Genomic DNA, 144,179 nt, shown 5'->3' with positions numbered 1-144,179 from the left:
ATAAAAGTTTTTAAAATCAAAATTTTACGTTTTAAAAAAAGTAAATTGAAGTAGTTTACAAAAATTGCTCACACTCATCAAGAGAAAATAAATGGATGAGTTCTTTGTTTTTCTTTCATCACTAAGTCTTGGTACAGAGAGGTCTTTCCGTGCACGCGTGTCACAGCCGCAGCTGAAACAATAAATGCATCACCTATCTAAATAACTACCAGAACGCTATCTGTCGGGCGAACTAGAAAATAGAATTCTATTTCCTGTCGAGTTCTCTTTTAATCATTTCTTCTCCTGTGACAAAATTCAAAAAAAGAGGGAAAAAGTAGTCGGTTTCATTTTTTCTGCCTTTCCCTTTAAGATTTTTGAAAAGGCATGTTTTCAAGTTTATCTTTAAATAGAGCCACGTATTCTGACGAGGAAAGCTAAGACAAATATTTGTGAGGAGGAAAAGAAATAAAAAGCAGCGCGTGTTTAATTCTATGATTTTTGTCCTTTCAAAACAAGAGAGAAAACTCATTCTTTTTTCTTCTTCTTCTTCTTCTTCTTCTCTCGAAAAGGGAACAATCAAATGAGACTGAAAATGAAAGACATGTTCGTGTGGAATGCTTCGCAAATGTTTTTTTTTCTTTCATTCATAATTATTCTTATTTCTTTTCTTCATTGTGAGGGAAACCAAATCGAATGTAAATGGTTGCGAGTTCCTGTTGCGTTTTAATATTTCATATCCGAATATAAGTCTTAAATAGCGCTGTTTATGTTATATTGCTTTACTAACCTACTTTCATTTTTAAAATTTTCAATAACAATAAAATTCAGGTGCTGAGAAATCAAAAGTATTTAACAATGATTTGTTGTTAAAAACAACAGCTACTTAGATTATGATACTCTGCTTACCATCAAGATGACGGTGTGCGCGTGACACTCTGCAGGCTAAATCGCTTGATCGAGAGCTAACATTCATTCATACTTCAAAGAATAAGAATAAGCACTTCGAAGTGATATTTTTTCTGAAATTTTAATTAGAATTCTAATTAAATAAAATGATGCTGGAGTTTCATTTTTTTCGCGATAACATCCAAAAATATTCCAGAACATAAATGGTTTTTACCCATTTTAAAATCCTGAAGAAAAAAATATCTCTTTAGTAATGTCCATTGAGTTGGTGTAAAATTCTTTAGATTTAATTAACTTTTAAACATGTTTTTTATTTATTTATTATAGTTCACATCATTTTCGTTTTTGAGAATGAAATCCGAATCGTTTTCTTTGTTTCATCATGTAGTTGATCACATGATTTTATCAAAGTGTTAAAAGCGAAAGTAATATACTGCTGAATATCTATGTAATTTACGAGATAAATAAAATAAAATGAAGCTACAATAGATTTAAACATTTACGCTTCAATAACGCGACAATGTTATATTATTGATTTCCATTAGAAATCTCTGTTTATTCATGCATGTAATAAACAGAGCAAATGCAAAGCAATTAAAATATCAAAACTGCATTTATGTATAACATTTGGATGGAATCATGGACATGAAATGAAGTCTAAGCAATCTAACTGAAATAAAATATAACCAATATCTTAGGCGAATCATCTGGTCACGAAAAGCGACTCGTTTATAACAATTTTTTGCTTTTGTAATATAATCTACAGTCCTTTCCCGAAAGTATTTCATTCATTTTGGAAGTTTTTGCGAAATATTTTTTCTCGTAACATGTATTTAAATAATATCATTTCAGAATTGGTAAAAATGCGATGTGTCTATATAAACGACAATGGGTTTGGGTTTTACTAATTTACTATTACATTATTGTCATCATTTTGAAAGTTTTCAATTTTTAGTATTATTAAGTCATTCAGTGTATAAAGACCCCAATCATGGAATGCTCCAAATCGCATTTTCGACATTCATTGCTTTTATTTGTTTGATTTGAAGAAATCTGCTGCAATAGCCCATCAGCCACTTTTAGAAACTTATAGTGACGCTGCCCCGTCAAATCCTAATAGTCGATTTCGGTTTCAAAGATTTAAGAGTGGTGTTTTTGATGTCAATGACAAAGAACGGCCTGGAGGACCAAAAAAAAATTCGAAGACAATCCATTGCAAGATTTATTGGATTATTATTATTAAAATGATGGAAAATATTTTAATTGATATATATTGTACCAATTTTTCTCAATAAATGCCTTTTTAAAGTGAGAAAATGACCAAACTACATGAAAGCACTTAATAGCTGCAGTTTACATTAATACCGGGTTTACATTCGGCCAATTATAAGACGACAAGTAGGCAGCGCATGCGTAGAAAGAGACTGATTTATGTCTGCCACCATTTCATATGAGAGATTCAGGCATTCCATGCTTGGTTATAAATTGACGCTTTGGCATCCCTGGAGTATTCTTTTTCACTGCGTATCATATTAAAATAATGGATATTTACACGAAAAAACACGATGAAATAAAAAAAAAATTAAGCATGTCTAGATTAGGAAAACTATAGAAAAAAAGGCAAATAAAATTTTAAAAAAAAAGAAAAAAACACCTCTTATCAGAAAGAACAAAGAGCCAAAAATGTCGGAATTAATCTATGATAAGAGATCCATTTTTCACGCCAAATAAAAAGGCGTAACTCTACAAATGCATGCGCAGTAAGAAAAATTACAATACAGCGGCATGTTGTTGTCCCGTCAGGACAATTAGTTGCCATCGACCGAACAGCATTTTTCAGCCTTTCTACGCATGCGCTGCCTATTTGACGTCTTATAACGGGCCGAGTGTAAACGCAGCATAATTGTTTAAAATTGAATTTGGTTAAATAAATTCGAAGAGAAAATGTAATCTCCAAAATAAAAATATTGATCCCAGTTCGCTTTCAAGTAATTTTGATTATAAAATTAATATCAGACGTTCATGGTTACATATCTCTGTCAAAAAATAAATGTAAAATCATTTATTTTATAAAATTATCTAAAAATGTTTAAAAGAAATAGTATCCCTCTTGTGTCCTTATCCGTATCCCCGTAAATACATTTGAATATCATCAAGCAGTGTTTGGGAAGCAATTTTTATGCCCACGAATCCACTCCGAGGACAGGTCGGTACTTTGAATCGCACTGAGTTTGCTGATAACGAGCGTCGATGACATAACATCTAATTAACCTATAATCTAAAATGTCATTTTCTTTCTTTTAAGAAAAGTTCGAAATTTATAATGAGTATTAGATTTGTTTCATTTTAAATATAAATGGAATATTTAAAATGAAATACTGAAGGCGATATTTCCAAATGTTGTAGACATAAATACTACCTTCTAAAACTATGTTAATAGCATCGATTTATTTAATAAAATCAAAACTTGTAAGAAAAAAAAAAAAGATATTCTAGTAATTTGCATATCAAATATAATAATTTTCTTTCTTTTATATTCTTTTCTTTTCTTTTTTGGTTTTTTGCTTGTTTATTGGCAATTATGTTAATGATTGAAATGCTAATTTTATAAAAATAATTTAATTACTTATCATGGATTCGTTTATTCCTTGTTACACTCATTTGTGGTGTGCAATAAATAATTAATTTGTTTAGTTTTAGATTAGTTACATTAACGTCCCGTTTTAAAGCAACTCTAGGGCTATTTGGGGACTGTCCTCGTAAGCCTGAACCACGGTCAGATGTCAAGGACGACATCTGAGCTGGCATTCCCCTCTCCAAATTTCCACTCCACATCGCACTAGCGGGAGAACGTTTGGCACCGACAGATTTAGTGTACACTAGGCTCGCTTACAACCCCGGCGGTTCTTCGGCGGGTCTTGACCTTGAAACCCTCCGGTTCCGAAGCCGAGACCTTACCGCCAGGCCACCGCGGCCCTACTAAGTTGGTGAATAAAATTTGTTTGAAGGTGGGTTAAATCAAATTTGCCTCTGCTTCCGCTTTAGATCGAGTTGACACTTAATCTGCGTTCGCTCTCTCCGGTTCTTCAACCCTGTGTCGGATTTTGAATTAGACTGACAAGCCATCTGTCAAAGGGCTGCTAGGCTGAGAAGGGAGACATGGGCCAATTGATTAAAAAAATTTTTTGTTGCTAGACGGCAAATAAATAAGTTTGTAAAAAAATATTAAATGTAAGAATGACATAATAGTAGAATAATATTTACACGTTGTCTAGCATAAATGGCCATTCTCTTGTATGCTTCATTAAGTTAGTTTAATTATTAGCGTATTCATAAAACCGCATATCTGGTTCAATAATATTGTGTACAAATATGAGTGTGGGGCACTCTGGAATCTTAATAGATTATTTTTTTCAAAAATTGACTATTTATTAAATTACTAAGACATTGACCTAAAATAAATCATTAAGATCTTAAAATTGTATCGAAATGTGAAATTAAACTGACCAACTTATTACAGAAATAGAGGTTTAAAATGTGCGCTGCGAAGGGTACCAAAATAATAAATCTACCACTTTTTCAGCTGGTAGAAGATCAAGTCGTGTGCCTCTGCTTCTCTTTGGAATGACAGGTGTGTAATCATGAAAATGTCAAGCTGTTAATATGAAGCATCTTTTTTTTTGTATCATAACATTAAAAGAAGGTACAATTTCCTTTTTAAATATTTTTTGAAAGTTTAACAATGTATAAAAATGTGATTTTGTTAACCTTTTTTTTTAAATTCAGAAACAAACTGAAATCCAAAAATAAAAAGGAGAATTTCTTTTTAAAATAACGTTAACATTTCGCATTCACAGTTTGTTTCAGATGCATTTAATAATGGAAGACATTTTCCTGACTCCTCAAAGATTAATTCCTGAGAATATTTTCTGCTTAATTTATTTAATTCTATTAATTAAAACACTTATTAAAATATACTGGCAACTTTTACTCCACTAGATATTATATTGTAAACTTCAAAGAAATTTGAAGTCTACCATATTATTAAAAATTATTGTTAATAAAGATTTTTGTTTTAAATTCAATTATTTCTTCTTTCTGATTTACAAAATGTCCAAAATGAAGGCATCTCAATTGTCAGAAAATGTGGCCTCAACATTTTGACGAATCTCAAGGCTGAAAACTTTTTTGGTATAAAATTTATATATATTTATTTTTGAACATGATAAGTCATTAAAACTTTGAGCTGAATGAATAACATTTGTTATGTATTCATTCATTTGCTATGTTTCTATCAAATTTTGAATGAAATCCATTCGCATGAAATCCATATGACTGCAGTGCACGCGAGAACTGAAAATAGTAAAAAGTTAGAAGAGTAAATAAAAATTATAAAGTGCTTTTAAAAGTATTAATTAATTATTTATAATTTTTTTTAGATTTTAATTATTGACATTTCATATTTTTAAAATTTTTCTATCTAATTATCAATTATATGTTACTCATTATAACACTGTTATATATTAATAATAAATCTTTTCTGACCTTTTTAATAACAAATTGTTTTCTCGTACTATACTGATTTATAGAATTTTTAGAGTGATTGAGACAGCTTGAAATTATCCAGTATTTCAGTATATCTCGAAAATATATATTCTTTATATCTAAAAAAGTATTATATTTATTGATCTATGTAGTCATTATGGATTACGATACATGGTCACGATTTATTGTATCAAAACATCGTACACCAAAATTCAAACCTAGCAAAATATGCAAAATTTTGGTGAAACAGTTGGAAACACTAGTGACATATGTCATTTTGCAGCAATATATCACAACTGATATTACATACAGCAATTTGAGGGAAAATACTCTAACCTATTCAAGTGCTTTTGCATCAATAAAATATGTTGGCAAACTTGACACTTCGTTTAGTTTAGTTATATAAACGTCCCATTTTAAAGCAACAATAGGACCCTCTTGGAACGAATCTCGTCATTTTGAACCGCAATCAGATGACGAGGACGACACCTGACCTCTTTCTCCAAACTTCTACATCACACTAGCGGGAACATGTTTGGCACCGACGGATTTAACATTCCCCAGGCCTGCTAATAGGATGATTCTTCGGCGGAATTCTGTGGTTCGAACCTGAAACACTCTGGTTCCGAAGCCGACAATTTTATCACCAGGCCACCGCTGCTGTTCTTGCAAACTTGACACATGATATTGTGATACAATGGTGACAATATTGTCACTTCATATATTTGCAATATTTTTTTTTACTAAATCCGTAAAACTTTGAATTTCTTCTGACAACAGTATAAATAGTTTTGAATTAGAAAGTTTTTGTTTAATTAAGATTCGTCTATAAAATGTTAATCAAAATATGATTCCTTTAAAATATCTCTTAACTTTTAAGTTCTTAACAAGAAAAAAATGAAATTTGTTTTCTTCCTTCGTCAGAATTTTATTAACTACCATAATAAATTAAATAATGATGCCTGAAAAGCATTTAATCTGTTGGAAAAGAAAATTAATTGCTAGTGACCATCGTTATCTTCTAGTTTCCATCCTAAATATCTCTTTCGCTAATTAATTTGTCAAAAATCAGGAAATAATTCTAACGAGTCATTATACTGAAAGAAACGGTTTCCGGATTAACTGCTTTCAATCATACTTTTATGATGTAACACAACCATTCGCTTTCATCTGCTTAATTAATTATGCGGTTCAGATTCTTCAGGTGAAAAATTTTATTGCGTTTTATACCATTTTTCTTCATTTTTGAAGTGGTATTTTTTCTTTTTCTATTTCCTAGATTCAAAAGCTGAGTACCATTAATAAAATTTTACTTTCGCTTTTAATTTATATTGATTTTACTTTATTTATTTTTAATGCATTTAAAAATTATCCTTTTCATAATTCAAATTAAAAAGTTGATTCTTGAGATTATACGGGCCTGATGTAAATTAAACCTATTTGTGGGTTTCATACCTTTATTGGAGAGATAATGAAGAGTAGAAAGTAGGATTCAGTCTAAAGCGGTATCTAGTTCAAATTTACGAAATCTGCTTTCTCGAATCTAATTTTTTTTCTTTTCAAAATGCTGTTCTAATCAAACAAGAAGTTTTGAACCCGATAATTTCAGAACAAACGAAATAACACAATTCTCACCCCACCCCAACTATATCCCTTAAATAAATGTATTCTTGAATTTTCAGTTGAATCGAATTTGACTGTGGAAATGTTGATGCCTTTTCAGGTTTACATAGGAATTTTCACAAGTTAAAGCAAATTATCAATATCTACAAAAAAAAAAAAAAAAAAAATCGTAGCAAATTTTAGCCAACAGAAAGTTTGTGCATTTATTGTTTGCACATTATATTTTTAGCTTTTGGTATACGAAGTGCATAAAGATAATAATTTTAATGAAATTCCTGGCTTTAGATCTCTTTCAGTCCTTGAAATAAATAAAATATTTCTGCGATAATGCCTGTTTGCCTATGAAAATAATATCTAAAGAATGCAGCAAGATACATGAATAAAATATGGATGGTGTTTTGTATCGAAATTGTATATTTTTGGCAAATTTTAAACGCATTCCGTCTAAGGAAAATCTATTTGTCCTTTGGTGTATATCTGAAATAACTGAAAAAAAGCACCAAGCTTCGGCGATAAAATTTGGCTAACAATTTTACTATCAGTATTTCTACAATTTAATTATTAGAACAGCAAATAGGCATGACATTTTGGTTTCACTTCATAAGTTTCATTCATTGTTGATTTTCTGCCCGTCTGTTAATTCCTGCTGGTGAGTGCGAAAATGAATAATACAGCAAAAGAGACAAATGAAATTTGGAATGTGCGAGCGCCAAATTGGTATCCAATCTAGAAAAGGAAGAAGGTTAAAAAGCATATTTGATTCTGTTTATTGAATGATGAAGTTAAACATAAAACATTCTATAGCGTGAAAACATGTATGAAAGTTTACTGTTCTGCTGGTTTTTGCAAAAATTTTCCTTTAATACAATGATTAGAAAACTTTATTTAAATTTTTTGTATACTTTTCAAGATATGTGCTATTACTGAAAATAGTTTGTTTCTGTTATAAATTATTCCCTTTGTTTCTCAACATTTAATATATTGACCGTTTGTCAGTCCGTCTATTCATACTATAAGAACGAAATAACTCAAAAATACTTGAAGCTGGTTGATTTAAATTCAATCTATAATCTTTACATCATTCAGTATCGTAGTTTCAAGTCTATTGTTGAATGAATCGGTGAAATTGTGAATATTGTTTTCTGTGTGTTTTGCATGTGAAAACGATCGCTCGAAAACTCAACGAAGGAGATAAATAAAATCGCATGCTCAATCTTGACGGTAAAATTTCATATCTACATTAAATTGTAAAGATATTGAGAATAGACATAAATTCATATTATTACGGATTATCCTCACCGCCAGGTTCTTTTGACAGTGGGTGTATGGTGTGAGAACAGAATCAGCACACGATAGTAGAAAACAACGACGTTTATTTACACACGAAGAGACGAACACAAAGAAAACGATTACACAGACGACAAATGTTTACAGCCGAGACGAAAACAAGACAGCACACAGCAGCACTCTACAGACGACAGTAGCCCACAAGTAGTAATCATCCACAGCACACGAAGTGGCCAGACAGAATCCAGCGGGAGAGGGGATTCTCGGAGCTTCGCTCTACGGTCTCTCAAACGGCTGAACTTCTCGCTTTAGCTGCCGACTCACTACTTCTCACAACTGGCTAATATACACAATATACGACGACATAGTAGACAACAGTACTCGGCAATTCAGCAATAGCTCCACACATCGCTTGCAATCCGCCGTTGCTTCTCTATGCTCTCGAAGATTCGTTACTTTTTGGTGACTCCGACTACAATTCACAACGATTCACTTTCGACGACACACTCGACTTGAGAGTGCAGGCCTTTTATAGTTCCCGGGAGGCGGGGCTAGAAGCTTCTTCCCCAATAAGGCATATCTTGGTTCCTAATGGAAGGATCGACAAAATTCTCGAAATTTCAACCATTATCCATTATGCCTCCAAAGTCACCAAATTCGTCTCCAAATCACCAAATGGTCGCCAAGTTTGTCGCCAAGCTCTGGGATCCCTGGCTCGGCATCCGACAGCATCCAATACAGATGACTGTAAAAAGGTCTTTCTTATGATGACACCACTCGTGCTAAGAAGCAAAATAACAGGTTTGTAACAATATTTTATTTTCTTCACATTCTATAAAGTTAAGCACAGAATCTATCATGTTTTGCTTCACCTTATGATATACTCGAAGTATATCACGATATGATATACTTCGCTTCCCATTCCACTTGTAACCCTTTGTTTTAAGCAAAAAAAATATTTTTGATCTCCATTTTTATTATAAAAATATTTTTCTTGATAATAAATTAAAAATAAAAATAATTGAATAATGCATTAATTGATGTTCATTAAAAAGATTATTTAGGAAATTTTATTGAAATGTCTGAAAAGAGGACGTTTTCCTGAAAAATAAAAAAGTTGTTGATTACCAACATTTAAAAAAAAGACTGAATTTGAGGAAGTTTTCTAAAAGAAATTGCTTTAATCAACCTCACTCAAATGATGGTCTCGATCCATGGCTCAATAACCTTTCATTTAAACTTTAAAAAGGATATAATTCAAAAGCTGAAAACGATATCGATAATTGTAACGTGATAAGTATTTAATTTGCCATTCAGTTAAATATATAATTAAGAATTGCTTCACATAATGGAAAATGCTCCTTTTAAGAAGTTATTTTTGTTCGGAATTAATCTTTTAAAGTAATTCCATTCTTTATTTGTTTATCACTAACTTCAAAATATAGCTAAAAGTTAATTTTGAAGAGACAACTATCCAATGGTACAAAGCAATGGCACCAGTTTTCATTAGAGATAATCAATGAATCAATTCCATGCAAATGAGGAGCTGATGTAGTTTTTAAATATAAATTTAATATTTTTAGTGATAGATTTGGAATATGACATTTCAACTATTGAAGTAAGGCTGTTTGTTCGAATTTCAAGGAAACAGCGGAGTTTCAATGAAATCAAAATTCTTTAAGACATAAGTTTTTTATCTGCTAAAAACGGAGATATTCATAATATAATATTTTTTTTTCTATTCATTTATTTTCATTGTCTTTTTCTTTTGTTGTAATATATATATATATATATATATTAACTGTCAATAAAAGAGAGTTGACCTGGAGAACTGATGAATTTTCACATTTCCTATTAGTTTGTTTATCACTCTGTTTGGTCATACGGTTGCTTATGAATATATAAATCAAAACATTACGAACTGGATGAATAAAATTTTATAAACGATAAATAAATTGTTATAAATTTGATTTATAATAATTGATTTTATAAATTTGATGAATTTCTACACTTTTGCTAAACAGTGAAAATTCCAAATTTTATTCGTATAACTCATTGTTTTTATTATCCTTTCACTTATGCACTAACAAAAAGATGCAGATATATTTCTAAAATATTTCGTATTAGACTCAGGCAAACATAAGTCGCTGATATTTTTCAAGTTCTCGAGTTCTAGTTCTTCGATGGTTACAATAATTTCTATCCTACCTGTAAAGATTTTTTTTAATTTACCAATAATTGCAGAAAATTGGTTTTTAATTTTATCTAAGAAATCTTCGTTTCGAAAATATTTCGAGTAATGCTTAGATTCAGTTAAACGTCAACTGCTAACAGAAAACACAAGTCTTCGAAATATTAATTGGATGTGCTTTTACTGAGTTTGATTTTCAAAGAAATCTGATTCATAAAATGAAATTTGCATAAAAGCACTTATTATGGCATCTGTACAAAACTTTCGAATTTGAAAATTCCATGTCAGCATCGTAGCTAGACACATTTTCTTTTAACTGTTACACGGAATGGCAATATTCGCAATCTTCATCTTTATGGATCGCCGTTCACCTTCACCGTCACAAGAATTCGCATCTTGCGGTTATCGAATCATTTTCGCGGTTTGCTGGCGAACGAAAATGCGGCAACAGGCGAGACGGTTTGTTTGCCATTTTGCTTTATATGTTATAATGGCGTCGAAATGTTTCCAATAAAGGAATTCCTTGAAATCTTATTCGATTCTATTTCCATTTCAGTCTCTTAGATGACAAATGCGAGATAAACCACCGATTTTCAAGAAAACAGTTTCCTAAAAAAGAGAAATAAAATGTATCTAGATATTTTGAAACTGAATTTTTCAAATGGCAACTAAACACGAGAGAAACGGGGTCGTCCTGTTGTTTTCCCTTTTATCATTCTCCCTTTTTTTCCTTAAATTCATTTTGGGTATTTTCCCCCTTGATTGATTTTCCCTCCTTTTCTTAAAAATCTTTGTTTCAAAATGAAATCTACCTCTTAAAATTATAAAATATTAAAATCTTTTGAAATTATAATGAGGAAATATCTGATATTCTGCCATCTATTTATGTAAAGTATTCATACTAAAGGTTCCTCAATCGAACCAAAAATTTAAATCATTTTTTCTTCAAATGATTGCAGAAAAGGGGACTTTGCATTTTCTGAAAAATCTCTAGAATGAATTAAGTTTTGTATTTCTGAGAATGATATCAGACTATTCAAAGGTTCATCGAATATATCTGAAAGATAATCTTCACTGACAAAATTCTTGAATGAACAGCTATTTATCTCATGGGAAACAAAGTATTTTATTTGGCACATTAAACAATTCATAAAGACTGTAATTCAATGAACAAAGAGTAACTCATAAAGGAAAACAAAAGTCATTCAATATTTTAAATATATAATGATAAATATTTGGTTTTAAAGGTGAGATTCTTCAACATCTCGAGTTCATTTTTTTTTCATGATTACAATGCTCACCCTTAATATATCTTGTGTATGAAAAAGTAAAAACGGAAAACCACTATCACTGGACATTCCGTCCATTTTTGGAATAGGTAATGTCGAGTTTGTAATGGAACTAGATTTAAGAAAATGAAAATGGGTGTTAAAGTAAGCAAGGAATGCCTCATTTTTACGCTGTATTATTTTTTAAATGAATGGTGGAAACACAACAAAATGTCATTCACTTTTTAACTCATTAAAATTTGTATTCAAATTTCAAAACGATATATTTGAGGTGCACACTCCTGTTTTCCATAGTATATATGTACCAAATAGGGTAGCTCTAAACCAACGGTCTAATAGGCAAAGACACTCCCATAACATTCATCTTTATTATTAGCAGAGATAAATTTTGTTGATAAATAAAAGAATCGCATTCTTCTTCTTATTTTTATTACCTTCATTAAATAACTTATTAATAATTTAGGAAGGCTTAGAAATATATTATATACTTACTTATAAATATTTAATTTAAAGAAAGTTGACAGCTTAGTATTTTTTTTAAAGAATGCTATCGATATGATTCAATCTTAGTTAAATCATCCGATTCTGCAAAAGAAAACTTGTACGCCTAAGCGTCAAAGCTGTGTGTGCCTTTCTCAACACAGCTTGTTTTCTGCATCGCTATTATCTTCCTAGAGGCGGAATTTCCTGGTTCGTTCGAGAAAGCTTCCAAGACGACCGTGAAGTGTGTGCTTCATCTAGATCCATTTCAACTTCTTTATCTGCTCATCGTGAAACTTAGCTTCCTTATTGACTTATGCGATTACGTGATTATGAACAAAAAGATCAGAACAGCATTCAGTCTCCTTACAAAACAGAGTGACTTGTCCTTTTTTTCACTTCGCCTTGGCTCTGAATAGATGATGAAACGTCGTAAGAAAATTATTTTCGGACATCATTCCTCAAAACAGAATCAATGAAGCCTACGAGACAGACTGCATTGATTTGGATGAATATTGCAACTTCTAATACTTATTGTTTGAGCACCATTAAATTAGAATCAAAGTTCTAGGATTTTTGTGCAGCTGAAAAATGTTTGCTGAAACAAATATGAAAACTGTAAAAGAAAAAAATGTCTTGTATTCTGAAATTATTACTATTAACAAATAATTTTCGTTTCAACATTGTCCAAAATGGAAATATTCCCCTGTCGAATTTTAATCTCGTAATATGGATTTATAAAAATCTATATTCTAAGCCCCGTTTATAAATCTTCAAGGAGATGATTTAGCACGATGTAACTGAAATTTTGATAAATCACTTTTCTTAGTTTTAGACACAAATTCTTTTAAAAGTAATAATTCAATTTATTAAAGATAGCACTGGGCATTTTGTCACATATAATGGAAAAAAATAATTACATTTTGAGATCATATATTTATCATAAAAGGGAGAAAAATCATGGTTTTCTTACATCTTTTGAGTACTAATGACATACGGTAGCTGAAACATAATGTGATCGCTTAGAATTTTAATAATATTTACCGACTGATAGCAATTACTGAATTGGATTAAAATCAAATATATTTTTATCATACCAAAAAAACATACCCAAGCGAAGACCATTGTATTTATTATTTTATATGATTTATATGTACCCTAAATTCTTCACAAGTGTTTTGACAAACAAATCAAGTTCGAAGTTTTTCAATGGAGTTCTTTAAATGATTTTCTTCTTTCAGCCATTTTTCTTTCAGGAAGGTGATATTTTTCATATATTATTTTCCAACATCGCTTAAATGAATCCCATCATCTTCTATTGTCTTTTTTGAATTGAAATCAACATACCGAAGTCATGATATCGGAATCACCGATTTCGAAAGCGATCAGGAGATTTCTGTCTTCATCCCACGTGGCAGTTTCATTCACCTTTTCATTCGTCTCATTTTCATCGTTGATTCATTTGGCTTTGAGTTGGAAGAATCTTTAATGAAACAATTCTTTACAGTTCTAGATTTCACTTAACTTCATGTAAGGAGATATTATTTATAGCCTGAAATACGCTTTTAATTCTTTTACAATTCTCAGATCGAAAAGTTTTAATTGAGTCGCTCAACTCAATAGAAAGAAAACCACTTACAGATTTTACAAAAAATCAGCCTCTTTAGGGTGGAACTCTGATGCATGGCGTAACTAGGTTAGAGTAAACAGGGTACATACCCTGGGCGGAGCTGTCCAGGGGTGTAAATTTAAGGAATCAATTTGTTGCATTTGAAAAAAATGTAGGTTTCTAATAAGCTCTTATACCCAAGATTTTAAAAAATTAAAGTATTTCAGTAAAATATGAGAAAATGAAAGCTTTGAAAGGCAATGATTTTTCTTAATTAGAAATAACATTTTATACGAAATCTATAGTTATTAACTTGAGGCTTAGAGCTTATGTTATGCGTTAAATAGAATAAATGATAACAAAACTCATATAAAATAACATCGTTATTTTTACATGAAAAACAAAAAGTAGAGTCTTTAAATCTTTTGGATTTGTGTAAAAGGAAATAGCTTAGCTTTTCGATTTTCGAGCAAGCAATGGGCACTCGACAGCAGCATAACTAGAGGTTGTATGAATTTCAAAATAGTTCAATAAAACTTTCATACTAGTTTCAGGAAAAAGTCGTTTTCATGTGTCTGGGCATTAAAACAGTTTATCTGAAATTACATTACTGAAAGTCGAATTATGAATACTAACCAGTATATTTATAAAATATACTGGTACAATCGAGACATGCATCTCAAGATAAAATAATAAATGAAAAGTACTCATAATAAAATTAAAGTTTCCAGCTTTTCTTATTAGAAGTGTCAATGGAAGATCGGGAAAAACAACGGCGCCAAACCAAATGTAAATAAGCCCGAAAGATCCCATTTATTTTTATTCACTGATATCTCTATTAATCAGAAAAGAAGATCGACATTATTCTGAACGGCTGATCTTTCGGAATCTGGACTCATGCGTTTGAATACGACAAAACGGAATTGGATTTCATTGAAAACAAAAGAATTTATTATAGAAATTATAAGCAACAAAAATCTGTACTATGATTTAAGAGGGTTCAGATATAATAACCAAATATTTATAAGATATTTTTATTACACACACTCCATTTTAAACCTATTTCTTTCATTTTAAGTTATGTGAGGCAGCTCTGCTGATGCACTTGATGACAACAACATCAAGTGCAAGCTGCAAAAGATTTTTTAGCTGACCAAAGCTTATATTTTTATATCCCATGGCTTTAGTACGACAAAAAAAGACCCAATGATATAATTCTATTGAGTATAAACTGACTTCAACATAATAACAGATCCTTTCTCATCGATAACAGTAAGGAAAGTGAATTTATCACATTTCCGACCTGTAAAACCTCGGAATTAATATATTTATATACATGTAGTAACGGCTACATAACTCTACTTCCTTTTCTTTTGATACACCCTTATTAACATCAAAGTATATTTCCCACGATTTTTCTTGGGGGAGAGGGCACTAGTAGATTGTATTCTAAGTGTGTGTGGTGTATTTTCGTGTTCGCGCTTGTTTTGTCTTCTGAAATGTGGAACTTTGAAAATAATTAAAAAATTGTTCCTGAAACTCGTCTATTGTTTCCATTTACCTCATAATGATGTTATAAAAAGTCTCGTCCCTCTATAACTTGATATTTTAATTTAGATATGAATTAAATCAAGTCAATGGGGATTATTGAAAGCAAACCCTGAGTCGCTCTCTCTAATATATAGGATAACTGAAACCTTTTGCGGACATAGTCTACTTGGCAATGAAACATGTTAAACTTACAGGTTTGGAATGGTCAAAGAGGCCACTTTGCTGACATTATAAATGTCTTTTTGCTGGATTACATCAGCTTTGCTTGGCTTGCTATGGACCATTTGTCAACTTTTTTCAGCTGATAGCTTTTTAGATCCTTCCCCTTAACGCGTGATTTAAAATTCGTTAACCAAAGAGATAAATAAAATGAACCCTTTATATTCAATTTCATTAATATTTCTTTTTTTTTTCTATGAGCATGATCCACTTATGGGAATATTTGATGCACTATATTTGATTAAAAACTAAATCAAAATTCCCCATACATCAGAAAATATATCTTCTTAAATATAGTTTCTTTAAAAGAATGCAGTTTTCGAAAGCTCTTGTGAATTCTACGTTTTTTGGTGGCATAAATATTTTTTAAAGTTAAAAATGAAACATTCTCTTTTTTACAATTTTTTTAATTAATCCTTTACCCTTGCAATTTTTTTTTAATTTTTAATTTTTAACATTTCAGGTTTTTAAGGAATAAACATAAAAATGGAATAGGAAAAAATCGTGGCTATTCTAAGACATAAATAAAAAAAATGACGCTCTTATTACTCGGGAGATTCTGATGAAATGACCCCATTGTCCGTTCCTCACCCTCATGCCTCGGGAGGTTCCCAGATATTCTACATTTCTTTCGCTCTTTATTCGGAAAAGGCAGGAAGGAAAAGCATGTCATCCCTCGTGATTTCTAGGAAAAGTTTTCTCCTTAATAGGATAATGACCGAAACCAAAAATTTGCGAATTTGAAAAAGGCGGAAAACAATGAATAAGTTTTTTTTTGTCTGCACTTTATGATTTTATGACTTGTGTTTTAAACTCCAGTTTTTTGATTAAAAAAGTACTTTTAGTGATTGATAAAGGCTTATTTTAAAGTTTTTTCCTCATCATTAAGCAATTCTATGTCGTTTGACTTGTATTGTGTTTTTAAAGAGTTTTCTATACTTCAGTCAGTTCTTCGTGTGCTCGAACTTTGGAATTGTTTTCGCTTGTGAATTTTCGACGACAATACAGCGTTTTAATATTTTTAGATGTGATAGAAAATGTGATTATTAAACAGACAACTAATTTAATTGAATTTCCATTCCCTAACTTGCCGTCTCTGGCGATGAATTGGCTCGCCGGGAATTTTATTTGTATTTAAATTTCTTATTGCATAACTTGAGGTTTAGAATTACGAAATGATTTTAAGTATCGACACAGGTAGATATTGGAGAATTGTCATTTTAATAACTTTATACCTGTTATGCGTATTATAAAAATTTACCTTCTTATTGAAGCCAATGCTCATGATCTCTAAGTGTCATTTAAAAGTAGCTGCCCAGCTTTAATTTCACTCTTTCTTTCATGGCAGGCACTGTAACTTAAATTTTTTTCTTTATTAATAAATTTACTTTTTTATGCAGATTATCATTTGTAAACATCTTATTTTTTATTTGTTTTGATCCATTTGAATGAATGCAACATTGAAAACTTCTTTTTTTATACATTAATTAGGCAAACGATTGATTTATTTATACCGAAAAGACATAAAAAGAATGAGCTACGGAAATGCTTATGCAAATAAAGGAGCTTAATATGATGCATTTAGCAGCACCAATATAAGAAATTAGGTGTCTAGAAAAGCTATTAGATCCATTTTTACTGCTATAATGGCAGGTTCTCAAGATTTAAATAATTTTGAACGAGACTTTAAAGATAAGACACTAGAGATGGAACAAAGTATCTTCGAAAAGTGACGAAGTAGTGACGAAATTTTAATTTTCGAATACGAAATCAATTTTAACTTTCGAGTGTAGGGAATATTTAATATAAAAAATCAAATCTCCGATATAGGTGCTACCGGGAAAATTCCTTGAAAGGGCAAGACCATAGATGACTGAAAAGAATCCTTAAACGAGATAAACGCGTAACACTTCCTCAAATCACCGTGGATTTTAATGATGGCGCATCAACAAGTGTCAATAAATTGGCTATTAAACGGAAAATGATATGGGCTTCTGGAGCAAAAATCCCATCCTATACCATTTTGACAGCATGATACAAAGTTTTATGCCTTGCCTGGGATCATCATGCCGGTATTAGTTTGTTGATGACTCGAAACATGTTGCCTTGTTTGACGAATCTTATTTCCAGTTGTATCGGGTTGGTAGATGTGTATGGGTATAGAAGCAAGTCATGAATCTATGGACGTTGCACATCAGCAGGGGACTGATCAATTTGGTGGAGCTTCTGGAACGTTATGAAACATGCGCAGAGAACCCCTGATATGCCAATAGATGAATCTGACAAGTGACAACTATGTAAATATCCTGCCCATTCACTTTACCCCTTTTTGCCCATTCTATATTCCGACGGATTTCGACCTTTCCAGCAGGACAGTGCGACATGTCGAGAGCTGCAATGGAGTGGTTCCAGGAACACTCTTCATACTTTAAACACTAAACTCCTGAGCCACCTAAATTCCCAAACCTGAACATTTGTGTACATTTCAGCTATGCCTTACAGCATGTTGTTTAGAAGAGTTCTCCACACAATGCACTTTTATAGATTTGTGGACTGCCCTGCAAAACTCATGATGGAGATTCAATGATGTGAATTGCCTCAGTATACCGGCCATGGCATGTCGGTTTCCTGCATTTCTGCAATCTCGTGGGGGCTCTACACGATATTAGGTATTACAAGTTTTTAAGTATACAAATTTTTCTGAGTTTTCAGTGTATTTCTATAATGTAGTTAATTACGAGATGAGAAAAGAATTGCATAATTGTTTATTTAATGAAAGTTGATTAAATCATGAGTGGAAGCTATTTTAAAAGCTGATACATTGTAGTGGAGGAGGGAGTTTTGTTGTTGAAGTGCTGAAGAAGTATTAGAAATGAGTTAAATTGACTTTAGCTTCTAAATAATAATTTTTTTATGAAGCTCCATTTTGCATTCTCTATTACATCTGTTAACGAGATACATTCCATCTCATAGAAAAAATATTCTCTTGTTAAAAATCGTTGCTAAATAAACCCCTTTACAACCATAAAACTGCATTTAAGAAATATTGGCTATTTGAATTAAATGACTCGTATTATTACTACAAAAATAAAGTAAAATAAATAATTATTAATGCGCTAATTTAGATTTTGAAGAAATTATGATCTGTTTATTCATTACTTTTAATTTTTAATAGAAATTACTAATTACCAAAAAAATATAAGCTGTCATAGAATCTTAAAAAATTATTTGAGCTTCGAATCAACTTGTTATTACTACTAACATTCTCTCTGTGTAAATTTACTATCTACGTTTAAATAAATGTAGTTGACTTATGTTTCAGGTTCATTTATCTTCGAAAAATTTTAGTTAGTTGAAAGTTTAAAAAATATGCTTGTTGCTTTGAGAAAATCATGTAGACATGAAAAAAGATTCTCGGCTATGTTATCTTTTGTGTAGACAACGTAAGGATGAAGATATTTTTATAAGATAGAATGGATTTCTTTAATGAAGATTATTAAATAGAAGTCGTGTGAAGATTCTGCCATAAAGCAAAATTCTTTTTACTATTCATTTTCTATTGTCGACATGTTCTTGATGAATACTTATTTATAACGCAACAAATACAGAATCAGTTAGATAATGATATAACAAAAGTTAAAAATGAAAGAACACATGTTAATAATACAAATCCAAGGGGTTTAAAGTTAGTTTGTGATATAAGAAATTTATTATTACAAGGAGCAAGATTTTTAATTTACAAGAAACACACTTTCAGAGACTTTTCTTCAGAAACAAACTTTATGGAAAAATTTCGTTAAATATTCCTATAACAATATAGGCTAACTGATGAAGAAGTAAAAATATTATTTTAAAATTCTTATGGAAATTTATAATTAAAAATAAAATGAAAAAATGCGATTTTGTAATCAGCGAATTAGAAGTTAGATATGTTCCCCAATCTAATATTGATAAGTACCCGAACTAGATTTTTTAAAATTGTTTTATTTGAAATGCACGTGATGGCAACGTGAGTTTAAACATGATGGAATATGGAAAAGATACGATGATAAAGTGGATTGTAAAAGGACCTGAAGTAGTGTATTTGCAAATGCATGTAAAATTCTTCAGTTTCCTTTCTATTACTAATTGTGGTTGTAAGTAATTCTTTTGTAAATATTTATCATAACTTTACTATTTAAAATTGCATTCATCATCTCTGTCATTTTGAAATTATAGATAATAAAACTTAAATCCACAATCAACACCTGAAAATGTCCCTTTCCTTTAGCCATATGTACCATTTTTCAAGTGTATTGAAATACGCCTGTGTAAACATTTAAATGCGCAAAATACGAATAGTAAGAATTCCAATACAAGGATTTACACTTTAAGCTAGAATTGACTCACTTTTCAATTTTGCAAGGACTTACCTTCTCTTCTGGATTTCTTTCAAATCCCGCTTCGAGGCACGAATTGGAACGCACGTCTTATAAAAAATAAATACTTGTATACACTTGTAAAAAGTACTTTATATACTTGTATGTATTTACTTAAGGCATATATTTTTTAAGCTAGTTTAAGATTAGATCTGTATTCATATTTGTATTGCATTCCTTGGTATTTCACACACATTAACATCGCAAATATTTCAAATTTCTACAATTAATAAAGAAGAATAGGTGTGTGTTGCCTCTCAGCAGGTCAGACCGTTTGACCAAGAGCTACCAAAGTTGGCACATATATACTTTGGAGAGATGGAATGTGCTCCTTAGAGCAATTTTGCTTTTGAAATTTAAATTAGAATTTTAAATTTTAATTCGTCGCTTTTACGCTATTTCCAAACATGTCTCTGCAGAAAAATTACTTTTACACATAAACTATAAAATATTATAATTAATTTTCAAAATTATTTTTTAAGGTTAAAAAAATTTTTTTTTAATGATACCAAGTTAGTTACAGAAAAATATTTTAGTCTAAGTTTAATTAACACTACAAATTATTTTTAAGATTTTTTTACAAGAATATTTCCATTGTTGTGAATGAAACTCAAGCCTTTTTCCTTAAATACTTAATCGTGTGAATGTTTCCCATTGTTAAAAACTGAGGAAGAAGAATTCTGTTTAATATATGTGTGATTTACATCTGTAATATTAATAGAGTTAATAGATTTCAGTATAAAGCATACTTTTAATAATTTTTTTTATTCTGTTGTACTTACTATGAAGGCACAATTTCATGATCAAGTAATGGTTAAAAATTTTTTAAATGTATCCGTTTTTCAAAAATACTTACTCCTTTCTGTGATATAATCATATGCACAAACATACATATAGGAAAGTTGCATACATAGCATGAGGCATATACATATACCAAGCATAATGAACAGAAAGGCATGAGGTTATAAAATAGTATGATAAAATAATAAAAGTATGATATATCAATCGAAATTCAAAGCTCTGTTAAAGTAGACAACTATTAAAGCAAGGTAAAAAGAGTGTAAGAAACAATCACCGAGTGGAATGGAAAGTGAAACACCTGCTTGATAGAACCCCCTTCAGCAATGAAAAATCATCCACCCTTCGTGACTACAGCGTTTTGCACTCCAGCCAATTATTTGTAGAATGATGATTTGTACTGCCACCGACCCCGAAAGATGTTCGATCAACGAACGGAAATCAGGTCAACTGGAGATGATTGAAAATAAACACCTGATCTCCCGTTCTAATAGAGGGTGGTCACAAAATAACTTTCCCTGTTTGGTGGCTTCTACAGCTAAAACGAATGCACAAAATAAAACTACATTTCATACATAGGCTGTGGAAGGCATGGGAAGATGAATTCTGCAGAAAAAAAAATAGTACTAAAAGTTGAAGATAGAAGAAATATGGACTCTACTGTCACATAACACAAATGCGAACAAAGTAATTTGCATATCGAGATGAATTATGTAAAATTCCTAACGCGTGACAGCAGCATCATGCATTTCTTGTAAAAGTGGAAAAACAAACGACTTGTAAGCAATTCGTTCTTGATGTGTTCTTGACTGTTGTTCGTGATTGACTGTCGAGGCGTGCTTAATATGGGCCCTGCCTTAGCATGCTTTACTGGTAAAATTGTACAGTGTAATGCTGTGGCTGCTCTTAAGAAAACCTGCATGTCTTGAAACAGAACTTAAGACGGGACAGTATAGGCCACACTCAATCGTGTATTTTTATATAGATGGTTAATTGCAGATACGATGTCTTTCCAACATAGCGTAATTCTTTTCAATTGTGAAACACACAGTATACCTTTTATGGCCCTGTTTATACGGCTTAGTTCTGTGGTAACGGGGTGATTAGCTATAATTAATATATATATATATATATATATATATATATATATATATATATATATATATATATATATATATATATATATATATATATATATATATATATATATATATATATATCTTTTAAGAACAATTTTGTCACCTCTGGGGATGAATTGTTTCTTATTAACAATTTTTTTCTCTCTAATTATGATCACCTTATATGCGTCAAATGAAAAGCACAATTACTTAATTAGAAATTCTAACTGAACTATTGAAAAATTGTTCAAACTATTTTGAAAAAATATCCAATTATTTTTCTAAAGTAATTGGAAACGATTGATTCCTCCCTTAAAATTATAATTTTCTGAAGTGTGAAATTCAGATTCAACGACTCATTTATGTTGCTACTAAACTGAAAGGTTGATAAAAAAAATATGGAAGATTCAGTTTACAAAGACAAAAAAAAAAAATAAAAAAAATAAATAAATAAAAATAAAAAAAAATTTTAAAAAAAATTCAGAAAAGAAAACTTTTTTGATAAGTTGTAGCTGTTTTCTTAAGACTAATCATATATCTGTCTAACAGAAAGTAAACATGACGATTATAATTCTAATAAAACACAGAATGAAAATTACAAAAATTATCCCGTAATCTTTAAAAAAAAGAACTCTAAAGGGAAATGGAAAAAGAATTGAATAATTTTGTAAAGGGATGGAATTAATTACATAACTTCATTCAAATATACAAAAATATTAAAAATTTATAACTAATTCACTTAATATCCACTTGTTTCATCTTTTCTTTAGATCGTTCACATTATTTTCTACCTCATTTCAGTATATCAATTCTTTTCCTCCGAGCATGAAATTGAAGATCGTGTTTGAAATTGAAACTTATGGCGCCATCTGTGAGTATTGTTTAACACTATAACTAAAAGAACTGAAGCCTCCATTTTTGTTAAATAAAATAATGTGCAAAACATTGAAACATTAATTGTTTCAAAACTGATAACATTTTATTGTTTATTTATTTCTGCATATTTTGTCTCAAATTAATGTTTTAATATTTATTTCAAAATATGAAAAAAGTTTTTTAAAAAACTGATTTCTTAAAAAATGATTGTAAATAAATATTCCTTACAGCAAAGATCTCTGCCAGTAATAAAGATGCATATCTGTTTGTGTTGGCCCGTTAAAAGACAAACCATTACACTGCCCAATTTTAGGAGGACCGATATGCTTCGGAAGGTGGAAGCGTGCATCTCGTTGCGCCTAGGGATTGCAATACCGGACCAAAATTTCAATACCGGTATTCGGTATTTTTTAGATCTTAATACCGGGATACCGGTTTTAATACCGGTATTAGAAATTTTTGAAAAAGAATGAAAACACAGGTGTTTCTTTGTTTTATTTGCCAGTTTTGTTAGAGAGTGTAAATATCACAAAAAATAATTTGTAACTTATAAATTATAACAGTATATGATCACAAAAAAGTAAAGAAACATCTTATTTATTTAAATCACAAAAAAAGTGTAAATATCACTATTCAGTCTGTGGTACTATTACAAATTTTTGAAATGTGATCTTAAAAAACATAATGCATCAATTGTACTGTCATTAAGCCTGAAAAATAATTTTGTTCAAAAATGACCAGTTGTCGAAAATGCTCTTTCGGCATCTACACTAGTTGGTGGTACTGTTAGCATTGCGCGATATACTTTTTCTAAGTATTTACCTCTAAATCCCTCATCTTCAAATAAATCGATTTCTCGTCGGAGGGTTTTGGATATAGCTGATTTCTGTATTTTATTTTGATTCTTTGAAATTATTTTTTATTAATCGCTAATTCTAATTTTTGTTCAAAAGACAATTCCTTTTCACTATCGACAGTAGTGACATCATAATCTTCGATAATTGAATCTAATTCTTCTGAATGTGTATAGGTTTGTGGGTAAAAAATTTTAAGAAAATTTACTCTAAACTGAATCAGATTTGAATTGTTTATTTTCTTTTCTTCTTTTTCATTTTCATTTTTAAAATCACTATAATTATGTAAATACCATAAGACATTTTCTATTTCGGTACGCCTTTCTTCTGTGCGATTTTTCAATGTAATATATAATTCTTCAGATAGTGATGTGTGCTGTTCTTTCAGTGACTGCAACATGAAATTTATTGTTGTATTAGCTGTTAATAAATCTCTCCGAAATAATGCCTCAATAGTCAGTTTTATTGGAAGTAGAGCTAATATAGTTCTGGATATTAAGTCGAATTCATTATCTGAAATATTAATTTACAGGTTTAAGTCGATTATTGCTTTTTGGATTGGATTTCTCAGTTTCAAAAATCATTCCATCATTAGGAGTAAATTGTTCCACCGTGTATTAGAATGTATTTTACACATTTTTTTTCTTGTAGTATCAAATTTATAAAAGATGTATATTAATAAGTATTCCAAGTAATACATTTTTGATAATGCTTTAAAATTATGCTGTCGATTAACCTTTTCCTGTAAATCATTAATTGATAAAAAAATTAAGGAAATAAATTAAAATGCAATAAAGTAATAGTTCAGATGTATAGATGGACATCTGAATATTAATATAATATTCAGATGCATAGATGTATTAAGATGTTTTTGAAAAGAAATCAATGTTTGCAGTAAATAACAAAGTCAGGCCATAGATTTCATTTAGTTTAGTTTAGCTACAATAACGTGCTGTTAATAAGTAAGTAACAATAGGTGTATTTTAGGACGGAGCTCGTCATTTTGAACTGCAGTCAGATGACGGAGACGGCACTTGAGCTAGCACACCTTCTCCCTCTCCAAGCTTCGGCACTACGCCAACAGGAGAGGGTGTTTGGCCAGTACGAATTTGTCGTGCACCAAGCCTACTTACACGTCGGTTCTTTGATGGAATCGGATCTCAAACCTGACGTCGTCCGTTTCGAAGTCGGGACCTTACCACCGGACCACCCCAGTCTCGCCATGGGTTTTATGTCGACATACAAGGAATTATTAAAAATTCGTTTTGGATGCAAATGCGTTTAAAGAAAAAAAAATCGTGAAATATTTCTTAATCCCCCCCCTTAAAACAAATCATTTGCCACTAGATAGAAGAAAAAGTATGTATTGCTTTTGTCTTCTATCCGAACATTACATTAAGGAATATAAACTTTTTTTTATTTTCTTTCACAAAAAGTTATGACTGGAATTTTGTGATGTTCATTCTCCCCAGATTTCTGTCTTAAAATATTTCTTTTTCAATGTTAAAAGGATGATTACGCATAAATTCCATTTATTTTTCGTTTGAAACTAAGTTACTTCAAAACAGCATTTTCTTTAAAAAACATCATACTACTGTTTATTATTTTCATAATAAAATGGAAACATTTAGTAAAGTGGAATGCAGGCTTTCATATAATAGATTACTACTCATCGACAGAAAAATAAAATCCCTTTTTCCTGTGCCTCAATTCTAAAACATAAATGCTACTTTTTACATCATCTTTTCAAACTGTAGATTCTATTATCCCTTAATAATACAAGTCATAATGTGTAAGAAATTTCCCGTTAATACGAAACATTTTTAAGGAATGGCGGTGCGCACACTTTTAATGCAATGGCACATTTTCTAAATGATGTTTTTGTCCCTTTCTGATTCACAGTAAAAAATTGCTGGAATGAAACACAAATAAAATATTTCATTTTTGATGCAGACGAGTTCGGGCAGTGTAAAGGAATTATCTTTTCGAAACAAATATCGAATGCTGAGGACGAACCGATAGATTTAATGTGAACTTATTTCGTGAATAAATTGCATTTTCGCTTCAAAGAGAATTCTAGCCACTTCTGGAATTCGGAGGGGGACAAAAATGCAGAAAGTAAACAAACCAGTGCTGCATTATTCAAGAATTTTCCACGATTCCCGTAATGCGAAATTCAAAAATAAGTTTCGCACCAATAAAACTGGAAATTCAACAAAAGGAAAACAGAATAAGGGACGAAAATGTCTTTTCAATGGTTTCGGGACCATCGCTATCCGAATGTTCTTTTGCATTTAAAGCGACAGTAAACCAATTTATATACAACTCATAACAGAATAGGTATTCGAAAAGTTACAAGTCACTCCATAAAATACTATTCTGTTCATTAACTTAAGTAAAGAAAAGCTGGATTTTTATTAAAATTCATTTTTTTTTTCGCTAAAACAGAAATGAATTTTTAATAGAATATATAATTAGAATCTATACGGATTTAGAATGAGCATAGATAGTTAAATGGATAGAATATTGTGACGAAATCGATTCAATTTCCAATATTATTTGTATAGCGCACGTTCATTAATTCCTAATTTGAGTTTGTTTATAATCATTGAGTTACCATTGAATTTTGGTAGAATTTTTTGAATTCAATCGTCACACCCCAAAAATGAATAAATATTGATGACTGAAGATTTATCACTAAATTTGCAATGATTCATTTGTATGTTTTCATCTTGAGCTATAAAGATATTTCTTGATTTTCTTTCAAAAGATTCTTTCACTAAATGTCTGTCTAGTTTATATATATATATATATATATATATATATATATATATATATATATATATATTAAATCATCACAATTTGATTATATCCTAAAGTTTGATAAACACATTACAGTAAAGTAATTAAAAAGTCTGTAAATTTCATTGGCAAATTTTAATTTTTTTTAAAATTATTGTATGAAGAGGAATTGGACGAACTATATTTATTATTTATTTAAAATTTTCTACTGTTGGAAGCAGTTAGAAAAAGGATTGCCTTAAATTATTGAATTTCAGCAAATATCAGTATATAATGTTTTCTAATACATATCAAAGAATATTCTTGCTTATTTTGATAACGTCTTTCAATGTGACATCATTAATTTTCTTAACATTATTTAAAAACTCAAAATCACATTTTTCATAAATTTCTCCTTTTTTTCTCTTTTTTTTATGATTTGATTTACTAATTTACTATACAGAATAAAGTGAACAAAGTGACTTCGACATAAATTCATGGGTTTGGGGCCCGGTTTCACAAAGGACGTGCATGAAACGCATTAAATCTATCAAGAGTTGAACGTTCTTCCACAGCCATCACACGGAAGCTTAGAGAGCGAAGTACCGAGTCACATGCCGACCTAATCATTTGATTATAGTTAAAAATTAGGAGTTTTATTGCAATATAAATCTTGTATACTGTGAAATGAGACATCAATCTGTACTGAAGAGCCCCCCGAAACTAGTATAGGCATACATATACGAATAAATGAGCTATGCATGATTCAGCGGCGCCAGTATAAGACATTAGGTGTCTGGAAAAGCTATTGGATCAATTGCTGCTGCTGCAATGGCAGATTATCAAGATTTAGGTGATTTTGAATGAGGCGTTAAGGAAGAAACATTAGAGACTGAGCAAAGTAACCTCGAGGTTATGACGAAATTTGAATTTTCGAGCACCACAATATCACAAGTGTACCGCAAATATCGAATATCCAGTACAATATTAAATCTCCGTCATAGGTCTACCGAAGAGAGCCCTTGAAAGAGCGGGACCATCGACGACTGAGGAGAATCTTTAAATGAAATAAACAAGTAGCAATTCCTCAAATAGCCGTGCAATTCAATCCTGGGGCATTAACAAATATAAACGTCAGGACCATTACCAACGGATTACCATTGATATGGGCTTTTGAGTTAAAAGTCCACTCGGGTACCATTTTGACTGCCTGGTGCAAAGCTTTACGCCCTGCCTGGGACTGCCAATACCGCTATTGGACTGTTGAATCTCGTTTCCAGTTGTCTCAGGCAGATGGACGTGTATGGATATGGAGGCAGCCTTAAGAATATATGACTTTGCAAATTCAACAGGACTCTGTTCAATCTGGTGGAACCTCTGGAATGATATCAGGCTTGAGCAATTAGCGTGATATAGAGCCCCTGATATATCAGGAGATGAGTCTGACAAGTGACAGGTATGTAAACATCCTGCTGCTTCACCTACACTCATTTTTGTCCATTCTGTTTTTCCGACGGATTTCGACCATTCCAGCAGGACAGTGCGACATGTCGAGAATTGCAATCGACGGGTTTCAGGAACACTCTTCATTCTTTAAACACGAAAACTCTGGGTCACCTGAATTTCCAGACACGTACATTTTTTAACATATTTGCGACACTTTATAACGTGCTATTCAGAAGAGTTCAACCCCTCGCACTTTTACAGATTTGTGGACTGCCCTTCGGAATTCATAAATTGAGTTGCCTCCAGCATAACTTGAGGCGTTAGTCGAATCCGTGGCATGTTGTTGTGCGCTCAGGGAGATTCTACACAATATTAGGTAGGTATATCATTTTTCTGATTTTTCATTTCACCAGCAAATTGCACAGAAAAAAAATTTAAGTAGAAATTTTTTTTACTCACATTCATTTCAAAATAACATTTCAAATGTAGAGTTTATTTCAATCCCTTTCATCTTTTCTCTCGTTTTGAAATAAATTTTGAGATACATATAACTTAATTATAATTTGTCAAGATATATTTTTCTTAACTAGTAAAATATATCCAGATTATTATATATATCCTAAAACTGTCTTTCAAATAAAATGTTGAATTTAGGAATGAAACTTCAGTAGAATCACAAAAAATTAAAAAAATATTTCTAATATTTCGATAAAAATTCCTTCAGCTTTTCTTTGAAAACTTGATTTTTCAATGATGTACAAAATACTTTGCGTCAGCAAATAGCAAAATTACACACCTAAAAAAAGAATAATCAGTCTTAAACCTTTTTAGCAGTAATAAAAATACCTTATAAGTACTGCTTTTTCTTTTTGAAAGTTCGTTCTGATAGATCTCATTTTTAATCTCTGAAATTCTAAGTCAGTGAAACTTTATCATGAAGATTCGCAATCAAGTGTCCTCAGCGAAAGTTCAAACAGTTCAATAATTTAGTTAATCAGACTGTGAACGAATCGGCAGCCAATCTACATTTTTAGGTAAAAATTCTTTCGCTAAAATCTCTTAAAATAATAAAATTGAATGTATGCAAATGGGTCTGTTAACTTTCTTAATAATAGTTAGCTACGCCTAAATTCTCCAAATTTGATACAAACTATGGATATTGTGAGAATACTTAATTTGAAGAGTTTTTTTTAATTTTTATTATTAAGAAATTTACCACAAAATTTGGAAGTAAAAACAATTTTAATTCCATCTTAGAACTTAAAAATTATCTTTTCAATGATATAAACTTAGTTGTAATCAATTAAGTTATTTTTTCATTAACTTTTACAATGTCTTAAATATATTTTATGCATAATTTGCAATAATATTGTGGGAGCTGCTAACAGTTCTCATATTCTGTATGGCGCCATGTTGCGTCATTATCACATGATGCTTTCGCACCTTTAGCGGGAAACGAGAGCTTAATGGTGAGACGGTAAGACGTATTTCTCCAGCTCATATATCTTTTTATGTGTTTTATGTTAGTTTAGAAATGTTTTGTCTTTGTCCTCTTAATAACTATATTTTACATATTAGTGCTGGTCGTTGCCCACAATATATTACGATTGCTATAATGAAATTGAAACCAATTTCACCTCGCATCAGTTCTTTAAACCACATTTTTACTATTCTGATAAAAAAAATATAATATAAAAATGCATTTTGAATCTCAAGAAGTAAAATTTTCAGTTCAAATACTAATGCATTTCTTGTACATCATTTTATTTTTTGGCATTTTGCAATTAGTAATGACATCTTAACAAAATTTAAAGTTGATTAACAAAACTAAATTAGCACTATTAATATAAAGGGGGAATCAACTGGTTGCCGAATGAGGTTGGTTAGAGAAATAGAAAAATCTGAGATCGATTCAAGGTTACTAGAAAAAATTTGAACAAATGACTGCCAAAGCGTCAGTGTGAATTCAGTCAATGCTTCATGCATCTGACCGTTCATTAAGTAAATGATTCCACTGCACTCAATTCTGTGGCGGATTTAGGTATTTTGCAGCTCTAGGAAATTCGCACAAAGGTTCCTACTTTTTTTTTTTTATAAACTCGTTGATTTAGTCTTACACTTCAACACATTTTTTTATGCTAAATAATGTGTTAAGGATTTATTTTAGGTTAGTTTTTTAATTTAGCAATTTTCTTAAAATAATGTCTTTGTTATTTATTCATTATGATGCACAAACTTCCATTTATAGACAAAACTATTTACGCAGAAACTCAACGTTAGTAAATATTGTTAATACAAAGTCTTCGAAGTGGAACACACAGGAGCTAGAACAATGACATTTTTTAACAAATTTATTTAATCTGGCAATTAGACAAATAATATTTTTAATCCACTTACCTGCGGCCCACCTACAACCCAGCGCCCTTAGGCAGTTGCCTAATCTGCCTAGTTGGAAATCTGTCAATCCCTCCACTTTATATATCAACCGCGGAATAGAAATCTTAACCAACAAAATTTTTATTACTTTATTTGGAGTAAATAAATTCTTAAACAAAAATCATTAGTTTTCAGCATTTCAATCACTTTAGCACGGCAGCAGTATTAAAAGAAGTCACATAACTAAATTTTAGAAATTTGTATCATACTTTTTGGATTATACTTCGAATTATTTATAAGGCACATTTATCTTAGAAAACACAAATCTCCTGACAATGTCTTACTCACGAAGGAAGCAGTTTCCGTAATCACAGATTTTAGCACTGGCAACAAAATGACCCTTATGGGCCTATGAAAACACAGCCATCGCCTTTCACATAATAACCACCGGCTTCAAACTTCCGAACTAAGCTCCGTAAATTTATCACTGTTGGATATTCATAAGTGCCATCACTTCGGAGACACTTAGCTTAGCGGAGTAGCTTTTGTATCCCGAGGCTCACAAAAACTGCATTACCTTAAACAGCAATAAATCACTCCGGGCACCGCAATCTCATCCCTCCCTGTCGAATTTTGTTAGGGAAACTCCAACACAAATTGCATTTACTCTCTCCGTAGATTTTTCTTGGGGCTAAGTTAAGAGCCGAGAGTGGAAGCGGCTGTTTTATCAATTTATTTAATCCTTTTACTTATTTTGCTCAGTTTTCTTTCTTTTCAGAGACTTTGGAAGACCAGAATTCCTCGAACAAGCTACTACACTTAAAGTGATTATTTTTACCTCAGAAGGAAACGAAGGCATTTCCAAGAATTTTCAAACTAAAAAAAAAGGAGCGGGAAGAAAATATTTTATTATAGCGACAAGGTTTTTTTTTTCTTTTTTTTTTTAAATAAAACACCTGTGATGTAATTCTTTTATAAATATGTTATGGATTTGTGGTAGAATAGGTACAAAAACAAAATGCCTTTTTTTTTTCATGGAAACAATACCAAATGGATTTAGCTTATGTCATGCCATATTTTTTTTTAAATTGTGAATTTCTCAAATTTAAATCTTAACATTTAAAGAATTTTTTACAATAGAACAATAAAACAGGAATATTTTGAATAATAAAGGAATTGTCCACGTTTCCAAACTATTGTGTTAATAATGCAATTGTTAGAAATAGAAACTATATTATTCTCAAAATTTTGAGATTTCCGAATGAAGAAATTTGTTATTTCGAGAAATAGGAAACCCATTGATTTAAGATTTGTCTGTTGATATGGTGATAGGTGAGCTCATACCAGGTTTTGCTCAGATAAATTAACATTTTTTCTTCATTCATTCTAATTAATATTTCTAAACTATTTGCTTAATTGTACTCCGACAGAATGCACAGGGGGATTACAATTAAAGTAGCCCTATCGAAAGACTGTAAAAAACGAATTACTGGTCAGAATGACTTAATATTTCAACTGGGTATACGTGTGGCTGTGGAAATTTGCTTCGTGAAAAAAAAAGTTCAAAAATTGACTGACAGATGGCGAAATATCCTTGATAAGATGCTAAAAACGATTACTTTGAAATATATCTCAATTTTAAGATGCCAATTAATATATGAAGCATGCTCACCGCATGTTATACATGATAAAAATATGCAATTCCAGCTCTGCGTCTGAGAAAGTAGACATGAATCAATCGTTGAAGGACCGATATCAGTTTTTGAAGGTTTTTTACAAAAATGGGACTATGCGGCAACTGCATTGAATAAATTCCAGACATTAAAGAGTTTTGGAAGAGGTCTGATTGCTACCTTCGGTCTGAAGAAGAGAATTGATAAATTCTGGGAGATAGATTTATTTGACGTGAAATATGGCAGAAGAAGGAAAGCACTTTCTTTAACGTTAGTGGAGCATGTTGTTACAACATTCCATGAATCATCAGGTTGTGCATTGGAACATCCAGTGAAAGAGAAATTTCACGAATTTTAGACATGCCTGCATGTCACGGTTCATAACATTTTAAGAAACATCCTGCAATGTTTTCCACAAATAATTATATTTGTTCTGTAGTTCCTTTTTGTTTATCTGTTAAACTTACAGGGTTTCATCCTGCAGTTTTTTACACGAATGAAAGTGGACAATACATGGTCATTTTTTGGGGGGAAGACGAAGCCCATTTCTATCTCCAAGGTTTTATCAATACTTAAAATTATATAATATGGGCAAGAGTAAATCTGTTCCGAATGGAACAATTGCCTCTTCATTCTCAAAAGGTCACTCACTGTGTTCTTGGGTGTCGAATATAGGGAACATTTTTCCCTAAAGAAGTATTTCTGCATTATTTGTGAGCACATATCCTGAGCTCCTGTTTGCAAAAAATAGAAGAATCTACGCAAGAAAAACCAAGAAACAGTTTTCTTGATTAGTCATCCATTTATTCACATCGGGCCACTCTTTTTTTTTTTTTATACAACTTCCGATAAGCAGTTCCATATCACGGTTTCAAATATTTCTAAAAGACAATAAAAATTGTTTTCTTCATAAATTATTAAACTGGGTTTCCGCGTTAAAATAAATTTGTTCTGCTTTTCTCTGAGCTACTAATCGCTCACACTCCACGTGAACGTACGCCAAGCAAACAAGAAATATTTTCTGTATAACTTTCAAGAAAACAGGAATGTGCTACCGTCTGGGGGTATGAAGAGGGACTAATATCACAGTGGGTATACAGTGGCATTTACTGTGAATCCTTTCTTTTTCGAGGAGATTGGTTTTTCTGGTCTTGTAACCTGTATAATTAATGGGACACGTAATGAATCTCTTTTGCTTACCATCTCATTCTAGCACTGCACCAACGCAGATGTGCGGATAAAACAATCTTTATTCAAGATGGCACCCCATCTGCATATTACAACATCAATGAAGCACTGGTGTGTCTGCATTTTGAATTCACATAATTATCAGTCGCCAGTTCCCAATAATCCGACCGCCGGGATCATCTGACCTGAACTACTGCGTCTTCTGACTGTGGGATTAAAGATGCATCTGGAGGTCCGATTGCGAATTTTGTTGAAATAGAAACAAGCATTAAGCAACGCACTCATAATATCGCCACTGAAATACTCCGATCTCTTATGGGGCATGCTGTTTTGGCTTTCAACTTTTGGAGAAAACAGTGGACATTATACTGAACATTTCTTAAGCAAGTCAACGCCGACTTCCTTTTCTTGGTGGTTTTATTAGTTTTCTCTTTGTCCACAATTTTTTGGCCTACGAGCAATCAAAATGCCAGTTGTTTTTGTTTTTTTTCTTAGCGAAGCTATGAGTATAGAGTTTCACAACATGCCACACCTTTTAATTAGCATTTTTTAACTGGTGCAGCGCACTGTTAGTCAAATTTTAAACTTTTCTTTCACATAACAAATTTTTATTCATTACGTATAATCAAAAAAAAAAAAAAAAAGGTTTCTGAATCAGTGGTTTCTTTTTTTACACCTTTTTGAAAGGTTAACTTTAAAAAAAATCTGTATGTTGATGAGTTAGAATTTTATAAGAATACACCAAATATACAAAAGTTATTCAATATTTTATGTTGACAAATAAATTAAATAGATGTTTATTTTTTAAAAAATGCCGATACTATTCTCTTTACATAATTAAATTGCATAACATATATTTATTCTGAAAGCTGAAACTAACGCACTTGGCTTAAATTAAGAATGATTGATTTAAACCTTCCGCTTCCGAAGCCGAGACCTACCACCAGACTACAGCGACCCAACCTATACACTTGAGATGAAAGCATATGTTTTCTAATGAATATACATATATATTACACCGTCCCTTTCATGCCTTGGTTTCATATATTTTCTGAATGATACGTTGGATCAAATTATAGATTTCCATCTTCAAATTAGATATGCGAGTCATTTTATTTTTCAGAAAAAGCTCAAATCTCTACATTAAACTCAGAAAACTTGGGGGGAAAGTATTAAATAAATATATAGAATCATAAGCGAATACAATGATAAAAAATCTTTACCCATGTGATTGTTATAGAAGAAAAAAAATAAGTTTCACAAACAAAAGAACAAAATTTATTTCATTTTGATAAATAATGACTCCCAAAAATGTAACGATGAACACAAAACAACTGACAACCATTTTTCAAGGCACACATCAAAATCTTTATACTGAGCACCAGGATCCATCAATTTTATATACACATTACATAAGATCTTTCACATTTTTGTTCAAATTTTCATTGTAAATTCTTTCGTAGAAAATAACTTTTTCTCACATAACTTTACAATATTTATCATAAACAGAGTGAAATTTTGGGAAATCTGTTAAATATCGAATTTATTAATTAAACTGTATAAATTAAATACATTTTTTTGCCAGAAATTATAAACTGACAAATAATAAAAGAAAAAAATGGAAAATATATATTTCCAGAACAAAAAAATAATATTTAATAAATAAAACGACATTACACATATGATGAAATGCAATTAATAATGTATTTCAAATAACAATAATTTTTCATTTGAAGTCATGATGTAAAAAATTGAAATCTCATTTTTATGCAATGAATGCTTTTAAAGCAAATTCCACAATAAGAATTATTTCTATCTTAATAAATTCGACCCGTGACATCATTTTCATGTATACAATTTACGAATTTTATATACAATTCTTAAAATTCTGATATTAGTTTCCAATTTCTTATGAATAGAAGATATAAAATAAATTAATTTTTAGTGACTAATTTTAATTTTTTAATTAACTCATTAATTACTTCAAAGATGTTTTCGCCTTCAAGTTCCGGCACGTTTTAAATTCATTTCCTCAAACCATGTTTTATTTCCCATCTTTTTTACATAATAGAAAAATAAAATCAGAAGAATTTGAAAAAAATCGGCAAAAATATTTTCATACTCCCAAAATCGCATCTTTCAGAAAAAAAAGATGGGACTTTACGGGGTCAGTAGACTTTGAAATAAACAAAAATCGACAGAAACTTGAAATTTTACTTTTATCGTTTCCTCACAAAAATATATGTTTATATTCAACTAAAATAGTGTTATGAGATATATTGTTCAATGAAATGAATATTTCAAAGGCCAACATTAAAAAGGAACCTTTTCATGACGTTCCTCAAAATGACATTGTAATTAGATTTAAATATCTTTGAAAATGTTCCAGGTGTCTTGATTTTGAAGAAATTAAATAGAATTGATAATAAAGATTTCTATTAAGCATTAAAAGAAAACAGGGTATGCATTTTATATTCCGAGGTTTTTTAGACTGTTAAAAGTCAATTTTATTTCCCAAAAACATACAATTCTTATGAATATTTAGTAAGTGTGTATAAAAATATTTCTAAAAATTAGCATTTAATTGGAATTACAAAATCATATACAGTTTTATTCCAACTAAATTTATATTGGAAAAATAATAGAAAAATTTAAAATTAAGTCGCCTGGAATATTTTGAAATTTATTAAAAAATTATACATCTTTTCATTTTTTAAAAATAATATTTGGTTTGAAATTTTTTTAAAAAAGAAATTTGACTTATTTATATTATAATATATGTAACTTAAAAATTTCAGAACTCTAATGAGAAAATTCGCAAAAGTGCCTAATACAGTCCACTGTCCCCTTAAAGACATCCAGATAAAAATAACCTTTCCATAATAAGTGGAATTTTTCCTAAATTTATATCTCGGTTTCCCAAAATTATAAATCCCCCAACTGAACAGGCATTTACACTTCGGTATGGTCGTCAGCTCTGGAGTAATGTCTACTGCTCATGATCCTGCTCTGGCCTGTCATTGTACTGATGATCGTGGGCGCATGCGAAGGTGGGGGCGTGTCAGTCCTCCGATCCCTTCTGGTCAAGAAAAGAATCGTTATGGCTATTATGAGGAGAGATCCCACTATGCCGAGAGTCACAACAACTGCAGAGGAATCTGCAGGAACCTTGGCTGGTCTCTGCTGTTCCGGATTTCTCTTAGAGTCCCTCTTTTTTTCTGAGTAATTCAGGATCAACCTGTTCATGTTCGTACCGCGACCATTGAATCCCACTTCATCTGCGTCCAGAACGGAACGCTGGACTCTTGATAATGACTGCGTAATGCTTCGTTTGCCAATGCCTCGGGTCGCTTTCTCTTTCGAACGCACGGTATAGATGCAGTGAACGAACCATTGTCGACCATATGACACCTGAAAAATAAAAATGAAGTTTTACTTTTATATAATGCAAATGAAAAAAAAAGTTTAATCAAAATACTAATTTTCATCATCAGGTAGAATTGTTCGAACTTCGTTACCACAACTACATTATCTGAACAATATCTTCAGGGTATTTTTTTAAATTCCAATTTTTATCTAAGGATACATAATAAAGCGACACCCTATGATATTATGCTGGATTATATACTATGATTACTTCCATGAAGAGTTTGACAATATAGACAATTCTTATTTTTCTATCTGGAGCATAAATGATATCACTTACAACAGCTCATGTGAGAGGCATCAAATAAAAGAGGCCTGGACAATAACAAACCAATTATCAGTGCAATAGTGAAATAAAAAGTGGTACAATGTGATTTTATTAACAAAAAAGTAGTCAATTTATTGATCGTTGCATAATCGCAAACAATATACGATGCTTCCAAAAATTTATATAAATTCAATTAATTACAAAAATTAAAATAAAACAATTGGAAATATAACTTTCTGCATTTTAAAATAGTATTAATTTCGTTCTCTTGCTACAAATATTTTGAAGCGAGAAACTGTGCAGAAGCATTTGATTTCTATTTTATTCCTAACTAATTGAAAATATTATTAAATTTTTCACTTTGAAAATTTGAAAATATTTTCTCTTTTTTTAAAAAAAAAACATATTTGCTTAATTTGCTAAAGACTGGACAAATGTTCTGTAAAAAACATATAGACACATATTTTGTTAATATAGGAAATATTACATTTTACAAAGAATTTTGTGTTATGAGATTTATTTTTCTTTTGATTTAAAGCATTTTTTAAAGAACTGCAAACTAAAATAGAAAACGCAGTGTATGTCAAATTACAAATTTCGTATGCGAGTGAAAAAACAGTTGCATGTTAGGGTTAGTTTTAGCACTTACCGTATTTTCTAGGTCAGTGATACTTGTGTCGCTCCCTCGTACCGACTTTTATGGCCCTTGCTATGCTCACCAGGCTATAAATTGTGGTACTTATGTCATTGCAGACATATACTGACGTTTCAAAATATTTAGAATGTTTCAGACATTTCTATCGTTTTCTAAATCGAATATCTTAGCATTTACTATATTTTGATGCACTTTGACGTTTACTCCGTTTTATATATCCGGTCTTCAATTAATGGTCTCTTAATATTATTATGCAAATTGTTCAGTGGATATACTGTGAAAAACCATTACACTTACACACTAGTCATTGCATATCATTCTCATTTTAGATAATTAAAAACTGCACTTTATTTCACAAATTTCCTCGGAATCTCAGAACGCACTTTACGGTCAAGATATACACATAGAACAATATTTGTTGACATTAACGAGGTAAACAAACAACATATTGCTAAATAGAAAAAAGCAATAAAAAGTAGCATAAATAAGTGAATTCGCTCTACTATCAGCTATCCAAGGATAGAAATAATCTTCATGAGTGCATTGCCTTTTACAATCTCTCGATTGATTGTGGTGTATCATAGTATTATAAGAAATATACGTATCCTCGTTCTTAACAGAGATAGGCTCAAAATTCTTGAGTTTTCCAGAATCATAATTTCTTTCATCAAACTCGCTTGCTTTTTAATTCACCATGTCAGTTCATTGTTGCCAAGTTCGAGATGATTCACCTGTTATCCACTCAACATCCGATAAGAATCTGAAATCTCTTTCTTGCGACCAGCGTTGCAGGAAATCAATAAAACAGATTCGTAACAATAAGTTCAACTCACTCATTTTTGACAGTCTGCATTCGCAAATTCATAATAATAAAGTTTAAAAATATTCTAGAGGTTGGTTCTCCCTTGTTTAATTTAAAATAAAATTTTATTCAACGGAGTGTTTTAATTAAAACCACAACAAATAATATTTGATAAACTAAATCATTTGATAACCTACAACCTCCTATGCATAATATGCGATAGATTTTTCAATTTCTTTAAATCTTTTTTACATTAAAATTAAATAAATTCTATTTAGTCCCTGGATAAATAGATTTAACAATTACTTATCCAGTATTTTATAGTTTTTTTCTGTTTAAAATGCTGATGCCTAACGCTTTTCTAGATTGCAAATGCAGATTTTTATCCCAAGTTTATTCTTTCAATTAATAATAGGTACTTTACCAAACTCTGTAAAATTGACCCATTTGATTTCGAAGGGAAAATCGTCAGACTATTTCACGGAAATACAAAAATAAAAGTAATTATTAATAATAGAAGTAAACATGCTCAAATATTGTCCAACTGCAATAAATAAACAATAATCTTTTGTATTAGGATCAAATTATACTTCCAACTCTGCTATACTTTAGCGTGAAAAAAATTCTTTTGATATATTTTAATTTTCAAACAAGAGCATTGATGGAAATAATATAAAATCACTAATATAAATTTGTATGCTCAGTTACGTTAACGATAAATTCTCAAATTATTTAAATAATAGTTAAACGTCTATTAAATAAAAAAATCTTCAAATTTTCTCAATGCGTTTCTCAAATTAAAAATTAATTAAATCAAATTAAAAATTATTGAATCTGATAAATGAAAGAACATTTGCATTGTTATATGAATTGTGTATAAACTTAAGCTGTTTAAATCAAATTTAGAACGTTGTTGTTGAGCGTAGGAAAAAAATAATATCTATCAATATTACATAAAGCATAAAAAAGGTACTTTTTTGAAAATGAGTTAGAATTATATCCCTTGTCTTATTCAGGGGTGTATTGAAAATGAAAAAGCAGATGCACTAGCCAAGGAAGCTTTAAACTTAGAAACCCAAGAAATATCTTTCCGTGAGTCCAAAATCCAATGCAGAAATGAGACCCCCCCCCCCTCAAAAAAAAAAAAAAAAACTAATAGTTAAGGATCGGCGGGAGAGACGGAATAATTCCTTCGAGGGACGAACGACCTGTCGACACTTTAAAAATGTTTCGGTTAACCGAACCGAAGGCGAATATTTTTATCTAAACCAAGTGCACACTGGCCACGGTGTATTTTCTGTGCATCAAAGTCGTTTCTTTGACCAAAGTTCGACTTGCCAGTGTGGCACCGAAAAAGAATCTATAAATCACGTGATCAAGGCCTGTGCACTATGGCGAGAACACAGACTCAGATGGCCAAGAAACTGAACGTTTCCTGAAGTTGAAAAACTCATAAAATCCCAGTCATTAGGGACATTTTGTCAAAGCTCTTACATTTAGCGCTCATCTAATGTAAAAGGTTAAAGCTCATTCAATGTATTTTATGCATTTTTGATGTTTCACAACTTAATATGTAATGCAAAATGTCATGTTTTTTCTTTCTATTCTTTATTCTGTACCAATATGAGTTTTCTCTAAGAGATTCTTTCTTATTTGCAAGTGTCCAATGCTTTTGAGTGTCATTCGTTCCTTCGTGCTAAGTGGGGTTGCTCTTCGGCGGCCTCATCAAGTTTCCCTCATGGCCTCTGGCTAGATCGGGGTATCGCTTGCATCCCTTTTCTTATGAGAAGTGAAACAAAATTGAATAACTTATCAACGTTCATTTTTATTTACTTACCTATAAAAATTCCAAAAAAATCTTCTGCCTTACCTGAAATAAAGGTGTTGAATCGAATCGAAATCCGTCAGCATTTGGTTGATTCCTCAGCAACTGAACTTCTTTGTCCGGATCATCGGTGGCCAAAATGGCGTTGAAAGGTACGCTTCGGAACTCTTTAGTCACAGAGCGGGGCGCGCCTTTGTCCTATGCATAGAAAATAAAATAATATTCATTCTTCGAGAATTAATATTAATTCACAAGAACAATATTGTTCTTGGGAAGTCATTGAGTTCGCTCATAATAAAAGCTTAAATCCTTTTTATCATTTCTTATAGTCATTTCTTGACTACTAGCATAAAAGTTGATAAACGCCTGCTGAAAGACATTTGTTTCAGTTAAGTCTTGAAGCTAGGAAAATTATTCAAATTTTCCTTTTCATGATCTGTATGAAAAACATATTTTTACTTATTTCATTCTTTAATGAATTCTTAATAATTACAAATATATTTCTGTTTCTTTTTTTTTTTTTGTAACTCATTTCAAAAACTAGACAGAAATAATAAATTTTAATAATAAAGTGTTATTAGTGAGATTTTAAAGAAATTTGAATGATTAAGATCTAATATTTCGTTCAAGAAAGGTAAAACATAAGAGTGTACAAAAAAAATTACTTCTTTTCGAAAAAAGAATAAATGGGGATGGAATAAAAAACACGCAATTTTAAAAACTTTACGGATAAAACTCTAAATATATATATAAAAAAATGTGTAGCAAATTTTAATCCTGTTCTTTATATTTCACTATTTAAAGGAAGAAAATTTTTCTTTGAATCGAAAAGAAACATTTTACTTACTGAAAAAAAAAAAAAATAAAAAAAACATTTTCTTGTGAAAACAGTTTATATAATTTAAAGAACAAAAGATAAGGCAAAAGTTTAAAAATATATTGATAAGGCATATTTAAGAAAAAAAGATATTTTTATAAAAAAAAAATTTATTAATGAAAAAGTTGAATTTTAAACAGAATGTATTTTCAATTACTTCTTTTTTGTATTTATGATATAGTGGACTTTCCTGTTTCAGATTTTGAAGAGCGCAAATTAATATTCGTTAAAAAAAAAAAAAAAAAAAAAAAAACAAACTCTTCTGGCTGCTATTTGATAAGATTATTTTAATCTTATTGCAAGATATATCGCAAAAGTACTTGATATCATACCTTTAATGCTATTAAGATTTCAAAAGCTAGAGAAGCTTATCCAAGAGTCGTATCAAGATTTTTTTTTTTTTTTTTTTTTTTTTTTTGCATTTAAGGAATTCGACGAGAAATTATTAAATGCTATGAAAACTTCCTTGCTCTGTTCAGGTAATGTTAATTCGAAAACACAAACAGTTATGAAAATGTATTAGCAGTTATCTTTGTTGTTAATTCTTTGTCTACCATTATTTCAGTCTATAAGAACTCTTTTAAAGCTTCATCAAAATTAAAAAAATAATAATAAAATATTATATGAGTTTTATATAAAAAAAAAGCGTACATCCTTTTTAATATGAATATTCTATCTTCAAAAATGCTATTGCTTTATTTTAATTTTTAAACTGAACGCGAGTGTTTCTTTTGAAGAATATCTGTATCTATATTTATAAGAGATGAATGCGTGTGTGGTGGCATACTAGACCGTTTGATTTACAGCAACCAAATTTGGTGGATATATATATATATATATATATTGGTGGGTGAGAAAAAGCGCCTCGGAGCGAGTTTTCTGAAATTTTAATTAATTAAAATCTAAGTTGAATTTCGACATTTTTCCGCGATAACTTCTGAAAATATTATTGCACAAAAATAAATTTTACATCGTTGCAAAATTTTAAAAAAATGATTTTTAATGATACCGCTTAAGTAGTGAAAGATTTATTCAATTTTGGCAAATTTTTAAAATATTTTTGTCTAATTTCCATAACAGATTACATTGTTGTCTTAACGTTCAAACCCTTTCCATTGTTTCATCCATTACCTGATCACGCAATTATTTTTCCATTATTGAAAATGAAAGGAAAAGGGATTTTGCTTAATATTCGTGTAGTTGACGAGCTGTATAAAAAAAATGAAGCTACAATATCGCAAAATTTAGAAGATAGATGAACCGGAAATTTTAAGTTTTCAATAAAGATATATTGTCATAGGACTAGGATAGAATAATAGGGTAGGGTAAGTAAGGCAATCAATTAAAACTACACGATTTTAATATCACACAGTTTGGCGGAATACTGGACATGAAGTGATATTTAAGCGATTTTTCTGAAACAAATATGGTCATTATTTCTGGCGGACCAACTGATAGCCTGAGGTGACTAGTAGTTAACAAACACAAAACAAAAGCATTAAGGAGCTTTATTTGTTCACTTACGATGATCTTGAAAGCGTACAGCAAATTCTCCGAGTCTGCGACACACCCATACTCGTTGTGTTCCGGGTCATACTTGGGAACATAGCCATCCACTCCGGTGCACAGGAAGCACTTCTCGACGTTCACGAAGAAAGATTCGCCCAAATTTTGAGTCGGATCCATCATAACTCGACCATACACAGTGTCACCTGAAAAAATGTTAATATTAGCTTCATAGTTTCTGAGATGGCTTGAATGTGTCTATTTATAAATGACAGGGTGTTTATAAATGAATACCCCAACTTTGCAGGGTTATTAAAAGGAAACAAAACTAAGTATACCCTCTTGTTCATCAAATTACAAATAAAAATTGGAATTTTAAATTTAAAATAATTATAAGTGCTTATTATAAGCACCTCCAAAAATACGAAAGATATCAAGGAGATAAGTGAACTCATCCTTTACTCTTTCATTTCTGATGTAATGCTCTGAAAGCCTGCAGATATGCATGTCTTAAGTTTAAAACGGATAGTTCTAATATAAATTGGGAGCCGAAGAACAAACACCTGCTGTTTGATGCAACTCCAGAAATAAAATCAAGTATCGCTATATATGCATATTTGCATAGTTTTCAAAGCTTCGCAGTAGGCCTGCAGGAAAAAATCGTGCGATGTGTCATCGTACTGCTTCGATATCCTACGCGTTTCCGGAGCAGCACACATTTAGCACTTATAACTGCATTGAATTTAAACTTTCAATTGTAATGTTTGGTTTACTATGAGCAACAAGATTGTCCTTTATTTCGTTTCTTATTAACTGACCTAAAAAGTTGGGATTTTCATTTATAATCGCCCTGTCTAAACAAAGAATTTATATATGATTCAGAATTTCTTACGTAGAACTCACTTAAACATCGGCAAAACGGAAAGAATGCGTGCTGTGTAACAATTATTGTATGAGCGATGTTCATAGAGATGTTTTGTAAGAAAAAGTTAATTCCAAATTAATTAATTTGCCACAAATTAAGAACCTGCTATTAAAGCCGACGGGAGAGCAGTTCTCTCGATTACCTTAAATTCTTGCGCAATATGGAGGTTTTTATGTTTCATAGTATTGTGAAGAAGAACGAGTTTGGAATTTAGACGCATTTTCTGATCCTATATCTCATATAGATAAGCAGTTTTAATGACAAGATTATCAATCATTTCAAATATCATTTATTTCAGTTTTCGAGTTATTATGTTCATGAACACTCAAATCGGGCGATAGTCAACCCGTTGGTAGATTCGAGTCAAGATTTCACACATATCTACACAATCATAGTGAGGAAGTCACATATCAAACTATATTTATCAACTTTGTGGCATTTTTAACTATCGTATTTACACAGGGAAAACAGACAGATTTCCCTTAGAAAGGTTTCATCCAAAATCGGATCGTAATATATAATGTTTGCATAATTATTACCTACCAGGTTTCATTAGTCTAGTTCGTTGTGTTTCTAAGTTTCTACAGCCAAACTGATCATAAAATAAACATAACAAAATAAAATAAAAAAACATTCATTTTGTTTTAAAAATAGAAATTCATCAAAATCTTCAGATCGAATGTTTTGGTACTTCTAATACTTTTTCTTTAGATACATCATGTATGAGAGAATAAAATAAAAACTGCATAATTTGCTCTTTCAAACTTTCGATCTATATTATATTATGGAGGTCCATTTCCTTCTTTGCCTAAGTTCGAGAAATTGACACATTTCGAATGAGCATGTGAGTTTTTTTTTTTTTTTTTTTTTTTTACTTATGCTGCATTTTGTAAAATTTAGAAAACTATCTAGTAAAAAATAATGAATGATGCTTTATAGGTAATATTTTTATTGAATTAAAAAAATGTTATAAAACTTTGGCTTTGTAACAATACTACATAATATGTTTGAACTACAAAGAGTTAACCGAATTTTTCATTTTCTATAGCTTTGATGTTTTCTGGTAATAATTTTGAAATCCATTATTAATTAAATCAGTTCATCGTCTCAAAATTCTGCTAATTTCTTTAAAATATAAATAGTGCATTTTATAAGATCTGATTGTATTATTTATCGATTGAATTTTCTTAACTCTTTCAAGTATGATGATTTATTTCCTAAACCACTTACATCAAAGTATTTAATGTGTGATGGTTTAGTTTTTAAGTAATTTAATGAAGAAAATATATTTTTAAAGTTTAAAAATATACTTTCTTCAATAAGTTATTTAAAAACTGAACTACCATGCAATAAATACTATGATCTAAGTATTTCAAGCAATAAACAGCATGTCAAAAGGAGTTAAGCTGTGAATGAGTAGTTTGTAGGAAGAAAGCCTTTGAAAAATCGAGACAGAAAACCCTGATCTCGACAACTGCTTTATTTTGTAATAATCCGTTCCCGTTCAGCTACAACAACTCCTGCACTTTATCAGAACATATTCCACGTAATAAACTATCTTGCAAAGTGCCGAAAGAGCAGTCCACCAATTTGGTTTTTAATTTCGCCAGATAGGAATCAATAAGTTCGTATTGACCTTGTAAACAGTTAAAAAAACAAGTAACGCGTATAGGTTTCGTTAGGCTTTGAAGAAAAATAATTGTTATTTTTTTTTCTTTGATTCCTCTAGATTGTTTGCCTCTACATCGGATAATCCAAAGGTATTAAAAATGGCAACAACCGTTGGCCCTATAACTGACTTAAAAATAGCTGCTTGCGCTGCCGCAGATTTATTCACTAACTGCGTAGCAGCTGCTTAAAATTCAAAACTTTGCTGCCAGGGTTTCCATTTGAAGGCCATTTTTTCTTCCGTGAACCCCAAGTCATGAGGAAGGCGAGCGAAAGCTCAATTATTTTCCTTATGCATGTTTCGAAAACACTTCAGAGCTCATTTAATCGAAATATTATTCAAGTGGCACTTCTGACACCATGTAATAGCTTTATAGGTTATGAAACGCAAGTTAAGTCATAGTCAAGGGTCAAGTTAAGTTAAGCTCAGGGGTCACGGTAAAACGCTTCCCTAAGGAAGTACGTCCCGTCATCGATGAGAGGAGTCAGACCCCCACCTTTTCGTGTACCCTCTAGGGTGGCGAGATCCAACCACATGCTGAAAGCATCTCATTATCATTTTGAGGTGCCCCCCAGAGGGATGAAATGCAAGATAAGTGTCAATCAGGAAATAAATCTAATTTATTAGCTGCCATTTATACTTACTAAGATACACAAAAACAGATAAATATGTGGTTGGTATCGTAGCTTATTATTACATATTTAAAGGGCAATCAGCTCACCGGGTACGAAAGAGGCGTCGCTGTCCTCCCCGAACCCCATGCTTCCGTTGGATAGCCAGAGATCTCTCTTCCTCATCAAGTGGAGATGAGTGTTGAGGCTATATTCGGCGGGAACGGGGTCGCTCACCTGTTGGAATCGCACGTGGAGGTCGAAGCTCACGGGGTCTCGAGGGTTACACTGGGGGGGATTCGAATACTCTACGTCCTCGGTGACTGTGCAGGGGACCAGCTTCACGAGATACAAGCCGGAGTAGTCACGAACCTATCCGGAAAGATAAAAACGTGAACCTGATAATAGAAATATTTTTCTTCCCATCATTTAATCCTCTTCATAAACAGAAGCCATGAACAATCTTTAATTAAGAAATATTAAGATCCAAAAACACAATCGAACTACACACAGATCATTTCTTTAGGGAAATTTACATTCAATGCAGAGTCGTAATAGAAGAACCCATTATTTTTATCAGTTATCTGCGTTATAATTATTCAGGATTCTTTACTTTTTTATTAATTTGGATTTTACTATAGGCAACTGAATTCCCCCAATTAAAACTTATACAGTCAAAAAAATCATTAAAAAATTTATACACAAACAAATAATTCCTTGTTATAATTAACCCTCACGCTCTAAATGATTTAGAACATTGCTTGCACTTAGAAAATGCACTTTCCTTTATATTTTGAGTAAAATAATAAATACATAAGGTAAAACGTTTTAACATTTACCATAATTCTTACTTGCGAAACTTCTTACTTCTTATTGCAAAAATGCTTTCGCCATCAAATATTAATATAAAATCTAGCGTAATAAAAAAAAGCACTGAAATAAAATATTTTTTATTATTGTAATTATTATAGAATTCTAAACTACTTTTTAAGTCTAGTCTGCTACATGGATATAAAATGTTTTTATTGAAATGAACTAAAAATTCAATATCAGACCTTTTTATTAGATACATTTCAATATTAATTTACAATTAACAAAAGAGTAGAATTATTAAGTAGAAGTAAATACTTCTCTCAAATAGCTTTGAAATCTTCATATTATAAGAGAAATCGTTTATAATTAAATAAATAACGAATTTTTTTCATTTTTCAATCAAAATGCTGAATTATTTAACTATGCAGTCGTATGTCAGTATAAAATTAATTATATACTTTCGTAGAAATTTTCTTTCAATGCTTCAATAATCTTCAAAGCATCAAGACTTTTATAAAATGAGGAAAAATAATATAAAAAATCGTTCATTTGTGAAGCGCGCGGTAGTTGCCAGCTTTATTTTTTCCAACGCATTTGTTAAGCTTGTGGCATTACCACCTTTTTCTATTATAAAAGCTCACACCAATATTTTCAAGGCACTCCGCAGCGCCAATCTCCTAGAGCATTATTATTATTATTATTAAGGTGGATTTTTAAGGTTTTATTAATAAACTTGTTGCTGTTTAAACTTTTGGCTTTTCCTTCAATCGAACACGCTGTAGCCACTTTGCCTTAATTTTCACACAATAATGCGTGTAAAAAATTCATACGAATTAATTTCAGATTATAACAGGAAATTTTACAGAATGCCAAATTTCTTTTTCTAAATCTTCCTGTGTAAGTTCAAAATGTAAGCAATATCTGCGCATTAAATTATAACTTACTTTTTTTACAGAAGGTAAATGAAAAACGTTTTTAGAATAAGTTTCAAAGATGAGCCTAAGTAAAATTAAAAAACATCTTTATAGTAAGTAAACTCACTGCATAGTCCGAGACAAACTGCCATTCCTGTTCCGGTTGTGCGAAAGTAGGTTCTGTACGTAACAATTCCAATGTGAAAGACAGGTCCGGGTGCTCGGGAGCCATAACCATGGAGGTATATCCAGAATCTATAGAGTAGTAGCAATAAATATTTTAATAATAATTAAAAAAATATTTATATGTAAGAGTTTTATTTGGCATTAAACACAAACAGTCCCAGTTTTAAGATCTCAGTTCTCCCGCTGGTGTGGAGTGGAAGTTTGGAGGTGGTGTGCCAGCTCAGGTGTCGTCCTCGTCATCTGATCGCGGTTCAAAATTACGAGATCTGTCCAAAAATCACCCTAGTGTTGCTTTAAAAATGGGACGTTAATATAGTTGAATTAAACTAAACTTTAAGATGTCAGACTAATACAAATTTGATTAATTCATCAGATAATTTCTTGCAATATATTAACATTCCATCTAACATATAATTTCACTCAACAGACTCATCAGAAATAGGAGACAATAATAATTCATTCATCTTTTGGCCCCGTTACGCTGTCCGAAACTGTGATGTAGCTCATTAAAACATATCGAATGAAATCCATTTTGTTAAAAAGAATGATAATCATCCGTAGCTTGGAAAAAAATATGATTTAGAAAATTGAAGGGCGAATGTGCGTTTTATTCTAATTAACATACTACAATTACTAAGATGAATGAAAGAATAGTGTAAGGTTTTCCTTAATATAACTAAGGGAAGCTTCCCTCTTAGACAATTTCTATGAAAAACATTTATCGCTTGAGTTTGTTCAGGAACTAATGTGCTTTTCTTTGTTAATTGTTACTTCCAAATCGCAAGCGATTACATGGAAGTCACTTTTTCATTTTGTGAATTTAATCTCATCACAAAAACATCAACAGCAATAACAATTAAATTACATCTTAACACATTGAGTGCGGATCACGAGATTTCTCATTTTTAGCAGGCCGAACGTTGTGGCCGGGTCAAAAGATATATCGTTTTTATATTTTTTTCGGCTAAATCGATGCATATCCAACCAGAGGCTAATAGTTAACACATTAAGAACCACAACGAAATCTGTATGGCATACGCCTAGGACAGCACGTTTTCGGGCAAACTTGTGCGTTCGAAAATCATCATAATTTTGTTATTTATGAAGCAATAACAGACGAGAAACACAACACGAGGGAATTCGTAAGCGGTTCGTAACAGATGGGACGTGAAACACGAGAAAATTCATGAGCTGTCCTTAATGTCTTAAAACAAGATACTACTGAAAGCGTGCTGAATAGCATTGCTCAAGGGAATATGCTTTACCAAATGTCACACTCTAAAGCATTGTTCAAGTCTGTGAAATATATAATAGTTACAATGTAAAAAATCTTATATAATAAATACATGTATAAAATATATACTAATATTTAAGAATATTTTATGTAAATATAATATCAAATGCGAATTAAAAATGTGCATATATGTATCCTATTGCTTGTCAAGCCCGCTTCTAGAGCATTCAAAAATGTGCAGGCCCTGTGAGCAATGAGATGAATAATATCTACTTTAGTTGTTTCATGCTGAGAATACTTTTTCCATTCCCATAAATGCAAAAATACGACTATAATTCTTTTGTAGTAAATTGTACTCGACGTAATAATACACAATGTAATAAGCTTTTTCTTACCAGGATGGTTCAAAACAAACTGGCCTCTGAATCTTGGTTCAGTTCTGAAATTTACCAATAGTTTTCCGTCTTGACCTATCGTCATTCGGGTTGGATACAAATACCCTGGAAAAACAGATAAATGTTAATTTAAACAATTCTAAAAAACTAATTAAGTAGTTAAGCAAAAGTAAAGCAACTTCTAAAGCAAACTAAAACTTTAAAACTCCATGCAAAAATATAATGAAAAAAATTTTAATGTAAATTATAAATCTACAGTTTCCAAAGAAATCAAGATTTAAACTTACAATATTCTTCCTGTTTATTAAATTTAATATTACTTAACGTTTCTTAAAAATTTTTAGTTAAACTGAAAAATTTTCTGCAATATATTGAAGTTATTCGCTGCTCTTATTTCAATAAACTAAATATTTTTTGCTAAACTATCATTCTCAATTTTAAAAAAAAATTAGAATAATGTAATTAGTATAAATAAAGAAATCTTTCAGTTGATCCATTTCTTTCGAAATAACAAAAGAATATCCATTTATAATTAATCAACATGTTCGAATTAATACAATATTTATTGCTTAAATGAAAACCTATAATTTTAAATATTAATGTTTAGGCTTATTAAAATAAATTTAGAGACGAATTCAAACAGGTATTTGGAAAATTCCATAACCATATATAATAAACAAATATTATACTCGTATTCTCAATTCAATTTGCATGTGTTTTATGTTAATTTGGCACTTAGAAAAGCGCTTCAAATATAAGCTTTGTTGATAGAGTTTATGCTTGAAACGCTTTTCCTTGAACTATTTTTCAGAATCCGTGATAAAAAATGTTACATTCATGTGGGGTCGTACTTACCTTGTAGAAGGGATTCTTCCGGAGCTCCTATGCCATTTTGCCAAAGAATGGCCGTGTCGTAGACAAAGGTCAGTCTGAGCTGTGAACTGAGATCGTTATGCTGCCAACCACCTGTGGCGACTGGGGAGTGGAAGATGTACGACACGTACAGAGGGACACGGACAGATACATAAGACTGGACTAAATTCATCACCTAAAACATAGAAAAATTTCTGGTGGTATTCCTGTTCCTGAAGAAGTTCCCAAAGCTATTCTTCTAAACTGAATTTAGATTTTACATTTTCGGGGAAAATTAAATTACTTAATCTTCTTTCATATAAATTCATTTATTAATTGAACATTTAAACCAATTTGGATGTATAATACGCCTTTTGCTTTAGGGCACCTGCGTAAAAATTAAATTTTATACTCTTTATCGTGGGTTGAATATATATTTTTTCTGGAATTTCTTTCTAGTTCATATTTTTTGCCTCTATCTCTCTTTTTTCAGAAATATATTTTATAAATATATTTTAATAGGAAAAAATTAAGTAGGGATGGAACAATTTTAATAGAAATATTCCTCGTAGATTATTTTACATTAGTAAAAATCTGAAAATTTCTAAACCTTGAAACATTTTTGTATATTTAAAGAAATATAAATTTAATTATAATAAATAATATTTTAGATTAATAAACCAATTAAATTAGTAAGAAAATTTTCTAAATTAATAAACATACCCTTTCCCTCATAAAAGGGAGGGATGGGATATATTTTTTGGAAATGAAAATTCATATTTAATTTTCAAGAATATCATGAAAAAATGACTTATTTATAAAGACAACTTGACGATTATACTATTAAAGCTTATTGAAAATTTAAACATTTATTTTATTTGTAAGATACGAATCAAATGAAAAATGCTTGTGCTCATCTCAATTATTTTTAGTCGATACAGTAATGTCTTGTTCATCAACGATAGGAAAATCAGTGTCTTGAGAGAAGATGAGATTTTCATTTTTGCTCCCAAACAGTATCTTAAAGTTATTCAAATATTACTCACCTTTGATCTCACCGCTTCACAAAGAGTTAATAATGGATTTATTTGTTAAAAATGTAGATAAATGGGTGTAACGCATCTCATCCCTTTCTGAGACATCATCTTTCATCCCTTCATTTCAGCAACCTTTTAAAAATCCAGCTTATTGCTATAAACATACGGCTTAACTGTTCACTTGTGAAAATAATTTTGACAAAATATTAAAAACAATTAAATTAATAATAAAGAACGAGATTGAACATTTACATTAAAAATAAGAATAGTTACTCATTTTGGTATTGAGCAATAATCTTTTTAAGGATTTATCTCGCAGATACTTGCAACTAATAAAATTTATTGCAGCAAATATGATGCTGTAGTTGCTTCATTTAGTGATTTAGTGAAGAAGCCATAAATTAAAAACAATGCCTCTTTCTAGTATTATGGCGGATGGCCCATCTCCCTCCCCTAATCTTCCCTACCTGTTATTCTGCTTTGCAAAAAATATTACTTCATTAATAAGAAATACCACCTTATAAAGCATTGAGATATAGATAGTATAGAAACGTTATAATTTAGAGCAGATTTTCGGGTATCGATTCATTAGATATTCAAATTATATCCACATAAATGAATCAAAGTTAATTTAATTTGTGTCACAATACTAATATTTAATACCTTATTGAGGAATTTCCATGTTATTGAAAAACAATGCTCAGAGTTGTAAATTATTGAACAGAAGGAAGCCAACAATTGTTGAAGAAATGCACATACCTGCCCATCGGTGGTGATAGTCCCACCACATTCGTTCACCAACTCGGACATGTCGTAATAGGAAGTGAATTCCCACATACAAGCTTCGAGATCCAAATTGCGGTAAAACCTTGAATGAAAGAGAAAAAGGTGTTTCAGACTTTTTATGTAGGAGCATGTGGTAAGAAATTCACAGGTATTCATGCCAAAACAGTGCACTGTAACGCGCAGCGAGGCTACACAAAGTATTCGATACCTTATAAAAATCCGAAAAAGATTTTCATCTCCTATTAATAAATTTTCTACATAAGACTGTGCTTCTGTGAACTGTGTTGTGGAAAACAATTTCGGTCGATGGTCGCGAACAACATTTTCACTTCTGTGACAATTCCTGCTGACGTGTATAGCAGACTATTGGCGATTCTGAGACAAAAGCACCTTGAAGTGCGTGGCATGTCTTTTCATTGCAAGTGGTTAATGCAAATTATTATTTTTGTATCCCACATAAAACTTATTTAAGTGAAATAGGCATTTACAGTGCAATTTGTGTTAATAAAAAATAGAAACATTTTTCATGGCTATTAATCAGAATAATTTAAAGGAAAATATCCTAATTTTTTTTTTTAAAAAAAAAAGCTCTTTATTTGGAAATTAAAAAATACATTTGTAAGGATTTTTCTGTTTTTCGAATGTTTTTTCCTGTACATATTTTAAAGAGGAAACTTCATTTGAAATATAAAGATGCAAATACAATGTATCTAAACGGTTGATTTATTCAACTAATAATCACACTAAAGCATGAATCGATTTCGATTTAGAAAAAAGAAAAAAAAAATAGTATGTCCCTTTTTTTTTTTTTTTTTCTTTTTAGAAATGATATTGGTTATCAGGGAGTATTTTCGCTCAAGAAATATCTTATCTGGACAAGGCCAGCTCTCATATTGTTTTCGTTCTTCCGAATTAATAAATCTAAATTTTCTTAATTCAAAATGAGAATATTTAAACTGATATCAGGATTCCAAATGTTACAAAAAATTAAAGGGCGAGATCTTTTATTTCTAATTTCTTTCATTATTCATATGATAACAATAGCGACAACTTCAAATTGATATATTAATTTATCTCAGACTGAAAAGAAAAATATTAATTTTCTTACAAAAAAATTAAAAGGTGAGATTTTTTATTTTTTATTTCTTTCATTATTCATTTGAGAATAACGGCGATATCATCAAGTGAATACATTCATTTATATTACACTGAAAAGAATACTAATAGTTTTCTTCATCTTATTGCTTCTCTGACATCCAAGATATTTCTTGGGAGAAAAGTGGCTATCGAGAACAGACATGTTTTTCTAACAATCTGTGAAATGATTGTAAGGTATCGTTTTAAGAATTGAATTTCTATAGTCACCTTAAAGTTGGCTCGCTCCTTAGTTCGGCGCTATGTTGATACGGCTCGGCTTCTCCAACCACGTTAGGGTTCTTGGTGGCATTCGTAATGAAACCATGTTTCGTCTGCAGCTCGTAATAATCAAGCAAATTGGAACATTTGTGTGTACCTACTCTCAAGCCATCAGGACTCAGAGTCAGTTCGAAATTGGTCAGTTTCCTAGTCGAAATCACGGGCAGCATGCCATCCCAGTGAGGAATGGTGATGGTCAGCTTTATCAAATTCGGATATTCAGGATCAGAAGCACCTAGAGTGAAAAAGGGTTTTATGTTTTCGTTCTGTAATATCTATTTCTGTAATAAGTCATTTGTTCATCGTTCTTTACTGCAGTTTCATCACAAATATTAAGATCTAATGGATGAGAATGAGAAGGACTCGCCACCCGCATTAATCAGAAAGAAACTTTGATTTTTCATCATAATGTGGATTTCATTTTTTTATGGAAAATAGGATTAAATTAATCTAATCTGAAATTGAACAAATATTAATCTAAATAAATTCAATTATAAATATAGTTAAAATGTGTATGTATCACATAATATCTAGATAGTACATGTGGTCATCAAATTTTCTAGATATATATTAGATTTATTCTTAAGAAGCGTTCTGAAGACCTGTGGAATTATGGATATGGTCATAAATGTCCAACTGACCCATTGTAGGACAACATTTGCGGTTGGACGTCGATCGGGAGCTTCCCTTAAATTGTCGGTAAAATGAACAGACATCAAGGAACCCTGGAAAATCACAAGGAAGGGGAAAGAGGGGGAAATGTGCCCGTCTCCAGGCACGCACAGGTCACCGGAACGGGGCTTTACCTGTATATCTCATTTTGGCTGTGAAAGGTTCCGCTCCCACTGACCCTTCTAGCCTGGGGGCACAGATGCCTTGTTGCTTAGAGATGACCACGGGCACGCTGCTCAGCTCCAAGCCTTCGTCTCCGTCTTTGCTGACCGCTCTCGCTGCGCATTGCACTCGACTCCCTGAAAAGAAGCAAGGCTCTTGGACTATTCAGAATTGCCGAGATTTCAAATACTTCATACGAATACGGCAGAATATGGAATAAAAATAGAAAGTAAAGGAAAAGGAATCCTACGATAAAACAGAATTCAGTAAAATTTCAGTTAAATTATTATTATTATTTCTTTCTGGTATGCGAAAATGTAGGGAGAAAGTATTACCACTTGAGGTTTTGATAAATTAAAAGAAAAAAATATCTGTTTCAATCCATTAGGACTAAGGGTCATTTTGAATTGGAAACATTTAGCTACAGATTTTTATTAAATTATTTGCAAATTTTAATCAGAATAATTATAATGGCTATTGAGAAAATGGAGGGTAGGTTTTATATTTTTATATATTAAATTGCAAAAGGTCAAAAAGAAAACAATATAGATATTTAAAAAAAATTATTTTTTTAAACATCAATTTTGTTTTTTTATGTTCATTGTTTTAGGATAAAAGGGACTATGGAGAAAATAAAAGTCATTTTTCCTTCTCGTTATTTTTTTTTTCACTTTTCAAAATCAATAGCAAATAAATAAATGAAAGGGATTTTGTTTTAATTTAACAAGATTTCATTTTCATAATTCTGTATTTTATTTTTCTGAAATTCTTGAATGAAATCAAATAAAAGAATTACATTTATTTTAATGCACAGAGGTACCTTTCATCGCATAGGAAAGAATTTTTCCTTATAAACTAATTATTTTAAATTAATTTAAATTTTTTGAAATTCTTATGTTTTTAAGTAAATATCACAAACTTGAGATAATATCTCTTTGTTACATAAAAACCCATACAAATCGATATTCATTTAAGAATAAAATCAAGTTTTAATCTCATTTTCCTCACATATATTTCTAATCTGAGCTTCATTTTACAATTGAGTGTAAAAACGTCTCCTACCCGCAGTGAAGTAAATGCTGTCCAGAGTGATGTGATGAGTGTCCGAGAAAAAGGTAACAGATTCTACGTCCCGGAGATCGTTTGTCACTCCGTCTTGACCACTCGGTGCTGAAACTCTCCATCTGTACTTGGTCAAAGTCTGGTTGATGCCTTCTTTGGAGCATATATTACCCGTCTTAGAAAAGTCAGGATGCTTGGGATTGCAGGGCTGAAGAAAATCAGGCACATGAAATGGCATTTATTGACGTAAAAAATTTAAATTGGTGTTTTGAAGGATATACCAACAAATAAAACTTTCCCCATATCGTTGTCGAAGACGAGTTCTTACCGTAATGCAGACGACAGGATATCCGGAAATGGGCTCTTTGGTAGCTTTAGCCGCATCGTCGTATTCGCGAAGAGATGCGACCATGGGTCGGGCTGGGAAAGTGACATCTGCAACAATATCCATTTCCTGAATGTAGATGATGGCCTTTGGCTCCTGAAAAAAAAAAGGAGAAGTAACAGGTGGAAGATCCATATTACGTTGGTTCGTTTTTCAAATTTCTTGAATCCTCTACTGAACCGTACAGATTTTAACAGAAAAAAAAAAAAAAAAACTTAAAAACTTTCGGTTGTTGAGTTGTTTCAAACATCATTGACAAAACATCTTCCTTTCCACAATCTATAAAATCTAAAATACTCAAAATCATCTAGAAAAAATTATGATTGAAAATTATTTAATAATTTTATTATACATTTTAACACATTGTTTTAAATGAAAACAATGTTAAGGTAAAAAAAAAGGAACATTTTTTAATATTTTGTCCTACCTTTTAAGAAATTATCTTTCCTTAAATAATTCTTACTGAATGAAAATCTTAAGAGTCATGGCTCATAGTTTCAGAAGGCCATATTTAGTTAATTTTATTTTGATAATCGACATGAAAGTATCAAAGAAAACCAAAATATGAAAAGCATGATTAGACAAGAAAAGGTTATTTAAAAAGGCATTTATTAAATCACTGTAATAAGCGTCAGTTTATTTCGTATACATATTTTTTTAAAATTTTTAATGATTATTTATACTTTACATTCTCTGTTAACTACAGTAAACTCAATCGATTGAGACGGGAGGGGGTGAAGGCATTATAGATGACCAGCTGTTAGTCTTAAAGATTCTATAGGCACAAAAGTATTTGTGCAGTTACTGAAATTTTCAAAGCCAAATCTGAAGAAAAGGTGAATAAAAGATTTCATATCCATGAATTCTTTACATTTAATGTGTAGGAGAGGGGGGGGGAGAAACAAACTATGTTCAGGGTGTCATTTATGTTAACAAAATGATCAGAAATTACTGCTTTTTAAAAAATATATATACGGAAGAAAATTATTGGCTTGATTTCTAAATTCACATCATTTTGTTCTTTTCCGCATTTTTCTTTTTTGAATAGTTAATCTGCTTAGGATACTTATTTCTACATTATTTCCTCACATGTATTGACACAAATATATTATTAATATTCTTGTCCTGATATTAATATATGTTGAAATAAATCATCACATATTTTTTTAAATTGATTATTAAGCTAATATATAAAATATATGGTTGTATTAGTTATTTCTTAACCAATCTAATTATAAGTTTAAAAAAATAGCTTAAGAGAGTTCATTTTTTTAGGTTCAAATCAGAAGTGGGAATAATATAAAAAAGGAATAAGTTAGAAAGCCATGATTCAATAGAACGTTATGAAAGCTCAACTCCTGAAAGTAAATGCAAGAAGCTCCAAAACTTCCATTATATTTTTATGTATAGATCAGTTCATAAGTACCTTACCTTGACTTCAGCAACCATTCTCCTGTCTGGCCTTAAATGCAATGTAAAAGCTTCTCTGTGTTCTTTTTCTCCATCGGGCAGAATTTCTAGCTCAACAAGCAATCTACTAATATTCGGTTTGAAAGCCAATTCTGGAAAAAAAAATGTTTACTTTGGAGTAATATAATATTTAACGTTTGATTTTTAGATTATTGAGAAATATAATAAATACTATCAAATAAATAAGCATAAGTAAACTGCTTATGAATGAAATTGTTAAATCAATATGTGCTTTAATAGTCAAAATTTTTATAATTCATAAAATCTTTTCAGCTAATCCTGTATGCTTGCAAGAGTAGGTAATTATATTTCAGAAGAAAAAATGGCAAATGTAGATTCAATAGGAAATGAATTTTGCAGAAGATGTCACTTGCTTCGATTTAAAATGTTCTTAAAAGAAGAAAAATGAGGAGGTAATTTATGTAAGTGAGTAATCATGTTCCGGAGAGCTCATTAAATGATGTCTTTTTCCAAATTTATTTAGTAACTAAGCAATCTTAATTACAACATTCATAATTTCTCAAACAAATATCGGGCAATCGAGAACGCGTAATTTGTTAGAAAATGGAAAAAAAAGAGAAGAAATGCAAAGACATAATTAGAAAATTAGAGTGAAAAGAAATCGATTTAATGAAAATATATTTGTAATGGTAAAAAAAAAAAAACTACTGCCTATGATCTCAGTACTTATTTATAGTACGTTCTCAATTACTCTAAAATATTTCTCTTGCTGTTTTATCGATAAAAATATATATATCGTAGAATATTGTATATAAACATGTCATAACTATTTAACATGTTCTATTTATTATGTAACTATTTAATATGTTAAGAGTAATTAGAATATTTGAAGTAATTTATCTACAGTTTTGTCGAGAAAAGCCGTGAATGATCTTTTAGAAAAACGGAATTGCCTGAACAGCATGAGACTAGAGAAAGAAAATATGAAATTTAGGAACTTACTTTAAAATGAATAAGAAGTAATAGTTCAATTTAGTTATAAAAAAATTAAACTCATATTTCGAAAAGAAAGTTCAATATTAATTTTTCCCTGATATTTACGCTGCATGAAAAACTCTACTAACCGATAAGATCTGTTAGTATTTCTAATTCTCGGGAAATTTTACAGCCGCCAATAACAAAAAAAAATGGAATACTTCTATAAATTATTTAATTATTATCTCATCTTCACAAATTTGGTGTCGATAAAAATAGCTCGAGAGGACAGGTTTGTTCCAAACATAAAACTGATTAATCAAGTTAATTAATTATGTTAATTAACTCAGTTAATAAAATTCATTCCATTGAATAAACACCGATAACTTCATTGACTTTCGACATTCGCATCTCATCAATCAGCGATTTAAAAAATGAGTTAAACAAAGTATTTCATTCGCCAGAAATATTAAGACGGTTATTAATTTCTCAGGGAGGGATAAATTGAGTCGATCTTCTTCAACTGAATTGATCATTGATTAGAAATCTTTATGTTCAGTTACTTGGAGACCACTTACAACCATTCATGGACTTCATGTACCCAAACAATGATGGAATTTTTAAGGGGATACAATGCGCCATGTCACTGAGACACAAATGTTCGCAATTGGTTTTATGGAACGTTCTGGAGAATTCCAGCAAATGATTTCGCCACCATAGATTTAATCAAACATTTATGGGACTTAATCTAGAAATCTGTTCGTGCGCAAGATCTTATACTGATAATACCTTCGCAATTACGGACGTCTTTAAAGGCATCAGGGCTCAATATTTCTGCTGGAAACGTCCAATAACTTTTTGAATCCATACCGTCGAGTTATTGCAGTTAGCAAAGCAAAAGGATGTATGTTATGAGGAAGTATCTCACGACTTTTGTTCCCTCAGTGTGTGTTTGTGTGTGTAGTGTAATGTAATATTTTTATCAATTTTCATAAAATATAATGAACTATAATTTTCGTTATTATAAATGAAAAATAAATAATCTTCTAATCAATGGTAAGAATTTTTTTTATTAAAATACCTTTATTGAAGTATGTAACGAAAGAAATGCCTTTCTTACATTTGATGAGCAGTAAGTATTGAGAAGTAAACGAGAAATAACACTCATTTTTATTATTTTCGATTTATGAGCTGAGGATTAAGAATTGCAAAGGTTTCCCAGTTCCATTTCCTGCTTCCAGTTTAATTCAGTTAATTTAAATAATAAAAAAGATTTGGACATTGTTTGATTTTATGTTATTTTCTTCCTTACATTCCAAACATTCTTTCTAGATGTTACCTTTTGAATACGGAACGTAATCCTCTCCTGATTTCGCCGATCCATCCTTAGTGTGGGCTCTCACAAGAGACAATTTTGACAAATCACCGGTCCTTAGAACAGGAATTTGCAAAATGGTTGGCTCCTTTGATTTCTGCGGCTCTTTCACAGTGTATCTGTTTTCTTCTAGACGAATGATTGGTTCTGAAATATATTTAAAAAAATTAAGCAGCGAACTTAAAGCAGCAGCTTATTTAACAGCGTAAAACAACATAAAGAGATGAATTTCCAAATGCCAATTTTAAAAATGAATAAAACTTTATAGGAATAAATCAGTGTCTATAATAAAATTCCTATGTTGAGTTCATTCTAGTAGTATATATTTGTCCTCTAAATTTGTACCAACATTTTGGACTTTTCTGGTGACTGTATTCTGAGTGTTGATCAATCAAGCAATATTTCCAGAATTTTTTTAGAAAAATTGATGATTTCGAACATATCTAAGAGCCTTTTTTAATTTTTAAGTTACTTTTTCCAGCAACAAATATTTTTGTCATCTGGCAAATATAGTTGAAACTAATTTAGTTAACTAATTGCAGACACTCCACCATCATTTAAATCAATTTCACCTTGATCAACACTTTGGTTTTTTATTTATCAAAAAATTATTTCATCATCAATATTTTAATTCGTTTTTTATTATATTATTGGAAAATTAAATAACCACATGAAAAAATATAATATTCGCCATTAGTGAAAATAGCATCATGGTTGATTAAATTTACAAAGATTATTTCTGATAAAATAGCTCTCTGTTAATGATTTTATTGTTATGAAAACTGAAACGAGTTAAATTTACAAAATATATATTATTTGAATAAAAATATTTATTAGAAATGCCTTAAATTTTCATCATACAATATTATCAGTCTGAACATCGAGGTTTTTTTTTTTTTTACTTACTATCATGTATGTCCTTTATGGTAACGATAGTTGTATTTCTATGTCCTAAAATGGCTCCGCCTGCAGAGTCACTGATTGGTGACCCAAGCACCAATCGAAATTCTTCGTCACCTTCGAATAAAGTATCATCTACTATGACAACAGGGCATAGCTTCTCCACTTCATCTGCAGGTAAAATTTACAATATATTTACTAATAAATAAGACATTCACAAATTCTAAATGTCATTTTTTTAAATATATGAAACATATATTATTAAAAAATTTTACAACATTTTAAAAACCGCATATCAAATTATTTAAATTTATTAAAAGTGACTTGTAATGAAATAGACATTTAAATTTTATAGCATTCTAAATAGAATAGAATAGAATGCAAAAAAAAAAAGAATCAAACAGAAATTTGTTAAATTTTAATGTAATTAATTGAAATATTTGAAATTTAATATTTATAAGTCTGAAAATTCCAGATTTTTACATTTCCTTTGTAAAATAGTGTAAGAAATTTAACACATAAATTACTCTTACAAAGTAATTATACAGGGTGTTTATAAAGTCCCGGACCCATTTTGATGTTTAATAACTCATAAAATAATAAAGATAGATTTAAATTAATAACATAAATGGTTAAATAAACTCAAAAAGTTTCATGACCTTTGTCAATGAACTTCCACGTGTGCCCCCTTCGTCGCACGGAGAATATCAAGTCGATAGTCAATTTCACGCCAGGTAGCGACAAGCATGTCGGCATCCACAGAGCCATTTGCGCACATTATGGCGATTAACAATGCCAGAAACATGAAAGGATGCTTCATCGGAGAACATTATGCTCTTCAGAAAATCAGCAGCATCTTCTATCCTCCTTAGCATATCTGTTGCAAAGGCCATCCTCCTAGGCCTATCGTTCGGTTAAAAACTTGAACAATTAGAACTTTGTATGCATGCAGTCTTAATTTTTTCTTAATAACCTTGTACACCGTCGAAATTGGCATATCCAATTCTGTTGCCGCTGATCTCACAGATATTCTAGGATTGTGTAAAAATGTCTCTCTGACACGCTCAACATCAAAATCACTTGTGCAAGGACGTCTGGAACGTTTCTTATCTTCGATACTTCCAATTTCTAGAAAATTCTTTTTCCACCGCAAGGTGCTGTTTTTGGATGGAGGATCTTTTTGGTAAATTCTTCTGAAATGTCTCTGTGCTTGCACTATCGATTTCATTTCTATGAACCACCATAAAATCTGTGCTTTCTCTTGTGGTGTATGCATTCTCCTTAATATCCACTCGAATAAAACATCACATACAAAAGTACTACATAGAACAAACACATCAAAAGTAAACATAACATTGCAATAGTTGCCAAAAACAAAAGAGAGAAAAATGCAATTAATAAGCAGACAATATTTAGAAAAGTACAGATATTTAGACTGGAAAATGAAATTATCTGAAATTAACCACACGCGCAGACGATATTTACAAAAGTAAAAATATTCAAACCTGAAAAGGAAAATCTATGAGTTATTCCATCAATAAATGTCATAAGTGTGTTTATATCTTTATTATTTTATGAGTTATTAAACATCAAAATGGGTCCGGGACTTTATAAACACCCTGTATATTAATAAACTTTGAACAAATAACCTTATAATTTATATTTTGCAGAATTTCTCTAGTAATATTAGTGATATCCGAAAAAGCGAGCTTCGCTCGGTATGTTTCTTTCTCTCCCTCTCTCTCTTTTTCCCCCTAAACGTTTTTTTTTTCGGAGAAAATATTTAGATATGACTCACATACTGATCGAATATATGAATTTTTTCAATCTTTCCTACATATGAAATGGTCATTTAAATAAAATGAATGCCCTTAGTTTAACATATTATTCGAAACAGTCTGCAATATAATAGTATCCATTTTACAGTTTATCTATCACTAATTATATTTTTGAACTTATACTCAGTTTCACCATGGCGAAATCGGGTCCGAGATGAGGCTATATGACATTGTCAGAGTAACAGCAGATGGGAAAGGGCTCTAATAATTAATTATAAAAAATGGTGGGTTTTTTTTATTTCGTGTGTGTATAAAATTGCGGGGTTTTTTTCAGGAAAGACACCTATATAGGTAAATTTAAAAAGGAAAATCTTATCTAAATATAAAATTTGAAAGAAATCGTTAGAGCCTTTTCTGAGACACACAAAATAAATAAATGTATGCATATGTACAAGAACTGCTCGTTTAAAATTATAAAATTTAAGGTAATAAATCTGTAATATTTTTCTCACCTTTCTTTTTCCATTTTATTGCTAAGTAAATATTTTTTTTCTAAATATGTGTTATATTTCTGCATTAATTATAGTTTTTATAAAGCAGTTTTTCAGATATATTTATTCATCTTACCATACGTTTTTACTTTATCATGTCGAAATCATCATCAAATGATGTTACAAAAACTATCCTAACTTACTCTTAAAATCGAAGATTCATTCCCCACTTACTCACCAGGTTGAAAAACGATCAGACTTTCATCTGTATCCGGACGCTCTTCGAAATCGTCATAAGCTTGAGCAGACATTTGCCGAGTGTAGCAGCGAACTGCAGCCGAATGTTTCAGATCCCCATTTCTAGTCACAACTGTATTCAGTCGGCTGTCGTTTTCAAACACAATATAAGCAGAGTCCTTGAACTGAAACTTGGGTACTGAAAAAGATAGCATTATTACGAAAGTGCCGGTAATCTATCATTATAAGAATACTTTTGGGCTCAAAACTACGATGCAAAAAATGTGGAAAGCTACTCACAGTCTGAAGTGGAATCGTTGATGACAACAACCATCTTATCCGGAGTTCCAAGTACAGCATTCATTGGCATCCGCAGAACTAATTCGAATGACTCTGGCCCTTCTAACTGTGGCTGACCCAAGTCATCGAGGATAGTTACCCTGAAGGTCTGCATCGTCACCCCTGGGGCAAAATCTAAATTTCTTCCAACTCCAATATAATCAAAGCCAGCTGTTCAGAAATGGAAATATTATTCTCTTACATAAATTAGCAATTTTAAATGATGTTTACCAATTACTTCTGATTAAAATAGAGCATTCATTTTAAGGGAATTAAATTAATCCAACTGCAGCAGTTGCATTACTCTATCTTCTCTTTTGGATAATAGATGGCGACTCCTGATTAGGTGCGCATCCCATAGGGCATTGCGATTGTTATAAGGAGATGAGATGTTGTTCTGAGAGGTGCGCGTATTAATGCCTTGTCTTTCATTTTTGTGTTTGATTCGCGTGAAATGTGATCATTAAAGAAATGAAAACATACGTTCCTGAAAACATATTCCTCTTGCTTTCACTGCACGAATCATAATGATCTTCATTCCACCATACAACGATTTTCCATGGTAATCTAATTTCATTCCCCGTACAGAAGAATGCGGACATTATCCAACTAACAGCCAATTTGTGACTTGCGTCAAGTATATGCTAAATTATCAGTATCTCACAGTTATTTTAAAATAGCTTTCCATCGCCTCTTCAGTGACCTTTGATTTCAATAACGTATGAAACAAAATATGAATATTTTTAATGTCTTTTTTTTACATTTTTTTTTTTTTTGTATTTTCTTGATTAATAAGAAAATAATTACTACTTAATTATAAACAAATATATATATATAATCATTCAAAATTTAGATTTGAAGTCAAAATTTTATGAAATTGAGCTTTCTAATTTCACAAATAATTGGTCTACCAAGCTTGAAATATACTCAATTTCATATTCGAAAATTCAGAAATGATAATCATTTCTAAATGTAAAAGTATCTATTAATACAAATAATTCCTTAATAGAAGTAATATCTTTACATTTATTAAAGGAATGGATCTGGAAATGCCTGTTCCCATCTTGTTTCGTAAAATAGGTCCTATGAAAAAGGAATTCCACCAAATTCCTCCTATTCCTCCAAATTGAGAAAGATAGTGTCAGAGAAAATATGCAGAAATTAACTTTTGTTCTTTACTTTTGTTTGGCATTTTTCGTCAGAAATTTACAATTTCTCGAAGATTTTTTTTAACTTTTTGATCGCTCCTAACTTTTTAATATTACACATTTCATGAAATGCATTATATAATCTAATAATCAATTAGGATTAAGCAATATTTTAATCTGCGATTATCATGTGAAATAGCTAAGTTATCTTAAAGTACAAAAAGATTTTTTTTTTTTCGTAATCGCAGTAATTTATGGAAGAGAACTTCCATAAATTTTTCCAAAAAAATCCAATAATAATATATTTAAACAAATTCGTTATTTACTAAATGACGGCTTGTACATACGCTTAGATTAAACTAGATCCAGTCTATAAAGTATGACTGTGTGTGTGTGTGGGGGGGGGTGATTTTGCAGAAAATAAACTAGAAGAGGCGAAAAGGGTTATGAAAGACCGTGTACCCTTCTTTTAAAAAAATGAACTTCGATTTTACCTTTTCAGGCCTTAATGAGAAACAAGTCATTGCATTTGTTTCTGTTCTTTCATCATATTTAGTTTTAAAGACATCTTTCTCTAATCAAAACATACTCTATCTTTGTAACCTTTTTAAAATTTGTGCTCTGAGCATGCAATCATCTGACTTCTTCTTTGTGTTAGTGAATGACACATAGCGTATTTATATTACTATGTTTAATGATTTTTCATAAATTTTTACAAAACCACATTCATCGAATTGATGTAGCCGCTTTATCTGATATCCTTTGTTCTCCAATGAAAATAATATGCAGTCTTAATCTTTTGATGACTTGCGATTTTCATTTTGTTGATCTTAATATTAAGCTCTAAAATTACTAGCCTGCTCGTAGAAAATAATCGACTACACCTTTAAAGCAGAAAAATATACGAAGTAAGGGCGATCATAGAATTGCAAAAACAGATGCAGTTATTAGATGTCAGTACACAAATTTGAAACGTGCAATTTTAAATTTGCTTCAATTAGCAGTGTAAACGCTTTATTCTTGAAGCTCTTACCTTCTGCTGTCACTGGTTCTGAAGGTCTTGATTGAACAGTTATGGTGGACGGTCTACTGAGGTCAGTACCTGTGCGCCACACCAGAATTTCAACATAACCGTCACTTTCGTCCACATACTGTACCATTTCACCAAAATAAATAGAAGGTACTGTGGATAAAAAAATAAGATAAAAAATTGATTAGAATGAAATATAAAGCCATTGCTAATTAACAGTAGTAGTATATATATGCCTGTTCTGGCGCACCTTAAGAGCCATCAATAATTTTAAAATAACATCAAAATTTAGAGCAAAAATAGTGTAAAAAGGCCATAATTAGCACACCTTAAAATCCATCAATAATTTTAAAATAACCTCAAAATTTAGAGCAAAAATAGTGTAAAAAGGTCATAATTAGCACACCAAATAACATCAATAATTTAAAGTATCAAGTCAAAATTTAGAGCAAAAATAGTGTAAAAAGGTCATAATTAGCACACCAAATAACATCAATAATTTAAAGTATCAAGTCAAAATTTAGAGCAAAAATAGTGTAAAAAGGTCATAATAAAATAACATCAATAATTTAAAGTATCAAGTCAAAATTTAGAGCAAAAATAGTGCAAAAAGGTCATAATAAAATAACATCAATAATTTAAAATATCAAGCCAAAACTTGGAAAAAGTTAACAAATTAACCGAAAGGCTATCGTCTTAAAATCAATATAAATTCATGCGTTGTTCACATTATTATACACATAAAAAGAAATAAAAATATAAGAATAAAAATATAAGAATAAAAATATAAGAATAAAAATATAAAAAGAAAAAGGTTTCACTATTCAATTTTCTTGATATAGCAATCATCATATTTACCATCAACCTTACCTCTATAACTAAAAATATATGAGCCTTCATTAATTATATCAATTGCTTCATCAGATATATTAGATTTATGTTTAGGGAGAAAATATTCTTTTTCTTGCCCTTCAACTTGTAATTTTGCAATAACTATATATCCATATTTAGCAGATTGAATTTTTTTCAAAGATAATAGAGTGTATTCACCATTCTTTAAATCTTTTAATCTATATGTTACAAGTGGCTTAAGTCTATTGAAAGCTTCCATTTATTTAGAAAAAAATTTTACAAGTTGAATGACTTCAATTGAGTTGATTAATTGTGTGTTTGAATCGATATTTTCCAATGCATTAGATATTTTATTTGTATATGAATTAATTATTTCTTTGATATATTTCGTTATTAATTCATGCAAGTCAGATCTTAAATATTTTGAATTTAGTTTCATAAGTTCTTGTGTAAGTTGTTCTAGATCCTCCATTTATTTCCTTTAAGAATCTATCGTCTTATAATGACCCAATGCTAAAGTGTGAATTCCATCTTCTAAAATATATCTTTTATCATCTTTTGCTGATAAAGCTATTTTATTTATTTGAATTGAATACAGCTCATGTTTCATACTTCGAATTAAATTCTGTGTTCTATATTGATGAATTTTATCAAATAAACATTTTTTATAATCATCAAATGATATTCTATTTTTAACTACAGATTTTTTAACTCCTTTCGATTTTTTAATTTCACATTTTTCTAGTCTGATTGCATACATTTTACTTCTTAAACCTACAAATTCTTCCATAATAACACCACTATTTTCATCTTTCATTTTACCCAATATTTTTTTATTACATCTCGGCATATTATATAGATTATTTTCTTGATAATCAGAAGTATCAAAATAATCAATCATAGATTTCATATCTTCATAAAAATCATCTGTTTTAATATCATATATGAAACTATCTGTATCCATATATAATAATTTAATATTATTCTTATATCTTGGCTTCATTACATTATAATGGAAATCATACATTAAATATTTAGACAAATCTAATATACTCATTCCAACATAGATTGGTTTATTAAAAAGTATTTTTGTCTTTTTCATATGAACAGCAACCAAATTTTCATCAAAAATAGTTCGACTTTTAAAATGAGGTTTGGCAATTAATTTTTTAACTTGATCATAATTACAACATAATCTTATATCTATTCGTTTTCTTATGTTTTCCATGGTTTTTCCAAATACTGAGTTATTCATCAATTTATAAAAATCTTTCTCAAAATCATTAGTTGCTCGTTTTCTCATTTCAGTGTTTAAATCTATATATTTTTTCAACCAATTCGATTGTTTGAATTTCAATATTCTATGTACTTTTATAATTTTTAAACCCATTTTCAAATACTGTTTTAAACTTCTATAATGAACTACATATTTCTCTTTATCGTATAAAGTTGTTAATAACTTACCTTGTTTAGATTTTTCAGGAATTCTATTTTCAGGACATAATGGTAAATCTGTATGATAATCATGTAATTCTTTTGGATATTCTAAATCAACTTCCAATATATATCCTTTTTCTGAATCATCAGGACATTTAAGAATATTTTGTATTGCATTTGTATTTATCCATTTAAATCCTCCATAAGGTAAATATTGACTCATTGCCCATCCATATAAGTTATTAGCATCTAAATACATTAAAAAATTGGATTCTTTGCTTTCATCATAATTTTTCATATATTTATTATTTGCTTTCCCATATCTATTACAACATTGCGAAACTCCACCTCTTAATCCTTTTTCTAACATAAGAATCATATCATAATCATCTAATAAATCTAATTTAATTTTTGTCATTTTTAACATTGCATCCCAAGATAAACCAGGAGCAGTAAAATACCAATCTGGATCTAATTTATAAGTTTTTAAACAAACATCTCTAAAATTTTCAAATACATCTGTTAAAATTAATACATCTGTTTTAACATATAAATCTGTATATTCACCCAAATTTTTTATATTAAATGCTTTCCAAACACGTTGAGCATGTTGATATTCTTCATCAGTTATATGACATTCATTCAATTTATTATAAAATTTATCTTTTGGAGGTAATTTTGTTTCTTCATATTTATCTTTAGAATCCATATAATCATACGGATATACACCTTTTCTTGTTATGAGATCTAATTTGTCATCAGGAAAATGTAATGATGTCTCTCTAAATTTCGATTTTAAATAATTAATATATTTCATTTCTCTTATTTTTGACGGATATTTACTCAACTCATTTTCAGGCATCTTTCTCAAGTTTTTTGATAATTGATCTAAACTGGATGACATAAATTTAAATGAATCAATAAATCTCAATTTCATTCCTCCTATTTTTTTGCTGAAAGATATATATTTTTCTTCAGTATTAGGTATAGCATCTATTTTTGATTTATCAAATCCGAGCTCTTTTATAAATAAATGAGAATCATAACCTGTTAAATTATGGATTTTTACTGGAATAAATTTTGGAATTTTATAATTTAAATTACAAATATTATGAGCTGGACCTCTATATTTTCCGGTTAAATGACAGTGATCAATTACTTTTTTTTCCCCATCAACAGGAGAATCCTTTAAGATTTCATTTTCACATATATGACAAATATTAGTTCTTTTGTAATGATTTTTATCGAAATCTATCATTGATTTAAGACTTTCATATTTTTCAGTTTTCTCTTTTATAAAAATTTCAATTTCGAGAGTATCCTCTTTTAACATAGATATAAACTTTTTTATTGCATCAGGTCCTCTATAATGAATAGGAGGTTTAAAATATTCATTTTCATATTTGATATAATAGCAAAAATTATCAGATTCATGTTTCTGATATTTCATAGTATATGATTTAGTTTGATCTGGTTCACTTGTATCCATTTTATGTAAAAGACACTCAAAATCTGCGTATATAGTAAATGGATTTCTCATTTTATGATTATATTTTTTAAATCGAATAACTTTACCTTTTTCTGGCATATTAATTGTGACAGCTTCTTTCTTTTTACAGTATTCTTCATGCATTTTTAATTTTTCCTCAGAATAAAAATGATTTAAACATCTATCACATAAAAATATTCGATGATCAACAGTAATTTGGGATCCGACCAATTTATTTATATCTTTAATCCAACAATAATGATCATTTTGCTCATCTTTCATATAAAACAAGTTTACATGATTTTGTAATTTATTGTTAGTTATTCTAAGTGGATAAATCGAACTGTCATAACTGTAAACATTTACAGATATATTATTTTGTTTTTCAAATTTTTTAATATTATCTAATGAAACAGGGAAATCAATTCCTTTAAAATTCAATTCATCTTTAAATTGTTCATATTTTGACACTCTTTGAGGATCTTTTTTTACAGGATGAATCGCTGATAATATAGACCACATAAAACATTTATTATCTTTATTTTTAACGTTTATTATAGCTTTTTTAGATTTAATTTCATCAGGTAAATCAATATAACTTGATCCACTCAAAGGTTGATATTTATTTATTCTCAATTCCAAAAATCTAATTTCTTCAAGACTCCAACCAGAGCCTTTTGCTATAAATTCATCAGATTCATTAATTAATTTGTCAATAGCATTATCATAAAAAGTATGTAAATCATTAGAATTTAATATAATTTGATTCTCAGTTTTGAATGAAAATTCCTGAATTTCATCATCTAACCTATACAAACAAAACAATTTTAAATTGACTTTTATTCCATTAAATTCATTCAAAATTTGTCTTATTTTATCAATTACAATTTTTCTTTTCTCTTGTAAAAACTCTAAGGGGATTATAATATTATTATAATTATTAATTCTATAAGATCTTAATCTAGATTTAAAAGCAGTGTCATATTCTATAATTTCTCCATCTTTTATTTTTGATAATGCTTTTAGATGTTTTCGACTTGATATGTGATTACTTAAATGTGCTATGTTATGATATTCACCACAAATCATACATGTTCTCTTCTTTTTTGATTTTTTATTCATTTTTCTATCTTCTTCCACTGTAAATAACTTATCAAGATTAAACTGGCCTTCAATTTCACCTTTATCAAAATCATATAAATTTTTTACGAAAGAATCAAATATTTTTTTAGCTGAAAAGCTATCTCTTTTAATCTTATCACGCTTTTCTGGTTTTTTGTCTCTTTTACATTTATTCAAATAATCAGTAACATCCAAGTTTAATAAATCTACCAAAACCGGTTTATATTCACCTGTTTCTTTAATGTATTTCCTTAATAATCTGATCAATTCATCTTTCTTACAACCTCTAGGTTGTTTAATTTTTAACTGTTTTACAGCTTTTCTAAGTTCACCGATAGTCTTTGACTTAAACTGCACCTCCATTTATTAGGAAACATTTTTTAAAGGACTTTGCGCTAGACGACTAATATGATATCTTGAACTTTCATGTCTTTTTTTATGACCCATAGAGTATTGTTTACCACATTCACAATCATATTTTGTATAATTATATACAGATTTACATGTTTTACATATATTATCTCGATTAAATTTACCATAATTACGATGTTTATAGAAATCATCTAATGGTTTTACAATTCGACAGTATGTACAAGTTCTTAGCACTTCCATTTATTACGACACATTTTTATTAAGGCTTTTCATAAAATCATTCCAGATCTTTAAAGTGTGTGGTATATTGCATAATTCGCAAATTTTTTTAAAGAAAAAACCGTAATTAATTTTTTCAAAATATACAAATAATTCATCCGCTTCGTTAGTAAAATTTAAATTAAAATAACACATTTCCTTATTTTTTATTTGTTTAACTACTTTCAAATAATTCAGAAGAAATATCTTCTTCCAAGTCTTTTAAAAAATTAGTATTCATTTATTAGGTTTTCACATTTTTTGAACCTATCAGATATTAAAAAGAAATAATATAAAGTCCAAAAGATGAAGCCACTAAACAGTGTTACATTCATTGCACTCTTATCAAAGACGAATATTTTTCAAAAGCTTTTGACGAACCTTGTAAAAGTCCTTCAAAGTCTTGAAGGACGCCTTTTTTCATTCATATTTACGTAACTTCCTGGTTTCTTATCATCGCTTCGAGAAGTGTCTTATTGCAATTTCTGAAACTGAAGTTCCATACATCGAATCTGGCGGGCTATTTTGCGATTTTTTCTAATAATTTAAATCTTTTCGGATTATTTCCTTTCTTTTAATTTTATAGTCTTATAGTCATTGTCTTTTTTATTATATTTAACCAATTCAGATTCATAATACGTTCCTTTAATTTCTTCATCATTTAAATCTTTAATTTTATATGTTATTGGGTCAGTTTTTAATATTTTTGAGATTAGAAATATTTCTTCAGTAAATGTAGGATCATAACCTCGTGTAAAAGTTTCTTTATATTTAGATATTCTAACTTTATCACCTACTTGAAATTTCGGTTTTCTAATCACTTTTTGTTGGTATAAATTCTTATAAACTAATGATTCGTTTTCTTCTTTACTTGCTTCTATAGGTGTCATTTTTATAGATCTGTGGTAAGAATTGTTATAATTTTTTAGTAATTTCGGTAATACATTTATATACGTTTTAGTATTGTTAGCTGCTAAATATTTTCTTATTTTAGTATTAATAGTGCGATTAAACCGTTCAACTATAGAGCATTTAATTTCAACATTTTCTGTTGTAAACCAATGAATATTATTATCTTTGAATAACTTTTGAGTATGTTTATTAATAAATTCAGTTCCTTTATCTGTTTGAAGATTTTCAGGAATTCTGCCTTTAAAAACCTTTTTAAATGCTTCAGTAACTTCTTCTCCTGTTTTTCTTTTAATTGGTATAGCCCAAGCATATTTGCTAAAAATATCAATGACAGTTAATAAATAATTAGTTCCATCATTGTATTTACTAAATTTTTTTATGAATAATAAATCTGCTTGCCATTGATCATCAATATGAGAAACATATACTCTTCTTCTTTTAAATTTTCTTATAACAGGTTTATATCTAGTATAAACATCTTGAGAATGTAAAAAATCTGCAATTTCTTTTTGTTTTATCCCTGTTTTTCTTTTTATCTCGTTAATTCCACAATAACCAGTTTCTGGATTATAATATGTTTTTTCTAGGATTTCTTTTTTGTTAATCCTAGACTGAAGGGCTAGCGCCCTAAAAAACGACACTTTTTAGATCCACATTGTATACAAATTCCTTTTAATATTGGTCTATCATTTTTAGTAACAGTTTCTTTCATATCTTTAGTTTCTGTTTCCTTTTTACATTTTACACAATATATCATGAAAACGCCTCCCATTCCAAACCTTTTTTTAGTTTTAATAATAGGTTTTACAATTGCTCTTTCAATTCTTTCTCTAATAGTTGGCTTTTCAATATCATCCAATTCTTTCAACATATTTGAATCACATACTTCATTTCTTACTTTTGTATCTTTATTTTTTAAATAACAAACATCATGATTATAAGCAGCTTTATCAACTCTATTAATCGGTTTACTCAAATCTTTATATGATAAATCTGGATTTAATCTATGTTTTCCCCATAATAATTGAGTTCCAGGACCAGTAAAATTATGACCTGGTAAATGCAATTCGAATGGTAAATTATTTATAGCTGAATTTATAAATCCTTTTCCATATTTAACTGATTCCGGATTACTTATTAGTTGTTCACATTTTTGACAATATCCTTTAAATTTTTTACAGTTGCAAGGTGTCTTTTTCTTATCACAAACCATTTATTAAGGATAAAAAATCATACGTTATTAACATATTTATATCCATTCAATTGAGTCTTTTTTACATATTTTTCGACAGGAAAATAGTTTAAACTATTAATAAAATCTTGTTCTCTTTGATATATTTCTTCTTCAGAAATTGCTTTAGCTTTCCATAAATTTAACAATTGTTTATAAAATCTATAACATTGCTTATATTCTTCTTTTCTTTCTAAAATATTTAACGATTTTTCAATAATTTCAACAATTCCAGCACTTAAACTTAATGCTGCTAAAGGAATAAAAACAAATGCTGATAAGCCTGTTCCACTTAAAATAAACTTACTGACAGATAAAGAAATGCTTATCTTGTGAAAGTAATTATAGCTCTTTCTGTAAATAAAGATCCGTTTTTCTAAATATTCGTCCATTTAATATAGTCAAAATTTTGTCTGTATCTCATTTTTGGATTCACTAAATCTAGCATAAAGAAATCATATGGTTTTTGAATGCACTTATTATATAATTGTTTAAATTCTTCTGTGTTTAATTTACCATCTATTTCTCTAATAATTTGTTTCATTTCTCTTGGTTGAAGATTGAAAAAAATGAAATAATTACAGTTTTTTCTAATATTGATTGGTGTAGAATAATAAGATTGTGATAAATAAATAATTGATGCATTTTTTTTCCTTCCTCTTATGAATAAATCTTCTATACATTTTTGATTTTTTTCTGTAACGCAATCATCAAATATAACCAAGTTTTTAATAGCAGGATCTAAATCATCCACTGTAATAAATTCATTCAAATCAGATGAAAATAAGACTTCTTTCTTTTTGAATTTGTTGTACAATTTTAATAACCTTTCCCTTTTTTTATGATTTTTAATATTGCTAATAATATCTTCTTTTTGAAGATCTTGAAACAATGTATAATTTTCTTGCAATTTAGAATATTTAGGTTCAAATAAATCTTTAGCACATACGTATAAAGCATCAAAATCTAAATAATCATAGATTAAATTCAATAATAAATTCGTTTTTCCTGAACCAGATGCTCCTGTAATTAATAAACGAAATGGATGTTTTGGTATATATGGATTTTGGTTTTCATCTGTAAATTCTTCTTCTTCACTATAATTTTTGATTTTTATCATTTATTATAGTTGAAAAATATTCTTTTGCTCGTTGCAAATATTCTTTTGCTCGTTGCAAATATTCTTTTGCTCGTTGCAAATCTTAAGTTTTTCAACAATAATAAATGAATGAAAAAGACTTGAAAGATTTAAAACGTATCATAAAATTAGAAGAAGAAAAAAGAAGAATAAATGAAGAAGCTTTAAACCGACAGGTTATCACCTTAAAGGTATCTAAACCTTTAAATAGAACGAATAAAAAGATTACCCCTTTAAAGAAAAGTTCAGAAATAAGAGATTTATTACATATAAATAAATTAGATGAAGAAAAAAGAAGAATAAATGAAGAAAAATTAGAAGAAGAAATTGGAATACAAAAATCTTTAAAGAAAAAATATAAGCCTATTTTAGAAGAATTTCAGAAACAAGAAATAAATACGAAAGAGCAAATACGAGCTATACAAAATATTGTAAGTGATTTTTCAATCATTCCACAGCATGAATCATCCAAAATTCCTTTAGAAATTGAGCCTGATTATTCGTCAGATATTACAAATATGTTTGAGAGAGCTGACGATATATTTAAGATGCATTTTAATAAAGATTTAGATACATCTTTTATTAAAAATGAAGGTTTTGAATTACCGTCAGAATTAGTAAATAAAAGTGCAGATGAACTGAATACAATAATAAAAAAAGCAAAAGATAGACGAGATGAATATAAACGAGCAAAAGGAAATGCGTCTAAACATAGGAAAACAGATCAAATACAAGATGCAGATAAAAAGATGAATAATATGAAAAAATACATAAAAGCACTGAGTCTTATAAACTTAGGTAAAGATTATATTGGAGAAGGTTTAGAAGATAAAAAGATGCTTTTAGATAAATTAACAGATAAAATTTGTCAATTTAAAAGTGATATTCCTGCAAAAATATATAATCAAGTTGTTATATTAATAGATAGATTACATAAAGAAGGATTTATGACTAATGATCAAGTAATACGATATTATCATAAATTTCTCTTATAATAAATGAGTTATATTAAAAAGAAAGTCTTTTTAAGTGATGGGCAGAAAGATAAATTAAAATCGGCTTATAGAAAAAATGAGGAAATTACCTTACAAATCGATAAATCTAAATCACCGAATTATGAATTGTATTTAACAAAAACAAATATTAATCGAATTAATGAAGGTAAAAGAATTACAATCAGTAAAGCTCAATTGAATAAAAATGGGGGATTTTTACAATTTCTTATTCCTCTTTTAACTGGTGCAGCAACAGGATTAGGAGCCTGGGGCACTAAAAAAGTATTAGATAAAGTAACAGGCTCTGGTAATCCTAGACTGAAGGGCCAGCACCCTAAAAAAAAAAATCGAAAACCAAAGAATGGAAAGGGAGTATATCTACCAAGGGAATATCCGATGCAATGATTAATGAAAATATGATAAAAGAGAAAGGATTTCGAGGAGTTTTTACAATAGATACATTACCCAAAATAATGAGAAAATTTGAAAATGGGATAATTAATTTTGATATTTCAACTGGATCTGGAACTCATTGGGTCTGTTATTATAATGATCCTAAATATAAATTTGTTGAATATTTTGATTCTTTTGGTGAATATGAATATGAAGGGATCAAATTCAAAGAAGGTGATATTCCTAAAAATATTGTAAATTATCTTAAAACATCTAAGAAAGAAATCAGATATAATTCTAGTTTTTTACAACAACCTACTTCTGTAAAATGTGGTTTATTTTGCATGAAATACATAACTGAAAGAAATAAAGGAAAATCACCTGTTGAAGTTTTATATTCATTTACTCAAGAACCAAGTGCTTATAATGAGAAATTAGTCGACTTTCGACTATAATAAATGAGTCGTTTAAAATTGACATCAGATAATTATGAAAAATCTGAAGACTTTACAGTTGAATATTCGCCTCCTTTGAAGATTAAAAAGTTAGCTTTAGAGTCGTTTTCTATTAAAAAGACTTGGCATAACATAAGTGAAAAATTTAATAATAATAAGTTTAAATTGATTGAAGGAAACAATGAAAGGATCATTAAAATTCCAAATGGTAGTTATACTGTTAAAAGTTTAAATCGTTATATGATTGAACTATTCGGAATAGATTCACCCATTAAATTTGGTATTATTGAAGAAAGAGAATTAATTTCTGTTAATTTGAAGAAAAATTTTAAAATGGATTTAACAGAAGGAAATCTTCATCAATTATTAGGTTTTAAATCTAAAATATTAGATCAGGAAAATCAATTTGGTGAATATATTGCAGATATTACACATGGAATCGATAATATTTATATTCATTGTGACATCGTAAAAGGTTCATTAATTAATAATTGTGATTCAGATGTTATTCATTCATTCGTTAGTAAAATTCCTCATGGCGGTAATATAACTAAAGATTTTAATAATTGGATATTTTCAGCTGTGGAAAAGAAGAATATATATAGAATAAGAATGAGAATTACTAATCAAAATAATGAACTAATAGATTTGAATAAAGGAAGAGTTGAATATAATTTTGTAGCTGTATATGATGAAGAAGAGGGAAATTATTTAAAGAAAATTTACAATTTGATGCATGAAAGGTTATCCACTTAGATAAACCCTTAAAGATGATAGTCTTTTCATCCTATAATAAATGAATAAACATAGATTATATCGTAGAAGTAAAAGAGATAGCTTTTCAGCTAAAAGAGAAAAAATTCAAGGAAAAGGATTTTTTAAAGATTTGTTTCTAGCAGCTATTAAAGGAGTGAAACCAGTATTAGAAGATAAAACAAAGAAAATTTTTCATGATAAAGTAGAAGAAATTTTATCGAAGAATAAAATTGGAGGAGGCTTTAAAAAGTATTCCAAGTGACCTTTACACTTTTTATCCTTAATAAATGGAAAAGATTTATGATTTGACAGATACTCATTATTTTCAAAATAATGATCTCGAACAATTTGAATATCAGGAAAAAGAATGTGAAAATCCAAGTAATGCTTATGATGAAAATGCAACGTATAAGTTTAGTATTAGAGGTGAAAATGATAATATATTTTATTCAGGAGCCTATATTCATCTGGAAATGAAAATTACTGATAAAAATGATTTAAATATTGGAAATAGAAAAGCAACTTTTGAGAATGGAGGAGGTTTTTTTAAGGGTAAAAAACTGCAAATTGGCTCAACTACACTCGAATCGATTAATGAAAATTGTTCAATTCTAGATCAAGTTTTAAGACATATTCATTTTACAAGTGATTATTCAAAATCTGAAGCTCAAAATATGTTTTTTTACTCAGATACAGCAGATACGAATGATATAAATAAATTTAAATATGAGGGAGCATTAACAGATACAACTAAAATAACTGAATTTTTTAATAAGTTAAAAATAAATGAGAATTATAACAAAGGCTTTGATAAAAGGTATTATTTCACAAAAAATAGTAAAACCGTTAATATATGGATTCCTTTGAAATATATATTCGATTTCTTTAATGAATACAGAAAAGTATTGACTGGATTTCATGTTAGAATGGAATTTACGAGAAATACTAGTAAGGATATGATTATTACAGATGATGCAAACCCTGATTTTAAAGTAAAAGTTGAGAAAATATCATTATTTTTACCTTATGTAAAGTTTAGAAATGCCGCAAATTTGAAATTTACAGAATTGAAAGTTTTAAATTCATATATAGATATATATTGGGATCATTATAGAATAGAAAAATCTGGTATAAACTTAAATGTAAAATATGGATCATATAAACTTTCAACTGAATGGGATGAAGTCTCAGCATTTTATGCAATTCCCCAATATTATGATAGAAATGGAGATTATACTAAAAATAATCTAATATTTGATAATTTAGGGATAGTTGAATATTGGGTTACTGTAAATGGACAAGATTATCCTGAATATCATTATAAAGTAAATTTTTCGGATAAAAATTATAATAATGCATATACAGCTCTTTTAAAAGAAGGATATAATGCTAATAATACAGAAACAGGTTGCATGATTGGATATAAAGATTTTGGAGAATTATATCCATTTCTCTGTATAGATTTATCTGCTCATAAGAATCTTACTTCTGTATCTTCCAGAGAATTAATATTTCATTGGAAATTAGAAAATAATACCCAAAAAGAATATATATTTTATTTTATTTTGAAGGAAAGGAATAAATGTTACTTAAATATGTATGAGAATAAATTTACGTTTAGTATAAAAGATCATTCAGAGTGATAGTCGCTTTTCATCCTATAATAAATGGCTGCTTATTATCCACTTTTTGATGATGAAATGAAAGAAGGGCCAATTGGACCCTCAGGAATTGGTTTTAAGTTAACAGATTATGGTGATTATGATATGGAAAAGAAAAAATTAAAAAATGTAGATGAACCTGTAGATATAAGTGATGCAGCGACTAAATCATATGTTGATTCGATTGAATTAAATTTAAAATCTAAAATGGTTGAATTACAAAAAAGAAGTCTTATTCATTCAGAACATGGTGATTTTGATGCGAAAGGTAAAATTATTGGAAATGTTAAAGATCCTATAAAAAACTTGAATGTTGTTAATAAACAATATTTAGACAAAAATGCTTTAACTTTAAGTCAAACAAATACTGTTCACCCTGAAGAATTTTATGATGTGAAAAGTATTCCTTTAAAAAATCTTACCAATCCTCAAGATAAAAATGATGCGGTTCCTAAACAGTATGTTGATAGAAAGACAAAAATAAATGATAAAAAACCTGATAATCAGTTAATGAGAAATAGTGATGGATTATACGTTCCATATTTCCACAAAAATGAGACGTTTTTAGCAACTAGTGAAAATAAAATGCTAACATTTGATAATAGTGATGAAGTTTTGTTGGATTTTAATGTATTCAGTTCAAATTTATTAACTCCTGAACTACAACTTACAACCGATATGTTGATGAAAATTACACTCTTTTTAGAAGGGTCTAAAGGTGAACATAATTTTATGATAAATATCTCACTCAATTATAGTAGTATATACCGTGCAGAACTAAGTAAAATGAATCCTTTTATTCTGTTTGCATATGGTAAACGTGATGATAAATTAGAAGTAGGAATATTACCTAAAACTTTTAAAAGGCCTGTAGGATTCGATTTAAAACCTTACCTTTATATTGAGAAATTAGCTGAAATTGATTTATAATTTTTTTCTAAATAAATGAGTTCATCTACCTATTTTAAAGACGATAGTCTTTCCGACTATAAAAAACCAATATTAGCAAAAAATCTAGATTTGAAATGGTTTTATATATCCAAATATCGAAAATTAAGTGAAGATTATATTAGAGAATTTAAAGATAAAGTAGATTGGAAGTGTATATCCCGAAATCAAAAAATAAGTGAAGATTTCATTAGAGAATTTAAAGATAAAGTTAATTGGGACTATATATCAGAATATCAAGAATTAAGTGAAGATTTCATTAGAGAATTTAAAGATTTAGTAGATTGGTATTATATATCCGTAAAACAAAAATTAAGTGAAGATTTTATAAGAGAATTTCAAGATCATGTATATTGGTATGATATATCAGCTTATCAAAAAATAAGTGAAGATTTTATTAGAGAATTTAAAGATAAAGTAGATTGGAAGTGTATATCCCGAAAACAAAAATTAAGTGAAGATTTCATAAGAATATTTCCAGATAAAGTAGATTGGTATTATATATCAGAATATCAAGAATTAAGTGAAGATTTCATTAGAGAATTTCAAGATAAATTTAATTTTTTATTTTAGATTTCGACTTATAAAATTTTTTTCTAAATAAATGAGTTCATCTAACTATTTAGAAAAACGAATAAAACAAAAATTAAGTGATGATTTTATAAGAGAATTTTTTAATTGGAAACTTATATCAGAATATCAAAAATTAAGTGAAGATTTTATAAGAGAATTTCGAAATAAAGTAGATTGGAAAGTTATATCAGATTATCAAAAATTAAGTGAAGATTTTATAAGAGAATTTCGAGATAAAGTAGATTGGGGTAATATATCAGCTTATCAAAAATTAAGTGAAGATTTTATAAGAGAATTTCGAAATAAAGTAGATTGGGGTAATATATCAGCTTATCAAAAATTAAGTGAAGATTTTATAAGAGAATTTCGAAATAAAGTAGATTGGAAACTTATATCAGAATATCAAGAATTAAGTGAAGATTTCATTAGAGAATTTCAAGATAAAGTAGATTGGTATTATATATCCCGAAAACTAAAATTAAGTGAAGATTTAATTAGAGAATTTCATCCTATAATAAATGAGTGAAAAAGTCAATTGGGATGAAGTTTCAAAAGAACGTGGTATGCCTGAAAGTTTGATTAGAAAATTAAAAGATGAAGTGAAATGGGATTTAATTTCTAGATATCAAACATTATCAGAAAATTTCATTTTAGAGTTCAAAGATAAAGTTGATTGGAAAAATATATCAGCTTATCAAAAATTATCAGAAAAATTTATAAGTGAAAATGAACATTTAGTTGAATGGGATATCATATCGAAATTTCAAAAATTAACAGAAAAATTTATTTTAATGCATGATCATAAAGTACACTGGCCTGCAATTTCACAATATCAAACTTTAAGTGATAAATTTATTTTTGAAAATGTTGGAAAACTAGATATGAATTTAGTTTCTCAGTATCAAGATGAAATGAGTATGAATATAATCGAAAAACTAGAAACAACTGTTAATTGGAATAAAATTTATTCATATCAGAAAAATTTAACCTCTGAATTTATAATGAAACATGTTGAAAAAATAACAGATTGTAGAGTTATGAGAAATCTGAAACTTTCAGATGAAGAATTTAATAAACTTTATAGAAGGATGAAATTATGGTATATAGCAAGAACGTGTTTGAATAAATAATAATTCTTTTTTTAATCTTTATAAATGGGTGGTAAGCAAACAAAGATATTAACAGGTAGTTGTACTAGTGATCGAATAAACGTTAGTTTTACAGAAACTTTTAGAATTCATCCTGTAATAACTGTAACACCTATTTGTAAATATGGTGAACCTTTTATTGTTAAAATAACAGAAGTAGATCGATATGGTTTTAGATTTCAATGTATAAAATTAAACGGCGAACCTTTAACAGAACATAAAGATTTTTTTCAATGGGGTGCGTGCAGTATTTATGAATAATTTTTTCTTTTTTTATATTTTTATTCTTATATTTTTATTCTTATATTTTTATTTCTTTTTATGTGTATAATAATGTGAACAACGCATGAATTTATATTGATTTTAAGACGATAGCCTTTCGGTTAATTTGTTAACTTTTTCCAAGTTTTGGCTTGATATTTTAAATTATTGATGTTATTTTATTATGACCTTTTTGCACTATTTTTGCTCTAAATTTTGACTTGATACTTTAAATTATTGATGTTATTTTATTATGACCTTTTTACACTATTTTTGCTCTAAATTTTGACTTGATACTTTAAATTATTGATGTTATTTGGTGTGCTAATTATGACCTTTTTACACTATTTTTGCTCTAAATTTTGACTTGATACTTTAAATTATTGATGTTATTTGGTGTGCTAATTATGACCTTTTTACACTATTTTTGCTCTAAATTTTGAGGTTATTTTAAAATTATTGATGGATTTTAAGGTGTGCTAATTATGGCCTTTTTACACTATTTTTGCTCTAAATTTTGATGTTATTTTAAAATTATTGATGGCTCTTAAGGTGCGCCAGAACAGGCATATATATACTACTAACAGTTTTATTAAAGATAAGATATTAACAGTTTTATCTAAAAATTCCGAAATCCATTATTGATAAAACAATTCAAATTTTGATTGAAAGTTTAAATATATTTAAATGAGCAATTTTTAAAAGTTCATACTCTCTGATATTCCATACATTTTGTCTCCTTCACACTGATAATTTTAAAAACATTTTATCTTAAGCAAAAGAAAAGAAAATTATGAGTAATATTCTCCAAAAAAAAAACAACAAGTACAGACTATTTCTTTTACTTATAACACTCATTATAAAATCTTTATTCAATTTTTATTACGTTTCGAAGATGATATCTCTATATCTCTTAATAACGAAATGCCTTATTTATATGTCATCTTTAAGTGACTAAATATTTTACAGGTGATTTTCTTTTTCTTTCTATTCAGAGTTTAATATAATAAATAATAAAGAATAATTTTAACATTAATAGTATTACTGTAGATTCATTCTAATATTTCGATTTAGCTTAGCTTAGTAGATAATAATTTGTTTCTTGACAATTACCATCTTTCAAGTCGGGCAGTATTTTGATGGTTGTTTGATTGTGAACACCAAGTCTACCTCCCAAAGGTGTTGTGAGTTTCACCGTAAAGGTTTCTTCGTCTTCATACAGCGAGTCATCTATAATAATCAACCTGCAATATTGCAAATCTTCTCCTCTTTGGAAATGGACGATACTTTTGTGGTCTTCAGGCCTGCTAATGTAGTCTGTAAAGGACAGAATGGATTTCGGAGAAGTACCCTGAGCAGTTCCTGCAAAATAAGAGCGTTATGAGTTACCATGAAAACTCTTTTTTTTTTCTTCCCTAAAATGCTTTTACTTTATCGTCGAAGAAATTTTAAAAATATTTTCATCATCAATAAGGGAATTATGGAAGAATCACTACCTGGTTCAGTTGTACAGATGACCATCATTTCTTTAGAAATATCTCCTTTTCTTTTTACAGGAATTTCCAAGCGTCCTATATCTTCGTCCACTTCATAAAATTCTTCAGGAATGAAAGCTGTGGATTCTGTAATATTCAATAAAAATCAATTCAGTTAAGATATATTCATTTGCCATCTTTTTTTTTGTGTGTGAAGTATAATGAAGATTACAAAAAAAAAAATCAAATTCTTTAAGACTTAATTATATGAAGTTGTATTTTAGAAACTTGTGCGCATTCAATAAGCAAGTGAATCTTACCGTCTTCTTTGTCGATAATTGACACTTGGGCTAACAAAGGATGTTCCAAAGCGGCCGAAACTGGTTCTTCTAATTCAATATCGAATATTTCCTTTTTTTCGTACAAATTGTCGTCTATTATTCTGAGTTTCCAATGAGCTTCTGATTGACCAGGATTAAACTGAACTTGATGTGCATAAAATCCACTGAAGTCCAAGCCTTCTTTGGCAGTCACATTTTTCACACTTAAACCTAGAATGCATGACTTTTTATTTTTTGCAAAAAGTTTATGTTTTGAATAATTGCATATAATCTGAAAAATTATTTTTTCGTGAAATAAAAAAAAAAATTAAATTGCCAAAAGGCTACATTATGAATTAAACAATATCTCAATGATACAAATCACATTATAACAATTCTGAAATAATGATAAAAGTCCCTTTCACCAATATATGTTTTACAATGAAAAAAAAAGCGTTTTTAATGGTCGAACTATTCATACAACAGCCATCTTGATATTTTTTCAAGTTTCCAGATTAAATCTTATTCTATTACCGCTGTTGCCCTATATCTCTCTTTTCTAAAAATATTTAGAAAAGATAATTTTTTTTTCCAATCATTCATTGTTGCCCTTTGGAATAGCCATTGAAGCATATGATTAGAAATAAAACCTTGCAGCTACACTATGCATTGCAGGGCTAAGCCTAAAAAATATATCCATGGTACAATTGTTTTTAAATATAATTTTCAATCCATTCATAGGGGGGAAAAATGCCAAATTTTTAACAACATATCATACTTTTCCCATTTTTCATTGAATTTAATTAGTATTCATCATTGATTTTTTTACTACTTTTGATTTCTATTAAATTCAAGTTCTATTTCTTTCAAGAAACTTGTATAAATCAATGAAATATTATATTATTATTGATCACTAAATAAATTGCCCATTCAATAAATATTTCCTGCAAAAGTATTTTTTAATTCGGAATTCCGCTGGACCCAGCAGCTCAGACTTCAACTATTTAAGAAGTGACTATTCATTCACGTGAATTTAAAAGATCACTTGGCATGCAAATCATTTTAAAAAGATAAAGTACCATTTTTATCTAAACATAAAAGTTCTTCTTTCTAAAAACGATTTTTGACTAGGAAAGAAAGTAAGCATACGCTTTTCGAATTCTATTTACTTTTTCCCATCATCTCATTTAGATAGAACCCAAGGCTCAGCATAAATACCTTCGGAGACCACCCACTTATATGTTCAGAAAATGTGGAACATATTGAGTTAAAATAAAAACTAATAGAATTTAAAATGTGTCGCCAGTGTTTGCCTATCCTAATAGTCCTGCAACCATTTTACACGTTCACTACAACTACTGTGTCACGAATCACATGAGTTATCTCCAAAGACCTCCATCGATGTAAATATCAGAGGACACACGTTTATCGCTCCAGCGTGAAACTTAGCAAAAGCGCACAGATATCGTACAAAACGCCGCAGTTCTTAATTGCTGATTCTGAATAGTGCTTTTCACTTTGGCGTGTTTTACAGAGCAAATCTTGCTATAAAATCTGTAAACAACTTGCATTCACAAAAAAAAGATGAAGTGAAACTTTTAAGTCTTTAGAGAAGAGTCATACACATACACTAACTCATAATAATATATCTTAAAATAATATAAAATTATATAATAAAATTCAAATTTATTTAAAACACTGAGGGTCTTAATATCTACAATCTTACATCATAAAATATTTCAGTTGGTTATTTAGTTTTAAAAAAATGAAGAAAAATAATTTTTCGAAATAAATCTTTCGCATGCGCCAAAAATTAAAAGAGCTCTTGGTCTAATGGTTTTTGTTGTTTATTTTACTTGATTTTTTTAATTAATATTTCTTTTTATTTAATGGGTGTGCAAATTTTTTCTGAAGTTGGCAAGATTTTTTTTAAATGTTCTTTAGTTAATTTTCCAAAATAAACCCGTTGTTGCGCTGGAAATCAAATTGTTTTTATTGATTATTTAAGCATCAAATATTTAATTGCGAGATATTCTCTCATTATTCCAAACAAAGGAAGAAAAGCATAAACAGATATAAAACGGATTTTTTTAATGAGGAATAAAAAATATGAAATGAAAATGCAGTTAAAGAAAATAGATGAATCGGATAGTTAAATTTTTAATAGCACTTTTATAACGTAAGACTTAATTCCTTTAAGCTTGTTAATATACACAATGAACAGAACGGGTGTGAAGCTATTAAAACAGAATGCTTTTTTTCTGACTGTCACAATTTGATACTTAAAAATTCTTCTTGACGGTATCATGAATATCATGTCATGCGTAAGAGATTTAATTAAAAAATAAGCGCAAACAATATACTTGGCGAATCAGCTGGTCATCGACGGCGGTTAGAAGTAAATGCAGCGAACAACAGAAAAATTCCAGAATATTTGAATAAAGTAAATAAGGATAAAATTTTATAAAGAAAGAATTTGTAAGCGTGACCAAAAAAAAAAACTGAATATAAAATTTTCTCTTTTAAATAAAAAGTTTTTTAGTATTATTTTCCGTCATTGCTCAGTGAATCGGTATGGGTTTTAATGTCACAAATGCCATTTCAAATTGAAGTTAATTCTAGCGCATACGTTGCGTAGTGGAGAAGATACAACAATTTTAGCGCATTCGATCTCATTCAAATCCACCCCTTACCAACAAACGATGTCTCCCCCAAATATCCTCTTCGCAGTAAAGTGATATGAAGATTTTCCTCAGTTTCATCGATCGTATATTTTTCTTTCTCAAAGCTAATCCAAGCCCAGTTGAACCGGAAGAGTTGATGGGTCAGTTCATTTTTTCCTGTAAAAAATACATATATAAATAGTTAATATATATATATATATATATATATATATATATATATATATATATATATATATATATATATATATATATATATATATATATATATATTGAGTGAAATTTATTAAAATATATTTAATATCAATGATATAAAAAAAACATTCATGTACGATTTTTATTACTCTTTCGTATATGATCTCTATTACTAAACACAATTAAGCAGAAATATAAAATACGATTATTTTTGTAATTTTTTTCTGTGATTGTATTACTGTTTCTAACAAGATGAAGGTAAAAAAAGATTGCTGATGTTTTTAGTATGTCGGTCATATTCATTTTAGCAGGATATACTTCGATTGTAGAAGTTACCACTTTATTGTTAGAATTTTAAAATATTTCGTAAAAATTCTAATGTTTAAAATATATACAGGGTGATCATAAAATAACTTTCCCTGCTTGGCGGCACCTGCAGCTAAAACGAATGAACGAAATGAAACCACGTTTCATATACAGATTGTGAAGGGTCTGGAAAAATAAATTCCGCTGAAAAAAAAATTAATATCAAAACTTTCCGACAGGGAAAAGTCTGGCGTTTCGGGAGTGCATTTATGAATAAATTTATGAATATTTCCCCTATTGGCAACTATTAGTATTATTTTTTTTCCCTTGGAAATTCATCTTCCCATGCCTTCCACAGCATGTATATGGAATGTGGTTTCATTTTGTTCATTCGTTTTAGTTGTAGAAGCCGCCAAAGAGGAAAAGTTATTTCATGGCCATCCTGTGTATACAGAGATCTGATTAATACAGAAGATCATTGAATGACTTCTAAATAATGCAAAACTTTTTTCCATTCACTTCATCTTTTCGAATACAATAAATTAATTTATATACTTGTCATATACCCTTTGTCTACTAGGGGGGGGGTACCGTAGTTTCTTCACATACTTTTGTATTCATAAATATCTTTCAAACAGAGTTTTTCTTTGTTACTATTAACCAAATTATCTTTCATTTGATATTTATAACTGCATCCTCATCTACTATGTCATGATAACGAGTGAACACAGAATTCATGCATTTTTTTCATACATTTTTTTCTTTCTGCTTATTATTATTCCAAATAATTTTTCTATAATATTGCAAAGTTGAAATCTTTGTGAATGGTTTCATTTCATGATCATTTCTTATTTATTTGTAAATTTTGTACATAGTTATTTTTTTGTTTTTTACACTGTAAATATTTTGGTATTTAATAAAATTTTCGTAAAATGTCCATCAAACCGTTCAGTAACCAGAATGGTTACGGATACGGGGGTATGAAACAGCGTTCTGTTCTATATTCTTTGCCGATGGCATTGTTTGAGTTCTGAGTACGAATTTTTAGTGTTCAGTAAAACCCTTTTCATTATACAGAATAAAAAATGATGAGAACCAATAGTAAGCAATATCCCGCTAAACTCAGAGCATCCATTGCGGGAAAAAAACCCCGAAGAACTTAAATTACTATCAAAATTCTTTCTGTCGATGCTATCTCCTTCCCACTTGCACACACCCGTTACTAGATCGCCGTGAGAAAGCCGGCAAATCGCAGTGGAGCAGGTGTCACAAATAAAGCACTTTCCGTCCCAATCCAATTCTCTCTCCAACATGAAAAAAAAAATACTCCACACACCCTTAACAGTATCTAACCTATAAACAATCATGCCTCGCATTTGCAAGACCCACCCAATTCCGCATTTATATGTTACGGAATACAAAAACGGGGTAGGGGAAAGAAAGTCATGTTCTTTAACGACTAAAAAAATGGTCTCTGATCCTCGTTTACGTGAGGTCAAGTCAACCCACCCTCAATCTCACACATCTATTCATGAAAAATAAAAAAAAAGCAACCTCCATTAAGGGGGTTTCTTGCCGTATTTGGCTACCTGGCTGAAGAGTGAATGCTTCGCCTTTGGTGGGCTCCGAATTATAACACAGGATCACTGCCTGTAATTTGTAATTGCCTGTCATGGCTATGATTATTTATAGGGAAGGTAAACTTTCAAAGATAATTGCTGTCGTGGATGAGGAAGTAATGGACCTAAAGTGGGCCACTTTCAATTTTCGGAATAAATGCTCGAAAATGTTAAAGAGCCAGTCAATACGAAATTTTTGAATAGTTTCGCTCAAAATTCATGCACACAGTTTGGGAGCTCCGTGATTTCAGTGAAACAAGAAAGATGACCCTCTTGTCACGTATTTTTCATTTGTTATCGAGATTGGTTATGAGCTTCGAACCATCTTAAATGAATCAGCTGATGAAAAAAGCAGACATTTGATAGGCTATTCATTTACGAAATGAGCATAAAATACAAACCAGAAGGACTGGTCTCCCCAAAACATTCTCGCATACTCTCTAATAAGTATGCTATCCCGTAGAATGCCTTCTTTGGCATTGGCGTGCAACAGTTAAGAAATATTAAACTTTGACAGTTTCATATCGTTATTGAATCTATCGCGTGATCTTTTGCGAGTGCCTTGGTGATGAATCCTTCGCATGCAGATCCCTGGCATCCGAGAACCGAATTTGTGTTCCGACCTACTGAAACAAAAATGTGACATAGAACGACATCAGTCACAAAGTCACAACCAAATTTGATATATTTAAGACAGCGTGTTTATGAGTTATAGCATTTACATGCTTCTGAAGCAAACCGACAGGCGATCGACCGCTTATAGGATTCGGCTCAAAATTTGATAGGTTTCTACATGATAGATGTCAAATTTATGTACCAAATTTTATCTATCCAACTATTTTCGTTTTGCATTTATTACCTTAACTTATATTCGAATAGCCAGACAGGCAGTCTTTCTTTGAACGGATATTGCTCAAAATTTATAGAAATCTACACATTTAATATAAAAATTGTATATTAAATTTTATCCATCGAGCTCGAAGCATTTTTGAGTTATCATTGTCCCAAACAGAAAATGTGTTTTTCGAACTAAGGAGAGGGAAGTATCTAAACATGAGAGATTCGACAAAATGTTGAATTCGAATTTTTTGACGATCATAATAATTTCTTTATATTTCTTGTACGAAAAAATAAATAAACCACAACAAAACCAAATAATATGAATGATTAAAGAGAATATAAGAAATTTGTTAGTTTTAGAGATAAAGTAATAAAGTATAATGATCGTCAAGAATAAAATTAATTTTTTTAAATTTTAAATATCAAAACGATTTGCCGAGCCTCATTCCTTACATGAATGCATGAACTTTTGAGATTATAATTCTCAGATTATTCTATAGAGCAGTATAAATCGCAGATCGTTTGACGGATTTTTCATCCACATTTTGTGATATAAGATTTAATAAAGATTTTATACGCGATGGGAAATTAATTTTTTTCTGCAACGTATATTTTTTTTAGTTTTTATTAACTTTTTATTTTATTTCTCATGACTTGATGCTCCTTTCTCTTTAAGATTATCCAAAATTTTTCATAGCTCAGTTTTTACATTCGGTATAATTTTCAAAAATGAATTTTTTTTTTCTTTTTGTGATATTGATGCTTCTTTAGGCAGTCTTTGTATCTCGATAAAAAAATTATTGAGAATCAAAACTTTCCATGGGGGGGGGGTCTAATTCAGCTTATTTTCTCAAATTATTTCATCATTAATGGAAGAAAACGCTTGACATAACCTTTAAAATTCCACATTGACAAAAAATGATGGGTGGTTCAAAACTAGGGATGGGCGGTGACCGAATTTCATCATCGTGATATATCGTCCAACACATAATCGATACTTTTTTATATATAGCTATTTTTTATTTATAGCTATTATAAGTTATAAATAGTATCTGTTAACATATCGATTGATCAGAACGACTCCAAATAAAAGGAAATTTCAATTTATATAATAAAAAAAAATCATTCAGTTAGGAAACAGTTTACTCCAAAATGACATGCTTAAAACAAGTATTTTTATAATATGACAGTATTAATAGAAATATTAACAAAAATGATGTATGAAAAAGAACGAAGAGCGACGAAAATAAACACTCACTGATTACCAAAACGAAATCGAAAATGAATTGTGAATACCGATTTAGAATATCGCATCATGAAAAATGATTCATGATCATGCTATCGACAGATATAATAGATATCAATGGATATTTTTCGAAAACTGGCATCGAAAATCGATTTTTTTTTTCTGATAAATCGAGAATCGGCACATCCCCATTCAAAACTTTTTCGAAATTCCTCATTTTGTTACTCCGACTGATTCTACACACAATCCATGCTATTATTGACTCATATAAAATAAGGTTCCTTTTTTTTGCGAGTCAGTTACTGCAAATGACATAAATCTGCTGATGTATTGTAATTCTGCGGACAGAAATCTTAGCAACTGCCACAATAATCGCAAAAATCGCCTTTAAAGATTATCTTACCGAATAATCTTATCCACCTACGATTCATAAAAAAAGGAGACTTGCTTCATCTCCTGCTTAGATAAACAGATAAAAAAAGCAGAGACGCCCGAAGCAGCAACAATAAGAATGATATGCGTAGCCGAATAAAGAATTTTTTTTCTCAAAGCGCGACCGCCGAATTTTGTGCATTACAGATTTTTCTACGTTTATGAAGTGCCGTTCAGAATATTTTCCCCCATGTACCAATATTTCATTCACATTATCATTCGGAATGTATTTTTTTTCTTGTTGTTGTTGTAGCTTAAGACACAAGATGTGTTAACATAGTTTTATTTTCATTTGTTATACTTATAGTCTTTCATTTGATGATTATAGTTATATGCAATTCTAAAATATAATCATCGAATGAAAAGCAATGGCGATCTACAAATCAGTTACTTGTTTGATAACTCAACATTTAATATTTAAATACGAAAAAAAAAATCTTTTGGTTAGTTTTTCAGTGGCGATTGCAGCCACAACTTCATACTTTTAAAATAGCATAATACATTTTTTCATAATAACTTAACTTTTATATTTTTATTTAATCCCAACAGAAAAATTGTTATAAATGAAAAGTTGCAATTGTTACAAATATATTTTTTTCAGTTTTCTTTTGTGAATGAATCGTTGAGCATATCAGAAAAATGCTTAAGAGAATTATTTTTAAAAGAATCTTAATTTCAATAAATTTTGAAATAAATTTGCCTCAGCACTTTCCAAATATTTGCAAATGAGATTTAAAAAAATCACCATTATGGTAAGTGTCATTTCACTATCAAAATTATAATCATTTTTGTGTCCAATGTTTGCTAATTTCAAAAATATTGCCAATAGCTATTTAAATTGAAAATAAATATTCTTTTCACCCTTCCATAGCATTTCACACAAGTATTGTAAATGAAATTGAATACTTTTAAGATTATCGCATTATTCATTCTCAGAATCATTGTTAAGGTGAAACACATGCTATCTAAATTTAAAAGCGACATACCCTTCATTACCTGCAAGGGCAGAAAGATTGAAAAATATAACCAAGGAAATAGAATGAACTCCTGAGTCAGAAGTTTTGAAAATAGCGAAAACAAAGTGGTTTGCATATTTGATCGCCTACCGCCCAAGTGATGTAGTTAAATTATTCGTTAGGAAGCCAGTTGAAGAAACTGAAGATTTGACTTTAAAACGATTTAAGATGAATGCAAAAAAATTTCAACAGCTTTTGTCATAAAATCGGAAAAATGTTTATTGTACTTGGAGTGACTTTTACTTTAAACTGAGAAGTTTCTTTGGAGGGTGAATATTAAAATCAATTACGATACTTGAGCTTGGTAATATTAGAAATAGCATTTTCTTTATTGAATTTTGACGATTGGATTTTGCTGATTGAGTCGGTAACAAAGCTGGATGTCAATGAAGACAACAGAGCAAAAATAGAATGTATCGATCAAATGAATATATGAAGACATATCTAAGATGAAAGAAAAACAAAAGTTTCGGAATTCAAAATCTGGAACTTGCAATAAGTTATATCCTAAAAAAGAAAATGTTAATCTTCAAGATCGGATTCCAGTTAGTTGTTACGAATTTGGAAATCCATACAAATTAAGTGACCTATTTGTTTCCCTATAGAAAATAAAAGTTTTCCACATATTCATATAGCCAGGTCGAAAAATGGTTTGAAATATTTATTTTCATGTTTTTCTGTATGAAAAACTATGTGCTCACACCAGAGAGAATGACTCATTTACTAGAAAGATGTTATGCGCCTTCTTTTGAGAGAAAGGATGTAAATGCAAAAACAAAAACTTTAATGCGTACCCTGCTGATAGAAACAGAAAATTCTTGAAGTTCATATTTTCCTAGTAAATACAGAAATTAAAGGGCGCAATCCTTATGGTTATTCCATCAGCGAAGGAAAACAAAATAATCTATGGATTTGATTTCTAATCAGATGCTAACATCATGCATTCGAATTCCAAAGAAACGCTGGTATTTTAATAATAATCGCTGAGAAACATTCAATTTTGAAAAAAATACTTTCTGTCCAGAGGAAGTAGCAGATGTAATTTCAAGCTATGGTAGTAGGCGAGGAAATATACAAAACAACATAAAGAGTTAAGATCAAGTCAGTTGTCACAGATGCCAACCTTTTTCTGCTAGAAAATGTTCTAATAAAGAACAAAAATGAATCCAAATTGTTCTGAATTAGATTTCTTAGACTAGAAAGATGATACCAAAGAAAAAAATTATGAAAAATCAAAATGTTCCTATGAGTCCTCCGGCGACGAAACCTTCATACCACCAGTTGTTAAAAAAGAACGTGTTTCAAAGACACCCTGAATATACTATAAGATACATGCTGATAGGAAAAAATCGCACAGGATTTAATCCTATTGATCACCTATCACGCTTTTGATAGCAACATATTTGGTCCGCGCGCATAACAGAAGCGAAAATTATAATTTATGCTTTTTAAATATGAGCCTTATTTAAACACAAATGAATCCCCCTTTTAACATGAAAACTAAAATGAATAACCGTATCCATTTAACTGGCTATCTAGCCATGACGCTGAATCCTTGTTATGGTTCAGAGTTGCAATATGCGGCGACGCTGAGTATCGAATCATGTTGGAATATGTGGCAATGAGCTTGCTGCAAAATCAGCTTAGGTACCTCTCGATTTCCGTGTTGTGGTGTTTCAGGATATATCGAACGATACATCTATGGAAAGTGGCAAGATACTCAGCGTGATATTAAACTATATGCTATTCAACTAAAAGTAAATATGTTGTCACTTTTACCGAACCGATGCGCAGATATAAAATTAATCCATCTTCGCATTGGACACACCAGGTATACACGTAGACATTTGTTGTTTGGTGAATGGGATGTATGAACCTTGTATGAACTGTGGAGTGGTCAATTCTATTGCCCATATTCTTACTCAATGCCCCAATTTTAACTCACTTTCATTCGCCTATTTTAAACCTACGGGACCTGGTGGATGAGAAATTTAACTTTTATGCTTTTTAAAAGCTATTGGGGTTTGTTTGTTTTCATAGCATTTAAAATGCGAAAGATTTTTTTTAACCTTGTGCCAAACTGTGATAAATCATAGATCACTACTCTGGAAAGTTTTCTTCCTGAGTTCTAATTCCAAGACTGCTGATCTCTGGAGTGGGAGTGGAAGTTTCAAAGAAAATCAAATTCCTATACCAAAAATATGACCATTCTGTTACGCAACCTGCTCTGTGAAGACGCATTGGAGTAAGGTGGTGTGAAGGTGTAACCATTGAATGAGAAGTCAGATGTGCTCCTGACTCTGATGCGAATAAGTTTGCCTGAACAAGTCAACATTTTGCCTTAGATTTGAAATGCTCGTGGTGCCAACGTGTTTTTTTACACGTAATGAAATATTTAAAAAGTATGTCGATGATGTTGACTTGTAAAATGGTTTAAAGCAGTGTATTTAATAAATACATTCTAAAATCCTCGTTATAAAAGTCAATTACTAGCTCTGGATAGAAATAAGCTGAAAATATTTATTGCATATTTTTGCTTAGTTGGACGAAATGTACTAAAATAGTTACATTGATTATTCACAATTTTTTTTATTTCTTTGCATGTAGTTAAAGGAAGAAAAAGCGTTGTTATACAATCATTTAAAAATTAATTTTGCAAAATTTATTAAAATGAAAGAAAGCGTTGTTCTAAATAAATAGCTTGATATAATAAAAGGCTATTTTTTACCTCAAAATTGCCCAATGTTATTTTAAAAAATGTTGCAATTTCAATTCATTTTTGATTAATTAAGAATATAATTAAAACCTTGAAAACCTGTTTCTTGGCGAATACCTATTATCGATAAAGTAACCACACACCAAATATGAAAGCAACAGATCTTTTCTGTAGAGTGATTTGAACAATTTTTGCACCATTCTTGTCGTTCGTCTCAGTGGATTGATAGTGCGCCAAAATGCACGAATTATAAAATCGTTTCTTTAGCCGTTAGTGAAAAACGATGTGATTCAAGATAAAATTCGGCGGTTTCAGAAAGCTTGTCAATATTTCTAGGCACAGCTACAGATTGAGAGGTTTGAACTTTGTTCATTAAGAATCAATCAACAAATAATTAAAATAAATTATATAAAATTCTCTAAATTTGATTTTAAAAATTTCTGCTTTCTATAAAAAAAGTTATGCTTATTAAAATGAATAGTCAGATGTATCCTTCTCCTCCCTCTATTTGCGCTGCCTCCAATGCTGCACACAGACGCTTGAACCCTTTTCTGTGCGAGGCAGGAAACTTTCCGTATCCTATTCAAAGATCCAGAAGGATACGAGTGAATGACAATCGCGAAAGCAGTCCGTTCAGCGTGATATGAAGAGTTGCTCAGAATACTGTTAAACGAACAAATGGATGACAGACTGATTGGAAGCATCCGGTTCTTTAGAGTTTTGACAGACATGTGATTAAGATTTTGACATTTGCTTACGATTCGTGTCATACTCGAACAAACAAACAAAAAAATAATCGCTATCAAAATCACGCAAGTGCATTTTTACGGAAAACGTAGATGGCATCGATCCAACATGAAAAGCACTGTTTATTCATTTAAAATGGCGTGGCGGCAAGTAAAATAACTCTTTTTCAATCTAGTGAGCAGAAAAGTAAATAAAAGAAAAATGAACCTTGTTTTCATGCTGTAAAGTTTATTTGTAGTATTATCCTTCGTCCGTAACGGTAAAGCCTTTAAAATGGAAGCGATTGCTGTCACCTACTGAACTTTTTCACACCTGCATACATTGGATATATCAGAAACGTTATGACGTGTTGCTTTGACCCTAAAAAGACGTTTCCGAAGAAAAAATGTGATTGTTGCTTTTGCTTACTCATGAAATATTTTATTCCAGTGCTGCAAAACGAATTACATTACATACTTTCATCCTTCATTCTGTGACTTTCATACAACCTATCCGCATTTCTAAGATGAGTACTGAAACTGAAAAAAATGAAAAGCCTCATTCAAAAAATAAATAAAAATACATACGTTATCCTTAATTTTCATTTAATGAAATTCACCTTTATTTATTTATTATTTTGCTGGTTAAACACATCTCGTTTCTACATGTCTTTGAAAGGTGATTAATTTTCGTCTTAATTAATAAAATAGAAAGTTATCAATTATTTATTCAAAAAATTAAAAACAATAGATAGTCCGTATTAGTACCATACTAATATAATTATTTCAATCTTTATTCTTGAGAATGAACGTCAACTTGATTTAGTCAATAATATTATTTAATTTTGCAGAATTTCACCTATATTCATTTTAGATGCAACAAGCATTTTATAAATCTTCTATTTACTCTATGAGATCCAAAACAGCATTTCTCGGCTTATAAATTTCACAAATAACCCCCTGAATCATATTCACATTTAAAATTTATGAAGAGAAAATGAGTGAGAATTTAATACTCATTATTAAAGTGATAAATCAAACCATTATTAATATCTGGTATTAATTATACATTTTTTTTATCACTAAACGCGTTTGCTGGTTCACCGAGAAAGTTAATTAGGTTTAGTTTCAATTTTATCGGCCGAGCAAAACTTGACACATTTTCCAACTTTAAAAACTTTTATGCTTCTCTCAACAAAGAATTTTTAAGCATCAATTAAGGATAGACTTCAAAGTCGTATTATTTATATATTTTCTGCTTATTATGTGTAGAAACTTTCCTAATGGAGTCAAGTTCCAAGATAACATAGTGCTGCGAAAAACGTAACTGTCCAATTATTCTAACTACCTACTGTCCTTCGCAGAGGTGTAAGTTCACTTTCTTATTCTTCACGTTAATGGTGCAAATAATATATAAAACCTTTCTTCTTTAAATTTTAAAAAAGGAAGAAAATTACAAAATTTTATAAAATAATGAAAATTGTTTAAATTTCATTGCAACAATCTATTAATTATTGAAAATTATGCAAAAATCTGTTAAAAAGATTTTCAAAATCCAGGAAAAAATTGCATAAGAAATGAATTAGTATCATTATAAAAATAATTTTTTGGAATTTAAAATATTAAAAACAATTTAGTGTATTAATATTTTCTGAAACTGCCATTGAGAAATGCCAAAATTTTGAATAGCGGTGTCACTTTTAAAAAGGATGAAAACGACATGCAATGTATTTCATTGCTTCTTATAAACTAAGCAGATTAATCTTGATTATATTTATAGAGGAATTGGCACTGCAATGAAACAACATATAAATAACCTATAAATGAGGAAAGTAAAAAGATTATATTACTACATATGAAATTTGAATTTCTCTTGTGGGAATATACTGCTAAAATTCATTGTCTGGTAAATCGCAGGGCACTGCATCTGATAAAGACGTTTTGAGGATCAAGAAGAAGAATGCAGTACAACTAGATACCTCCATTAGCAAATGTCATTTTTAGCTGTAATCAGATTTGCAATTACAACCATATGCAAGTCCGGAATGTTATCATACAGATGAAAAATAATATATCTCGATGAACTCTGACTTGTTTCATAACTCCTTTCACTCTCAGTTAGCTGGATTATAATACAAAGTGCATTACGAAACTACGAAATGTGCTTTCAATATAATCATAACTAATTATGCCTGATATGAAAGTAATATCTTCATTGGACAAAAAAGAAATGAATTACGTAGCTTCTGAGATCAACTTCTTATTATGATTGCGAATAAGAGATGCCATTGAGCAAGTCTAATGAATAGCACGTTTTCAACAAAAAATGTTTGGGTGTGGTGAAATTCTATACTGAGTTTACGAATTTTTACTGCAATTCAAAATAAAAATATTAAAAATGATATAGAAATTTTGGCTACTCATTATTAAGTCAAATGATTCTTCTATTAATCATGATCTTTAAAACAAAAAAGCAAAATAAAAACTTTGACAAAATAAAAAGAATATGCATGCTAAGTTTTTCAAGGAACTTTGCTTTTCAGAATTGTTCAATTACTTCTATATTTCTTCTTAGTATATTCGTTTGTTTGAAAGCATCGAGTACTAAGCAATATTAAATTGGTAAAAGGTAGGACGAATAATTTTTGTTTCATTTTTTTTTTGTATAATAATAAAACCTATCAGTCAAATATAGGCGATTAACAGACTTTTTAAAATCAATAGCATCATCAATTTCTTCAGCTTTAATTCTAAATTGCTGTCTTCAACACTGTGTATTAATATAATAATACAATTTTGAGATTCTTATATTTAAATGAATTTGTTTTAGTAGCATTACATTTTTGTAATGATCCGACTCGGGTTTTTTTCCCTCATTTATATTGGGTTTTACACCGGATTCTTGGAAGACGTGTAAGCAGTACTTTATTTATTAATTTGAAACAGAATTAGATCGAAGTTGCTTCCATGCAGTATTGTGATTTTTTTTTTTTTTTTTTTTGTTATTATGATGCATAAAAGGATAACTTGAAACATTTCATTTTCATTCCCAGTTTTAAAATAACGCAGTTTCTAATTGGAAGCTTTAAACATTATCTCAAAAACTTCCGTTTATATAGGAGAGACAAATTCTTGCGTATTGTGGAATCAAACACTCGATTCTATCATATGCCGTAATTACACATTACTAAGAACACTATAGCATGGCTTTCTCTCTCTCTCTTTTTTTGTTTTCTTGTCTTTGCTCAGAATAAATGAGGTTTTGCGTCAATTTGTACATTCATTGACAATATTTCTCACGCCTTGTTTGAACTGTATATTATGGGACATTTTCTTTTATATTTTATGTTTCTAAACCCTTGTTTCTTTACATTTAAATCTTGCATTTTTTTTATATATATTTTTGTTTCTAGCTTTTTAACCCTGTTTCTTGTACAATTCTTTTCATTTATGAAAGTGATTTTCTTATCATGTTTCGTTACCTTGTAAAATATATGTAACATCATATTACATTTAATGAGTCTATTCGCAACTATTGAACTTGCTCGTTTACTTGTACATATTGTTTGTGGGATGCTAACTTTTGTTTGCTTCGAATCTTTCTTTCTCAATTCTTTTTAAATCTGTGAATCTTGAGTCATATTGGATGGTACAAAAAAGTCTTAAAATAAAAAATACCTTAAAATAAAAAAAAAATGCCTTTAATTTCATCCCCTGTGATTTTCAACTTACAAGAGAAATAAATTCATCTTTTAAACTGAGATTTCTTTTTTTAATCGTAACCCAAATTCACATATCATTTTGTATATAAGCCGATTGATTTTTGAATATTTTATTCAGTTTGTTTATTATTTTAAACGATATATTGGACGTTTTGACAAAAATGCAATACTAAGCTAAATTATTTCTTTAATTTGTTTCGTCATATATTCATTTTTCGGAATTTTCAAAATTTATTTAAGATCATTTCTTAAAATTCTAAATGTACAGAAAACAATGCTTTCTTTCAAAGAATCTAATTTAAATACTTCAAAGCGCTCTTCTGTGGATTTAATTTAAATTATTTAACATTTCATAAGTGGATCGTAGCACTACACGCTTATCTGTAATGTTAAAAAAGACGCGGATTCTTGACAATTGAAAACAACATTTTTCTCCTACTACTTTTTTAAGACTAGGCATTTATGAGCATTCAGAATAATTAGCCATAAGTCGACACTGACAGCCGCGGAAAAGAAGGCCGCTAAACATTTTACAGTCGAGTTATTTATAGCTAAAATCGTAAAGGCAAAACATATTTTATTGTATGAGTTTTTTTTTTTTTTTTGTTTTTTTTTCCCCCTCCCAATAAGAGTGACACTTAAAACACAAACTGTTAAGACTTAAAACTTGCCATCACTTTCTGTAACAACATCCTCCAGCGGGGAAAAAAGCCATAAATCTTCAGCAAAGATGCCTCCTCCGTAACTCTCGGAGCCAAGTATTTAGCGAGGGGTGGAGCATGACAATGACCTCCCCATCTCGATCCGCCAGGGGTGCCGCCACTCAATTACGGTGCAGATGAGCTTCTTCTGTCTATTAGACGATGCTCAATCGGGATCCGGCTGAAATGTAACAGGGATGTTCATCTACGAAGCGGAAGGTGTGCTTGATATCTGAATTAGGAAGTTATTTGGGTTCCTCCACCGTTGTTTCGCCAACCGTTGTGTACTAGACCATGTTTCGTGAGGCAGATCGCCTTTCGCCCTCTTAAAGATGATTTTTTTATATTCGAAAATAACGACAGATTTTAATCTGTTTGTCTAGCTGAGTTCTCATTCCAGTAACTGTAATTCGATTATTCATGACAAATTTGAATCACTCTCTTCATCAAATGAATTTTGTAATTCGACGAACAACAGTGCCTCGATTATGCTACATAAACGTTGTTTTTTTTAATCGGGCAGTAGCAGTTTGCTACAACATTTTAGTGGTTGGTGCTCTGCAAATGATAAATCCAGTGTGTCTATTCTGCTAAAACTAAGAAAGATCTCAGAATCTCAACGTTCCACCCCCAATGGACCCCACCAGACGTAAATATTAGTGGTAATGAGGTCGCTGATGTATTGGTCAAAGAGGGAAGTGAGAATGAAACGGCCACTGGCTCTTCGCTTACTTATCAAGAACTATCTCAAATGAAAGTTCTAAACTCAGTTTAATATGGCGTATTCCACCTGCGTACCAATGGTACACAGGAACATCTGCTGGCACTCTGCTGGAAATCAAATGTGACGTGATTCCAGACTGTTTTGGCTAGACTAAAAAGTAACCACCATAAGTGTCTTTCCTTTGAGTGTGGTAGAAAAATCCAACCCATGTGTAAAAAATACTGTGACCATCCGGCTTCGCCTGATCACATTCTGGGATGCATAGGACTTTATAGGGGAGACTTAACATCCGATCCTTTTATTACAGATTTTTTGGAGGTCAACAACCTACTGGAACTGATCTGACATATGTCAGATTTTTTGAGGATAAGCAACAACAACAACATAAACGGTGAATACGGATGTCATGTGGATGAAAATGTCGGATATTAAGAGGAGGAGAAAGGCGGGAGATTTATATGTAAAATATCCAGTATTAGACAATTTTTTTTCAATATATGCTGCATTGCAAGAGAGAGAAAAAGAAAATATATAACACTAATTTTCAAAACAAAAACCCATTGTAATCGTAAACTTCCCCCCCCCCCTCAAATCGACGTTTTACATCCATGATTCACACCATATTAAAAAAAAATAATAATTGCACCCGCAGTGATTTGTGCAATGATCTAAAAAGAAAATTAATGTTCAACGCATATTTCGATAGGATTTAATCCATCTCATGAGTCATTTTAAGCCTTTGCAGTCGGAAAGATAATTCGATGCATAATTATTCACTTAATGCATGGACTTGCTTATTACACCAAAAAATAAATACATGCAATGCTTTAAGTTGAGTTTCCCTGAAATATGAATCTGCATCATTCTGTAGGTATCTTTAACAGTTAAAATTTTAAAAAAATAATAATAAAGTGTCAAAATGATGCACCGTTTTCAATGGTGGCTGAAAGAAGACATTCGACTGCAAAGGGTATATATTACTTGCCTTACTTAGTTGTTCAACCCACCGCTTTAAGCTGTATTACTTCGCTGTCCGACGCTTTGCGCTGTTCTTCAGATTACACGAGAAAAAAAATTAAGGAAAGATTAGCATTGGTAATCGATATTGCGATGATCCCGTCGACATGGAGTCGGCAGCAATGTTTACTCTATGGCAGTTGGAATGCTTGATGCAAACAGCGAAGCAAAATTCTTTCTAACAGAAATAAAGCTATTAGTCGTCGAAATTGAAATGCACTTATTTGCACTTATTCTAAAATTGGTATCAGTGTAAATGGAAATTAAATAATCAGTCTCACATAACTTTTAGTTTTCTTTTGCAGATCTGAAAATTTGCAAAATTTAGTTATCTTTTTATTTTTATTTACTATTTTTTCGTACAAGGAATATATAAAAAGTGATCGCAACGTAATTTAATAACATTATTTTATTTTAAGTAAATAATAATTAAACTGTAATAACTAAATATAACAATCTTCTGGGGAAAAAGAAGAAATAGTAGAAATAAAATTCAAAATTTCTCATTTAAATAAAAATGTGGCAACGGTGGCCGTTTGAGTTCAGCATTTGTTTACGTTTCCCGCCAAAATGGCTTAAAAGAGAAACAAATCATGGAATGAAATGATGGCTCAGTAATCAGCAGCATTTCTCTTTGGAGAGAAATGGCTCGAAAGATGAAAAGAGTCCATTCAGTTTCATCTTACGCAGAAGAGACAAGAACCTCATAAAGGCATTGATACCTCTGATTAAAAGTGACATCCGATTCCTTTCTAAATCAAGGAGACATTCTGAGAAGACGCGAATGGTGGGTGTACTCGTGAAAGGTATACAACCCAAAGTCTGCTCTTTATTATTGCTGTCTTCATTATCCTTTTTCAGGGGTTAGAAGCATATTTAGTTTTCGTATTTGATCGGGAGAATATCAGTTTACTCGAGGCTTTACTTAAGGAACCTGATGATGTTCAGCTCACTCTTACGAGAAAAGCTGTGTAAACAAATCATTATTGAGGATATGTTTGCGATGATTAAAGGCGTGATTTATGTAATAGGTGAATTTTAGGAAATGGTATAAAATGTTTTTGTGATTGTGAGTAATTGTTTAAAGTAATACGAGAGTAAAGTATGAAGTAGTATGAGCATAAATTAGTATGAGAGCAAAATTCTTCCTTTGTACGTACTAATAAATAAACATGTTGTCAGCTAAATTAGCGTATCTAATATATTTAAATTCTGTTTTGTTTTCGAAATGTAGGTCCCGATATTTGTTGAGTTTTTACAACTTTTATAATTTAGATGAGGGCAAAAATAAGTAAAAAATAATTTTTTCATACTCAATTTAAACTGTATAAAGAATAAATATAGGGTATTTATAAAATATATGAGGTTTTCTGAGTTGCACCTTTTTCATTTGATATTTAACTATTAATAAGAAACAAAAATTATATTTAAATGTTACATTAACAATTTAACGTGTAAATGATTAAACAAGAAAACTCCGTAAAATCATTCGCAAGCAACTATTTCTCTAATAGGAATGGTAATTTTTAAAATGAAAATATATATATATATATATATATATATAAATCACTGTCACACGGAAGCAATTTCTTAAAGTGAATTATAAGTTTTACATTTTGCAATGAAAGAATTTGTAATTCATTTTGGAGTCAAAGATCAGTTTCTATCGAGCTCTTTCTAAATAACAAGAAAGCGCATTACAATGATTTTCGAACAACAGTTTGACGCTTTTATACGCGTCATTAGGACAAGAAGGTTATGCTTTCATTGTTGTCAATGTGAAAGGGACGATCGGGATAGAAAGATCCAACGATTAATGCAAAAATAGCCCTCGATGAAACATATAAGTACTAGGCACTAATAATATTTTTGAAACACTCTACAGGCTAGATCCTTTATAAGAACTTTGATATAGGACTGGTTACATACTAAAACATAGGTGGCTATTTCAAAGTTTCCGATTTAAAATGTATAAATTACACCAGACATCAAAATAAGTATCAAATTATTTTATTTATGAAGAATTTCCAAGTAAAATCATGCTCATTTATGGAACCAATCTATAATTATCGATAACCTGAGCTTATATTATAAAAGGGAATTCGTAGTAAGGAATCACGTCTTGAATATAAAACGTAATTTATTGAACCCGAAAAAAGATCCTCCAATCCTCTTTTATTTTTTTTTTTTTTTTGCTGCATTATTTTGTATACTGTATACTGCATTATTCAATCAAAGCAAAAATAAAAATTTCTTATTTTTAAAAAAGAAATAAAAAAATATATATCGTTTATGCAAATATAATCGTATAATTAGTAAGAAGAAATGAAACACATTTTAAAAATATTTCTCTTTTAATGTTCGAACAATGAAACGTTGAGATGACTTAACTTCAAAGAATGAACTTTGAAGGGTTATCTTCACACACACACACAAAAAAAAAAAAACTCTTAATTTAGTAAATATGTAACTGACTTTAAAATGTAACATTTTCATCGAACAAAGCAAATTTGTAAAATTTACAATTTATGTTAATTTTGATGCAGTGCTTTCAAATGTTGTTGAAAAACATCGCTCAAATTTATATAATAAAATTTAACGTGCTTTGCAATTTAATTGATTTTTTTCGATTATTGTGACAAATTGATAGAATGATTTGCTTTAAATTAAATTTTATCTCACTTAATTATAATATAAATCTATTTCCAAGCGAATAAAGTTTATAAAAGGGAATAAATTATTAGAAATACAACAATATAATAAAAATAATTTTTTTTAACTAATATCCTTTTTTAATTTTATTTCTGTTACCTTTCAGTATTTTTGTAATTTTTGAACTTCTTTTGTAAAAAATTTATTTTTTAAAAAAAATTAATTATTTTTTTTAAGTTACGTACAAATAATTTTATTGTACACTAAATAATACAAATTTAGCCTTGAATTGTATCTGTTTTTTCTACGTAAATATGAACGCACTGTAAATACTAAAATGCAAGTTTTGCTCACTTGAATGTCAATCTCGAATCAATACGTTTCATGTTACAAAGAATAAATAAATAGATTTTATCTTTAAATGGTTAATGTAAACTACGATTCTTTTTAGTTATCTTCGTCTCATATGAAAAGACTAACAGAAAACATCGTATATCAGAAAAATAAATCGACATTTTTGTTCTTTTAACCCGGAAATCATTTCACAAAATCTGGGTTGCAAAAATTTCAAGTACAAAAGATGGTAAAGCTTCTGAAAGGTCACGGTTACCTTTTTTCCAAAGCTGTGACAGAAAACTCATTTAAGACTCTTTATATTTTGTCATAATTACAAAAGAAATCTATATCTTTAAAGGGATCTGTTATTTGCCAACTTGCATAAAACAATTTGTGAGAAGTTATATAAAACAATTTATTAAAACTGTTATAAAAATTTTCTGCTCTTTGCTGATGTCTCTTTGCTGAGTTGTACTTTGTTTTTTTAATTACTTTTGATAAGATTTGTTTCTTATGAAAATTTACAACTTCAAATACTTATATATTAATAATGGATAAAAATTTAATCTTATCTAGCGATTTGCTTTTCTGAATTAATCACAGCGAGACCATTGTCGAGAATTATTGTTTAAGAAATGCTAAAATCAGGAAAAAGAATTACTAAAGGAGTTTTCAGTCGCATTTTATTAAATTCAACTGTAATCACCAGAAATAGCCTTTTAAACGATGCCACAATCAGCAAAAAAAAAAAAAAAAAAGGGAAAGAAAAGTAAAGAAAGGGAAAAAATATTTATTTGTAATTCTTTATTCATTTTAAGAACTGTTTCTTGAATTTTATAAATAATGGTTTGGAAAGTGGGTCCTCCCAGAAGTACACTCCATTTAGGCTATTGTTGAACTTATTTTAATGTTTTATGGAAATGAAAGACGGGTAATTTTAAAACGTTTTTCTATGAGTGGAAAAAATCTCCAGAAAATATTTTTCGATGCAATTTAATAGATAATTACAGGAGTACGTCAAAATTAATCTTTAAAAAAATAAACGCAATAAAGATCTCTTTTATTTAATACTTTTTACATAAGAATGGGTACATAATGGTAAAGAGAATATATTTTATCGTATAAATCATTTCATGATAGATCTTTAAGAATCAACTTCATAATTTTCAGATGAACTATCCATTTAAAAACTACAAAAAGTCTCAGTGGATTTTTAAAATGCTTTTATATAGTAACATTTGCTAAAGGATGAATCGTCAATATAGAAATCTTGTTTTGGGGGGGGGAGGTTATTTTATAAAGTGACACATAAGTATCAAATTATATTTATTGTATTAAATGGCATATCACTTTTGAATTTTTTCAGAACTTTTGAATTTCATTTTCCTTTCTAGTAATAACCAAAAAAATTTATTTCTTTTAAGAAATATAATTATAATTAATATAATATTAAAACTAGTATGCTCACCAGGAATATTGGTTTTCTTGGTTTTTAAACTTTTATTATGAAATGAATTTATTTAAAATTTCAGGAAAAAAAATTAAAATTCAGCAGGGAAATTAGAATTTAATAGTCAACTAAAAATTATTGTTCGTACAAATTGAAAATTGCTTATACTACGAAATAAAATGGAAGTGATATTCCTACTTTGGAGTTAATGTATAAGAATAACAATTTTTATGTTACTTTTAACATTGATAAAATCATGCAATTGAATTGTTTGATTTTGCAATGAAGTTAGCATTTCATCATTAACAATAGCGATTACCTATCTGGAGATGGCTGAGCAAATTTTCGAGCTTGATTAAACTTTCAGTTGGAAGTCTATTTATAATATCTTGATTTGCTTTACATCTTCTTTCCTTTCACTGAATGGAGATGTCGGTGATGCTGTAAACCTTTTTTTGATCATTTCAAACAATATTTTGAAGCTTCATTCATTAACTAAGCTAACTGAATTAAGTATAGCGATATAAACTTTAGTGAAGCAGTCTTTAACATTCGTGTGGCAATCTGTTTCCATTTGGCTGTTTGTTATTTGGCAATAATTTCTATGCCAAGCAAGTTAGCGTTTTTTAATTGATAGTCTTGGTAGTAAATATATTTCGTTACTTTGGTTACTCCCTGACTTACTTTGATAAAATTAACACTTTCTGTTGATTGTAAACTTTAATTATGACATAAAATGCTAAGTAAGAATTCTTACAGTTATTAAAGTATATGCAACCCTGTGCTGGTATCTCTCCACATGAACACATACAACTCTCCACATGAAAGTGAATGGATTTTAGTTCCGTTCGCACGTGTCTTAAACATCTTATATACAGGGTATCCCAGGATTATTGGGACAAACTTTAAGGGGAAGTAGGGGACAACACATGGATTTAGGTTTGCATTGCAACCCATGGTCGGAAGAGTCCTCATTCGGCGCTAGGTGCATTGTTCACAAGAGCATTAGAGCACTTGTGGATTCCAAAATGGATATGGCGGCAAGAATCATCAGTGCTGCTGCAGATATCTAACAAAATCCAGGTGTTCGCCAATCCATGGTCTGAAAGTGTATCGCTGGCAATGATGGAAACTTTAACTATTGTTCTCTTAAAACTATTCCGATTCCCTGCTATTTATGACGTCAGTCTTGTGACGCTCATATCAAAAATATCATAAATAAAAAAAATCTGGAATCTAAACTATAGAAAAAAAAATGAAATTCTTTGCAAAAATTAAAATTTTGAGGCTGTTGCGGGAAATGATGATGATGTAAAAAAGATTTTTTTTTAAAAAACCTCAGTAATAGGAATTGCAATACCGATATACCGGGATACCGAATACCGTTATTTTGAGCCATTTGTACAATTTTGTAATACCGGTATTCACAAGTTTAAATGCCGGTTTTTCGGTATTTACTAAAAAATTTTTTAATTGTCTCCACTATATGTTCTGGGATCGCGAACATAGCAAAATAGTATGCGTTTTTATTTTTATGTCTTCCTAACGGGAGAAATTAATTAACTAATTAATGGCTTAATTAATTTCTTAAATCTAAATTAGCGAAACATGGATTATCCCAGAAAGAAGATATTGTATCCATAACGACTGATGGAGCAACAGTTATGAAAAAAGTTGGAAAGTTAATTGGTGCAAATCAGCAATTGTGCTATGCACATGGAATTCAATTAGGTGTAATAGATGTATTATACCAAAAAAAAATAAAGAACAGATGAATCCAAATACTGTGGATATAGAAACTTCGGATTCCAACTTTGAAGAGCGTAAGAGAGAGAGTGATATTGACAATGAAGATAATGACAATGTAATTGTTGAAGAAGATATTGCTAATGAGGACGAAATATTAACCTTCAAGAATTGCTTCCTATAATTTATAAAGTTCGAAAAATTGTTAAGATATTTAAACGTTTCCCCCAAAAAATGATATATTACTAAAATATATACTAACTGAAAATAAAACAGAATATATGTTAATATTAGATTATAAAACACGTTGGAACAGTTTACTTCTAATGATGGAACGATTTTTGAAACTGAAAAATCCAATCCAAAAAGCAATAATCGACTTATACCTGAAAATTAATTTTTCAGATACTGAATTCGACTTAATATCCAGAACTGTATCAGCTCTGCTTCCAATAAAACTGACAATTGAGGCATGATGTCGGAGAGATTCTAATTTATTAACAGCTAATGCAACAATAAATTTCATGTTGCAGTCACTGAAAGAACAGCACACATCACTATCTGAAGAATTATATATTACATTGAAAAATCGCACAGAAGAAAGGCATACCGAAATAGAAAATGTCTTATGGTATTTACATAATTATAATGATTTTAAAAATGAAAATGAAAAAGAAGATAAGAAAATAACCAATTCAAATCTGATTAAGTTTAGAGTAAATTTTCGTAAAATTTTTTTTACCCACAAACCTATCCCCATTCAGAAGAATTCGGTTCAGTTATCGAAGATTATGATGACTCTAATATCGATAGTGAAAAGAAATTGTCTCTTGAACAAAAATTAGAATTAGCGATAAATAAAAAAAATTTCAACGAACCAAAATACAAAACAGAATATTCAGCTATATTCAAAACCATCCGACTTGGAATCGATTTATTTGATGAAGGATTTAGGAGTAAATACTTGGAAAAGGTATATCACGCATTACTAACAGTACCACCCACTAGCGTAGATGTCGAAAGAGCGTTTTCGACAGCTGTCAATTTTTACACAAAATTACTTTTCAGGCTTAATGACAGTACAATGGATGCATTATGTTTTTTAAGAATCACATTTCAAAAATTTATAATAGTACCACAGACTGAATAATGATATTTACGCTTTTTTAGTGATTTAAATAAATAAGATGTCCCTTTACTTTTTTGTGACTCTTTATGTACTGTTATAATTTATAAGTCACAAATTATATTTTGAGATATTTACACTCTCTAAGAAAACTGGCAAATAAAACAAAGAAACACCTGTGTTTCCTTTCTTTTTCTAAAATTTCTAATACCGATATTAAAACCGGTATCCCGGTATTAAGATCTAAAAAATACCGAATACCGGTATTGAAATTTTGGTCCGATATTGCAATCCCTTCTCAGCAATAATGTATTACTTTAAAGACAACTTCTGACTCTTAGTGCGATTTGATAAGAGAAATTTTAATTCATCGATCCACTCTAATCTACAATTCGCAAAATGTCGGTGATGAAATGAAATGTGACAAGACGATAAAATTGTATGAATCAAGCATGAATACATGAATTAAGTGAACTGCTTTCATATTATACAGTTTTCAAATTACGAATAAAAGTGAAGACGTTATTTAAAATGACAGCCATACAATAATTTTCGATAATGATACTAAATTTCACATTATTATCAGAGAAAATATTTATTAGTTTTTCAAAAATACACATTAATGTTTCAAATCACTAATTAGTATCATAAATGAACCCTTTATATGTGTCTCATAAAGAAAAATGTAGCTTCAGCAGTTCTGATGAATTTGTGTATTATTCGTATTATTTGTGTTATAGTCGGAACTTTTTTCAACGAACACAAGCATACTGGAATTTCATCAATAAAATGTCAAATTTCGAAGTAAATCAATTTAATTTTTTTAGCATAACGCTTTTTAAATTATATATCTGTACTTATAATAAAGCTCAATGTGTGTGTGTGTGTGTGTGTGTGTGTGTGTGTGTGTGTGTGTGTGTGTGTGTGTGTGTGTGTGTGTGTGTGTGTTGGCGCTCTACAGGCGCTCTTTGATATACTGCTACAAAATTTGATACATGTATACCTTGGAGGTCGGAAATGTGCACCTGGGTTCCCTTTTTTGAATTTTTAATTAGAATTTTAATTATTAATTAAAAAAAACTTTCCCGACAAAAAATCTTCATTTCTTCATCACCCCAAACATCTTCAATGAGTAAGGCCTCAGTTTTTCCCCACGCTAATGAGGTTAGGCTTAATAATTTTCGACCGATTATTTCAAACGATTCTGTTTATTTTCTTAATGTTTGATGCATTTAAAATTAAACATTGTCAATGAATCGATCTTTCAAATTCATTCTGAAGTACTTTTGAATTAGAAAAAAAACAGAATAAAAGAAATTAAAAATTTCTAATCTGTGTAGCGTTACCCTAATTGGCGTTGAAAATTCACTCATGCGCATTGTTTTCTGATTGTTGACAAGTATTTTCAATGGGTGCGAACTTGATTTAAATTATTTTTAGATCAGTTGTATGCTTGTGTAGTTAAATTGTATTTATGTTAGTTATATATTTTTTATATATGCTTATAGTTTTAAGTGCATCGATTTTAAGTAGTTTTTTTAACCTATTTTCGACCGATTATTTTAAACGATTCTGTTTATTTTCTTAGTGTTTGATGCATTTAAAATCAAACATTGTTAATAAATCGATCTGCTCATGATGAATCTGAGAAAATTTTGTTGACAAATTCTTGAGATATTACATAAATTAAGAAAGATATTCTTTAGTACCCATAAGGTTTAAATGCTCAGTGACTCTGTTTTCAGCAATCATATTATAAAAAAAATGCTTTGTATTAGTAAAAAATATTATTACATTAATTGCAGATTAACCATTTCCACTTTAATTTAAAGCATAACAGAAAATTAGAGAGATACATATTACATGACTGGAGGTCAAAATTTGAAGTTTTAAAATATTTTGATGAAGAAGCTATTAAAGTAGGAATTACATAAAATGTTTAATTATTAAAATTTTAACGAACATTAAGATTGGCGAACCGGCTGGTCGCCAAAGGCGGCTAGTTACAAATATTCCCAAACTAAAAGGAACTCTTTTTTTATTATTATTATTTGCTGTCTTTAAAAGGTTCAGTGTAATTGTGAAAATAACAGGCATGATTATACATTTTAAATCCACCATTGGCAGGAATTTAATTTCGACTTGATTAATATTGAACAGAACTAACCAAAATGCAAATGAATATTTTAAAATCTTAATTGACCGTCTCCTGTTATTATAGAGTCAAGAGTGACGTAAGAATATTTCATTACAAATCTAATAACCATTTCAAGGAGGATTGCAATTGAATCCATCTCTTAAAAAATGAAGATTGGTACTTAAAGGCAGAATGAACTACTTTAAGCATCCTGGTGTATTTGAAGTAATTTGTTTCATTAAAGTTAATTAAATATTTAATCACTTTTCTTTCTGCTCTAATAGTTGCAACATTGAACAGAAAACCGATTCTTTTACTTTCAACTTTCGACAATTTACTCCGGTTTCCTTTCGTGCAAACTAGCACACTTTACAGCTTTATGTGCCATCGCTGGATGCTTTCTAAGGGGGAAAAAATGCTAAGAGATGATGATGAATGGGTGTCAGGCTCGGAAAAATATCATCCTTTTCTTCCTGTGACATGCGTGGTGGCATCAATGAGCGCTGTGTTCTTAAAACAGAACGTACGCATGGTGGCGGTGTCACCAAAGCAATGAACAAGGTTCTGGATCTTAGGGAAGGAAAGGAAGTGGATGCAGTACAGTATGTGAGGGTTTTTTTCCCCCTATTTCATTCCTAAGCAGATATGTGTCACTTTTTCATAGCGAAGGAACAGAGAAAATTACTCATCTTTGTAATGAGATAGGTAATTGCAGACGATAATCTAGTTTTCGTTCTTTCATTCGTTTTTTTCTAAAGGCCAATTATTGTATGATGTGAAGCTGTGGAATTTCACGCTTGTCGAGGGTCCGTAAGAATTTTGGAATAAGGAATAAAAAAATTAGGTCTTCTTCCAATAGATGACATCACAAATTCACATACTTCTAAAAAAAGCCTTCCAGTTCTTATTTAACAAATATTTGGAATGCAAAAATTTAAGTCGCATTAATGTTAAGCTATGAAAATTAAGGAGTTTTTGAACATTTACAATAGTTGAAAGGTTAAAAAAACCTTGAAATTAAAAAAAAACACTTGAAATTAAAAATAGATAAACATAAACCCATTATTTACCTACGGAACTTTAAAATACCTCCTAAATTCGGCTATCTTCACAATGTGACTATTATTTCGAACAGTATTTGAAAGAACACGAAGAACTTATTTCCAATAGAAAGCAGTAGATGACAACTAAAAAATAACATTAAAATTTAAAAAAAGTTTTCTCTTCTTCCCAGGTTAATTTTGTACCAAAACTTAAGTAATGGTTCAAAAATAAATTTGAAAAATTGATGGTAAAATAATTCGGTAAATAAAGGGTTAAAAAGAACGATTAACTATTCTTTTACTAAACAATATTTGTTATAGTACTTATATTTTTAAAAAATAATAAAGAAAAAAAACAGAAAAATTCTGAGGGATTCAAAATTCTTCTTAATAATAAATTATTCAAGTGGCATAAAGAATTGCTAATGTCTCGTAAGACACTCATTTAAAGAACAAAATAGGTTTAGCATCTGATTATGAGTACAAAATATTACGGAAAGATCAGAATAGCAAAGGGTATAATTTTTATTAAATTTTTTATAAAGGTTAGAAAAGGTGAAAATCATGTAAAAAAGAAAACTGATCTTTTAAAGAATAATTTTTGGTTCGAGATTTCGATCATTAAATATTGACTTTTGTTTTTCGTTCTATTTTCCGTCATAATATTTTTCAAAATCGTGCTAGAAAATGAACATCAAGTAAATGTCTCATATTGAATCTTACTTACCACCATCAACGATTTTGAATTTAAAAATGTCGCCTGTTGCATTCGTCTCAGGATCCAGAATATAAAATATTTTCATCTTGTTGATGTCATCTGAAAAAAAAAGCATCATTTAAATTATAAATGACTCGATTATTTTCAATAAAATAAAAATTATTAATAAATCAAATAAAAATAATTAATATTTTTATAATTAATTTACTAATATTGTTACAGTCTAAATACTTATTTAAAAAATGCACTCAAATGATTTTGTTCTTTCTTCAGAGAATGAAATTTTTTTAGAAGGATCCAAAATAAATGAAATCATTCGTCAATCATAAAGAAGAGAAGGAGAAGAAACATCATTCATAAAATCTTAAAATGTAAAAATTCATAAAAATATTGAACATTCCTATTTTTCCTTTATTATAACCTTGTAATGTTTAATAATTTTTTGAAAAAATTTTCTCAACAATTAATTGGTAATATTAAAATATCATTCCAGTTTCCGTGGAAATATTTTTTGAACAAAATATATTTAGTTCATATACAAAGATTTAAATGAGTAGAGAGAAAAAAGGTAACGTTAAGATCAAATAAGGAAATGAAATATCTATTTTTTTCATAACGGTTTTTAAAATAAATCAGGGAATTAGTAACGTGTTTCATTTTTCTGAAAATAAGACTTAGAATATTTCTTCTGCAACGATTTGATTTTTCTATGAGCTAAAATTAATAAAATTACAAATAATTCAATAAACTGAGCAGTTAAATCTACCAATATGTTCAATGAATGCCAAGTTCCAAGAACTAGAACAAAAGCTAATAGAGATTTTTTTAATTAACTGAAAATAGAAAATGATTTTATGTTGTAAAGAAATCATCTTGTAAGTAGTATATATTAGTTTAATAAATGTTAAGTTTCAAAAAAGAAGAAAAAATTCTTTTTTTTTTAATCAACACGGTTTTTTTTTGATTAATTGAAAATAGAAAATGATTTCATGTCATAAAATATCATCTCGTAAGTAGTATGAGTAGTATATGTAGTTGCGCGAGTTTCTGTGAGAAACTCGCGCAACGCTCCTTATTCTCAAAGAACCCCTTAAATAAACATCAAAAACCAGTTAAAAGCCGTGGGAAAATATAAAAATGCTCCCTATCGCTAAAAATTTTCATAATGCGCGCCCCATACTAAGAAACGACCGCTATTAAAACAGCTTCTAGTGTTGCTGAGGACGCCGTTTGACGCCCGCATCAACGCTCTTGTTCAAAGGCTTTTAGTCGCATTTCTCTCCTACCATAAAAAACTGAGATTATATTTGTTTAAAATGATGCCCTGAAAGCTGATAGAGAATGCCGAGAAAAAAGCTGCTATTGACCTATGCGTTTCAGACATATCTGGAAAGGGTGACATTTTTATGACCATGGACATTATGATTGGGGCGTCTGAGAATTCATTTCGGGACACATTTGCTTTTTCATTTTGCTGCCTCCGCATACGGTAGTCGTGAAAGCGGGCACTTGATTCGGAGCGTTTCAGGGTTTTTGACCACCCAAGGGAAGAAAAATTGTCTTAATGAAACTCAATTAACTGCTTTACATACAATTTATCTGACTATTAACCTTTTGTTAAGCATATAATACAAGATTAATATATAAATTATTAGATAATTTTAGAAATTAGAATTAGTGTATAAAATTAAATTAAAATTAAATAAATATTAAATTAAATGTAAAAAAGGAACCAAAAAGAAAGAAAAGATGAATCCGCCCTGAAGACTTATTTTGCTTATTATTATTGTGTAATTTATTGTTAATTTCTTGGGATTTTTATGGTTTTTTTTTTTTTGGTTATATGATAAAATGTTTTTTTTGTAGCTTGCTTTGATTCAATTTTAATGTGGTCTTGCTTAGATTTAAATTTTTGAAATAATAAATTTCCTTATTATTGTTATGTAATTTATTATCTTTGATTTTATGATACTAATTCTTATCTCCAAAACCTCAATTTCTTGGGATTTTCGGGTCACGGAGGGTCATTATTTTGGACAACCCCTCACAGAAAAAATCCCTGGTTTGATTCCCTGCCTGAGTGTGATCCTTGAAAAAAGTCTTCATGCTGGATTCATCTTATAATTTCAGTTAAATTATTCTTAACTAAGAAATATCAAATCCATTTGAAATATCCATCCAGAAATATCATATCCATTGATGTTTTTCATACCGAAATGGTATACCTGAATCTATGGATTTAATTATGACTTCAAAATATTCAACTTTATTTTAATGATGTTTTCTTTTTTAATGAGAAAGATGAATTTCGAATCTTTGAGTCTTATCTTTTCCATCCCCTCACGATCGCACACATATATAGAAAATCGACGAGGTCATGTATTTGATTTCTAACTTCAATTGTTTAAAAACGTGGGCCAAAGGATTCAATATCCATCAATCATTTTACCAGAATAGATGAGAAAGTATCAGTCGAAACAAGATAAAGATTTCAGCTGCCGTTGATTTTGAAGATTTATCAATTTTCTTCTATTTCTCTTCACTTATCGATTCATTTCTAATACTTACACATAAGTTTTAATTTCAATTTTCAGGCTTCATATTTTATTAGCTATTGATAATTATTTTTGCTATTTGTAAATTATTATTAGTTAGTTGTTGTTAATTATTTTTTGATGGCGTTAACTTTTCATTTTGATTTCTTGAGTGCATGTTTGACTACATGCAAGCTATATTTTATTCAGTTTTTTTTTTTTTTTTTTTTTTTTTTTTTGTATCTTTTATGCTGCTTGAGAAAGTATGAAAGAAAGAAAAAAAAATATGAGAAAGAATTGATACAGAAATAACTTGTTAGAGGCATAAATTCACTCAAAATGTCCTTATAATGAAAAAATAAAAATTAATACAATCTGTAAATTAAAAAAAAAGTATAATTAATCTTTCTTCGATGTACTAATGTTAGATTATTCATTTTATATACTTAAAATCCAGGAAATGATATATGATAGAACAATATTGCATTCCTCTATTAAATATGCTGTCATGTATTTATACAAAATTTACACATAAAGAGATAAATTTACAATAAACAAACAATAGGAAACTGCAAAAGCATTTTTGAATCTGACCATCCTGTTAGCTTTGTTGGAGACTCTCGTCTCAAAGAAGGAATTCCCATTTCAGGTGGTGGGGGGAGGAGATGGTGAATTACTATGAAAGTAAAACACGACTTCAACAAGTAGCTCCAGCATATCGCTACCCATAAAGAACTCAAATCAAGATACGATGTACTGGGGGAGTAGAGAGAAAACCATATAAGAACAACTGTTGAGGGGATGTCACACAGCTTTCGACAGACAGGTGCCCGTTCTGTGGGGTGCTATATTGCCCATTCTGTGCCAGCCCTGATCACGAATGCGACAAAAATAATGCAAATTCGAGATATCATTTCCCAGAGGCCTCCGGTTTTCCAGTAGCATGTCTTGGAGGCCTCGAAAATGTGATCAGTGAGCCCCTGAAAGCACCAGCTTCGTTTAAATTAGATAATAAATTGAGGAATTCCGCAGATAATGCAATTCTTCTTTTAAATATTTATATTAGAAAACACTTAATCTTTTTAAATCTTTACTCGTATTGGGTGTTTCAAGTTGAATAATTGGGTATGAGAAATTTAGAAAATTTTTCAAATGAGTTAAAAGTTGTTGAATGCTATGATAACAAAAATTCCATCTCTGGATGAGTGGAAATTATAATGTATTTTTAATACGTTTATTTTATTTGACTGCATTGCGTTCCTTTTTAGAGAAGAGAAAGTAAATACGTTTAAATATTAAAGCTCGTTTAAATTGTAATTTCGCACGATTAAATTTTAAAAATTTCGTTGTACAGCAAAGACCAAAATTTTATTTTTATACCCTTATAACTTTATATGGTTAAAGAAAATATTCTTAAAAATATTTTAAACTATTCATATTAATTCTTCCTTGCATTTAGATTTACATTAAAAATATTTTTTTATTGTGCATTGTTTATTTTTAACTTTATGGGGTGCTATCTCTTCTGAATCTTATTACATATATAGACATATATAGCGCAGCTCATATCTATCAATTTTTTTTTATTGTGACGGCTTACAAATATATAATTCCATGTGAAAAGAAAAAGCTTTTTTACTGTCTTCATATCATCTGTTTTATTTCAGTCCCAGATTCCAATAAACTTCGCGAACTTTTATGAATTGCTGAACCAGATTATTACTTATCGAATATTATCCATTGCAACCCAAATGAGGGTCATTTTTGCATGGAAGCTATAAAACGTTTGTCATTAATGTAACACCCTCATTCTATGTTTCACCTTAAATGCTTTCGTGGGCCCAAAATTGTAAAAATTGTCCTTATAATTCAAAAGAGAAAATCATATAAAGACTGCACTCGAAAATGTTTAATGCTTTTTTGGATCGTCTACTTTAACTGTCAAAAATCGCTAAAGCTAACATACATATATAATAACATACATTTATATGTTTATATATACATGCATATTACATTTATATATTCATATATATGTTAGTGTCAAAAAATAGTTTGAATGAATAAAAGGCCTGTGAATCATAAGCCCCATTTCTATTTCTAGAAAGCATAGTTTTATGTATTCTTAGATGCTTAAGTGTTTTGTTTTATTCCTCATCCTATTCGAGAAAGGCAGAAAATCAAATTCACGAAACCAAAACTGGAAACTCTTCTGGATTTTTAAAAATTTTGCTTGATAAAATCTAGGCTTGTTATCAAGCAATGCTCTCATTACATGCTAAGATCGGAGGTAATCCGACTAGTTTCGGAGACGAATTTTTAAAAAACAATACAAAAACATTTTTTATTGAACCAAATAGTTAGAACAGACTTACAAAGTCACTATTAGAAGACAAAAACACACTCATTGCCTTCAGCGTTTGAAAAAAAAAATGCTTATTTAATGAAGATTTAGTAACATTTTCAATGTTAGGAAAAAGCAGAGTAACTTGAAATATAATGGAAATATTTAATTTTTATTTCAACTACATACAGCTCAAACTATATAAGATGTAGCAGGCCACGAGATAAAATTTATTTTAATAAATAAATTTTTTTTGAATATTTGAAGTTGACGCTACTGATTTTTTTGTCTAAATTTGTCTATGTTCTGAAGTTAAAGCGTCTGTAAAACATGTCGAAATGACACTATTTTAAAATTCGCGGTCTATATACACAATTGAATACATGCATACGTCATTTCACGAAATTTTATTGAAATGATTTTGAGATATCATGCTTTCAATGAATCCATCACAGTGAAACATCCATTCTTCAGAAAATGCGCTTTGATATTGTACTTGTAAATGAGTTCATCCAAATGCGCTGGAAACAAATGAAGTTTTCTCGCTTTTTTAACAGACATGCCAAAAATAAACAAACTCTATCTGAGTAGGTAGAGAGTAAATATAAACATATCAAATATTATTCTGGAGAATTTTACGATAAAAATAGAATAAATTACTCATTTTCGGTTAAAACTACCACTGTTTCCTATTTCATTTTTATTTGCTGTATATTATTGAAACTACTGTATCTATAGTTCTATCTTACATATATTAAATACAAAGTATGTTTTAAAATATACAAAGTTTTGACTTTATTTTCAGATCATTCAAAAGAATGTCACAATTTTCTGGAAAAGAGCATCTTTCGGACATAATATCAGGATAAACATTATTCGCATCAGCTCGATGATCAGCGAAATAAATCATCTCACATCTGTGAATGTCAAAACAATAAAGAGAATATCATTAAGAAAAAAAAATTTAAATTTGTGAAACTTAAATTAAAAACAGAGCAATAGGTTTTTAGCTCAGTATGTCATGAATATGTCCTTTTAAGTGTGTTCTCTTTTAGTAATCACCATCTCATCTCTCGCTTTAAAAACTTGTAATGAAATCGAAAGAAAGGTATAACTAATTTTATTACAAAAACATACAACATGTTTTCTTCAGAAGCAGCCAATTAAATGTCACTGAATATGCCAGAAAAAAAATTGTTGAATAAATAACACATCTCGCCGAAACTTGTGCCTCATTAACGTTCCGGAGACAGCAACACATTTAAAGTGTAAATATCTTCCCTCTCTTCACCAAAGGCGGTTGTTCCATGAAAAAGGATGAATGAAATGGAGATGGCAAACTGATCACATGATAGCGTGGAGGCAAATTAGGTTATTCATCATGGGTCACCTCATTATAAGATGCCGCTGCGATGGCGTTCAGATAAACTGTCAAAAGTAGGAATTATTGTGGGATATTTTGAGGATGTGTTGTTTTTGTTGCGGCTTCCGCAGCAATGAGGGTCATTTTGGACGTCACTGGTCAAGGTCGATCATTTCTTTGGCAAGTTCAAACCCAAGTTCACGGAGCCGTGAAATGAATATAATTTTAGAAACGTCATAATCGAGATCGTAATCTTATTTGTCTTATTCACTGCAAAAATTATAAAAGAAATTATTTAAAGATATTTTCAGCAGATCAGGATCTGATTTACTACGCAAGATATTTCTAAAGCCTCCTACGCAAGAAGGAGTAAGGAGTATTTTCAATGGAGAAAAATATTAATATATATAAGATTTAAGATTTGTTTGTGCTTATAGCACAAGAGTGGTTATTTCAAGGGTTTATATTTGGATAAATGCAGGCTAGTTACAAGCAGAAATACACAGCGATAAACTGATGTCATTAAGGTAATCGTAAAAGTGAATTTTTTTTAAATTTAATTTTTACATTCTCAATATGAAATAATAAAATTGAGAAGGAATAAAATAGTCTAAATTATTTAAATTTGACAATAAAGACTTGTGATCTTTAAAAACTTGAAACGATAAACATGAGAATGTGGATCAATTAATGCAGTCAATAGACTTGATTCGGAATTTACTGAATTTAAACTGCAGACAACGGATTTGAACGCTGAATTGTTTTTAATTATTGACCATGGAGTAAATTATAAATAGTGGAGTTCGAAACGTAAGTATTCAAACAAATAGTGCATAACTGCCACAGTATAATCGCAGTGAGAACAAATGGAATCTGGTTTTGCTACCACAAGATGAGGATATTTTAACTCGTGTTCCGATGCGTTATCTGAAAAAAAATTTGTGAAGTTTGCGGTTAATATCATATAACCTACTCTCACGTTTGTTATTTACTGCTTGGTCTCACCACCTCCCTTATTTTAAAGTAAAGCAAATATTGATATGATTCTTAAAAATCACAAATTTATAATGCAACATTTAAAATGCTAATGACCTAGCAAGCATCGCCATCAGCTGTTTTTGTTTTTTTTTCACAAATACCATTATATGAGATAGTATGTAATAGAACAAAAAAGAGAATAATTTAAAAACCAGAATTTTGTTGAAATTCAATACATAAAATATCTGTAGTTAGCATTTAAAATGGAATAAATTCAATGAAAGCAGGACTTCGTGGAATCAGTATAAAAAGTGTGGTTCAAAATAAACGCCAATGTTTCAAAGCTTTCTTCGCACCTCAATTGTATATTCCTTTAAAAAACATTTTCTTCGAAAGATAATATATTCAAGTTCTAAATACAAGTAAAATGGCAACTTTATGGAATTAATCGTACTAAATATGAATTTTCTTTGTATATAATATCCATTACTACTGCTTAAAATTGCAGATTATTCCAATACATTAATGACTTTCAAGTAAGTTAGAGCTTCCAGACATCTGCGGAGCTTCCAGTCATGCATTGCATACATTTTTCGGTGCTTCAGTCGTTGTTAAAAGGAATTTTTAATACCTTTGAGTACATTTTATTGAAAATGGATAACAAAATAAACAAACTTTTTTAATGAATCTATCAGGTTTAACATCTGAATCGAAATCATTTACTCTTATCAAAAAGAACTATAAAATTTCAGATATTCTCACTTTGTTTGCTGTTTTGCTCAATACTTTTACTATAACTTTTGAAAAATATCTAAACTTTAAGATTAATATTTAAAACCCTGAAATGAATTTTTATTCATTTAAATAAAAATTCGAATATATTTTTGAAATATTAAATCATTATTTATTCAAAATAATCTCCAATCTTAGAAAAAATGCTTCAATACAATACAATTTAATGAAACTGTTAAACTATATTGATAAAAACTGTAAATCACTAATTTTTTTTACTTATTATTCAAAACTAAATTTTATTAAATGCTGTTTAATGTTAATGGGTTTAAATTTTTTATATTACTTTTATGTAAATTTAATATTAAACTGTATTAAGATGAAGAATACCGGTACATTATTTTGTACGTACTCCTTTCCATTCTTATAATATCCAAAGTAATAAGAAACAATTCACTCCAAGAATAGAACATAATTTTTTGTGAAGTTTGCCCATAAACTTTCGAATTTCTTTAACAGTATTTAAAGTTTCCACATATGGCAAATTTTTCTTTATTCAATCGTCTGCATTAAAAAACAAGACTTTTAGTTCTCATCTCGTGCAGATTGCGGAGAGAAAAAGGAATTTGGAAGCTTGGGAGAAACTATTCAAACATAGTGAAAAAAAAAAAAAACATTTCGCTTACACACAAGAAAAAATTACAAATAATGAAAAGTAACAAAAATGTTTTTGATACTAAAATCGTGAAAAAATAGAAATTCAAATGGCAAAATTCATTCTCCTCTTTTATAACTGGCATGCTTAGCAAGATCATTCATATATAAATAGGGTGACCTTGATTATCCTATTCACTTTTCTCCGACAATATTTTGTTTATTCTACTATAACTAAGAAATCCTTAAAGTTAATATATTCGTTGTTTGAATTTTCTACTCCCTGAATTCAGTGAATTTTATAGGAGGATCGAAATAGGTTCATAAAAGTCGTGAAAACTGCAAAAGGAAATGAAGATTGTTCATAGAAATACGACATATTATGTGCGTGGAGGTTAATGTTCTATAGGATTGACCATCCGATCTAGAGCTACTATATTTGCTACAAATAACTTCAGAAATTGAAAATGTGCTCTTTGGTGGGATTTTTTAAAATTTTAATTAATTGAAACGTAAGCAAAGTTTTGGCGTTTTTCCGAAATAACACCCGGAAATATTGCTTCAAAAAATTAATTTTTGCTCCATTAACAATTAGTCTTGTTTTTTAATGATTCCAATTTAATTGCCATACAAACTATTACTGAATTTCAGCAATTTTTAGAAATATATTTTTGGCATAATTTCATTGTTTTTTGTTTGTTTTTTTTATTTGAAGAAATCTGCTGCCGAAGCACATCAGATACTTTTAAAAACTTATGTTGATGCAGGTCCGTCATATCCCAATTATCGGCTTTGGTTTCAACGATTTGAGAATAGTAATATTTCGAAGACAATGACAAAAAATGGCTTGGAGGACAAAAAAAAAATCGAAGACAATCAGTTACAAGACTTATTAGATTATTATTATAAAAATGATGGAAAATATTTTGATTGATATATATTGAAATAATTTTTCTCAATAAATGTCTTTCTAAGGTTTCTAAGGTAAAAAAAAAAATGATTAAAATACATACAAAACATCTAATATCTAATAAAATATAAAATTTTTGTTTAATATCACTGTAGCTTACATGAGGAATGAAAAACAAAATTACTGTATTCTGGAAATTTGAAGGTAAATTAACCTTTCAATTATGTTTTATATAGCTTTATAATGTCATAGGATTTGATTCAATTAGAGCTGTTCATATGCATAGTGAATCGAAAATGTGCAAGTCTATTAATGTGCCAAGGTTTTAATGTCTGCCGTGATTTATTACTTAAAAATATTTCTTCAAACGAATAATGACCATTAAATTATGTATAAGAGGTTTAAATGAAAATAAGCTTAAAAAATATTCACTGTGAACCAATTGGCCATCAGAGACGGCTAGTTTTTTTAATAAAATTCATTGAAGACGTTTATTTAAAAGCAATCATATTATCAGAACAATATTAATGATATGTTAATTTTTGTTTTAAATCGTCGCTCATAACAAAAACACATAAGAATCTGTCTGAAAAAAATATTCATCTAATTATTTAAATTTAAAAACAAAATTAAGCAACTTCACACAGTTGTATAGCTTGCCTCCCAAAGAGCAAATGCTGCTAAACGAAAGTGTCAGTCGAAAAAGAAACCTTGTTTTTCATTAATTGCTGTTTCATGAAAGGTGTCTTGTAAACGCTGGTGACAGGACATCAGCTGCCCACGCTTCGATTGACTCCGGTCGCCTTCTTGGAGTTAATTTCCCAACAAGCATCGATGATTCATGCTCATTCGCCGCAATTAACGTCTCGTTTAACATTTCGTTTAAATTTAGCTTTGCGCTGTTTTTTTATATGTATATACAATAAAATTAAAATATACTCTTAAAAGGTCTGCATTATTTTCGCTATAAATTGTCGTTGAATAAATTTCAAGTCATTGAAAAATTCACATTAAGTACAGAATAAAGTTGAATTATGTAGCATCGAATTATTTTTGCTATAGTAATTTTATCTCTTATTAAACGATAATGAAGGAATAAATAAACGTAAATCACAATCTTAGGATGACAAATTAAAGTAAAATTATTTTACATCAATTTTTGAAATAATTTTTGGATAATTTAATCATGAAATTTAATGGAGGATTCTCATTTAAATATTAGAAATCAAACTATTTGGATTTTGGTGTTTAAATCACAAGAAGAGAAACTGATATATTAAGATTCTTTTAATTATGAATTCTGTATAGTTTGGAAATTATTTTTTACTTGGATCCGTTCACAAATTCATTTAATTAATATTTTCTTTCAAATTCATTTATATTTCACTATTCATAAATTCAGATTCTGATTTTCTCACTCTTATTTTTATTCTCATTTTTATTTATTTAATTTTTTTCTTATATTTTAATATGCAATAGTCTTTTTGGAAATTTAAGCATTTTTTTACTTAAAACTATAGAATGAAATATGCTTACCTTGAGTAAAATTAGATATCGTCTGATTAACAAAGTCTTGGTTAATTATAATCCCGTGTTTAGGTGGAGCTGTTATCACGTAAGTTAAAGTTGATTCTGAACTGTCTCTGTCTTCTGCCCTCAGCACTTTTTTGTTGAATCGGAATCCGATGTTACCATCTTCCAAAGGATTGAGATATGTAGCACCCCTATTCGTTACTAAATTGGGAGCAATATTATCTACAGGAACAACAGTTATTTTAACTGTAACTGGATTTCGTAAAGGTTTGTCTAAATCAGGATACATGAAAAACTCGGAATGCTTGCCATCACTGACCACGAATGAAAACTCATCTTCTAAAGTTTCCGAGCCGTCATGCTGATAGGTTATCATATTTTCCGAAATATCTGCCATTGTAAAAGAGTTAACAACTGTCGATTTGTTCCTCAGGATTTTGCCATTGATTGGAGCTTGAGTTATTTTAAACACAATTTTATCTTTATTTGTATCACTATCTTCAGCTTTTAGTTCGAAGGGTGTTATAAGTCTTTCACCTCCTTCTTTCACCACTAATACTGTCGCATGAATCACTGGCTTCTTGTTATCCACTTCACTTATCGATATTCTAAATGTTCTATATACAGAATTATATCCGTCGCTTACTTCAAACTCGAAATTGTCCATTTTCACTTCATCACCACTGGTATGAACATAATAAATTTTACTGCCAGCAAGATCAAGTTGGGTAAATGATGTAATTGGGATTCCCGGAAAATCTGTATTCTCCAAATGTCCTCTCGTTGGTGGTCGAGTTATTGTAAACAGTAGATCTTCGTCGTTGCTATTCAAGTCAGTGGTACTTAGTGTATTAGTATCCAAAATTATTTTTCCTCCTTCTGGAAGCTCAACTCCTCTGTTTATGACATCAGGATATACCGAGTCGATGCCCTCAACAGTTATCCAAAAATAACGATCTACAAAGGGATTGTAGCCGTCAGTAACGTCAAATTTTATAATGTCCCTAACGCCTTCTTGTCCAAAATGAGTGTATTGTATGAGTTCATTGTCTATGTCAGATTGAGTAAAATTCATTCCATGAGTTAAATTATAGAGTTGTTGTCCAGAAAAATCCAAATATGAAATATAACCATATTTAGGAACTTGCCTTATAACATATGTTATTGAAGAATCATCCGAATCTAAGTCTTCGGCTTTCAATTCACGATTAGTGATCAATTTTGATTCGCCAATACCAATATCCAAGCCATCATTAATTACTAGTCGAGGCGTCTCGTCATCGACTGGTATCACCATTACCAAAAGAGTTTTACTTGAATTATGTAAACCATCTGTCACAGTAAGTTCGAAATTATCGTCGGTCGTTTCGCTGTCATCATGCTGATAAACTATAGTGGATCCTCTAGCGATACGTTCTAAAGTAAAATTTTTGACAGTTACAGTTCCAGTTGGCATATGAGACGCAATTACACCGTGCTTTGGTTCTCTGGTTATTATAAAAACAAGTTTATCCTTAGGAATGTCAAGATCGAGAGCATTCAATATGGGTAAATCAATAATGAGATCCGTGCCTTCCATCACTATAAATTCCCTCATATAAATCTCTGGAACCTCGTCGTTGGATGGTTCGATTTGAATTGGAAATGACGTTACTGGAGATGAATTTATGCCGTCTGAACAAGAAAATGTAAATTTGTCGTCTAAAGGTTCTAGTCCTTTGTGTATGCTCTGCACATAACTAATGTAGTCATCGATAACATCAGAAGCTGAGAATGTTGTCACTGGTATGCCTTTTCGTGGTCTTTCGGAACCAGGTGCTGGAGAAAAATTTTCAATATAACCATGACTAGGTTGTTCAATTATTGTGCATATTATATCCTCTTCCGAAGTATCAAGATCAGTTATATTCATATGATGTGTTGTTATTAAGCTCTTGTTTCCTTCGACAACCTTAAATGAATCACTAACGTCAACTACCGGAGAAAAATTATTTACAGGCTTTATTAGTACGGTAACATAAACGCGATCTACGGCATTTCCTCCAACAATCCATTCGTTAGACATATCAGATATGGATAAGTTAAAAGAATCCTCTAATGTTTTGTGGCCAATTTCAATTCCATTGTGAACATAATACACACGTCCAGCTTGCAAATCTTTTTGTTTGAAGCGATCTACTATTATACCATTTACTTCTATAGATCCGTGTTCTGGTAAGACATCAATGATAAAAGTAATAATCTGGTCATCTGTATCTAGATCAGATGCTTTTATTAAATCATTTGTTACTGCACTTCTGCCACCTTCATCTACATCAACACTAACGCCAAGAGTGCCTGGGGCAATTTGCAGTTTTGGTGCTTCATCATCTATATTTTTAATAGTGACATGTACTTTGACAGGGACAATATGAACCCCATCTGTAACTTCCAGACTGAAACTATCCGAATCAGCTTCTGAACCTCCATTACTGTATGAAACGATACCACTATTTATATCTAATTTTGTGAATGAATCGCCATTTGACATCTCTAACGCGCCAATTCGCAAAATTCCGTGCTTTGGCTTGTCTGTGACAGAAAATGTCAAAAGACTCGGATCAGTGTCTTCATCGACAACATCGAGTACATCAGGCGTCAGAGTAATAAATCCGTTTTCAAGTATTTCAATACCTTCATTATGAACAATTGGTGGCTTGTTATCAACTGGTTGTAAAAGAATTGCAAACTCTTGATCAGGTAAAATGTTTCCTGCTTTGTCACGTACATCAAATTTAAATTGGATAAGTCTGGGTACCATACCGAGTTCAATGGGAGGCGGCTTATAAGCAATTTTGTGGTGGTTAATTTGAGCTTGATTGAATTCGGTTACTTCTACATCAGGATTTTCAGAAAAGACAATTTTTCCAGGATCCATTGGATTATTCTCATCTGTATCAAATGGATTTTTAGTGATTTTAATAATGAGATCACGATCTTTCGTATCGGCATCGATGAAACGCATGTGCTGTTTGGTTATGTCCGTCAACTGAAATTCTTCGACGGTCATTTGAAGAGGAGAAGATGGGTAAACTTCGGGTGGTGTATTGTCCAATGGCATTATTCGAATAACAAATTCCTTCTCGGGGGATTCATTTGGGGGTATATTATCATCACTGAGCTTGAATCTTATCCTGTCTGTTAGCGGGAAAGGCACGCGATCTCCTGAATGTCTGTAAAAAATATTTCCTTCGATAAGATCTTGTTGAGTCCAAGATGTGACAATTCTTTCATAAAAGCCATCATCATAAATCCAGTTTTCAGGATCTTTTGGTATCTCAGCCTTTTTCATCAATATTTTTCCATATACTGAAATTGGCTGTATTAAATCAAACTTAATAGAGGCATCATCGCTATCTATATCTGTGGCGCTTAAAACGAATGGCGTTATTTCCACTTCTTCACCTCTGGTTATAGTTAAGCCAGTGTTGACATTTAAAATCGGAGCATCGTCATCTTCTGGATATACTATGACAGGAAACAAAAATTCAACCTGATGCTGTCCATCGTTGAGCCTGAAGATAATATTATCGCTGTAAGTGTCGCTTCCGTCGTGCTCGTAAACGATTCGGCCATCATCTAAATCTCCAGGAGAAAAATGCTTCACTGGATTTCCCATCAGCAGTAATTTTCCATGCTTCAAACCGCCAGCTACACTCACAACAACGTCATCAATATTATCTTCATCGGATATTTCCAAATTCTTTGAGCTGCTTAACTTTCTGGACTGTCCTTCGAAAAGTACGAGACCAGCATTTTTTGTCGCCAATGGTGCTAGCGTGTTCATTGGATTCACAACAATTGTCAAACTGAATGGATCCGAAGTGAATCCATCGGAATCAACAACTTCCATCTCAACGAGATAAAATCTTCTTTCATCAGAATCCGTTGCTGGAGGTTTGTATGCAATTTTCAGATCATTTAAATCTTTCTGGTAAAAGGATGTTATGGGAACATTTTGGTCATCGGTACTGACTATAGATCCTTCTCCATGTCCTAGAGGATTGGTAATGTTAAAAATTAGCTTGTCTGGGGGTGTTTCTAGATCTTCAGCTATTAATATATTCGGTGTAATAGCAGTCATGACAAATTGATTAACGTCCATTAGCAATAGCGCACTGAAACTAAGCTGCGGTGGTGTATTTTCTTCTCCTTCCCTTATACGAACCATAACCTGAAAGTACTCTTGTTTAAGAAGATTGCCGTCAATGTCATTGAGTTCCACCACCATTGGAATGAAATCTCTATTTGGCGTTTCATTAGGAGAGGTGTGCTTGTACCTATGAAGAAAAGAAAAGAGTAATGGTTAATTTATTGTTTATATTTTAAAATTTACATTTACATTGTAATTCGAAAGTCATTGCATCGAAGTTTAGATATACAGGGTGATTCAAAACTTATCGTTCAAATTTCGTGGTGATGTAAGGAATACGTCAGAAAACCGAAGGTAGGGAATATCTTAGGAAATCGATTTCACATAGGAAAGTATGTTTGCCAATGTCATCAGCATGGACGAAATGAACAAGTGAATTGAATAGAAGGAAAAAGTACAGTTAAGTGGTTAAGAATGTGACTTTTATTCCAACAAGGTAAAGTACAAGTTCACAGTAGGTGCTCAAAATTGCGATTGTTTACAAGAGCACATGATTCACAGTCTCAAATCGTTGTCGTTGCATTGACCGCCGAATATTTTCAAAAACTCCTGGGATATCACGGACAAATGCCTTCGACGGTCACTATTCGAGTAACAAGAGCCATTTCACTGTCGAAGGAGGTCTCGTACACATGGTCTTTCATGGCCCAGCACAAAAAGAAATCCATGTGCGGTAAATCAGGTGATCTGAGTGGCCAAGCGATCGGTCCACCTCCGCCAATCCATTGAGCTCCGAATTTTCGGCTCTCAGTTATTGGACTACTGTCTGGAGCTCCATCATGTTTATACTACATATCTCGTCGGATAACCGCAGGCATATGCCAGATGTTTTTGAAAATGTTCAGTGGTCGATGCAACGGTGCTGTGAATCTTCTGTTCGTGTAAATGGTTGCAATTTTGAGCATCTACCATGAACTTTAACTTTACCATGTTGGAATAAAAGTTACATTCATTACCACTTAACTTTACTGTTTCCTTATGTTCATTTCACTTGTGCATATTTTCCATGCAGATTAAGTTTGCGGATATACTTTCCTATGTGAAATCGGATTTCTGATGTATTCTTTACTTCATCACGAAATTTGATAGATAAGTTTTGAATCACCCTGCATATAATTTATTGCTTTGCATGCGCAAGGGTTTTCAAAATATGGATCATTTTTAGAATAAGAATTTCACAAAATAAATTATAATCAAAATTCAGTCAAGTAACAAGAAAATATTTTGTAAATTACATTTTGGGTAATAAAATTCCCTTGTTGGTTTTGAAAAGAAAGTATGCTATTGAGTATTACAATTAAAACTAGATTTTAGCATTATTTGAAGTCATCCGAGTAATTATTAGCATAGATTACAATTCATTTAAATAATTCAACTTAAAATATTATTACACGAAATTCATAAACATTATGATGGTACCCTTGGATTTCATTAATTGAAACCACTTTTTGGCTGATCAGTTAATACCGCTGATTTAGAAAAATGTTTTTTTATTTATTCTTATTATAAAACAAAATAAAAAAATAAAAATAGAAGAAAAAAATCTAGAAAAAAAATATTCTAGAATAATTATGCATCAACTTATTTTTTAATTCTAATTAATATTTTACAATATCAGAATATAATTAAAAATGAGGGGATTTTATCTGCAAATAGCACCTTTGCGTGATGAAAGACAAACTGATAAAATGGCCTCACATATAATTTCAAACATGAGAACTCTTTAACTACATACATTGCCTTTCAAAATATATTGATCTAAAGCGATTTCACTGAGGTTCTGAAATCTAATCAAATTTCGGATATATTTTCAATTTCAATTTTTTTTAATTCTAATATATTTAATTGCAACAAAAACAGTTATTAATACTAATACTAGACCTATTCATGCAAAGTTCAAATGCTAGATACAATAAAAGTGTTTGTTTTATTTATATTCAAATTTTTATTATCAGTCTAAAAGTTGTATTATTAAAAAAAAAAAAAAAGAGTAAAGCCAAAATTTAATTTTAAAAAATTCCCCGGGGTGTATAAGAGTAAGGCAGAAGAAATGTAGAATTTCTTTGATAGCTTGAAGCGATACATATCTTACAAAATTAATAAATTTTTGATTCACTACATTTTTTTTGATTAAATAAGTGATAAAAATTATTTTGTAATCGCATTTGCAATCTTATTCGTACTATACAAAATGTTTTGCATATTTCTGTTTAAAGTGGTGATCGGGAGACTGTAAAAACTATATCCCTATTTCAAAAATTGTTTTGCATTTTCTAAATGCGTCGTTCCATTCGTTATATTTCTTTTTTTTTTTTTTTTCTTTTTTTTTGTAAATAATAAATTATCGTCCATACTTGGTTTCAAGAAAAGAAAATATCAAACAAATAGATATAAAAACTCATAAATAATGCATTAAAGAATCATTAAAACCCTAGTTTAAATTTTAAATAATCCATTCACATTACAAAAACTTTAAATGATATGAACGAAAATACTAATAATTTCGAAAATTCTTTCTACTGCATTTATTTAATTTACAGAATTAATTTCCTCAAAAAGTAAAAACTAATTTTTTGAAATAAATAGTATTAGAATAATCATTGAATGACTGAAAAACTGATTGTGATGATTTGTATGATATGTTGTTTTATACTATAATAACACTTATAATTCTAACACTATAACATAATTATAAAATAGAATATTAATATAATTATTATTATATTATTATAATATACAATAATTATAGTATAATATATAAACATATATAAATATAATAACATAAAATGTTACTTTTAAAATTCCTTCTATTGGATAACATAAAAAGCTAAATACTAATTTAAGAAGAGGGTGCATTTCGGACAATAACGTTTTACAGAAAAATTTGGATGAATTCAGGAATTTCAGTTATCTATTGAAGTTTTAATAATAAATGAAATATAAGGATTAGCAGTAATGAATAAAATTATGACATTGATTTTCTGATAGTTAAATGAGCCTATACAGTTTCATTATATTTGCTTTAAAATTTAATCTATAAAGATTTAATTATATAAAATTAAAAAAAATGGAAGCAACAGCTGGCAATTTACAACATTAAGAATCGGATTTTGGAAAATAGTCTCAAATTTAACCAGTTTCTATTCCAAAATAAACATTTGTTTCTAAATTATGATTTTGTCACACATAAAAAGCTGGATTATATTTATTCCAAAATTATTAGATTGTAAGAGTTTTAAATGAATCATTCTTTTAATAAATATTCATCTTGGGTTTATTGATTGGGAAATGGATAACGTTTTAATTGGAAAAACGAGAAATAAATACATTCGCAATTATTAGAATAATTTTTTTTTATTTCGTTAAAGCATTAGTTGAATGAATTGCAACAATTTATTGCACCCATTGATAATTTCTTCTGAAATAGTTAGTTTGCAACCTATATTTATGAAAGATAATAACAATAGAAGTATGGTATGTAAATGGTTCCAAGTAACATAGTATCTTATTTATTTAGAATACTTTAATATTTATATTTTATGTACACATTTATTCCATTTATTGAACTTTATTATCATTATTAATCGTTGTTAATTATCATTATTATCGTTATTAATCATTATTAATTATTAATAATATTGCTATTAATTAATTAATTAAAATTTATTAATTTATGATAATTTATTGCCAATTTTATTAAATTATTAATTTATTGATTTTAATTTATTTAATGAATTTTATTTATTATAATTTATGTGATCGAATGTTCCGATCATTTGAATTGGCATTATATTTTTTACAGAATATTTTTTCATTATTATGGTCATTAAACTCTAGCTTAAATCGTTATCTATTTCTATTAATTATGGAACAATAAATTTAGATTGATATAAAATTTTATAAATTGTATAAATAAATCTAAAAATTGGAATGAATAATTTCCATCTTTACGAGTTTCCTCTCAAAACAGGGGAATCATTGACCTTAGTTATTACATATTGCCATTAACTTGTTCTAAATTGTCTATTGTTGAAATATAGTTTCCAGCCAGATTTATTATATAATTCCAGGATATTATAATAAGATATTTAAAATATATTGCAAACTGCCATGGCATCTCCATGAATCAACTAAAGATTTTTCGAAGAAAGATATAAATTTCACTACGGTTTTACTACGCTTAATATCTAATTTCTATAATATTTAATAATCGTTATTATAAATTTAAACTATAATTAGTTAAAAAAAATTGCATAAGATTTGGAACTTTGCGATTAGATTAATTATTTAATTCGGCTACAATCATATTGAAAATATCCATAAAGCTTTTTATAAAAAGTATTAAAATTGACTAGCAAAACTAAATTGAACTGCTCTATCAGTGCATATAATTATATAATATGCTTTTATTATGTTTGATATTTCAAAAATGCCTCACCTTATATCCGAACTGAGCAAACTGTCGCAATCTTGCATCAATCCATTTGAGGTGTCGTTGACAAGTTCACCATACGCTGGTAGCCCACTAGCCACATTTAATATCATCACTTTACACACCTGAGTACCTCTATCAAAAGTAAACTGTAGAACTTTGCCGTCAATGGGATTACTGACACCTCCAAGTTTATCGACACTGAGAGGAACATTTTTGGTCACCACTTCCAGTTGCTCGAACAGAACCTGGACGTTAACTAAGACGGGGACGATTAGAGTGTCATCTTGAGAATCATACCGGATCATAAGTTTCACTTTATCCTGAGCCGGGCTTCGCGCTCCGTAGTGGGAATACAGCACCTCCTGATGCCCAAACTGGCAAGGGAAATTAGTTGGAGTAAGTTTTCCAGGTCTCTGGGATAACGGGTCATTTTGAATGACGCGGACTGTGCAACGGTCACCAGGCCGAACTCTTATGTTCAGATCTAATTCCGGATCAATATAGACAGATCTTCCGAACGGTACTGCAATTCCAGCATTCAAATGGACAATATCCTTTTCTGTCACTGAAGGTTCGATCTGTCGTCTTTGGGAAAAAGCAAAGTCGATGAGAGCGCATGCTACGAGCACAAAGAAAAAGTCTATTTCATTCATTTTAAAAAGATGTTAGGGAAGTAATTACCCCTGATGGTTGGGAGCTGTCACAGGGGGTGTTTCTAGGGGAGGAGAGAAGGATCTAACTTTCGTCCGCCCTGCCGCTAAATGTCGTCTGCGGCCGCAAGAGAGAGAGTGAGAGATTTTCCCAAGCACGTGGTTCAGCGATGGTTGGATGCGAGGGAGAAGAGAGGAGGGGGTATGTAAGAAGAGTAAGAAGACCCCCCTCTCTGTCTTGTTTTTATGTTTGATTTCTTTCCCTTTCTTTGCTGAAGCAGGTGGCTGATCAAAACCGAATGAAAAGAAGAGCAGAGCTGTAATTGTCAATGCATTTGAAGCTCATTTATTTATGCTTTCGAACATTTAAGACGGGTAAAACCATTTTTATAAAAGAATAAAGATTCCAAAATCTAAAATTCGGGAAAATCGTAAACAAGTCACTCTTATGTTAAATGTTAATAATATTACTTTATTTCCTTTTTTTTTTTTTTTTAAGAATAAAGTTTTTGAGGTTTTTAAATATTTTAGATCAATAATAATTTTTTTTATTTAAAACATAAAATTCGTAGTATGTTATGGGAAAATAATATTTAAACATTCAAAATCATTTAAAAGAATTGAATAAAACGGTTTTTAGAATCAGATTTTTATACGCTAGTTAAAGAATGGAACTTTTTATTGTAATTATTTTTTTATCTTTCAGTTTTTAATTTATAATTAATAACTACAAATATTCCGAATCTTGACATCAATTTACCAAAAATTCATTATTAGGAGCTGCCATTCATATGGAATTAAATTACTCAATTAATTAATAAAATTCTGAAAATATTAAAATAAAGTACTGTTATCAACAACAAGCAAGTTTATAAACTTCTAAATATATTGTAAATGAAAAAGCGAGTAAAAATATTTATTTCAGAATTGGAAAAATAATTTTTTTACAAACTTGAAATAAATCAATTTAATCAATGAAATTTTTAACGCACATTTTTATTAGTTTACTTAAAAAAACAGCATTTTTATACTCCTTACTTTAGTTTATTTACTCCGTAATGTGTAATACTGAATCATAAGTAATATAGAATTATTATGCATATAAATATCATTATCATATAAATGTTTTGGATTAATCATAATAACCATGGGATATTTGGATAAATATTCCATAGGCCAATTTCTTTTTCAAATGAGGAATTCAGCATGTATAACGAGAGCATCTTTTGTGATAGCTTAGCTTACATCCTACACCCTTTATTTGAAACAGAAAACGGCCCATTAGTGTAGAATTTGCACGGCCATATTGGGCCGGATAATAATGAGAAGATTAAACAGTATGAATTAAGTCTGAAAATCAAAATAGAGCATAGAAAAATCAGAATAATAGCAACATTTTCAATCCCCAGAAACTAAGAATAGTCTTAAAGATTTATATCCCAGGGTTTTTTCTTTCTCCATATGAGTCCGTAATTCATTATTCCAAATCTTCCTATTAGAATATTTATAATTTTTCAATAAATCGGTTTAAAAAAAGGGCATTATTGAAAGTGTGCAAATGCTTCAAAATATATAAAACATAATTTCCCTCGAGGGTTATAGAAATGTTAATTAATTCCAAAACGTACCGGCGAACAACATTGTTATATTACTCCTAGTTTCCTGATTATATAAGAAGTGGGAAAATTGATGGTGAGCGAATGTGTGTATTCAGATATAAGTACAGTGCTTTTAAGAAAAGCAAGAATGGCATCAGTAATATTTCTAAATGCAGCGTAAGGAATTATTCTTCTGGTAAAAAAGAATTCTTCTATTAATTGAAGAAGCAGAAAAATGTTATTTAAAAATCTATCCATAAAAGTCCAATGAATATTTAATTGATTTTTCATATCTAGTAGTTTAAAATGTCTTTTTTTATCCTGTTGCAGGCCGGTTTAGACATTAGAGTCACTAGACGTAATTTATACATATTTTTTTAATATTATTTATTTATTTTTGAAAGTTTCCGAAAGTAGTGTTAATTATATTAAATATGAAGAAAATAATTTGAAAAGAAGAATTAAATTTTTGGCTATAATTTGTAGACTGAAACATTTACATCAAAACTGACTCGCAAGGAAAATGTACAATCTTCCTGAATGAGTCACATTGAGGATAAAGTAAAATAATAATTTAAATTTTTATTTGTCCTTAGTTCTAAAAAAAAATTTTTCCTTTTTTTGCTTCTTGGGAACTGGAAACTATCGCAAAACAACCACGATAATTTTACATAAAAGAAAAGTCTACTGAATAAAAGTACACCCTCGAACAGTAGTCTTATGCAACAGAGGTTTTTCCCACACGAGTTCTTCTTTTACTTCGGATATGGCAAAAAGAAAGGAGTATAAAAAGTTATCATGAAACATGAGACTCTTGTAAAAGGAGTGAGAAATCGGACTTGTGCCGCTGGATTTCTGCTTCTTATCATTTTGTAAACTGAAGGATGGCCTACGTTAAAAATGATACTCAGTATTAAAAAGAAAAAGAGTAAATTATGACAAAGAAGGGGGAAATGTATAAATGGCATTGGAACTATCTGGACTCTTAGCATTTTTAAAGATGTACAGTAATCAATGTCGAAGACTTTCAACATGTCCGAAGTGTGAAACAATGCGAACAAAATTATAAATATTGTTTTAGAGTGATTTTGATGAATTTGAAGTCAGATTAATTTTGTAGAATATATGCTAATTTACTTACTTCAATTAATAATTATTAAATACTGAACGATAAAATAAGAAATATTTCATCAAGAACGTTTGCTAAAATGTATCCAGACATTTAAAATTCACTTTTAAAGATATTGTACTGCTAAAACCCTATTTTTTTATTTTTTACATTGCGAAATGGTTAATATTTCAATTTTTGATATCACTATAAAGCCTTTAATAAAAGTAAGTACCACTTAAAAGATTGATCTGTATAATGGCTCTAAAAATAGTACTGGAAAAAATATTTTCCTGTGATTGCAAGCATTTAATACAACACTAAAATACTCTTCAAACTTTTTTTTCCTTTTCAGATGTTTTTTATTGACGGATGATTCAGATGATTTTATTGTTTTCAGATGTTTACTGTATTGACGTTCTGCCAGTCCCAGAAACCAAATGATTACAAAAATAATACTTTAATAATTGAGTATGCATATTTTGAGAATTCAGAATCACAAGAGTTAACTTACTTTTATAATCAAAAAGTAACCGGAAGGCTTCATTTAAACTATATCTATAGTAGATATCAATTTTCAAATTTCTGTCTACATTTTTACGATTTCTATAAACATCTGGCAAAAGTCAGGAATTTATTTCTTCGACTGAAAATAAATGTGTTTTCAATGAGATACGAACTTTAACGTCGTTGATTTTTCGAATTAGCAAATGTAATTGAATAAAGAATATACATTAAAATTTATCTGCACAAAGCAGTTCTTGAGACAAACATATTTGAAATGTTGCGAAAACAATTTAAAGACAATTTCTTATCAAAAATAGGAGTATTTGAGAAGAATGAAATGTTTAAAGAAGATAGAGAATCTGTCATAGATTAGCCATGCTCTGAGAGACCACTTTATTATCAGCATGTAGATCAGATCTTATATGGAGAATGTCGAAACAACAACTGTGGAAAAACAACTAATGGATTTGCAAACGACAAAGCTTCTTTCCATAGTATCATTTTATGAACAAAAAAGTTTTGAACAAAAAAAAGTTCATTAAATATAATTCCACAAGTTCCTTTTCACCTGATATCGTACCCTGTGACTTTTTTTCTCATTTCCGCGATTGAAATTATCTCTTCGTGGTTTGTATTTTGTGCCCATAAATTAGATAAAAGAAAATTTGAAACGAACTCCAAGAGGAATCTACAAAGATGATTTTATGACATATTTTGATGATTAAAAAAACGTCGGTAGAATTGCTTTGCAATTGTTGGAAGCTACTTTGAAAGAGATACAACAGATTTTGCCTAAATTAATGCTTTTTATTTTATGCCCCCATTCCCATGGTTTCTTTATCACTGTAGTATAATCGGGAAAAATATGGTTTATATATATATTTTTTAATTCTTTCTTTTTTAGTTTAAAATCATTTCGCTTTTAAAAGTGAATTGGTTATGTTTCTTAGATGAAAATATCTATATGCTTGATTTTATAAAAATATAAATGAAATGTAAGGCATTCTGCAGTTTTATTTTTACAAAGTGTGCATTGTATAGGAATCACGTACAATACGTGCCTGAAAACTACACTCAGTAATGACAGAAGCAAAAAGGGATAAAGAGAATTGATTTACACAGGTTAGTATTTCTTAAAAAGAATTCGAATAATACTACTACATACTATTACTTAGAATTCGCTTAACATTTTATTAACATTAGAATTCGCTTATTTTTACTTATTTTAACTTTTCATACATTCCCAAATTTCAAAAATAAATTCAGTTTAAAAATAATTTCAGAATTTCAGTTCATTTTGATGGCAACAATCATACTGATCAAATTAATACTGCTGAATTTTTCATTCATTGTCATGAAAGAACAGCAGTATAAAAGTATCGTGATTCATAAAAGGACAAATTTATCTGACTATATTAAAGCAAAAGAAAAATTGTTATTCGAATATCTCTAGTTAAAAACATATTTCTGAAAATTTTCATAAAACATCTGAGACTCCAATTACTTCACGGCAAAAATATTCTATGAAGACATGTCATATTTAAAGGCATCCAATGAATGTTTTCTAATGATGGTTCGTACTGCGTCGGGAAGACAGTGAAGAGTTTCTCTATAGTTAACGCTCGTCTTCGAATTTTCTGTATTTTTTGCTCTAGAGTTTTAATTAAAGAAAAGCAGATACTCGAGTGGAAGTTACCTATTCATTCCCTATATAAAAATCTTTTAAAGAAAACGTTAAGACCTGGGCCTATCAAAGCTTTTGTAAGGGTGGACAAACCGGACATCTGTCTGGGGCGCCAAAATTCGGTGGCAGCGTTTTTGGCTGCAAGTGTAAGAAAAATATTGATATGTTAAACACCCAATTAATCGAAATTTATACATATCTATTTTTTTTTTCTTTTGCTAATTTTTTTTATTTATTCTGTTCTCGAAAAGCTGAAAATATTTACAATCCGTAATTGTAAGAAAAATAATCATAAAAGATCTGCGGGTTTCATTAAAGTGCCAAAACTGCTATACCTATACGTATCATAGACATTTCAAGAGAGAGCAAAACGAATTTCAGCATCTATTCTATGAAATTATATCACAATATTGAAAGATTCCAGGGATAGAGCGGAGGGTGATCCATTTTTGGAACATTCATTACGACAATCTATATGTGCTGCCATGACCACATTATATTACATAGTTCCGTAGTGAAACGTCGAGGGAAAATTTGTAAATTATTAGACAGTAAAGTCTTTTTAATTTCAAGAAAGTATTTTACAAACAAAACTAAATAAATCAGTTTAATTTATGTAATTGTAAACACTTTAAATAATAGAAATGGATTATATAAACTTAAATGAATTTACAAAAATGCCAATACACCGAAAAAAATCATTACATAAGATAATAATCAATTTTACTAAAATATTAATGCATAATATGTAATAAAATAGCACGCAGGCAGATTTCTGCTTGGACTTGTTTGAACAAAATTAGGAAAGGAAATCAGGCGTCAACTTATAACATCGAATTACAAAAGAGCGGTTTCATTGCACAATAACACTATTATTACTAATAAGTGTTAATTCTTAAAAATAGATGCATCTGTAATCAAGCTGATAGTTTGATAGATGCTGTTTTATTGTAAAGCTATCAAATCGAATCAATAAAAACGTTTTTAAATTAAATAATTATTTTCAAACCAAAAAGAATGTTTAATGAATTAATAAAATTATGCAACAAATTTGAATTTATTCGACAAGTACAATTGTTGATGTCTTTATTTGCTTAAAATATATTATTTGAATCAATAATATAAATCATGACAAGATATTTCAGTTCATTGCTTCCATAAAAGGCATTCATAATATATTCAATCGGATGGAATAAAATCTTAAAAGCAAGAATTATAAAATTCTGTTTAATAATTATTAATGATATTCCCAAATAGTTTTTATGAAATACGTGTATTATTGCATTAGAAGTTGATACGAGAGGGGAAGGGATATTTTGTGTAGCGCATAAATATTTTGCATGTCGATTGACGAAATGTAATTAGAAGTTATATTAATTACAATTTTGGCTTAGTTTGAAAAAAGATAAATTTTCATTTTTAATTATTGTTTTATACTTTACAAAGCCTAATTTGAGTTATTTTCTTCTTCCAGAATGTCTGTCGGACAAAAAAAAAAAAGATGTCTTGTTACCAGTACAAACCCAATGGCAGAACAAAGAAACCCAAAGAAAAAAACAGAGTTATTTCGGCAGTGCCATAACAAATGAAGACTCTGAGAATCAAACATTAGATTCGATTATAAAAGGAGGACATGAAAACGTATGAGAATTATGGAAACCTACAAATGAATGTTATTTGTAAATCATCTGGAACCGGCGACACTTCACCATCAAATGAAAATATGACAAAAGATTGCCACCAACTTAAGACCATAGTATAATTTTAAATTTCCTGTCAATGACCCTGAACGACATTTAAGCGAAAGTTATTATGCACGAATTTTAAGCAATATAGGACAAATTGCACGAGATCGATTGCAAGTTTTATTTCACAAAACTCCGCTTTCTGCTTCTGCTGCAACATTTTCAGATGTGTCATTAGTTCCTTTTTAAAGGAAGGATTTTAAAATTGAAAACATTTCCCCAAAACTTTAAAAGATTATGAAATTTCCAAAAATCATATCTAGACCTAAAAGTCATGGTTAGAGTTGAACCAAAGTGTTGTAATACTATAGATGCGGCTATTCATAGAACTGTTAATGCCGAAACAAACCACATCTTTCATAAATATATTCCAAACTGGTACCACTGGTTCGAGCTGCATCTTTCATAAAAATGTAATGAATTGGTACCACTGGCACGAACTGCTTTCCATCATAAAAATATTTTATAAAATTTAAAGTTTCAGCGACGAGTTATTTGAGTAAGATAATGGCAATTTCTTAAAAATAATTTAGTTACTACTATCTAAATTTGATCTTTATGGAAGAGTACGCATGAAGAGAGCTAAAAAAGGAAAAGAATAAAGCTCATTATCTCTGAAAAATATACGAAATAATAGACCTGCTACATCAAGATGTGAAGTCTCATATTATTTATGAAATAAAAAGTATCCAGATATTTCCCAATGATTTTAAATTGCACTCCCAACATTAAAGGTAAAGTAAATGACTCCTGTAATCAGAGATGATACGATCAACAGATTTAATGCCAAAAATTTTCAACAGGAAAAAAAATTTTAAGAAGTAAAAAATTTAAAAAAGCTTTCGCAAATTTCAAATTATTATTTGAGAATATTATTTTTTTTAAGTCGCGTAGTATCAATCAGACAGAAAGACATCATGTTCTCACATGACTAGTCTTTCACAATCACCAACATTTAGAAAAGCGATGGTTTTTGACCACCTCAAAACCAATCGAATTCTAAATTTTTTTTCTAGGCAGAATTATTTTCATGAAAAACTAGTTTAAACATGTTTTAAACGTTCATGGGACTATCAGATTACGCATGCGTCGATATTTAGAAAGCGATGCACCCCCCCCCCCAATCTGAAATTCAATTGAGCTCCAAAACTTTATCTCAAGGCCAATTTTTTTTTTTTTTTTTTTTTTTTTTTTTTTTTTGCGAAAATCCGGTGTTTAAACCAGTTTAGAATGATTATGTGACTATTGTATTGTGCAATCGTCAACTTTTAGAAAACCCATGTTTTTTTTTGTTTTTTTTGTCATCTTAAAATGTTTTGAGCTTGAACTTTGGTAACTAGAATATATATATATATATATATATATATATATATATATATATATATATATATATATATATATATATATATATATACCTTCCCTGGCTGTTCCGCGTTCAGTCCCATTTTCTTTTCTGTGCTTCTTCGGCGATAACTTCTTACGACCCTACCCTTTATTGATCAGACAGGAGAATCAGATATATGGCGGAAATTCGCACCAAGTTGTAACTTTTTGTTGGGGATAAGTCGCCAAATGTGACAACCTTCTATACATTTTCTAATAACCCTAAAAACGAAACATTGATGCCTCAAAAGCAATAAATTGCCAGTTTTCTGACTGTGCATTTTGTGGCTTCAAAAACCTCAAATCAAAACAACATTATGTTCTCACATGATAATTAATGAAATCTTTTTGGTTTTCTTACCAGTTGAAAGGTCTATGGGGAAACAGTTGTCTGAAATTATAATTGATTGACTTGACAAACTTTCAAGATATCAGAAGGCAGAGATACGGCAACATGTGCAATATGAGGGGAATATGGCATAAGTCCAATCTAGAACCAAACAATTTAATTTGAGAGCATTCTCTATGTTCCGTATAGTAGCCGATCTCTCAATCTAGTTGTTGATGACATGTAAAATTCTCCAATAAAGATCTTATTCCCCTTTCACAGCATACAACTGCGAACCTTGAGTAAGGCTGTATTGCAAGGCATTGGTATACGATAGTCACAAAATATGGATCTTTGGTCAGCATCTCAGGAGTATTTTTACTGATTTCATCATGAGAAAATATATTTCGGATGTGCTTTTGTCCATCGACTAACACCAAAGTTTGACACTGAACTACACTTGTAGTCACATGATAACATAGCCAATTTCATTAATTTAAAGACATTAGGTTTACATGCATGCAGGAAGAACAGATCGACAGACGGTCAGTCGTTTGATGAATTTCATTCAAAATTTTATAAGTATCTAAATTTTAGATACTAGACCGGTGTACCAAATTTTATCTATCTAGCTCTTTGCGTTTTATAGTTTTATCACGTTCACTTGTATTCAAACACAGCCAGATAGACAGACTTCCAGTGAACGGATTTCCTTCAAATGTAAACAAAAATCTACGAATTTGGTTGCAATTCCATACACCAAATCTTAGCCATCTATCTCAAAGAGTGTGATCACATTTAGACTGAAAAACAGACAGACGTAATGCCAAAAAGTGTATTTTGGATTCAAGGAAATCCGAAACATGGGCAACAGTCAAAATCTTGAGCTAGAATTTTTTGATGATTACAACATTATAAAAAAATATATAGTACTTCCTTCATGTTTATTAAATGAGAAAGTAAAAGAAAGGAAAAAAATGCATGCGTGCGTTCGTGCAATTATGCATATATTGTTATTCTATTTTGCGAAACTACTAATTTTGATGCAAACATACTTTGAACGATGGGAATGTGCACTCTGGAGTGATTTTCTTTGAAATTTTAATAAATATTTCTGTTAATCTAAAATTAAGAAAAATTGTACCATTTTCTATGAAAGTTTCAAGAGTTAGGGAAAATATAAGAGCATTAAAAAATTATATTAAGATTCAAAAAATATCTTTTAAGCGATGTTAATTTAACAGTTGACATTTAACAGTCATTAATTGAACATAACCTTTCTTCTTCCAATTTATGAATTTAAAAAAAAAAATTTATATAATTTTCAACAATGCGTTTTATATGCACTCATAAGCGAAAGAATTTGCGTATGTATGCACACATACACATATGTGTTTGCAATATACAGACAGATCTATCGCATTTACAGCCATGAAAGTTAGCTCACAATTAATCGCTAAATCAATATGTGCCTCGATGCCTGAAGCTTAAACTTAAAATTTTGAAATTTTTTATTTAATATATTGTTATTAATATATATATTTAATATATTCTTTTGAAGGATTTTTTGCAGATATCGTTCCTAATGATTGCAAATGAAAAATACTCTGCATCATCAAAGAGAATCAATAATTGCCGTTCTAAAGAAATTTTTACTGAAGCTTTAAAGTAATTTATTGAATTTTGAGAATTACTTTTCTTACTAACTTTTAAGAACTGAAATTAAAATTTCAGGAACCAAAATTCTAATTCCGTTTTCCTTTTCAATTATTTTGAGGTGATTATTTGAAATTTTTTCCTTTATTTAAAATAAGAACAATCAAATCTTTTAAGGATAAGACAGACAAATCTGACCGAATATATTATCGTGCTACAATATTTCAGATTAGAGGCTTACACCTATTTTTTTTTTTTTTCTTCTTCTTCTTCTTCTTCTTTTTTTAGAAATTGGTATTTGAAAGAGGGGATTTAATGAATTCGAATTAAAAAGACTTAAAATTTTAATAAGGATTCAATTATTTCAATCATAAGTTTTATAGAGAATCTTAAAATACAATAAGCAGGATTTCGATGAAAAACCTAAGAATGGAATATGATGTTCCGTGTTTGGACATTTTATCTTGAAGTATAGAAACCACAAATTTTATCTTATTCTTTCGTAGACATGGGACTGTGCTGGTCCAACTGTTTGAATGAGCAAACATGCCTGTTTTCGATCCAGATAACACTCAGACTTAACATCTCCGTAACACGATTCTTTCAACGATTTCCAAGTTTCAGAAGGAGAGATTGATGATAATGACGTTCTTTTTGCCTACACTCTCTCCCCGATTCCTCCCTTTCACACCACCACCGACGTAATCTAACTGTTCCCGGTGCAAAAGCCCCGCAAAATGAGGTTCGAAATGGCCATACTTCAAAACGTGGAACTTTCCCTTCTGAATGAAATAAATTTTGTTCCATTTCGTGGCGCCGAGATACGCATCAGACGCACCCTGTTACCGGTTATCTAATCATCAGGCTGTAATGCACTCGCGGAGTGAGAGAAATTTGAAACCCTGAAGAGATTCAGAACCGCAGGCCTCCAGTCGAACGCCTGTGTTTCAATCTGTCATTAGAATTGGGTATCAAAGATAATTTATGGGCAAACGTTTTTTTGGGATCTATAGCTTCTGCACTGGTAGCTTTAAGTATGTGATTCCTTATGTCAATGCATAATCTCTGCAACGTCCAAAAATATGTCCTTCTTTGTTATGATTATATTTTTTTAGGATAGGAGAAAAATAAAAAAACGATATTTTTATTTCTTTATTTTAAATTGAAGAAAACTTATCTTTGTTCTCTTAATATATTATAAGAGCATAACTGTGATATTACACGAAAAAAAAACATTATATGAAGTTTAATGGAATTCAAATGTGATTTAAATTTTTAATTGATCAGTATAATTAGATTAAGCTAATTGATTTCAGATTTTTACCCACTGTTAAGCCGTTAAAGACAGCATTGGAGAATAGTTTTCGAATAATTTGAACCACATACGAAATGGTGAGCGACTTGAAATCAGATTCTGGAAACATTAAAATATCACGTTGATTATAGACAAGATCGTTTAGCCAGCATAACTCTCCATATTTAAGATATTGATCATTACAAGGTAGATATTAA

At 29.9% G+C, this 144,179-nt stretch overlaps 1 protein-coding gene across 1 annotated transcript; it reads right to left on the bottom strand.

Annotated features, from left to right (window-relative positions):
- Nucleotides 1-34,500: 34,500 nt before the first annotated feature.
- On the bottom strand, nt 34,501-132,771 carry LOC129962645 (FRAS1-related extracellular matrix protein 2-like). The gene is made up of 25 exons (XM_056076522.1): nt 132,012-132,771; nt 123,385-127,700; nt 112,346-112,435; nt 85,882-86,028; nt 83,189-83,419; nt 82,890-83,015; nt 82,507-82,755; nt 65,396-65,545; nt 63,176-63,385; nt 62,877-63,074; nt 60,376-60,540; nt 59,434-59,616; nt 57,120-57,250; nt 55,632-55,784; nt 55,304-55,511; nt 54,214-54,378; nt 53,357-53,642; nt 51,965-52,073; nt 50,172-50,364; nt 49,317-49,421; nt 47,629-47,756; nt 45,885-46,146; nt 42,588-42,775; nt 40,232-40,384; nt 34,501-36,621 (listed from the first exon to the last, which is right to left on the bottom strand). The coding sequence occupies exons 1-25, from the start codon at nt 132,659-132,661 to the stop codon at nt 36,163-36,165; spliced, it is 9,255 nt and encodes a 3,084-aa protein (XP_055932497.1). The 5' UTR covers nt 132,662-132,771; the 3' UTR covers nt 34,501-36,162.
- Between the last annotated feature and the right edge of the window lie 11,408 nt (nt 132,772-144,179).

The sequence above is a fragment of the Argiope bruennichi genome, chromosome 3, assembly GCF_947563725.1.
Source record: "Argiope bruennichi chromosome 3, qqArgBrue1.1, whole genome shotgun sequence".
NCBI classification, from domain to species: Eukaryota; Metazoa; Arthropoda; class Arachnida; order Araneae; family Araneidae; genus Argiope; species Argiope bruennichi.
Note: the sequence above shows the minus strand (reverse complement) of the source record. Positions and strands in the feature narration are given on the sequence as shown.

What these genes read in the sequence shown, in the direction of transcription:
- LOC129962645 (XM_056076522.1), bottom strand. Translation starts at nt 132,661, where the DNA reads ATGAATGAAATAGACTTTTTCTTTGTGCTCGTAGCATGCGCTCTCATC. An exon ending in CAGCATTTACTTCACTGCGG is followed by an intron (nt 54,379 to 55,303) that starts GTAGGAGACGTT and finishes GCTTCTTTTCAG; the next exon opens with GGAGTCGAGTGCAATGCGCA. An exon ending in GTTTGTTTTGAACCATCCTG is followed by an intron (nt 47,757 to 49,316) that starts GTAAGAAAAAGC and finishes ACTACTCTATAG; the next exon opens with ATTCTGGATATACCTCCATG.